General features: G+C 49.6%; 2 protein-coding genes, 2 long non-coding RNA genes and 1 other non-coding gene across 7 annotated transcripts; 2 read left to right on the top strand and 3 right to left on the bottom strand.

Moving 5' to 3' along the window:
• Positions 1–251: 251 nt before the first annotated feature.
• AP3B2 (adaptor related protein complex 3 subunit beta 2) lies at positions 252–34,249 on the bottom strand. The gene is made up of 26 exons (XM_030317283.1): positions 34,131–34,249; positions 24,852–24,927; positions 24,646–24,720; positions 24,278–24,373; positions 18,415–18,575; positions 18,076–18,142; positions 17,784–17,966; positions 17,399–17,682; positions 16,921–16,975; positions 16,497–16,568; positions 15,159–15,221; positions 14,647–14,779; positions 14,284–14,393; positions 13,451–13,627; positions 8,149–8,335; positions 6,792–6,910; positions 6,302–6,410; positions 5,897–6,014; positions 5,319–5,502; positions 5,085–5,145; positions 4,650–4,756; positions 4,233–4,461; positions 3,706–3,790; positions 3,399–3,496; positions 807–945; positions 252–702 (listed from the first exon to the last, which is right to left on the bottom strand). Exons 1-26 carry the CDS (start codon positions 34,241–34,243, stop codon positions 552–554), a joined length of 3,252 nt encoding a protein of 1,083 aa, XP_030173143.1. The 5' UTR covers positions 34,244–34,249; the 3' UTR covers positions 252–551.
• A 691-nt stretch (positions 34,250–34,940) lies between these two features.
• LOC116738130 lies at positions 34,941–68,920 on the bottom strand. Of its 2 annotated transcripts, XR_004343736.1 has the most exons (7): positions 68,863–68,920; positions 68,268–68,330; positions 42,005–42,223; positions 36,561–36,644; positions 36,336–36,415; positions 35,628–35,705; positions 34,941–35,108 (listed from the first exon to the last, which is right to left on the bottom strand). It is a non-coding gene; the product is annotated as an uncharacterized LOC116738130 (long non-coding RNA). The 2 variants fall into 2 exon arrangements; XR_004343737.1 differs by lacking the exon at positions 35,628–35,705.
• A 41-nt stretch (positions 68,921–68,961) lies between these two features.
• LOC115515458 lies at positions 68,962–76,299 on the top strand. Of its 2 annotated transcripts, XR_003969281.1 has the most exons (4): positions 68,962–69,129; positions 71,055–71,202; positions 73,564–73,803; positions 74,862–76,299. It is a non-coding gene; the product is annotated as an uncharacterized LOC115515458 (long non-coding RNA). The 2 variants fall into 2 exon arrangements; XR_003969280.1 differs by lacking the exon at positions 74,862–76,299 and having other exon boundaries at positions 68,972–69,129; positions 73,564–73,879.
• LOC115517516 lies at positions 72,371–72,497 on the top strand. Its single transcript, XR_003969958.1, has one exon.
• On the bottom strand, positions 75,717–99,215 carry FSD2 (fibronectin type III and SPRY domain containing 2). The gene is made up of 12 exons (XM_030317296.1): positions 98,549–99,215; positions 98,320–98,415; positions 96,309–96,539; positions 95,071–95,093; positions 93,969–94,090; positions 90,969–91,124; positions 88,535–88,669; positions 87,683–87,833; positions 85,561–85,694; positions 82,724–82,856; positions 78,201–78,377; positions 75,717–75,987 (listed from the first exon to the last, which is right to left on the bottom strand). The coding sequence occupies exons 1-12, from the start codon at positions 99,158–99,160 to the stop codon at positions 75,735–75,737; spliced, it is 2,223 nt and encodes a 740-aa protein (XP_030173156.1). The 5' UTR covers positions 99,161–99,215; the 3' UTR covers positions 75,717–75,734.
• Between the last annotated feature and the right edge of the window lie 9,243 nt (positions 99,216–108,458).

Here is a 108,458-nt window from a genome sequence, read left to right as displayed (position 1 = left end):
CGGAAAGGCCTTGCTTTTGCAGGACCAAGGAGTTCTTCCGGCTTGGCCTTCCCATCCCTGCTTGGATGTCTCTTCCGCACACATGCCTGGGGACTAAGGGATTGTCACCTTGGGGCACAACCAGAGTCACCTATGAGAGTCAGTCACAGCCGTCCCTAGAAAGTAATGATCTTTCACAAGGGTCACATGGTCACACTTAGCAGCTGTCTCCCCTGGATCCCCTCAGAAGGAAGGAAAGCTGAGCCAGCACGTAGGGAGAAGACACTTTATTGGGATGTTGCTGCAGAAATAGCTACAGAAAGCCGGGAAGACTGGAGGGAGCGGCTCCCCCCACACAGGCCGCTAGGGGACCCACAGGGCGGGGGAGGGGCTGCGGGGGAGCCTGGTAGTGACTAGAGGGCAAGAGTTCCCCCCCCCCCCCACCGATGCTCTCTGGCATGAGGAAACTGCTATGAGAGAGAGAGAGAGAGAGGAAAGACAAGTGGGGCTAACAGCCCAGATGTCATGAGGGAGAGAGAAGCAGGGGTCAAAGAGGTCACAGCCTTTGGGAATCACTGGGTCAGAGCCTGCACCACGTCCTTCACCAGCATGGTGCCGATCACCATCTTCTCGCTGTTGACGGTCAGCTGGGCGGCTCCAGTGGGCCGGGCGTCCAGGGTCAGCAGGACCAGGCTCCCACTGGTCAGCGTCCTCCCCGCAAATCTGCGGTGAGGGTAGAGGAAGGGTCTCGGCCTTTGGGCATGCGACCCTCCTGCAAAGCAGGCCTCCCTAAAGCCCGCCTCTCCCCTCTGCTGGGGGCTGAGTACCTGTACTCATCAGAGGCCCCACAAGGGACACGACCCAGGTTGGCAACAGCAGTCACTCTCTGCACCACGATGTGGTCATTCCGACAGGTGTCTGGCAGTGTGAGCTTCTCTGTGATCTCGCTCATGCCTGTCAGCTTTCCTGAGGACAGAGCTCATGATGAGGGCGGAGGCCACACGGTCCAGAGGCTGGCTCCTGAGTCTGACCACGGGGTATCCTCACCAAGTTCTCCTCAGGCTGGCAGGTCTCATGCTAAGAGCAGGTGTGAACCTCTCTCTGTCTTGAGCAGGGGCTACTTTCCTCCTGGACCACACCCTCCTTTGGGAAGCCAGCCTCCCCACCCCACCCCATCCAGGGCTCTATCCGTGTTGTTGACCAAAGACTGACTTGGCACTTCCCCAGCGTCAGACATCCGGGCGACCATCCCCTTGGGAGGGAGGCACCAGTGGACACGGTGGCCAGTCAGCTTGGAGAGGAGCTCAAGGAGGCAACGGCTCCGTACCTGGCCAGGGCTCCCAAAGCCCCCAGCATCCACAACCTCTCCTCTACAGGGCTGACCTCTCCTCTCCACTCACACACTCTAGGCCAGCCATGCGACACCCTGTCTGCCCTCCTGCCACCTCCTCTTCAGCCCCTCTGTCCCCTCCCTGCTGCTTCCCCTCTCCTCCTTTTGAGAACAGACATCCCTCTCCTGCTGCCCCTGCCTCTCCTAATTCCAGACTAGTGACATTTCCTTGCCCCATCCCTTCACTCTCCCCATGTCCAAGTCTCCAAGTCCCTAAAAAGTCCCCTCTGGAAGCAAGACTCCCGCCTCATGCCACTGCCGTGCATCCCTCCCTTGCGTGGCCAAAGTCCTCCCAAGAGGGCTCCGTTTCTTCAAGCCCTGGTCTCCTCCAACCCACTGCAGATGGCCTCTGTCTCCCTGGGCAATGGCCTGCTCTCTGATGTGGGCAGCCTCGGGTCTGCTGGAGCTGAAGGTCTTGGGTCATCCTGGCCTGTAGACCACCCCAGGGCACCCTTGTGCCTTCTCATCTCTCCTGGTTCCCCTTCCACCTCTTACTCTGTTCCTTCTCTCATCCCTCCCCTCCTTCTTCTCCGGAAGCATGCGGGTTTTCCACAAGGAAGTTCCTTGGCCTTCTTATCTTCCCACCCATCTCTCTGCCAGGGGGATCTGACTCATACTCACAGCTTTGGCTGTCACCTCCATCACCTCTGTACTCATGACTCTGGCCTAGAGGTGTTTCTGGGGCACAGACCCGCATCTTCAGTGGCTTATTAAACACCTCCTCCTGAATTTCCCAAATGCACCTCACAGTCCTCTTATCTGAAACCAACCATGATCTTCTCTCCTCCCCTGCCTAACCCATTCCTCCTTCTTCCAGATCGGGGCTCGGCACATTACAGACCACAGGCCAGATCCAGCCTGCCAGCTGTATGGCCCACAGTGGTTTTTATATTTTTAAAACACTGGGGGGGAAAATCAAAAGATTAATATTTCATGACATATGAAAATTATGTGAAATTCAAATTTAAGTGTCCATAAATAGAATTTTATTGGAACACAGCCACGCTCGTTCATTTACACGTTATCTGGGGCTGTTTTGCGTTAATAGCAGCAGAGCCGAGTAATTGTAGCAGAGACCATGTGGCCCACAAAGCCTAAAACGTTTGCTTTCCGGACCATTACGGAAAAAAGTTTGCCGAGTCCTGGTCTAGGGGAAGGGCACCGAGTTCTCCCTGCCATCCCCACATACCTCCCTCTTCTCCTTCTCAGGGCAGCTGCCCACGGCTGCCCCCTTCCCCCTACCCACCCAGCCCTGCATTCCCTCTGCTGTGGCTCTCATCTGGTTCCCACCTTCTCTCACCAGATCTACTGCAATAGCCTTATAGTCACAGAATTTAGGCCAAGGTCACACACCAAGTGAGTGGCGGGGTCAGAATTTCAAGCCAGGACTCACAAAGCCCCATGTTTCTCCTGCTTAGGCTGTCCCGCCTCTGTTCCCCACTGCAGGCTCCCCCCAGTCCAGTCCTTGCTGTGGGTGCTGCCAGGTCCCCCTTGCTGAGGCAGAGGCCTGAAGCTGGCCCCTTCCTCAGACACCTTTGGCGACCTCTGCGCACTGTTAGGAAAATGAAGTCTAATGAAGTCCTAATCTCTCTCACAGCAGAGGTGGACCTGATAACTTTGGTGACCCCTTCCAGCTCTGAAATTCTGTGACTGAAATGCTTTAGCACGGCATTCAAGACTTCCAGATGCTGGACCAAACATCTCATTTTCAGCTTTGTTCTCATTACCTCTGTGTACTACGGACTCCTAAGCTCCAAACCAAATTGTCTTTCTCCTCAGTTCCTGCAAACTTTCACCGACACGTACTCATGATATTTTCCCAAGCTGGAATGCAGGCCTAGAATTTTCTGCCTGGCTGAGTCCTGCTCTCTCCAAAGCTTCACTGAAGTGTCCCACCTCCTGTGAAGCCTTTGCCAGAGGCCCACGCTCTGACGATGCCGAGGCCCTTCCAGCAGGACTGCGCCATGAGCTTCCAGGGCCCCAGTGGGTGGTGCCGAGCCCCTCCCTGTCCACCCTGGGGAGCACTCACCCTGTTCCTTCTTGAACTCATTCTCGCTCATGAACACGGGGGCCATCAGCTCCCCAACGGGTGGCTGAATGGAGACGTAGAACTGCCGGGTTTGGGTACTGGGAAGGGTGGGGAGGAAATGGAGGGAGAGGAAATGAAGTGAGGCACCTTTTCCCCTCACCTCCCACTTTGGAGGCAACGAAGAGTGAGAGAAGATCTGAGAGCTTGGGATGACTTCTGAACCCAGCAGGTCATGATGTATCCCTGACATTCTGCCCCCTCCCCTCTCCAGCCCACCCTCCCACCCCACCCTGAGTTGGATACACACCACAGCTGGAAGTTGGCTGCCTGGGTTGAGTCACAGAAATTAATGCCCATTACAGCAGTGACAGATTCTCCAGGTGCCAGTGACTCTGCAGTGGTATGAGGCAGGGAAAGGGGGGCAGGGAAAGGGGGACAGGGAAAGATACTGTCACCTGATAGGTCTGGAACCCAGACCCATTCTCTCCTCCACTGCCAGAGCTGACCACCCCTCTATGCACTCCTGGCTTTCTAGGTCCCTAGAGTATTTCCTGGTTTTCTTCTGAATTCTAAACACCCTTTTCCCACCCACCCTTACCCCATGTAAGTCAGTCCTGAAACAACCAAGGCCCCTACTGTCTGCCTCAAGCACCTTCTGCCCTGATACAAACGTGCTGGTTTCCTAGTTTGTACTATCTACAAGGGCACGATCATGTTAGATGCCCTCTTTGTGCCCTCATGGCCTGGCCTGGCACAGAGGGGGCATCAGCAGCCACAGAAAGACTGACACTGCCCAGGAGCCCCCTCCTCCAACATGTCCAAGGCCCTCCGTACCGATTTCAGGGAACTCCTGGATGCTGATGCCGGCGGGCAGTTTGGGGGTGCCCACGTGCAGGCCCTTGATGGGGGTATCAGAGCTGTTGGAGAAGTGGATGTGCACAGATACCATGTGGGGGTCCCCAGAGAAAGGCTGGCGACTGAAGGTGTAGTCCACGGCCAGCCCCTCACCGGCTACACGGTGCAGCAGCTCCTGCCTCCCAACACCTACCACTGGACTCAGCAGCTGGAGGGGTGGAGGAGGGCCAGTATGGAAATGAACAAGGAGAGAGCCTGTCCCTGCCTTGTCCTCACCTGGGGTCACCCAGCGATGGGGACTCAAAGCTATCCCCTACATCACACCCCTCCTCCACACACACAAATCCACACTGTAAGATGCACCCCAGACATGTGTCCCTCCCCCATCCCACTCACTGAGGGCACCAGCGGGGAGTCTGTGAGCGTCAGGCCCTCCAGGTCAGTAGCCAGACTGGTGGACACGATCGTGGGGGGAGACACAGGCTGGACACTGGGAGGGGTGACTGTGGGAGCAGATGAGGAAGGCTACGATGAGGGAGGCAACGTGGAATCAGCTTGGATTGAGCAGGGAACCCAAAGCTCAGGGAAGGAGACGGTTCAGCACCATGGACAGCGAAGCACGTGGCATCCTGGGGGCTCTTAGGGGAACACCAGGTCCTGCATCCCAACCCCACACCTGGGGAGGCTGTCCCTCTGCCCTCTTGGCCCCAAAAGTGTGTTCCGTCTGCTCTCCTTACCCCGGAGCCCTGGGGAACCTAATCCAGAGCTCCTAGGGACCTTCCTAAGCCACCTTCCCAAGGTCTTCCCCCGGTGACTTCTACCCAAACTCACAATCCTCTAGGTCAAGCAGGGAGATCTCCTTGGCTACCGGGGCGCTTTTGCCACTGGGAGGCTGAAAGACAAAAATGGGATACAGGTGCAGGAGGAGAGCACCTGGCCTGTTCTGGGTTGGGTAGATGATGCCATGGTCTATTCTAGATGGTGGGGAGGTGACTGGCCTGCCTCAGGATGTGGGAAAGCCCCTGGCCCATGAGCCCACCCCCCTCTCTGCCCCAAGGCTCTCACTGTTTTTTTCCTCCAAGAGGCAGGTTCCACCTGCTCCTCCTCCGTCTCTGATGTTCTCTCAGATTCTGATGAGCCACTGCTGGAATCACTGTCCTCCTCTGAGGATGAACCTTCTCCCTGTCCCTCGGGCACCTTCTTCCTTTTCTTCATCTTCCTCTTCTCACCTTCCTCCTCACTCTGTTCACTAGACGAGAGGGGGTGAATGGGGCTCAGGCCCGGCCCGGACACACCTGCCCTTGCCTCACAGAAGAGCAGGAAAAGACCAGGAAAGTGGGGGGAGGGGAGCGAGCCTGAGCCAGTAGAGCCCAGCTGGGCTCCTATGTCTGGGCTCCAGTGAGAACTCTAAACAGGCCTGGGTCCTGGTCCCCCAATGCTTCTCCCTGCTGTTCCCATGAGGGGGCAGGCTCAGCACAGAGACCCCCTGTAGCCAGCCACAGCAGCCACCATGGGAGTGCACTGGGGGTCTGAAGGCCCCACCAGATCAGGGGCTCTTAGAGTGGCTAAGGCTGAGCATTCCCCCTCCTTTTCCAGAGGAGACCCTTGAACCCCACCAGCCAGCTGGCTGGCTCCCCTCTTACCTCTCACTGCTCCTCCCCTTCTCTTCCTCCTGGTCTTCACTATCAGACTCACTGCTGGACTCCCCAGAGCCGCTCTCACTGCTGCTCTTACTGTCCGAGGCACTCTCGGACTCGGGGTCTGTGGAGGAACTGTCTCAGACCCCCTCCCTGGGTGCAGACCTCCTTGGGTCCAGAGCAGGTGCCCTGGGGTCCCAGCTTGACTCAGCACTGAAGCTGCAGCCCCCTGAGCTGCCCCTGGCCCCAGATGCCAACCGGGCCAACCAGGACACAGGTGGATGTGTATGGCACATGCAATCCCTCAGGACCACCGACTCACACACAGATGCACACAAACTGGTGCATGCCCCCGTGGGCACATGAGGCCATGTGAAGCACACAGAGTCCCCAGCTCTGCTCTCTCCTCACCGCTGTCTGCAGACTCTGTGGGGCCTGACTCCCCCTCTGAGTCAGAATAGAAGGGTTTCTCCTTCTCCTTCCTCTTCTCTCGATTGGAGCACTTGGTCCATTCTGGTACCTGGAAGTGGGGGTGGGGTGAGAGGAGCATTGAATCATGGCTGGGGAGGAGGAAGGAAAGCACAGGGCCTCTTTGCCTCTCACCCTGCCTCTTCTTGGGCCCTGCTTGGCCCTGTCTCCAAGAGGGAATGATGAGGTGGAGGGGAGGGGCAGCACAGGGTACGAGAGAGAGCACTGCACACAGAGCAGAGGGCACACGGCACACGGGCAGGGGGACCTCCGTGTATTCGCCCAACAGGCCCACGTGGGTCTCGATAAGGGACAGATCTTCTTCCTGCATGGGGGGAGGGTGTCAGGAGGGCTGGGCCAGCACGGCCAGGGCTCTCTGCTATCTGTGCCCCCCCGGCCCCACACACACAATTGAACCCTTCACCCCGCTGACCTCCACGTTCCGCACAGATGGGTCTGGAGCCTCCTCTGGCCAGTCTGGGAGCTCCTGGTAGCCTGTGGCCTTGGCATTGAGCAGGTGGGACAGTGAGCCCAGCTGGAAGTGGTCCCGGTCTGGGGGTAGGGTTAGAGGTCAGGCCAGGAGTAGGTGTTAGGAAATGTCCTGGGAGTTGTCTCCCAGGTGGGGTGGTGATTCTGGCTGGGATCCCTTATCGAGGTAGACAAAAGGGGTGGGTGTGTCCTGTATGGGTTCCTCCGCCTTCAGGAAGACAGGCCAGAGGGTCAGGTTGTCTGGCCTGGCTCAAGCTGAGCTGAGGTATGGGGCAGGTGGGACTGCGAGGGAGGGTAGGGGGATGGTGTGGGGAGAGGCTGCAGGCCCATCTATTTGGTTCTGCCTAACGGGGAAGCAGACATGTGAGTGAGGCTTCTCTTCCAAGGCAGCGGGGGCTGTGTGCCTCAGCACGGCCAGGCTTGGGAAGGAGGCCTAGATGGTATGAGGACAGCACCTGTGAAGAAGAGGCTGGCCAGGCTGGGGCGGGGAGGGGGAGGCAGCCTGGTCAGGCCCCGTGGGGAGAGGTGAGCAGTCTGAGCGGGAGTGGGAAGAAGTCAAGGCCAGAGGTCCAGCCTGTGTATTGGAGACTTGTGACGGGGATGGGTCGGGAAGGAGAAAGGGACTTCCTCCTTCCTGGCAGACGTTCAAATCCGCCCCATCCCTCAGAATTTCCCTGTTCCTGAGGTCCAGGGAAGAGAAAAAAAATGAACAAAAAGACACCCAGGAGAACCGAGCTTTGTAAGGGAGCCAGGTCCCCTTCAGGATTCCGAGGTCCAGGGAGCCAGCTGGCGGACTGTCCCCTCCCAGCCTCTCTCAGGGCCCCTATCACAGGACACGAGCCCAAGGACAGAGGCAAAGCTGAAGGCCCAGCCTTTGGGCAGAGCTCCAGTGGCAGCCCAGAGCACCGGCAACTTTCTCAGGACTCTTAACAAATCTATACCTCTCCTCTGAATGCTGTTTGACTTCCCACCTTCCGGGGTCCTTGGTATTTAAATCTGGATACATAGTGCTGGCTCAGGGAGGGAGGTGGACGGGGGCGCCAGACAAGAGAGGAGCAGGAGCCACGCTGGCTGGGAGGGCAGGGACTCAGGTGAGATGATGCTGGTGGTGGTTGTGGGTGGGGGCAGGGGTGGGGTGAGGGGCAGAGAGACTGGCATTTCTCCCGAAGTCCTGGTGTCTGGCTAAGACTGGGACCTCAGGGGGAAGATCTGGGTATGGGGTCCTGGCCAGTTCCCCTCCTTCCCACCCCGCCTCCCCCACCCCCCCGCCCCTGGAGGTTACCCTTGACTTCAGCTCCCACCTTTGAAGGATGACTCCAACACTGGGGCTGGTTTGGGCGCCAGGAAGAGCTTCTTGGCATGGCGGCTGAGGGCCCCACCCTGCTCCGAGGGGACGATCAGCTGCCGGGTGAAGCGCGCTCGGTCACGAATGTCATAGTTCTGGTCGTACTTGGCCAGACTCAGCACATACTGGGTCAGCAGCTTGGTCTGGGGGACGAGAGGTGGGTCAGCAGCGGTCAGAGACAGCGGGGACACAGGGGGCCCTGCAGCAGATTCTGTAAGCCCCCACCTCAAGCGGTGTCTCTCTCCCAGCTGACGGGCGGCTGCCTCCACCCTCTTCCTCTCCCACCTGCCCTTCCTTCACCCTGCCTTTCCTCTCCCCTCCCTGGCCCTGACTCCCGACCCCAGCTTTGACAGCTGCCGGGGGCCTGGTGAGAGAGGTCGCCCCTTTGCAATCTCCTCCCTCTTGGCCGTGAGCTCCATTCTTCCTGAGTCCGTGGTCCCCACTGTCCCAGGCCCAGCTCCTACCCCATTCCAGGGAGGGCCAGCCTCTTTACTTTAGGATGCTAGGGTGAAAGGAGGTCTAGAACATTCTGCCGGAAATCTCACAGTTCTCAGCCTCCACCACACAGAGGAAAACTAGACAACAGAAGGAGTTGGCGGGGGGCACATGGGGATCCCATTGGTAGGGGCTGTCCTCATGCCCATTGATCCACGTGGTACATTCTGAGCAGCCCAGAGTCTCAGAGGCCATGACCTCCCCTGAAAGGTTCTAGAGAGCAAACTGCCTATGGGTCCACTGTCCGCAATCAAGGCAGCCACATCCTAGGACCCCAAATCTTGATTTCTGCCTTGATCCTGGCCTGCTCTAACCTGCCTTTATGACATGACAGGTAGCAGCTGTCATTCTAGCTCTGTGTGCTATGTAAGGAGCTTCACACGATCCCGTGTAATGTCCACAACTCTTCCGAGAGGTGTGTGCAATTGCTCCCACTTACAGAGAAGCAGAGTCAGAAGTGACTTCTCTCAGATTAAGGAGCCAGTCACTGCTGCTTCTAGACCTGGGCCCGCCTGAGCCGGCAATCCACCTGCTTCCCGACACTGCCTACCTGCTGACATAGGGGACTGCCCCATCCGGGTCTCCACCAAGCACATGCATCTCATGTCCGCACAGCCAGAGTGCCTGGGGTAGCAGGACCCAAAGGAGGAGTCTGGAACCAACCTTGGTCTTCCTGAGGTTTATGGACATCCAGCCATGGACAATGGCTGATTCGGGTAACCCAGGGGGAGCGTCAGAAAGACGTCCAGGAGGGGTTTAGCCCCCAGACGCTGACCCAGAATCAGAGCTGCTGCTGTGGCAAAACTAGAGAGCCACTGTGACCCTCTGGTACCTACAACATGGCCCGCAGGGATCTCAGTGGCCTCGCCTTCAGCTCAGTCCCGTCCAACAATAGGAGCACCTGCAACACTGTTCCCATCACAGGAAAGTACTCTCAACTCCATACTCTCCCACGTAGGACACCTCGCAATGGACTTCATCACAGACCTTCCCCTCCCTGGGCCAGACATCGTTTGACTAGTCATGGCGGGCAGATGTCCTTATCAACATGGTCTGATATCAAGATGCTGCCGATTCCCCTCTACAGACTTCCCAGCCGGCTGATCAGACATTCTCCCTCCCCCAAGTCCTTGGCTAGTTCTGGAAAAGAAGTGTTAAAGATCTGCCTCCATCTGTGCACAGACTTAAATGCATATCAGCAGTCAACATGGGAAGGGGCTGGTTCACCCACAACACTGCAGCATTTGCTTATAACAGTTCATTACGCTTCTCCATCCCAAGAACCCATTCACCAGAAATGATGGCATCCAGTCTGCACCACCCAGACCCTCACCTCGTTCAGCCAGGATGTGCAGGATTTATGGGTGGCTCAAGAGGGCCTGTGAGACACGCTTCAGTGCACCAAGAACAGAACAAGTTTCCTACGACTGGTGGGAATTCTTCCAGGGGAGAATTTTAAGTGAGAAACATGGACTCCTTTTTTTTTTTCTTTCTTTCTTTTTTGATATTTATTTATTTGGGGGGAGAGTACAAGTGGGGCAGGGGCAGACAGAGGGGGAGAGAGGATCTAAAGCGGGCTCCGCGCTGACAGGCTGACAGCAGCGAGCCTGATGTGGGGCTCGAACTGACGAACCGTGAGATCATGACCTGAGCCGAAGTTGGCCCCTCCACCGGCCTGAGCTACCCAGGTGCCCCACATGGGCTCCTTTTCAAGAACTGATGCCAACATACCTGCTACCTTGCAACCACCTGTTAAATCATACTGGGAAAGAGGCTCTTCAAAAACGTGAACCAAAATGCATCCTGACCTCACATATAAAAACAAGCTCTAGGGGCGCCTGGGTGGCTCAGTTGGTTGAGTGACCGACTCAGTCCTACCACCCGAAGGAACTGCATCCAGCCACCGACCAGCTCGGAAGCAAACCTGCAAAGCCCCCAGTGGGAGTCCAGCCTCTACCAACAGGTCAGCCACAGCCTTCAGAAGACCTAGTGAAGACAGGCCTAGACTCTCGGCCCACAGAAGTCACGAGAAAATAAGCATGTCGTTCTAAGCCACTAAGTTTATGCTAACTTACTACACAGCAAGAGAAAACTATGATGGATTAAAAAAATACAAAAATAGAAAATAAATCTAGGGGAAATTATATGGGAAGTATTTAATCGACACATGAACGGGGAAACAACTTTGTAAATACGAAGCCGTCGGAAACAGAAATGAAAAAATTAACACATTAAAGGAGACACAGATGTGCAACTTCTGGATGACTATATACAGGGACCAGAAATGTTTCCTAAGGCTAAGGAAATAGATTATAAGACTGATGGTGGTCTTTTCTAAGTGGTAGACCTATGGCTAATTTAAACTTTTAATTATTATTTTTCTGGGTTTTCCAAACGTGTTATGATGACCGTGCATTACGCTTATGATATTTTTTTTAAAAATTAACTTTTTTTTTTTAATTCTGCAGAACTTTATCAAAACATTCCATCCACTACAGAGGCCAGATTTGAGCCCCCACCAGGCCCCCACCAGGCCTCCTCCCACACATCTCACCTGACAGACAAGAAGCAAACTCACGCCCAAAAGAACTCCAGGCAGTTGCCCCCGGGTGCCAGCCCCCCAGGTGCTATAATGACCACCTTCACATCAAGCCTTCTGTCAGTCCATCTATTATCAGAGCTTTTGTGACCTCTGGCCTGGAACCGGATTATCCGCTGAATCAGAGCGGGGCAGAACTTCATCTTGGCCACCGCCCAGGCCTCAGCCTGGGCCGGGATCTGGTATGCGCTGGGGGTCAGTAAGCTGGGAATGACTGGGATTGCTGTGGCCCGTAGCAGGCCCGGAATGTCACCCATAATACTGGCAGGGGGAAGCATCACCACTGTTTTGCAAGAACATCCTCCCAGAATGCCAAGGATTCCCTTTTCTCCACCACGCTGAGAACAGGCTGGGAAGCAAAAACGGAGAAAGGGAAGGTGGGAGAGAGGAGAAAACTCTCTTTATTGAATCCAAGAACCACTCTAAAGGGCCTGTGCCTGGGAGGACCCACCTTCAGATAAAGGGTGCCTGGAGGTCAGTATCCATTTGCCTGAACAGCCTACCCTGGGTGCCCTGTTGGGGCTGGGACCCCTGTGGCCTGTCGAGGAGAAGGGTTCAGCTGAACACACCTGAACTCTCTGTGCCAACCCTGATGACAGTTCTCACTGCTCTGCATTACGTACTGTTCTCCCTACTTGGCTGTGAGCATTTGGAGGTCAGTAAACATGTCTCGCTGATGGCCACTATCCCAGGACACAGCTCGGTGCCAGGCATATAACTCACAGGTCAGCACTCGGGAAATACACGCCAGATAAAGCAATGAAAAGGTGAACACATAGCTAAGAGTGACAACTCGGGGAAACGCCGCGTGGGCACACCCAGACTCATGAGAACACGCGGACATCACACCTCGCCACTCTGGGGCTCAGGATTCCTGCTGGGTCCTCAGCCTAACTGGGTGGCTCCCCACCCATACGGCTTCATCTTTTCCAATGTTCCTCCCACCTGTTACTTCCTCCCCTCTGAAGAAAGGAGGCACACCAATATTTGTTCAGTGACCGAATGCTTCCCCACAGCCTTTTTGCAACCTGCTTCGCCCACGATACTGATGCTGGCAGACTAGGTCCCTCATTGCTCCCATGGGTGACTGGTGCCTATTCCAACTCCTGATGAGTATCCCAGCCCATGATGGCCCTGCCTCCCCAGCTCGAGTCCCTGGGCCCACACTTGTCACCATGGATCAAAGGAAACACTGAAGAAGCACAGGTGCCCCCATCCAAAGACTCCATGGGACGACAAAGAGGCCACCTGCAGGCCAGCAGGGACGTCACAATCTCCAGGGTGTAGCCAAGCTGCTGACCCCAGCCACCTGAGCAGATACTTTGCTCCACAGGTTGCCAAACTTTTTCTAGAAAGGGCAGAGAGTTTGTGCACCATATAGACTCTTGCAACTAGTCAACTCTGCTGTTGTAGCACAAAAGCATCCATAGACAATAAATGAATGAATGAAGATGGCTGTGCCCCAATAAAACTTTATTTACAAACACAGACGGCAGGCTGGATTTGGTCCACGGGCGATATAGTTTGCCAACCTCCACTTCCCTTAACTGAGTGGGGCAGTGAGTGTGGGAATGGTCATGGCCCTTGGTGTCTCCAACCCCTTTAAGCTCTGCACGTTACACTTAATTCTTAGGAGAATCTCCTGGGACCATCTCAGGAGTTCACCCAAGAAGCTTCTTATATCCTGATATTCCAGCTTAGTGGAGCCATGCCCTTGGCTATGCAGAGATTTGCCCTCATATCCCTGGCACAGACTGGCCAAACATCACCAAGCTTTGAGAGTAAGGACAGATCACATCTTGTGGAACCCATGTTCTCCCACCGGCGCATGTCATCGCTGGCTCCTCCCTCGCTCCCACTCAGCTGTGGTTCTTTAGGGCCCCACTGTTCCAAAGGCAGCAGGTAGGAACACTCCCACAGGTGGAATGGAGGTCACAGCCCCGTAGGAGAGCCTCTTCACCTGTGGCCACCACCCCCACCCAGCCCTTGAGAGTAGCCGTGGACACGGGGACACTGGTTATCGGGAGAGACCAGACGTCTGCCCTGAACTCTCTCATCAGAAAGAGAGGCTGGAGTTCACACCTACCTGGTGAGGGTCCACTGACTCCTCCCTGGGCCATTTCTGGGGCCCGGCGTGTTTTAGGGGGCATCTCTCAAGCCTTACCTGCTTAGAGTTAGTCAGGTAGAGCTTGGCTGCCAGGTTGATGATCTGCAGCTTGACGATGTCCTCCTCTGCCGTGAAGGACTTGGCCATCTTTCTCAGGACGTCAGGCGCGATCTTGGGGACGTGCTCGCAGTACTCGCCGATGAGCCACAGGATGCTGGCCCGGGCCATGGGCACCTGTGGGTGCGTAAGAGGAGTCAGGACTGGGGTTCGTGTGGAGATGTGGGTGGGCATGTGGCCTGCCAGGGAAATGGCATTCCTCCCGTGTGTGCTGGGCCAGGAACTGCAGGGTTCACACCCCTGTCCCGTGGGACAGACTAGAAGGTGAACGTTTCCTAAGCAGCATCCCCCCTCTGCCCTGGGGGTTCGCTAGCAAGCGCAGAGCTTCCAAACCCCAAAGTCCGTCCTGGTTTTGTCTAAAAGACCGATTTCCTAGATCCGTTGTACCCTCCGTGCTTTAGTTCCATGCTATTCTTCCCGAACCTTCAAGGAATACCTTATCTTAGTGCTTCAAGTTACTGGTGCAACAGCAACACGCTAGGTTTTTCCAGTGCACCATCGGCCACCCTCGGCCAGAGCTTTGGAGAAAACATGAGCGGCGGTACAGGTCAGGGAGCTCAGCAAGGGACCCTCAAGGGGAAAGCGAATCTTGGGCAACGAGTCAGGGTTGCCTGGTCCCATCTTTTCCCTTTTTCCACCTGCAGGCCCTTTCAGAGCCAGCACGGAAGGTGTGGAAGTTGGTTTCATTAGGGCTAGCGTGTTTCATCGCGGGGTTTTAAAATCATGGGGAGGAGGCCGGGATGGGAGGGCAACACGGGAGGTTCCTCCCTCGCCTGGATGTTGTCCGTGAGCTTTGCCAGGTGCTTGATGATCTCTCCATGCTGCGCGGGCTGCATCTGCAGCAGCTTCTTAATGACAACCACCGACTCTGCGACCACCAGCTCTGCGGAGCGGGAAGGGAGAGTGTGGGCCCGGGGCGGTCACATGACCACACGCAGGTAGACAGACGCCCCTGCAAGGCCCCCAGACCCTTGGCTCTCTTCCACAACCCTGTGCACTCCTCTGGTGGCCCTCGGGGACGCAGGAACACTTAAAACACGCATGGAGGTGGACAGAGGGACGAACACGCATTGTGCCTGGACGGATAGGTGCACACCCTCTGGTCATCCAAGTTGGACACGCAGACAAGCACTGACCGTCGCGGTTGGACAGCAGCTGCACCAGGCCGTTGAGACAGGTGTCACGGACTCGGCCGATGTTGGTTGCACAGCGTCCAATGGCCTGGATAGTGGCTGCTACAAAGTCCTTGTCCATGCTGCGAATGTATGTCTGTGGGACACCACAACACAGTGATCCCCAGCAGGCAGTGACCCTCAGTGATTCTGCCGGCTTGTGGGTGACCTTCAGGGAAGCTTGTCACCCCTCATTCAATCACTCATCATGCTAGAGACTAAACTCTGGGAGAGAGAGTGACGCCCTCAGCCACCGTGTGTGTCCCTTAGCCCAGAGCCAGCAGAAGGCTCTGGGAGGGGGCCTAAGGCAACACTTTTTCCACTTTGGGCTCATAAGAGAAAGTTGGCCCATCAGGACGATTCTCACTGAGCACAAGGAGCTGCGGGCACCTCTCGTGGACCCTCTGGCAGGCAGGTGGGCCCCAGCCCGACCTGAACTCCCGTAGCACAGTAGGGGTGTTGGGCCCCGGCCCTACCTGGAACTCCCGTAGGACAGTAGGGGTATTGGTCTCATTGGCCAGGTTGGTCAACACTTCCAGCTGCAGGGAGACAGAAAGCGGGCAGGGTGGCCCGCAGGGTTCCTGTGCCCCCAAACCCCTCATTCCAAACACACTTCACAGACCGGAAAACAATCCCATGGACGGCCCTGCGTCATCCTTACACTGGTGAAGGAGATGACAGACTGGGACTTTCCCAAATGGCAGGAGGACCAGTTTGTCTCTTAAATGGATGCCCTGACAGAGGGCGCTTATAGAATGATCCTGTCACCTCTCCACCTCCATGGAAAACAAAGCCTCCTGTTGCTTTTAGGCTAAAGAGCAATGTCCTTACCATGGTCTATAAACCCCTGTGGGATCTGACCGCTGTCTACCTCTGTTTTCACACCACTCTCCCCCTTGCCCTCTATGCCCCAGTCATACTGGCCTCTTGTCAGACCTCTTCCTGCCTCAGGGCCTTTGCATATACTGTTTCTTCTGTGGGGAGCAATTCTTGCCATTCCTGCCCCTGCACTTGCATAGACAATTCATATTCGTTTCTCAGGCCTCAGCTGAAGCCTTGCCTCCTAGAGGAAAGCTTCCCTGACACAAGACTAGACGCCGTCCTAGTCTATGCTCTGACAGCCCTCTGCACTTCTCTTTCTTACCATATTTCTCAAGTGGCTTTTTACATTTGTTGTGTGATTGGCTGCTCAATGTCTCCTTCTCACCCCAACTAGACCATCAGCTCCCCAAAGACAAGGTGTCTGATGAGTTTGCCACGGCTCGTACCCCTAGATCTAGCTGTAACTGACACAGAGTAGATGTTCAGAGAGTCGCGATTAACTGCTGCTGAATGAAAACTTTTTCTGTGGGTGTATGGGCTTCTGACACTTTTTCTGTGGGTGTATGTTTGCATGAAAGCCTGAGGGGGGAGATGTGTGGGGGCGAGAACACCGTGGGTGGAAGACAAGAGACTGTAGCTAGCAAAGTATGAATTCTGGAATCAGCAGGACTGACTCTGGGGTAGCAACCTCACCTCCTGGGGTCTGCATTTTTATAAAATGGAGATAATGTACACTTCCTGAGGTTATTATGAAAATCAGGTTACTTCACATATGAAAAGTGGCAGATATCTGTTGGATAACAGGCAAAGGGCAGCTCCCTCCCCCCCCCCCCCCCCCCATTAGCCCAGCTTCCTGGGCCAATACTCCTGGGTGGAGTGGCCACAGGTTCAGAAATAGGCAGGCCCCAAGGTGGCCACTGTGGATATCCCAGCGGGTAGGTGGGAGCAGGAAGGGGGCGGAAAGGCCGCAGGCACTTCTGTCCATCGCTCACCTTCAGGATCTTGATCTGGGTGGGGTCGGTGGATCTGATGTAGAAGCTCTTCAGGTAGGGCTCAAACATACCCTGTTGTGAGAGAAGCAGCCCCAAGGAGCTCCACCGCAGCCCCAGACTGGGGCTTCTCCAGAGCTACCCCACCTCTCCCGTTCTGGGGCCCAGAATTCTTCCTGCCTCATCGCTGCCCTTCCCACTCCCCTCTCAGATCTGACCAGGACTTTCTTCGCCAGATTTTCCTCCCTCGGCGGCCCTCAGGACCCAGACCCTGCTTCTCCTCCGTGTTTGGGGTCTCCCGTTTGCATTCTCTCCACAGCGAAGGCACTCCCCATCCTGCCTGTCCCCAATGCCCCCCCCCCACCGCCCTGCACTCGCAGGAGCCACCCCTCGGAATATGCGAGGGCAGCCTAGGTCACTTGCTCACCCGGCGCTTGATGGACATGGTGGCCACGTTCTGGAGCACCACGTACTGCACCTCACTACGGAGAGGACAGGAAAGAGGTATCTGGGCCCCTCGACGGGGCCCAGGGGCAGCCAGTGGAGGGAAGAGAGGTGGGCCAAATAGGAGGGCGGGGAGGGCACCGGTCGGAGGAGGGCGAGACTGGGGTCCGTACAGGGTGGAGGGGTGGGGTGAAGGCGCGGGGCGTGATACGCCCAGGGTTTGAGAGAAGCTGGCAGGACCAGCCCACCCATCATGGGCAGGGCGGGGCGAAGTACGTCAGCCCCCGGTGTGGGCGGGGCGGGCTAGCCCACCCACCCCTCCCCGTGTGGGCGGGTCGCGGCCGGGCGGGTCGGCCCACGGGGTGGGCGGGGCGAGGCCGGGTGAGTCAGCCCACTGTGTCGGCGGGGCGGGGCGGGGCGGGGCGGGGCGGCCCACGATGTGGGCGGGGCGGGACGCGCACCTGTGGCTGCGCAGCAGTCGCACTAGCGCCTTGGCGATGACGCCCACCTCCGCCTTGGGCGCCAGATGGAAGTAGAGCTGGGCCACCGCCATGACCACGGCGGCGCTGCGGCTCTGCAGCAGCGGCTTCGTGTTGCGCAGCAGCAGCCGGTGGTCGGGGTCCATGACGTAGGGCTTGCGGGCGGGCAGCGCAGCGGTGGCCGCCTCCTCCGAGCCCGGGCCCTTGGCCTCGTCCTCTTCCGAGCCGTAGAAGGCTTTCTCCGGGTTCTCCTCCAGCAGAGATTCCTGCAGGCGGAGACAGGGGGAGGGGGTGTCGGGGGAAACCTCCTCCCGGCCGCCCTCCTACGCACGCTGCCACAGCGAGGCCCGGCCCCGGGCCCACTCACGTTCTGGGTGGGGCTCAGGAACTGCGTGCGCGCGTAGCGGGTGAGCATGCTGATGATGACCACCTGCCCCCACTCCTCCACGTCGATGAGCAGGTTACAGAGCTTCCGGTAGTTCTTGTGTATCAGGTCGATGCGTTCCGGGCAGACCTCCTCGAAGGCCATCACCACACTGCCCGCCACCAGCTGGGGAACGGTCGGTGGCAAGGTCGGTGGCAAGCGGGTGAGCCGGAAGGGCAGAGAGCGCTTGCCCGTCTCCTCTCCACCACCCATCCCTGTGCGCCCATGTACGCACCGTGGTCTTGTCGGCCAGAAGTTTCTCAATGACCTCGATCAGCTGGTCCTTCTGGTCCGAATCCAAACTGTGGGAGAAACTGTTAAGAGGGATTTGCCCCCCCACCTCCCACCTTCGTAATATTTGCCCAAACTGTGCTCACCTCCCCTACCCCAACCCTGTTCGTTAAGAAGTGTGAGCTGCCACCACCGCAGTTCTCCATCTCTCTCACTTCCCCAAACCGTCTTCAACCATCTGAGTACAAAAAAGGGGCAATCTGCAAGGCTTGGGAGAGGCCAGGGGTGGGCCCGGGGTTGGGAAACACTCCCCTGAGGAGCTAGGGGCGCGGCTGGGGCATACCTGTAGAGTTTAGGGATGGCGTGAGCAGCTGTTTTCCGTACATAGGGTGACATGTCCGATGCAGCTTCCTTGATGGCCAGCATCATGATGGGCACAATGATGGGCACCCGGATGCTAGACAGGACGCGGAGGGCACTGGCCCGAATCAGCTGGTTGGGGTCCTAAGGGCAGAGGTGGAGGCAGAGCCATGAGAGGGCACAATGGCCTGATGGAAAGGCCACACCTGTGGAACTCACTGTCCCTAGCTACCTACCACCCGTTCTTGCCTCCCTGACTCCCTGAGTGATTGCCCCTGCTAGGTACCCGGGGTGGGAAGGGGGTACTATTTGAGGGAACTATTGGCCCCTGTTGCAGACATTTGACGCCCGAACAGTTAGGGTGATGGGTTGCTTCACTTTCTGGAAAGGTAAGAATCTTTCAGAATACCTAAACTTCCTGAAACACCTCCTGGTCCCTGCGTGGGGGTGGGGGTGGGGCGATCTTTGTGCTGATGCAAGAGCTGACTGCCAGCAAATGCAAGCTGGCCTGCCTTCCAAAGAGTTAGGTTAACACTCCCTTCTCCCAGCAACCTCCCAAAAGTTGATCTTCCTCTTCCTCCAGTGTTTAAAACAGAATAGGTGTGGGGCGCCTGGGTGGCGCAGTCGGTTAAGCGTCCGAGTTCAGCCAGGTCACGATCTCGCGGTCCGGGAGTTCGAGCCCCGCGTCGGGCTCTGGGCTGATGGCTCAGAGCCTGGAGCCTGTTTCCGATTCTGTGTCTTCCTCTCTCTCTGCCCCTCCCCCGTTCATGCTCTGTCTCTCTCTGTCCCAAAAATAAATAAACGTTGAAAAAAAAATTAAAAAAAAAAAAAACAACAGAATAGGTGTGTAGGCCCCTTCTCTTTGTTCCTATGCTTCCAATCCACACCTGAGAAGAGCGTTAGACACAGTGTATTGTAATCGTGCACGAGGGGCAGCAGTAGCTGGAAATTGCTGTGAATCTTTTTTTTTAATTAAAAAAATTTGTTTAATATTTATTTTTGAGAGAGAGAGAGAGAGAGACAGAGACAGAGCATGAGTGGGGGAGGGGCAGAGAGAGAGGGAGACACAGAATCCGAAGCAGGCTCCAGGCTCCGAGCTGTCAGCACAGAGCCCGACGCGGAGCTTGAACCCACAAACCTCGAGATCGTGAACTTTAGTCGGAGCTTAACCACCTGAGCCCCCCAAGGCGCCCCTGCTGTGAATCTCACAGAACGCTGGGCAACAGGAGAGGTAACTGGACACTAAAGAGCAGACATTTCGCTGATGTTCTAAAATGGAGAAAGAGAAGATCCACAAAATGACAGGGGAAGATGATGGTAACCCCTGTCAAAATTCTAGAGTTGATTTTTAAACACATGCCTTAGAAGCACGTATTTAAAAGGCAGGAGTCTGTATTTTCTTAGAGTCAAATCATACCATATCCACTGCTATAACCTGTATTTCTTTTTCTCCCCCCTTTTATTTGGAAATGATTATGGATTCACAGGAGGCTACTAGAAAAAATTCTTTTTTCCTTTTTGATAGGGTAACTAGGCTGGTCTACATTAACACTGTGTATGTCGATTTCAGCAAGGCATTGGGGGGAGCCTCCTAGCATTGCCTAGATTGCCATTTTGATGCAGGCCTTTTGTTTTACTTAATATATAATCATTTTAAGAGCATCATTCATATCTATTTTGTCTCTGTATCACCACAGCCCTCTACATATGAAAGGGGTTAAGAAATTTTTCTGCTATTGAATAAGATCCTTTCTAACAAGATAAGAAAGTGCCAGCTGACTGTATAATTAGATGGATCCACAACTTGGTAAAACGTTGTGCTTGGGGAAGGTTGATTAACAGATCGGTGTCAACCTGGAAACATGATATGCCAGGGGACTCACAATCTGATGCCCTGGTCTGTACAATCTATCAACATGTTGGAAGACACAAAATCAGGAGGACAAAATTAAGATTTAGAATCGCCCCGAATTGGATGTTATGCTAAACCAATAAAATGAAATATAATAGGGCTTCATAAGGGATTCCAGGGACCAACTGCATAAAGACAGGATGTAGGGAGACCTAGATTATCTGACTGCTCACTGGAGGTTTGTCTGAATTGAGCCAACCACATTAGTGGGCTGCCAAGAAAACAGTCTCAGGCTGGCTTGATAAAAAGAAGGGAGAAAACTGGATGGAAATGAATGGTTCTAATGTGCAGGAGAGCCCAAAATCATTAACAACAACAGAAAGAAAATGAGTTTTAGACGAACACATCTATCATATGATACCATTTACAAAACAATATCGTATATCATTTACAAATGTGTAAATAAGCCATAAAAGAATAAGTACATACACATGAATTATAAACAGAAGATACATAGGGGGCTTTGGCTGTTGATAAATGTTTCATTTCTTATTCTGGGTATACAGATATTCACTTTATTATTCTTTGTGCCTTTTGTGAGTCTGAAATAAATTTAAAAAAATTATAGCTCTGGAGGTTTTGACACGATATAATGCTTAAAAAAAAGTTGTAGTGTCTAAAAATGGGGCGAGTTGCCTTATGAAGGGGTGACATCTCTATCACTGGAGATGATCTGTCAGAGGGTCATGTTCTAGAGCAAAGGTTGGCATTCTACAGCCCTCAGGCCAAATCTGTCTTCTGCCTTTTTTAAAAATAAAGACTCATTGGAAGCTGGCCATGCCCACTCGTTTATGGCTTCTTACACACTTCAAGGGCAAAGTTGAGTGTTGCAAGATTGAGGCTGTATGGCCCTAAAAAGTCTACATTACTCTCTGGCAGGATACAGAAAAAGTTTGCTGACCACTGTTCTAGAAAAATCATTTCATTGAATGGGCTCAGTGGGCACAAGGAGACGAGGAACAGAGCACGAGCAGGGGAGGAACAGAAAGAGAGGGAGACACAAAATCCAAAGCAGGCTCCAGGCTCCAAGCTGTCACCACAGAGCCCGATGTGGGGCTTGAACCCACGGACCATGAGATCATGACCTGAGCCGAAGTCGGACGCTTAATGGGCTGAGCCACCCAGGTGCCCCTCTGGTTTTCTCAAAGGGGAAATTCAGGGGCAGACTGTAGAAACTACAGCTAAATGTAAAACCTGTGCCAAAAATTCCAGAATGGGGGGCGCCTGAGTGGCTCAGTTGGTTGAGCATCCGACTTCAGCTCAGGTCATGATCTGGTAGTTTGTGGGTTCGAGCCCCACATCAGGCTCTGTGCTGACAGCTCAGAGCCTGCAGCCTGTTTCAGATTCTGTGTCTCCCTCTCTCTCTACCCCTCCCTTGCTCATGTTCTCTCTCTGTCTCAAAAATAAATAAACATTAAAAAAAATTTTTTTTAATTCCAGAATGGTTCTTCCAAAATGATTTAACCCTGATTCAAACCAAAAGATTACTTGCCAATCTAGACAGATCAATGGATTGATCCCGTGGTTTTGACTTTAAAAGTTAACATAGCACCACGTGTGGTCTAAAGAGACCCCGGTATTGCCGAATGAATGATGGGTATATTCAAGTGCCTGCGCTTCCTACCCCACCTCAGAGAAGCAGACCTTGTCGGCCTCTCCTGCTCGCCATATAGCAAGCACAGTGACCCAGGGGGGCAGTCAATCCTCCCCCCTGCTCAGCAACCCACAGACCCAGCTGGACATGAAAAGCTGAGCTGGACCTTTCAGAGACACTCTCACAGGAATGTGAACCAAATATGTGGAAAGTCTAGGGAGGGGAGTTAGTGGTTGACATCTGACATCTGGCAGTGATATTGGCTTCTGTATCCTTGACATATACAGACCAGAAGGGCACACAGCGGAGACCATCAAGCATACGTTTAATATGCAAAACAAAAGGTGAGGATATTCAGCTGAAATAGTGAGAAGGGATTCAGCCCCCACTCTATTCTAAAGGACTTGAGGGGCGCCTGGGTGGCTCAGTCGGTTAAGCGTCCAATCTCGGTTTCGGCTCAGGTCACGATCTCACAATTTGGTGAGTTCGAGCCCCACATCAGGCTCTGTGCTGACAGGGCAGAGCCTGCTTCGGATTCTGTCTCTCCCTCTTTCTCTGCCCCTCCCCCACTCACGCTGTCTCTGTCTCTCTCAAAAGAAATCTATAAACTTAAAAAAAAAAAAAAAAAGATTTAAAGGACTTAAATCTTCCTGCCCCTTCCCTTAAGTGATTTCAATTTCGACATGCTCCAAAAAGCCTTTCAGTACAACAGACTGACAACAGTCTTTCAAAGTGGGTGTTTTGCAGACACTGGGGCATCTAACACAAGTCAGCTACTTCTGGTGCCAAACGGAAGACTCATCACCTGTTTCAACTCTAGAGGAATAATCCGCTGTACTGAACTCACTGAAAACGGGCAGCCGGGTGTTATGGCGTCTGCGCTGACCTTCGAACCCAACCTCTCCCGCAGGGTGAATCTTGTCTTCCTCTCCACAGAGCTCATTTGTTTTCAGTAAACCCTTCTGTCCTCCCCAAGTTCCAAAGTCATCGTTCTCCACAGAAACCCAGACTTGGTGAAACTCCTAGTGCCAAGGCTGTGACACACGGAGGTGAGGAACCCAGGTCAGTTGTCCCCTGCCCAGAACCCTGTCTGAAGGACGTCGACTTCTGCCCGGTTGTGGACCACGATTCCTTCACACCAACGGGGGTAAGACCCAGGGCTCTCTGCTCTCAGGGACGCAAGTGGTTTATGTTTGAGGCGGCCATTATCACAGGCTCCTCAGAGGAGGAGAGACACGGTCTCTGGGCAGCCACTTCATCTCTCAAGCCCCTTCTGAGCTGGCCTCCACCCTCTGGGGGTCCCACTAATGAGGGAGCCAAAGGCAAGCTGAGAGCAAAGCACGAGCTAGAGCTAGCCATCCCCCCTCCCCACCAGGTGGGACACATGTGACACTCCTCAGACACTCCTGGCTGCCCGAGGACACAGGAAAGGGAAAAACAAATAGCTAACTGATGGCGATCACGGTCCAGCGGGACGTGGGTCTCCGTCAGTCTGCAACTGTCTTAATGATTTATAAGAAAAAAGGGCAGTCTCCAGAATCCTATAGACTCAATTTCCTGGAGCCCTAACATCACCCTCCCCTCCATGGTGATGGGGGAAACAAAGACAAGAAGAAAATGTAGATTAAAATTAAATTAATTTTTTTTTTTTTGAGAGAGAAAGAGAGAGAAGCAGGCCTCTGTTTCTACCCAAAGTGGGGCTCGTGTTCACCCGATGCGGGGCTCGAACTCCCGGAACCGTGAGGTCATGCCCTGAACAGAAGTCAGATGCTTGCCGGACTGAGCCACCCAGGAGCCCCAATAAAATTAAATTTCTTTACAACCTGCAGCCCACTGACAAATACTCGAGGCAGGCAGAGTAGAACATTCCTGCAGGAACTCCCTTCTGTCTTAATGTGAATGCTTTGCTAGAGAGAAAAATAACTTCAGCTCAACAATAGCCAGGCCTCCAGTATCTGAAGAGTCCTCTTTAGCATAGGAAAGTCCGTTTGGAAACCTCCCTCTTTCCTTAACACCCCCCCCCAACTTCCTAGTATGTAACCAGTGTCTCCTCACAGCCCCAGTGCAGCTCTTTCTGCCCACGAGTCCTGTCCCCGTGCGTTCATAAAATCACCTTTTTGCACCAAAGACGTCTCAAGAGTTCCTTCCTGGCCGTTGGCTTGGACCCCCCCCCCCAACACTTAACACCACAGCAGCATCGGTCCTCTTGTCTGACTCTGACCCTCCCAAGTCTAGGCGGCCAGGAAAGGGCCTCCAAGACCGTCCCCCACGCACAGGCCTCTCCCTGGGCTGCCCCTCCAACGTGGCGCCCGCGAGACCCGGCCGGGGGCGCGAACTGACCTTCAGGCCGCGCTGGAAGGTGGAGATAGACAGCAGGGCCAGATCTTGTTGTTCTTCGGCGTAGCGCACCAGGTACACGTAGACCAGCTTCTTCACCTGGGAGCAGAAGGGCTTCTCAGCAGGACTGCCACCCCCACCCAGTGAGACGTCACTGCCTGGCCAGCTGTGGTCCCGAGTGCGCCCCGGGGTCCTTCAGTCGGATCTACGTCTGCTTGGGGGACGCAGAAACAGGGTCTTCTCCCAAGCCGAGGGCATCCCGAGCAAGTCGGGCCCCCGGGGGCCGGATGGTGCCTTTCCTCACCCCAACCGACTGGCGCTTACTCCCGGTGGGGGTGGGCACGCGAGCCCCCTCACCCCGCGCTGCCTACCTCTATGTTCTTACAGGCCACGTTCTTCACCACGGCCGGAAACAGGTCGGAGGCGTTCTTTCCCCTGGCGATCATCTGGGGGGGGGGGTCACAGTAGGGGGAGAAGGGAGGAGGCCCACACTTATTAGGAGAAGGTCCACCGGGAGCCAAGAAGGGCTGCTCTTCGACCCCTCCCGCAGACCAGGGAGGCCCCTTCCCCCACTCACGGCCACGATCGTCTTCATGGCCTCCAGCTTGAGGGAATCTTTGTTGGTGTCCAACATCTCCTTCAGGTCATCATGCCTGGGGGTGGGGAAGGCACAGGGGGTCAGCGGAGGGTACGAGGGTGGGGCTGGGGGTATCCACCCGGAGGATACAGGCAGAAAGAAGGGACACGGGCAGGGGACTTGGGGTCAGGAGAAATGCGGGCCAGCCTGTGGTATGGGTCGAACTGGGTCCTCCTCAAAAAAAGATATATCGAAGTCCTAACCGCTAGGACTCCAGAATGTGACCCTATTTGGAAATAGGGTCGCTGCAGTTGTAATTCATTAGGATGACGTCACACTGGGGTAGGGAGGGCCCCAAATCCCGTCTGTCGGGGGTTCTGGTAAGAAGACAGCCACGTGAAGAGACAGAGACGCAGGGAGAATGCCATGTGAAGACGGAGCATTGGAGTGATCCATGAAAGATTGCCAGGAAACTACCAGAAGCTAGGAAGGGGCGAGGAAGGATCCTCCTACAGGTTTCAGAGGGAGCACGGCCCTGCAGGCACCTTGATTTCGGACTTCCGGCCTCCAGATCTGTGAGACCGTAACGTTTTGTTGTTCTAAACCATGCACTTGGCAGTACTTCGTTACAGCAGGCCCTAGGACACCCATACAGCCAGTGACCCAGAGCCAGAAGACAAGAGGAAGGGTTCGGGGTGGGAAAGGTGTGGACTCCGCCCCGAGAATGGCCGGTTGGGTAGATGGGAAGGATCTGGAGCCAGTGCAAAGGGGGCGGTGTCACAACAACAGCAGGATGCCCTTGCCCTTGCCCTTGCCCTTGCCCTTGCCCCACGAGGGTGTTCCCAGGCCCTGACTCCAGGACTGGACTGGACGGGTCCCGGTCACTCCAGAATCTGTTGAGATGGTCTCCCAACAAAAGCCAGACCCGTCACTTAACATTCAACAGTGATTACAGGAAGTGAAAAAACCCTAATGGGAGAAATAAATGAAGATCTGAACAAATGTCCCCTTGCAGGTGGCTGAAGGGAATACAGGTAATCCTCAGGCCAATACACAAATTTCATGCAATGTCCATTGAAATTTCAGTGAAGGCACTTGGTCAAACCTCCTCAAATGGCAGCAAAACCCCCAAAGAATAGTTTCGGGAAAAAAGAGAACAAGGCCACAGTGACAGACAACACACCCTCCTGAAATTCAAAATACAAAACAACATGACAGTGACCAAAAGCCCCGTGGTACCAGGTTAAAAGATAGAAAGTCAAAGGTCATATGGGACAAGTTCATAAATGGATCTAAATGGATACATTAGGAACAAGAACTCACCAATGGAAGGAAGAACCATTTTTTTCCTGTAAATAAACACCGCTGGGACAACTGCTATGCAGCAAAGATTTTAACTTGTACATGCATCTCACACCTAAATAAACCCTGCTACCTGTTATTTTTCTTAATGTTTGTTTATTTTTGAGAGAGAGAGAGAGAGAGAGAGAGACAGAGCACGAGTGGGGGAGGGGCAGAGAGAGAGGGAGACTCAGAATCCGAAGCAGGCTCCAGGCTCCGAGCTGTCGGCACACAGCCCGACGCGGGGCTCGAACCCACAAACTGTGAGATCATGACCTGAGCTGAAGTCGGACGCTTAACCGACTGAGCCCCCAAGCACCCTGTTTAGTGACATTATTTTTAAATATATAAGTTATAAAGGGGAAATTTTTACATTCAAGGTCATAAACTTATCAGTAACCAGATGGCTGGGTTCAATTTTATTTTAACTTTGGTATATAAAACTAAAAAAAATAAAATAAAATAAAAATGAAAGCAAATAAGGCGACTGTATTTGTTCCCTAGGGCTGCCGTAACAAAGTACCACAGACTGGAAGGCTTAAACGACCTATATTATTTTCACACAATTTTGGAGACTAGAAGTCTGAGGCGGTGTCAGGAGGCATGGTTTCTTCCGAGGCCTCTCTCCTGGCCTCACAGATGACTGTCTTCCTGTACCTTAAAATGTTTTTTAAATGCTTATTCATTTTTGAGAGAGAGACAGAGACAGAGCACCAGCAGGGGAGGGGCAAGGAGAGGGGGAGACACAGAACCTAAAGCAGGTTGCAGGCCCGGAGCTGTCAGCACAGAGCCCGACCCGGGGCTCGAACTCACAGACCGTGAGATCATGACGGGAGCTGAAGTCAGACGCTCAACCGACTGAGCCACCCGGGCACCCCTAGCTTCCTGTATCTTCACATGGTCTCCCCTCCGGGTGTCCCCGTGTCCGAATTTCCTCTTCTTACAAGGACACCAGATTGGATTAGGATTGGGGCCCACCCTAATGACTTCATTTTAACATAACCACCGCTTTAAAGACCCCTACTCAAAATAGTCACATTCTGAAGCAGTGGGGTTAGGACTTCAACATAGGAATTTGAAGGGGACACAATCCAGCCTATAATAGCCACAGAGAGGACATTGTTTGGGATGTGGCAAATACAAGTTCAATATTCAAAATTAAGTACTGCTATCGATTTAAGATCTGTTTCTAGCATTCGCTGTCAGGGCTGCTGCAAGCACATCCACCATCTGCTTGTCCCTCCAGGTGGACACAGCCCTGAGCTGTTGCTCCCCACTCAGTGAGCGGAGTATAGTCTGCTATTCCTCGGCCAGGTGCCCTTGTGCAACGAACAACCTGCCCAACCATACTCAGAGGTGCAGGGGCTGGTGGTCAAAGAAGTGAACAGAGAACTGTGAATGAGCCCATGGAAAAATGTGTCTATCCGCAGCCCAGAGAGCTGTGGGACAAGGGATACACTCGTGTGTTGCCAAGACAGTTCCAAAATGTGGTGAGCAGCTGTGTGTGCAGTCCTGCACGGTTCTCCCATTTCCCAGATGATGCTCGGATAACCCACAACTTTTGGCCCAGGCAGGAGAACCCAGTCTAGAAAGGTATCACTGACGGTAGAAATTGAAAAGCAGTGAAACGTTTAGGGGCGCCCGGGTAGCTCTGTCGGTTAAGCGCCCAAATTTGGCTCAGGTCATGAGCTCACGGTTTGTGGGTTCGAGCCCCACGTCGGGCTCTGTGCTGACAGCTTGCAGCCTGGAGCCCGTTTCGGATTCTGTGTCTCCCTCTCTCTCCGCCCCTCCCCCACTCACACTCTGTCTCTCTCTGTCTCTCAAAAATGAATAAACGTTAAAAAATTTAAAAAAAAGAAAAAGAAAAAGGCAGCGAAACATTTAGAAACAACAGACGGCCAGAAATCGGAAGGAGCAGTGTCAGCAGGGAAGAGCGTGACGAGAGTCACAGAGGCAAACGTGACTGTGTGGCTGACGTGGAGAGACGAGTAAGCGGCAGAGGCTAAGAGGAGGGGAACGCGGAACGGCACACGCCTATTCCTAGGGCTGCATTTTGCAGATGCCTGAGTGCCTAACACACACTCAGAAGGGACGGAAGGGCTGCTACGAAACGGAGGTTCCAAGGGTTTTAGAAAGCGTCCTGCCCGAACAGATTTTTTGATGGAGAGCAAAGCAGAAAGATGATGCCTTCTGGAACACAGCGGACGTGCTAGCTGTTAGATGAGGGCAGAAGATGTCCAGCCCCGGTCATGCTGATCACTTGGGAGATGCCCGCAAAATCAGAGGATACTTTCCCATGGCCGAGCCGGGGCCCCGTCACTCTGCCCAACACCCACCCGGTGGCCAGTTCCTAAGGGGCGGAGCTCAGGACAGGGCGGGGTGGGCGGGGGGGGGGACTGTCTATGGAAAGAGGTACAGACCGGTCAGCCGGGCCTGGGCGGCACTGGGGCTGCAGGAAGAATGAAAGCCGGGCACCACCACCCCCGGGCTACGACACACACCACTGCCAGGTGCCCCTACGCACACACCTCACAGTCAACTCACACCCAGGGACACCGACACACCCCAACATCCCCACCGAACGCCAGCACCATCCACACACTCCCGTATCTCCCCCGCAGATACCCCCACACCCCCACAGGGACACCTGCACCCCCACAGACACCCCCACACACCCCCAGACACGCCTGCACCTCCCAGGCACGTAGGATTTGTACGTAAACCCACACACACCCACAAAAAAGCCCCTGCAGACACACGCCCACAACCTCCAGAGAAACACACACAGACACACACACCATTCAGACACCGTCCACATAAACCCACACAGCCATCAACACACCTCACACTACGACTACAACACACACCTCAACTACACATCCCTACAGACACCCGCAAACACACACACATCGCCAACAAGTCCTCTCCACAGCCCCCCACGTCTTCATCTAGACATGTACACCCTGCACGAGCACCCCCCCAACACACACCACGTACACATACACCCTCTGGACAGAGCTGTCACTCGGTCTCATTCCCCAGTGTCCAGGGGACTCCTATTTGCGATTCTGGAGGACGAGTGTAGGCTGCTAGGATCCAATGCATACGCAGCCTCGTGGATCCTCCGACCTCCTTCTGAGGGATCAGCCTGGGGTCAGCCTGGGGTGACCTCACGGGGAGCGGCGGGAGTCTGCCCGGTCCTTTTTGACTCCGGGTGTTCTCTCAAGCAGACTTGCTCACACCTGGGCGTCCTCACCGCTCCCAGAAATGCCACAGGCCTGTGTCAAACGCACACACCCCGGGGCCTGCACGGGGGCGCCCACGCTACCCCCACCCTCCCAGCCTAGCGCATACACCCCAGGGCCCCGGGCAGAGGGGGACCAGGGGTGGAGGGACTGTGGGTACGCAGCACGCACAGCCCCGGCTGGATTGTCAAATGCCCGTTAACGGAGCAGCTCCCTCCTGGGATGTGACCGCCCCGGGTCCCGTGTCTCCACCAGCTTGTGTGCCCAAGAGGAAGAGGAAGCGGGAGATACAGGGCAATGCTCTAAAGCCCCGAAACCTTAGCCTCCCGCGGTCAGATCCCCTTACACCGCAATCGCTCCCACCTGACCCCCCAGCCTGGCCTGAGGGACTCTGGGGGGGCAGGGAAGGTGGCCAGAGCCAGTCAGGGGGGAGAACACGGCACGGAGGCCAGACAGGCCCACCTCCCCCGACACCACGTCCCTCTCCTCCCCACACGAGTCGGGTCCCAGCCCACTCGACGGGGGAGGCTGGCCAAGCCCTGTGCCTTAGCCGGTTCTCCGAACCCCACTCAGAGCCCGCTGGAGCCAGGACCTCGGGCAAAGTCAAGGTGGCCCTGGACCCTCAAACATTTCATTATCCTCCTCCCCAGAGAGCCCGCAGCTCCCTTAAGTGAAGTCCGCCCCCCTCGTACCCTCAGCCCCCACCCGGTGCCCCTGCCACCCCCTCCAGCCTGGACCCCAACGCCGGCCCGGTCCTCCTCCGGAGCAGGTGGGACCCGAAGGACTCAGCCGGCCTCTGGCCTTCCGGGCGTCGGGGTGAGGGTCGCTGGGAGTCCCTCTGTACCTTAGCGGCTGGCTCTGGCTCTGGCTCTGGCTCTCGCTCCGGCCAGGCTCCGGGCAAGACCCTTCCAGAGGCGCTTCTGGGGCCGTGTCTTCCTCTGGGGCCTGCAGCCACCGAAGCTCCTCAGGCTGCAAGGCCTGGTACCAGGGTGGGGGGCCGCCTTCGGGGCCCAGCACAGGGCTGGCAGCCTCCCGGTCAGCTCCGCAGGCCCCCCGGCCCCCCGGCCTCACCACGGCCCCCGGGAGCTGCAGGAATCGCTGCATCGGGCACCAGGTCCTGCTCCGAGATGAGACCCAGCTGACCAGGGAGCTGGGGACGCCTGTCCCTGTTACCAGACGGCCCGCCTCCCAGACTCAGTAACCGGACACTGGCAGGCAGGGAGGCTCCGGTTTCCCGTTCACTGCTCAGAGACGAGGACTTGAGAGCGGGAGGAAGGCAGCGACTGGGGACTAAGCCACCCCGATCTCCCACCAGGGGGCGGGGGGGCCGTGGTCAGGGGAGCTGATCCAGACAGGGGTGAGGGACCCACTCCTCACCTCCACTCTCCGGCCGCATCTGGACCCCTGCCTCCCCAGAACCGCTCTTCCTCAGAAACCCTGCACGCCTGCACCCCACTCGGACCGAAGCCAGAGCCAGGTCCCGGACTCCTGCCTTCCTATCAGCCTGGTCTTCCCTCTGCTTCCTCCCTCCCGGCCCAGGCCCCCCAGGTCCATCCCTGCAGCTGCCCTCTCACTCACACCCTTGGCCTTCCGTCCGTACCGCCCCTCCCCTGCCAGGAGCAGGTGGCTTCAGACCCCTTTGACGCGCCTCAAATCCCCACCCACGGCCTGGCTCGTACCTTACCACTTGCTTCTCACAGAAAACGAGAGGCCTTAGATAACATCCCCTGCAGCTCCAGGCATCTGTGTCTCCTCTCCTCCTGCCCCCCTCCGCCTGGGCAGAGTGATCCTCCTCCAAGCCAGGCGGTGCTCCCATCGCCCAGCGGCCCAGGCCCCCGTAGCTCCCTTCAGCCTCGCCCTCTCCCTCTCTGGGTTGCTGGCTCCTTCCCACCAGCAGTTAGACTTGTTCCAGCCCCTCCCACCCTCACAGTGAAGACAGATAACAACACAAATAAAATACACAAACCTTCTTGAACGAATTCTCTCCTCCAGCAACTCTTTCTCTCTCTCCCCTGTACACACTTCTTGAAAGCAAATTTCCCATCTTCCGGGTTTTATTTATTCACCTCCTATTTGCTTCTCTACTCACTCCAATCTGGCTTTCGATGCTGATTAGAACTCAGGGCTGGGGCGCCTGGGAGGCGTCCGACTCCTGATTTTGGCTCAGGTCACAATCTCATCCTCGTTCGTGGGATCGAGCCCGCATTGGGCTGACAGCACAGAGCCCGCTTGGGATTCTCTCTCTCTCCCCACCCCCTCTGCCCCTCCCCCACCCACTCTCTTTCTCAAAGTAAATAAATACACTTAAAAAAAAAGAAAAGAGGTGGCGCCTGGGTGGCTCAGGCGGCCGAGCGACCAACTTCAGCTCAGGTTGTGATCTCGTGGTCGGTAAGTTCGAGCCCCGCATCAGGCTCTGTGCTGACAGCTCGGAGCCTGGAGCCTGCTACAGATTCTGTGTCCCTCTCTCTCTCTCTGCCCCTCCCTGACTCACGCTCTCTCTTGTGCTCTCTCTCTCTCTCTCTCAAAAAAATAATAAGCATTAGAAAGAAAAAAAATTTAAAAAAAATAAAAAGAATTTAAGGCTGAGGGGCCGCCATGATGTCTGCAAGTTACATGGTTCAGCCAAAAATCTGTATGGCTCGATGTTAGAAAAAGCAAATACGGCAGAGCGTCAACATCAGTTGGATCTAGGTGGAGGGCGTACGTATTCCTCACATTACACACTCAACTTTTCTGTATGTTTTAAGCTGTTCATGATAGAATGTTGGGGAAAAATAATCTAGCTCCTCCTCTTCTGATTTTGTCAGACTTGTCCCCCAGGACAGGAGGTGGGACCTGGAGCAAGGAGGGGTTGACCTTCTCTTTGTCAAATCAGTGGTCGTCTTCCCTTGTTTGAGTGGGCATTGCTGATTGCTTCCTCCTTCTTGAAACATTTTGTTTCCCTCCAGCCTTTGGTTTACTTTTTCTCAGTAACCTTGAAACACTTCCCCCTGCATTCTGGTCATCCCTAAGGTGTCTTTAGGGTTCATACCCGTGTGCCGTCTGAACTCATATTTTAAATTAATTAATTAATTAATTAATTAGTTAATTTTTAATCTTTACTTTTGAGAGAAAGAGAGAGAGAGTGCACAGAAGAGGGGCAGAGAGAGAGAGGGAGACACAGAATCCAAAGCAGGCTCCAGGCTCTGAGCTGTCAGCACAGAGCCGACGCGGGGTTTGAACCCACCAACAGCTAGATCATGACCTGAGCTGAAGTCTGACGCTTAGCCCACTGAGCCACCCAGGCGCCCCTGAACTCATTTTTTATACTCTCCCTGGGTTATCTTAACTTCCTTCTGTGGCTTTGATTAACATACATATGTTAATAATCTCTCCTGGAATCCAAATCCTAAAATCCAGCTACCTCCTAGGCTTGAATATCCCTCAGGGTTTACAATCCCAGCCTGTCAAAAGTTGGCCTCACCATTATTTTCCCAAATTTGCTTGTAACATCTTTATTTCCAATCACACTGTACAGCAACCACCATCTATCCAGTTACAAGAAATAGTAACCTGAGTATTATTCTTATCTTCTCCCCCCAGTTAATCATCAGTCTGTGACTTCTATCCCCTCAAGAGCCCTCAGATCCTCTGCCCCCACCATAGTCTAGCCCACCATCATGTCTCCCTCCCCCAACACTCAACCCCCCCCTCCCCAGGCCTTGTCTCCTGCTTAAACCAGCACACCTCCAATCTCCTCTCCACAATCCAGCCTAGAATCCTTCTAAAATGCAAATCTGATATCCCCTGCTTAGAACTCCTCGCCACTTTGGCACCTTCCCACCCTCATTTCTGGTCACTCGGAGGCCTGGCGCAGCGATTTGATTCTGGCCATCCGTACTAGCACCTACAAAACCTAAAAGCTTTTCCTCTGCCTGGAACATTCCTCACTCCCCCCTCTCCCTGTTCCCCAGGGCCAGAGACCAGCTCTTCGCACCCCTCCGGCTGTCCACCCCCCAACACAGATTCTCCCTCTGGGGCAACCCTCCAGAGCAACTAGAGGGTGGGGACCGGTTCAGGTTCACGCCTGTATTCACAGTGACTGGGATGAGAATGGACACAGCAGTCCCTGAAAAACGCTTGTTTCAGGATTTACAAATAAACGAATGAACCAACGAATGAGCCAAAGGTGGAGGGGAAGAGTGGGAAGCCCAGGTGGGGTTGAAGTACAGGGGCAAAGTGGGAAGCAGGGGTGCGGCCTGGGGGTGCTAGCGTGGGGCCAGAATGAGGGACGTGGACTTGCACGAGGGGCCGGGCCGTGGAGGTTCTGGGTGCACACCCCGGGCCGGCCTTCCCGGAGAGGCCCCAAGCTGGACCTCACGGCCTCTGCCCCCTCCCGCGCGGTCCTCAGGAGCCCGCTCGCCCCGCGCGAAAAAGGCGGGGAACCGGTGATGCAAACCCACACCCAGCGGGCACGCCTGGGGCGGGAGGGTGCGTCCATCCCCCGCCAGCCTCCAGCCCCTCCCCGGGTCCCGGGTGGGCCCTCGGGCGGCGCGCGGCGCGGGAGGACAGGGCCGCGAGGGTCGGGCCGCGGCGGGAGGGGGCGGGGCGGGGGCCCGGCGGCGGCGGCGGCGGCGGGAGGGGGCAGGGCGGGCTTCCGGGCCGCGCGGCCGGGCCGCTGTCCATGGTGCCGGCGCGCCGCGCGCTCCCTCACCGCTTGTAGTCGGAGGAGAAGATGCCGCCGCTCGCGGGGTCGTGGCCGTACTCGGGCTCCCCGGGGCCGGCGGAGCCGCCCTTGTCTTCGCCGTAGGCGGGGGCGGCCGACATGGGGCTGCCGGGGAGAGCGCTTCGCGGGGGCGGAGGCCGCGCGGCCGGGGTGCCGCTGGGACCGAGGAGGCGAGCGCAGGCCCGGCTCCGCGGAGGCCGCAATCTGCGCGGGCGGAGGCAGCGCGCGGATTTATCAATCAGGGCGGCGCGGGGCGGCTCTTAAAGGCACCGGCGCCTGCGGAGCGGAGGGCGTGTCCGCGGAGGGGGCGGGGCGGTGCCGCAGGGTCTGGCCCCGCCCGAATCCCTCGGAAATCCCCGCCTTCCTTCCCCCTCCCGGTAAGGGAGGTTCCTGTCCCTTAGAGGGACTGTTCCGGGGGTGGGTGGAGGCCGCTGGACTGAGGATGGGACAGCCTTCCGGGAGACGCACAACGCCTTCCCTCACCACCCCCACCCCCGACCACAGGGTCTCGGTGGAAGGGCCTCCAGGGACTCCGCTCATTCCCGACACGGTCACCGATGCTCACCCACGCAGTGGAAGGAAAGCAGGGGACTGAAGAGAAGGCTGTGCCACAGGGCTGGGGGTCCTAGAGCAGGAAGGAGGCACTGCACTGGGAGACCCGCTTCGGAGACCAAAGACGCTCCCTCTCCCAGCTCCATCTTGCCTACAAAATCTGGGCCCCTCTGATGGTGTCTTGCTTTCTCATCAGGAAGCCAGAAGGCTAGCTGGAGGTGACAATTTAAGTCTGGTCCAGGAGAGGAGCCTACAGCAGGCTTCGGGTAGAGAAATAGACACCGAATAGAAGGGGCAGTGAACCCCGAATCCAGCTTTGCAACATAGTTTAATGACCATTTCTGAAGCCGCCGTGCCCACTCAGGATGGCCTGAGGTCACACCTATCCACAGTCAAGTTCAGGTCCACTGACACCTAGGAAGGAAGGGATAGGGCTGGGTTAGGGTCTGGTGTGACAGCCAGGACTCCTGGATCATGTGAGGCTTCCAACTCAGATCCGAAGGCCCGAAGCACAACCCCCCTCCCCCCCTCACTTCGCCTGAGGAAAGGCTGCCTGGATCTAGAGAGAAAGTAGTGGCCAGGCTGGAGAAAGGGATGGGATCTAGTTGGGCCTGAGTTTGGCACATCAGGTTGGATGGCTGGGTCTCTCGACTGGGCTTGGAGGAGAAGGTGAAGAGGGCTTGACCTGGAAAGTGGAAGAGTTTATAGGGCTGAGTGTTGGATCTCAGCATCTCCAGAATCAGAATTTGTGGGCACAGAAAGAGGGCTCTATAGGTAGGTTCCACTGGGCGAATGGGCATGGGGGTTAACAAGGACCAGGGCAGTGCCTAGGTTTGGAAGTTGGTAGGCTGAAGGAAACAGATATGCCTAGGATCTGTGAGCTGGGGCCTTCCTGGATGGTCCCAAGAGACTTTCAGAGAAGTAGAACCTCACCAAGTTGGCAGGCTAGTTTGCTTCTGGGTGCTTTGGGTCTGCCAGAGTAAAGTGGATCTTGAGTTTGACGAGCATGGCCTGGGTGGGGAGAGACAGTACCAGTTCTGCAGGAGCACACTGGTTAGCTCTGGAGGCGGGCTGGGATCGTGCGTGGGTAGCTGGGCCAGACTCACCCAGCTGATAGGACTGCCATCTATCTGTAGGGGATCTGGATGGGCCCCGGAGTCGGAGCAGACCCAGTGTAAAGTGCAGCAGCTGCTGCGCATGGGGTGATGGGGGGGTGGGTCTGAGTCCATTGCCTCGCTCACGGTCAAGGCCACCACGTCTACGCAGCACACGCCACAGCAGAGAGCGGGGGTGTAGCAGCAGGCACTGCCCGTTTAGATACAACGGCTTTGCAGGAACACAGAAACGTGTGAAGCCTGTGGCTGATTATATTCCTGCCTGCAGGGATCACCCGATGGGTGCAAGTCAGAGCCAGTTAGGTCCTGTGACCCCAGTGCCGTGATCCCGCACCCAAATCTCCCAGGACCCCGGGGCCCTGAGCCCCATTCCCTGGGTGCCCAAGCGCCCATCTTTAGAGACTCACCCCTCCAGCTAGGGGCCTGCAGTTTTCATTCTCTTGTGCCCTGCCCACTGGTAGAACAGGGCTTGGATGGGCGGCCTCTCTGGCAGACTAGGGCCAATGTTTCAGCCGGAGATGCTCACCTTCGAGGCGGATGATCTCCCCATGGCCACAGCACACGCCCACGTGGGCCCCGCACCAGTGTCCAGCAGCGGACAACAGCCTGCACAGGAAGAGGTCTTGCGGCTCAGGCTCGCTGCCCTCTAACTCCACGGCCTCCCAGTGCTACCCCAGGAAAGCCTCAGAGAGGAAGGACTGGATGGTAGTGACCGCCCCAGTCAGGGCCTGAGAGGAAACGGGGACCAGACCTGTTTGCGCGGGGGGGGGGGGGGGGGGGTGCCAGTTCCTTCTGCCGGTCATCAGTGGAGACCTGTCTTCTCCAGACATCCCACCTGGGGGAAAACAAGACACGCTGAGGACTTATGCTCCAGGGGCTAGGCTTCACTAACCCACACCTGCCTCCATGTGCTGAAGAACTCCAGAGGCCTGGACATCACCGATGGACAAATCCTGCCCTGAGCCACCACTAAGAACTCAGTTCCCAGCGACTGGGACCTCCTCCTCATCCAATGTTTTCTTCTCCTCTTAAATTCCAGCCTTTCCATTCCGCCCCTATCCTCAAACATCTCCCACCTTGCCATTCCCTGGAGGCAACACCAAGAACTGCATGTACTTGAGTTGAGCAGAAGTCCTGAAGAAACAGAAACCTGGGTGACATCTGGACCCAAGAGAGGCCTCTCCTCCCAAGCCTGAGTGGACCGAGTCCCCTCCAATAACAAATATCTATGGAGCAACTGTTCATTTGATGCTTACTACAATTCTACAAGATGGGTACAGGATCCCTGTTTTCAGGATAAGGAAACTGAGGTCCACGGAGGTTCCACATCGCTGGAGTGCACACAGCTTAATATAGGTGTGCATGACTGTATGTGTCTGATCACCTTTACCTTCCTTTCTAGAAGGAAGTAAGAAACCCATTTAGTTCAGATTTGTCCTATCTACTGGGAAGAGAGTGCCCTGGGGACTTGGAAATATGGCCCCCTGGACTGTGCCTGAGATGTGGCCTCAGAGAGTGCCTGGAAAGGGGGCGAAAATAGGGCCTGGTGAGTGCCCAGCAGTCCCAGCTGCAGAAGCCCTGGGAGAAAGAAGTAGACCCCTCCCCACCGGGCCCCCAGCTCCCCCTCTGCTCCCCCACCCCCCATGTCTGGGTATTTTCGTTGGAAGGGAGGGACTTGACTCCAACAGATTTGACTTGGAGAGGAAGGACTCATATGCAAATGAGGAGCCGGGCTGCCCCAGGCTGCTTTATGGAGTGCCAACCACAACGTGGCCATGGCTCCCCATCCCCCAACACTTCGTTTCCTTCCTGGTCCCAGTCTGTAGTCTCCTCTACTTATTCCTGGGTGAGTCTCATCTTCCCAGACTGGGAGCTGTGAAAGAGTCAGGTGACCAACTCATCCCAGTTTGCCTGGAACATTCCAGGTTTGTTTTTTGTTTTTATTTTTATTTTTTTATTTTTTTTTTATTTTTTATTTTTAAATTTTTTTTTTTCAACGTTTATTTATTTTTTTGGGGACAGAGAGAGACAGAGCATGAACGGGGGAGGGGCAGAGAGAGAGGGAGACACAGCATCGGAAACAGGCTCCAGGCTCCGAGCCATCAGCCCAGAGCCCGACGCGGGGCTCGAACTCCCGGACCGCGAGATCGTGACCTGGCTGAAGTCGGACGCTTAACCGACTGCGCCACCCAGGCGCCCCGATTTATTTTTATTTTTTAACGTTTATTCATTTTTGAGAGAGAGAGATAGAGTGTGAGTGGGGGAGGGGGAGAGAGAGAGGGAGACACAGAATCTGAAGCAGGCTCCAGGCTCTGAGCTGTCAGCACAGAGCCTGATGCAGGGCTTGAACCCACGAATGGTGAGATCATAACCTGAGCCGAAGTCGGACGCCTAACCGACTGAGCCATCCAGGCGCCCCCATTCCAGGTTTTAAAACACATCCCAAACCCAGGAAAACCTGGATGACTCGTCACCCTAGGTTCAGGTCTCTCCCTTTCCATCTGCCTTGACTTCAGGAGACCACAGTCATGCGCACAGTCCTGTGGCCTTAGGTCATGCTCTCCTGCAATCCTCCTAACAGGGAGGGCACCGTGGTTCCTGTTTCCCTCTCCGGCTTTGCCATTAGGCCAAGGAGCCGTCACAGCTGGATCCTGGCCCCTATTGGGACAGCAGACATCCCACCTGGGGAGAAAACAAGACACGCTGAGGACTTCTGCTCCAGTTACCTGGGATGTGAAGCTCATCTAGGGAGAAAAAACCCAAAACCCAGCTATCACCACCTGGCCGCTCAGGAGGGAGGGGCCAGGCCACCGCCCCTCCCACAGATCCCCCGAGGCTGTGCCCTGTTTGTGCCCACAGCTCTGTGCCGCAGTCCTGGGACTGGGAGGCGGAGTCCCGACTGAGCCACTTCTCTATGTGGGACATCACGTGTGCCACTTCCTCCCTGTGGGCCTCAACTTCCTCATCTGTGAACTGGGGATAGTAAGCCCAGAAGGCTGGGCCTCACAGGACCATTGTGAGGCACAGAGAGCTCTTTGTGAGCCGGACGAGGAGAGCCGGGCAGGGTTGGCTTCTCTTTGGTCCTCCCGTGAGGGTGCAGAGTTTGGCATGAGGGGTAGAGAGGTGGAGAGAATGCATTTTTCTCGGCTCACAGGAGAACAATGGGCCCTCAGAGGCTGTTGCCTCCCCGTGACCCCTGCCCCAGAGCTCTCAGGGAATCACCCGGCTGGAAAGGCCTTGGCGAGCAGGGCCCCACCTCTGACTCTCCCTCTGAAAAGTTCCCCGTGGTGGCGGTGGTGGGAAGGATGGGGACACTTTGGCCACCATCAGCCAGGCCCTGGAATTTGAGTCAAGGTCTGGATGAGGAGATGCCCCTTCAGATAGTGGATCTGGGTCTACATGTGGTGCTCCACCAATAATAATAGTAATAGTAATAATAATAATAATAATAATAAATATCTATTGCTAAAAACCTGTGCTAAAGCCCCATTTAGCCCTAACGACGGTCATAAAATAGATACTGTTGTTTTCGTTCCCATTTTACAGATGGGGGGACCAAGCCTCGCAAAGATTGCCAAGGTTACAAGCTAGTAAGTGGAGAAACCGGGATTCAACCACAGATGATCTGGTCTAGTGCCCTTGACCTTAACCACTGCACAGTACTACCTCTCTCGAGCTGCAGCGCACGAGTGTTCCCCCTGCCCCAGGATGTACCGACCCCATGTGTGCTTCCTGAGCTGGAGAAGCGGCCGCCCTTCCCTTTGACTTTCATAGAGCCACGCCACCATTCTCTCTGTAGGAGAAGAAAGGAGCAAGGCCCCTGGAGCTGTGAGCAAGAGCCCAGGGCACAAAACAACTCAGTCTCTTGGCACCTTCCCAACAACGCTGCCTGCCCCGTGGGGGCTTTGCTGGGGGCCCGAGCTTTTCCTCCTTTCAGCCCCACTGAGGCTTCGGGGAGACAGAATGAGGATGCTAGCCTTGCAACTGGACGTGGGCCTACCAGGCAGTCTCTCCGAGGCCCCTTCACGACCTCAACCCAACGGGGTCCTGTCACTGAGCACAGACACTGTGGGGCCATTGTGGTGGCCCTAGGCTCTGTGGCTGTAGTCGGAACTCCTGGCCCCTCCCATCCCCCTTCAGTCTAGCCCTGGACAGAGTTCCTCTGTGGGAAGTAAGGTTTTGGGGTCACTGCCCTCAGCTGGCCATCTCAGTCAGAACAAGGGTCGGGGCTCCCTATTGGGGCCGAGCAGGCCCTTCCCTGGAGCCCCCAGCACACTCTGCTCCAGGCCACCCTTCCCTCGCAAAGGCTTTGGTCACCCCCCTCCTTCTTGGCACAGAGTAATCCCACCTGGATCCCAGCCCCCAGCCCAAGCAGCTTACCCTGCAGGCGCACCCCACACCTCGCTAGGCGCTCTCCTCTGCGGCCAGAGCAGAGTGGACAAGCTGTCCGTCCCTCCGGCAGAGAAGGGAGCCAAGCAGGAAGCCCTGGCACCCCATTCTGCGCACTGAGGCCTTGGCCAGTCTGATGGCAGCTCGCCCCCTTGGCAACGCAGGGGCCAGGTGGCAGCCAATGACTGTGAGGCTGGGGTCTGGGGTGGGTTATTGGTGCCTTCATTCACCTTCTCTCTCTTCTTCCCAGTGTTCTGCCCCTCCCCCCACATCTGACCTGTACTTATCCCCTCACTGGCCTCTAGGGTCCCCAAGTGCCCCATCCCCACCCTACTGCGGTCTGAGAAACTCTCTCTATATTCCCTTTAAATTTATTGAGACTTGCTTTATCCACTAACATATGGTCTATTTTGGTGGATATACTATGTGCATTTAAAAAATATTTATGTTGCACATTTAGGTACAGTATTCTAGATATATCAGTTAGGTCAACATGCTGATTAATGCTGTTCAGATCATCTGTATCTTTACTGATTTTTTATGTAGTTTTTCTACCAGTTGCTAAGAGAGGAACATTAAAACTTCCAACTATGATTGTGAGATGGTCTACTTCTCCCTTTAGCTCTGCTGAGTTTTGCTCTGTGGATTTTGAAACTCTGTTGGATACATAAACATTTCATGATTGTGATGTCTTTCTGATGACTTGACCTTGTATCGTTATGAATGTCCTTCCTTATCTCTGCTAATGCGTTTTGTGTTGAAGTCTATTTCATCTGATATGCTATTTGCAGGTTCTGTATTTTACCATCCTATTACTTTCAATTTATGTCTTTATATTTAAAGCGTATCTCTTAGACGGAATATAGGTGAGTCTTGTTTTAATTCATTTTGGCAATCTCTGCCTTTAAGCTGTTTAGTCCATAGATATTTAATAAATAATTGATATGGTTGGACTTAGGTCTACCATTTTTTAATTCTCCTTTTGATTTTTGTTCCTTTGTTTTCCCTTTCCTGTCTTCTTTTAACATATTCAAGTATTTTTTAAGAATTCTATTTTATCTAATAGCTCTACCTTTGTCTTATATTTCAGTAGTGTCTCTAGGTATTGCTACGTATCTACTTAACTTTTCACAAACTACCTGAGAGATAATATCAAACAACTTCATATAAAATGTAGATTTGTAAACATATGTGCCCAATACCACTATCCCCTACTTTTTTTTTTTTTTTAACATTTTTATTTATTTTTGAGACAGAGAGAGACAGAGCATGAAGGGGGGAGGGGCAGAGAGAGAAGGAGACACAGAATCGGAAGCAGGCTCCAGGCTCTGAGCCATCAGCCCAGAGCCTGACGCGGGGCTCAAACTCACGGACCGCAAGATCGTGACCTGAGCTGAAGTCGGACGCTTAACCGACTGCGCCACCCAGGCGCCCCCCCCTACTTTATTTTTTATGCTGTATTTGTTATACATGTTATACTTTACATACTTTATACTTACATACTTTATAAGCCACAAGGTAATGTTATAATTTTTGCTTTAAAGTGTCCTATCTTGGGGCGTCTCGGGTGGCCTAGTCGGTTAAGCATCCCACTTTTGATATTGGCTCAGGTCATGATCTCACACTTTGTGAGATCGAGCCCTGCACAGGGCTCTGGTTGACAGCACAGCACATGCACATGCGCGTAGTCTCTCAAAAGAAATCCATAAACATTAAAAAAAAAAAAGTGTCCTTTTAGAGAAGGAAGACAAAGTAGTCTTCTATATCTACTCAGACATATACCAAATTGAAGTATATTTAACATACAATGTTATATTAGTTTCAGGCGTACAACATGATGATCTGACGATTCTGTGCCTTTCTCAGGGCTCGTCAAGGTGAGTACTCTTAATTGCATTTATCTATTTCACCCATCCTTCCATCCACCTCTTCTCTGGTAGCCACTGGAACTGTTCTGGTTTTTGTTTGTCCTCTTTATTCATTCATGACGGTCTGAGGTTTTCTCTGATATCATTTTCATTCATCCTATTGGATACAGAATTCCGTATTAATGGGTTTTTCTTTCAGAACTTTGAAGATTCCCCCACTATCGCCTGACCTTCATGGTTTCAGGTGAGAAGTCCATGAGAACGGAAAACATTGTTCTCCAACATGTCATGTGGTTGTCATCTTAGGCCACTTTCAATATTTTCTCTTTATCTCTCTTTTCAACAGTTTGATTGTGACATGCCTAAGAGTGGTTTTATTCATATTTACCTATCTTATGCTTCCCTGAGATTTTGAATCTGAAATTTTTTGTCTACAAGATATAGGGAAACAAATTATATATGCATACATACATATATATGTAGCCATTAATTCATCACATTTTTTCTACCCTGTTTCCTTTCTCCTCCCCTCCTGGAGCTCCAATTAATGCCATCACCTAAATATTAATAGGTCATTTTTCTTCAATATTTTTTTCTCAGTCTCTTCTCAATATTTTCTTTCATTGACCCTTTCTTTGGACATCATTAATTTGCTGTTAAACTCACTCACTGAATTTTTAATTTTATTTTCAGTTCTTGATTTCTATTTTTTAAGTATTTTTTTCTGTATTAAGATTTCTCATTCATGTATTCATTAGCACTCTTTTCCTTAAACTCTTTTGTAGATATTTATAATAGCTGCTTCAAAGACACCCCTCCCCCACCAACATTTGGGTGGTCTTAGTATTTACTGCTACTGTCTGACCTTTCTATTAACACTGAATTACATTTGCAGTGGGGGGAGCAGTCTAGGATTTAAAAAAATTCTATACTGGACATTGGGGATGATACATTATACGGATTCTGGATTCTTTTATCTTCTGAAGAACATTGATTTTTGTATTAGTAGACAGTCAAATTAGTAACTTGAACTTGGGGCACCTGGGTGGCTCAGTCGGTTAAGTGTCTGACTTCGGTTCAGGTCATGATCATGGTTTGTGAGTTCAAGCCCTGCATTGGGCTCTGTGCTGACAACTTGGAGCCTGCTTCAGATTCTGTATCTCCCTCTTTCTCTGCTCCTCTCCTGCTCACTTCTGTCTCTCTCAAAAATAAACACTTAAAAAGAAAAGCATTGAAATTAAAAAAAATAGCTTGAACTTGACCTTGTATTTGTATAGTTTTGGTTCAACCTTCGTCATGGTGAGTTTAAGTTTCCCCATTATTATTAAAGTGAATTTCTTAGTCCTGCCACTTGGTCTTCCAGAACATGGCCCTTTTGGGATTTCAGTGGACAGTCCAAGCTCTTCTGAGTTTATGAAAATCAAACTACAAATTCTGTCTCTCTTGTGGCAGGCAGCAGTTGAAATATCTGCCTTTTGCTTCCTGCCTTTGAGCTGTTGCTTTCCACTGGACAAGGAATTGAGGGATTTCATACGCAGATTTAGGGGATTTCTTCTCTTCAGCTTCCTCCTCTCTGGGTTTTCTCCCTCAATATCCGGCTGCTCTGACAGCACTGAACTTTATCCACCAATATCTTTTCGTAAAAAACTATAGTTGCCATGGGGCGCCTGGGTGGCTCAGTCGGTTGGGCGGCCGACTTCGGCTCAGGTCAAGATCTCGCGGTCCGTGAGTTCGAGCCCCGCGTCGGGCTCTGTGCTGATAGCTCAGAGCCTGGAGCCGTTTCAGATTCTGTGTCTCCCTCTCTCTGACCCTCCCCTGTTCATGCTCTGTCTCTCTCTGTCTCAAAAATAAATAAACGTTAAAAAACAAACAAACAAAAAAAAAAACTATAGTTGCCATATGTACTTCACATTCCCAGGACTTATTATTTTATAACTGGGAGTTTGTACCTTTTGACTACCTTCACCCATCCCCCCGCCCCTCCCCTACCAAGTCCACTTCTATCTCAAGCCAAGAAGTCTGTGGCTTTCTGCATGAGTTCTAGCCATCCCACACCTTGCGGACTGGGGAGCGTCCTAAGGAGAAAGTTTTGGAAACAGATCTCATCCAGTGCAGTTCACGTCTTTCAAGGATCAAATGTCTGGGTTCTACTGATTCTTAGTTACTCTCCAATTCCTCCAAGCCATTTAAACATTTTATTTTTTTTTTAATTAACATTCAGTAAAATTCACTATTTTTGTTGTGCATTTTTATGAATTTTAACACATGTATAGATTAATCACAGTCAAGATGAAGAACGGCTTCATCATCCCCCCAAACTAACCCTTTTTAACATGGTTCACTTGGGACAACTAATGAACCAAAACTCACACACTATTATTAACTAAGCTCCATACTTCATTCAGATTTCCTTAGATTTTTGCGAAGGTCCTTTTTCTGTTTCAGGATCCCTTCTCAGACATCATATAACATTTAGGCATCCTATCTCTTTGGGCTCCTCTTTCTTACCACGATGGCTTTATTTTTTTAATTTTTTATTAATGTTTACTTAGTTTTGAGAGAGAGAGAGACAGAGAGAGAGACAGAGTGTGAGTAGGGGAGGGGCAAAGAGGGAGACGCAGAATCTGAAGCAGGTTCCAGGCTCTGAGCTGTCAGCACAGAGCCCAACGCAGGGCTCGAACCCACGAACCGTGAGATCATGACCTGAGCCAAGGTCAGACGCTTAACTGGCTGAACCACCCAGGTGCCCCTATCACAATGGCTTTAAATTGCATTTCCTTAATATGTTGAACATATTTTCATGTGCTCACTTTTCATCTATATAATCTCTTCGGTGAAGTTCACCATTTTAAAGTGTACAATTTAGTGGGTTTTAGATTGTTCGTAAATATGAGCAACGATCACCACTAACTAACTGCAGAACATTTTCATCATCCTCAAAAATCACCCCATATTGGGGGGCCTGGGTGGCTCAGTCAGTTAAGCGTCTGACTTTGGCTCAGGTTATAACCTCTTGGTCCATGGGTTTGAGCCCCGCATCGGACTCTGTACTGACAGCTCAGAGCCTGGAGCCTGCTTTGAATTCTGTGTCTCCGTCTCTCTGCCCCTCCCCTACTCGCACTCTCTCTCTCTCTCTCTCAAAAATCAAAATAAACATTAAAAAAACTTAACAAAAAATCACCTCATATCCATGAAACAGTCACTCCTGATTCCCCTCTCCCCTCAGCTCCCCCTAGCTCCCCAGTGACCACTAATCTGCCTTTATGGATTTGCTTATTCTGGACATTTCATATGAATGGAATTATATAATCTGTGACCTTTTGTGTCTGGCTTCTTTCACTTAGCATGTTTTCAAGATTTCATCCATGTGTAGCATTTGTTTTTATGAACATCCTTTGTTTTTATGGTCAAATAATATTGCATTGTATGAATATACCATATTTTGTTTATCCATGTATCAGTTGACGGGCATTTGGGTTGTTCCCACTGTTGGAGTACTATGAGTAATTCTGTTATGAATATTCATGTACCGGTTTTTGTTGGAGCATATGTTTTTAGTTCTCTTGGATCTATATCTAGGAGTAGATTGTTGCATCATATGATAATTCTGTTTTGAGGAACCATCCAACTATTTTCCAAAGCAAATGCACCACCTTACATTCCTATCAGCAATGTTCCAGTTTCTCCACATTCTCACTAACACTTGTATTGTCTTTTTTCATTACAGCAATCCTAGTAGGAGTGAAGTGGTATCTAACTGTGGTTTTGATGTGCATTTCTCTAATGACAAATGATGTTGAGCATCTTCTCATGTACTTCCTGGCCATTTGTAGATCTTTGTTGGAGAAGGTCTCTTCAATACCTTTCGCCATTTTTAATTAGGCTGTTTTAATTTTTAGGTTGTAAGAATTCCTTATATATCATGGATACTAGACCTTTATCCAATTGTAGTCTGTAAATATTTTCTCCCACTCTGTGTATTGTCTTTTCACTCTCTTGATATACATATTGACACATAAAAGTTTTTCACTTTGGTATAGTTCAATTGATCTATTTTTTATTTTGTTGCTTGTGCTTTTGATGTCATAGCTAAGAAACTATTGCATTATACAAAGTCACAAAGATTTACACCTATGTTTTAAGAGTTTTCTGACTTAAGCTCTTACAGTTAGGCCTTGTATCCACTGAGTTAACTTTTGTATATGGTATAAGGCAGGGATCTAATTCATTCTCTTGCATGTGGATTTTCAGTTTTTTGAGCACCATTTGTGGAAATCATCTTTTCCCCATTGTGTGATCTTGGGACTTCTGTTGAAAATCCATAGGCCATAGTTGATGAGTTTACTTCTGGAATCTCGATTCTATTCCACTGATCTACATGTTTATCCTTATGCTAATAGCACACTATCTGGATTATTGTAGATTTGTAGTAGGCTTGAAATAGGGAAATGTGAGTTCTCCATCTTTGATCTTTTTAAAGACTGTTTTGGCTATTTAAGGTCCCTTGCAATTCCATATGAATTTTAAAATCTGCTTGTCCTTTTTTTTTAAGTTTACTTATTTTGAGACAGAGAGAGAATCGCAAGCAGGCTTTGCACTGTCAGCATGGAACCTGATGTGGGGCTTAAACTCATGAACGTGTTGAGATCATAACCCAAGCTGATATCAAGAGTCAGACGCTCAACTGGCCTGGCCACCCGTGCACCCCTGCTTGTCCATTTCTTTAAAAAAAAAAAAAAAGGCATCTGGGATTTTGCTTGGGATTGTGTTGAACTTTTAGATCAATTTGGGGAGTAGTGCCATCTTATTATTGTCTTCCAATCCATGAAAATGGGATGTCTTTCTACTTATTTAGGTCTTCCTTAATTTCTTTCAACAATATTTTGTGGTTTTCAGTGGATAAGTCCTGTACTTCTCTGTAAAAAGATAATCCCTAAGAATTCTTTTTGATACTACTGTAAATGAAACTGTTTTCTAAATTTCATTTTCAAATTTTTCACTGTTACTGTACAGAAATACAAATGATTTTTGTACATTAATCTTATATCCTGAAACCTTGCTGAATTTGGTTATCAGCTATTAGGTGTGTGTGTGTGTGTGTGTGTCTCTTTAGAATTTCCTATATATAAATCAGGTCACTTTTTTTTTTAAAGTAGGCTTCACACCCAGCATGGAGCTCAATGCGGGGCTTGAACTCACAACACTGAGATCAAGACCTGAGCTGAGATCAACAGTCAGACGCTTAACCGACTGAGCCACCCAGGCGCCCCATGTCATCTTTAAATAGAGGCAGTTTTATTTTTTCCTTTCTAATCTAGATGCCTTTTTCTTTCATAATTGCCCTGCCTGGAATCTCCAGTACAATGCTGAATAAGGATGGCAAGAACAAACGTGCCTGTTTTATTCACAATCTTAAGAGGAAAGCTTTTAGTCCTTCATCGTTAAGTAGGATGTTAGCTGTGGATAGGGTTTTTGTATGCGTGTGTGGTAAAACATACATAACATAGGATTTACCATTTTAACTATTTTTTAAAAATTTTTATTTATTTTGAGAAAGAGAGAGAGAGAAAGAATCTCAAGCAGACTCTATGCTGTCTGAGCCGATCGTAGGGCTTGAGCTCATGAACTCTGAAATCATGACCTGGGCCAAAAAAAAAAAAAGGAAGTCAGATGCTTAACCAATTGAGCCACCCAGGCACCACACCATTTTAACCATTTTTAAGTGTGTAAGTTCAGTGGCATGAAGTACATTCATACTGTCATGCAACCATCATCACCATCCATCTCCAGAACAGTTTCATCATCCCAACGTGAAACAACTAACAATCTCTGTCATAGTCCCCACCTCACTTCATGAGGCCATTTTAACAATATAAAAAGCAAAGGCAATCCAGTAACAATAATAACAACAATAAACCTTATAGGCCAATCTTTCTTATGAACATAGATGCAGAAACTGTCTTCTAAAATATTATTAGCAATAATGTATTAAAATCATGATCAATTTGGGTTTATTCTGAAAAGTCAGGCACGGACTAAAATAGAAAAGCTATTAGAATAAATCACTGCAGATTATGAAAAGCCATATAGTAAATCTCATTAAGTACATAAAAACATTGACTAAAGGTTAACATCTATGATAACAGCTTTTAAGCAAGCTGGAAATGGAAAAGAACTTACCTAGTAAAGGTTATCGTGGCAAATACATTTAATAGCAAAGTGTCAGAGCTTCTCATGGGCTGAATTGTGTCCCACAAAAACCAGTATCTCAGAACGTGACCTTATTTGGGAACGGGGTCATTACAGATGTAATTAGTTAATAGGAGGCCATTAGGGTGAGTCCTAATCCCATAGAACTGGTGTCCTCACAAAGAGGAAATGTGGACACAGAGGCAGACAACCACACAGTGAGAACGTCACATGAACATGAAGGCAGAAGTCAGGGTGATGTGTCTACAGCCTAGTAACACCAAAGGTTGCCAATAAACCACCAGAGGCTACAGGAGAGGCATGGAACAGATTGCCCCTCGCAGTCTCAGAAGGAACCAGTCCTGCTGACCCCCGGCTCTTGGACTTCCAGCCTCCAGAAATGCGAGATGATAAATTCCTATTATTTAAGCCACCCGATTTGTGGTACCTCGTTACAGCAGCGAATTAATATAGCTTCCTTTCAAAATCAGAACAAGACAAGGATGCCTGCTATCACTGCTTCTAGTCAACACTGTACTGAAGATGTTAGTGTAAGGGAGGAAAAAATTCTCTTCTACCCTTAGGGTCACTGGCTGGACCAAAAAATTAAAACTAATATAAAACAGATTAGCGGGAGAAAAGCATACAAATGTTATTACATTTTTACATGTACAAGGGGGCCTTCACAAAAGAATGGAGACCTGAAAAAGTGACCAGGGAGGGAAGCTTTAAGTCTTTTAGACAAAGAAATACTAAATTTGTCACGAATTGACAAGACAAAGGGATTTGGGCTAAGTGTTAGTAAACGGTAAATGTGAGATAACAGAAAGGACATATATTGGTCCCTGTCCCTCATTCCTGACACAGCAATCCTAAAATCCTTTTGTGGATTCCTATGTGGTAAGAGAACTACAAGTATTTTGTTTTGATATTTGGCCTTTGACTCCAGTTCCTAAATCCCTTGGATCCCTTCACAAGTGATAGCAATGTCTTTTGTTCTAATGAGGTGAGTCTTGGTGGCCTTCTGGAGGGGGGCTGGTCACCCCAAAAGACCAGGCTATGGTTAGAAGCTTGGACATTTCAGCCCCATCTCTCGTTCTCTACAGAGAGGAAAGGGCTTGAAAATGGAGTTAATTATATATATAACTTATTTTTATTTAAAATATTTATATTTATATTTATATTTATATTTATATTTATATTTATATTTATATTTAGGGGTGCCTGGGTGGTTCAGCAGGCTAAGTATCTGACTCTTGATTTCGGCTCAGGTCATGATCTCACAGTTCGTGGGATTAAGCACAGAGCCTACTTGGGATTCTCTCTCCCTCCCTCTGCCCCTCCCCTGGCTGTTCTCTCTCCCTCTCCCTCTCAAAATAAATAAACTTAAAAATATATTTATACTTCACATAATTTATATATTATATATTTTTGTATATTAAAGTATATATTCTCTATATGCCTATAATCATTTATAACAAATTATTATTACTCTTATGTAAATCATCATACTAGATATATTAAATCCTAGGTGTCAGACATATTAACTTAGCGTTTGTAAGTACCCAACAGGTAGACGGGAAGAAGCCTTATATACCACAGAGAGAATGTGATCTATCTCGTAGTCCCCTAAGGAGCTACTGGAATAGGAATTTTGTAATTAAGTAAGTTCTAGAGAATTACTAGTGGCCAGTGTGAAAGATAATGGAAACTGGGAAAGCAGGCTTTTGGGGATGGCTGGATGAAGGCAAATGGATTAAAAGATCAATGTGTTAACTAAGGCCGTGCCAGGCACAATAAAACGAGACATAAAGGAGAGATTGAGGTGACTGACACTTGAGAATCCTTGTAATTGGGTTGTGCCCGGACATCCTTTCAAATCTCCCTTCCTAATCAAAGTCGGTTAAGGGTTAAAGTTTCTTCTACTCTATTGATTCATGTCCAAGGGTAAATACCACCTCATACTCTTTCAAAGTGCTAGAACATTAACTTACTTGATCCTCTCAAAGAATAAGTACAGGGGCGCCTGGGTGGCGCAGTCGGTTAAGTGTCCGACTTCAGCCAGGTCACGATCTCGCGGTCCGTGAGTTCGAGCCCCGCGTCGGGCTCTGGGCTGATGGCTCAGAGCCTGGAGCCTGTTTCCGATTCTGTGTCTCCCTCTCTCTCTGCCCCTCCCCCGTTCATGCTCTGTCTCTCTCTGTCCCAAAAATAAATAAACGTTGAAAAAAAAAAAAATTTATAAAAAAAAAAAAAAAAAAAAGAATAAGTACAGACAAGCATTTTAGAATGACTTTAAAGGGTCTCTTTCAAGGTTCGAAGTGCACAGCCAGGACCAAACCCCAAATGTTCTGATGGTTGAACCTCATGGGTAACAATGCAGAGCAACTACAGTCCATTTGGTTGATCGGGCTGTTGAGAGAGCACAACATACACCTTCATGAGGTTTCGGTCCTGGCTTGTTACAGATAAAGCTTCATTTCTAGCTTTCATTTCATCTCTATCCAGAATCATTCCAAGAGAAGACATTTAGAGGCCTTCAAATCAGGAAGATCATCACCAGTATCTTCCTCAACAGTCAGGTGGGACTTCTTTTTTTAATTTGAGAGAGAGGATGAACAGGGGAGAGGCACAGAGGGAGAGACAGAGAATTCTAAGGAGGCTCCATGCCCAGTGTGGAGTTCAACTCGGGGCTCAATTCCACAACCCTGGGACCATGAGCTGAGTTGAAATCAAGAGCGGACGCTCAACTGACTCACCAGGCACCCTGGTGGGACTTCACAGCATCCAAACAAACCTGCGGAGTTCGTTCTCACCAAGTGACCCTTCTCATAGCCTCTCAAGCACAGAGGATTTGTCCATCCCCTTATCTTGATTGAGTTACTCTCCTCACCCCACCGTTGGTTCCTGCCTCCAGTGGAATGCCAAGAACCCCCCACTGCCCAGCCAAGGAACAAGCTAAAGCAAGTAAGAACCACCTTTCCTCTACAACAGTGTTATATCACAAACAACTGCCGTCACTTGGTCCTTTCAAAAGAGAATGAGCTTTTATCTGTATGTAACTAACCGTGAATGTATGTGTATCTGAATAGACTGATTCATCTGTGTTGAACTTGGGGAAACCTTCAGGGTGCTTCTGTGGAATTCCTGCATTTGCTTTTGTGGCTCTGAGGTCTCAGGAGGACAGAGAACTCCTTACCATCCTGGATCTTCTCTGCACACATATGAGAACATCTGAATGCTAAAATTCTGAATGTTTGGGTTTTGAGTGAAATGAGGGATCCTGGAGTCTGAGAGGTAGGTTTTACATTTGTTTAATAAGTTTATCTCTTCTTCTTAAAGCCCATTAACTATTTGTTATCGACCTGGCTTTACTGGCCAGTCTACCGGAGGGAGGAACAAAGGGAGGGGATTGTCCACTGCAACCCCCAGAGGACACCGTCAGCATGACGGGCCGCTGTAAGACTGACCACCTTTTCACTGGAGACATTCTCCAGCGCAACAGCTGGGACTTACCTGAGTATGCACAGGTTACACTCTGGGCGATTCAAAGCCTTACACAAATGTGCCACCCTTTCAGGCTCCAAGGTACTCTGGGCCACCTTTGTATTTGTGAGATTTTTGTTTGTGGTTAAGAACAGAGGCAAACTTGTCACAATCAGAAGTGCAAAACGTCCCTCAAACATTCAGTGAAGACACACAGGTAAGCAATGATCCAAACTAAAGTCTTGAAAGTAATCAGAAAAACCGTATGTGAACCCGAAATGGAGTACCCTGTGAAAATCTTAAAAAAGACAAACCTAGAATAAATAAAGCTTATAGTACACATACACTATTTATTTGCACCTAAGAAATAGTTTAAGGGGTGCCTGGGTGGCTCAGTGGGTTGAGTGTCCGACTTCAGCTCAGGTCACGATCTCATGGCTCGTGAGTTTGAGCCCCGCGTCGGGCTCTGTGCTGACGGCTCAGGGCCTGGAGCTTGCTTCGGATTCTGTGTCTCCCTCTCTCTCTGCCTCTCCCCTGCTCACGCTCTCTCTCCCTCTCTCTCTTGAAAATAAACATTAAAAAAATAGTTTAAGCAGAAATTTTCCCTCTAATCCTATTTGACACACAACTCACAACTCCACCTCTGTTTTGTGAAAACTGTCAGACTCCAACAAAACATGTACAGAGGAGCAAAGGGCTAAGAGCGACTAAGGGACTCTTGAGAATAAGGTTGGACGACTTATCCCACTGGATACCAAGTCCAAAGCTATAGTAATGAAGACAGTATGGTACTGGTGCAAGATTAAACAAAATGACTAACAGAACAGATTGGGGGTCCCAGAAACATTGGAGAACCGATTATTTTAAAATTTTATCTGAGCTGGGGTGGCTCAGTCAGTTAAGCATCTGACTTTAGCTCAGGACATGATTTGCGGTTTGTGAGTTTGAGACCCTGTGGGGCTCTCTGCTGACTGCGCAAAGCCCGCTTCAGATCCTCTGTGCCCCCTTCTTCCTGTCCCTCCCCTGCTCTCTCTCAAAAGCAAATACACATTAAAAAAATTATCACTTGGAGCAAAGAGGAGATAATTTGTCCATTTCATTATCACAGAAACAAGTTAAATAAAACAATGAAAAAATATTAAGAGAAAACATTTGCCTCCCACCACTGTTTATACTCCAGGTTCATGAAGGGGTGGGTATCACTAACTGGTAGCTGAAGTCACAGATATGACTTTCTAGATGTTTCTGCTCAGTTAAGGAGGTGACACCACAGGATACAATGATCCATACCTTATTCCAAACAGAAATCAAGAAGAACTCTGTTTCAGTTTTGTAGTGACATATGAACAGCTTGGCTCTTTCTAAAAAAATGTCAGGTTTTGTTTCAGAAAAAAATACACATGTAGCTGCCATGCTCTTCCATTTCTTCAAGGAGATCTAGGTTCCCATTTGGTGCTATTTTCCTTGTGCCTGAATGACTTCGATGTCTGTCGTAGGGAGGGTATGCTGCTATGTCTTTAGTATGTCTGAGTAAGTCTTGGGGCACCTGGGTGGCTCAGTTGGTTAAGTGTCTGACTCTTGATTTCAGTTCAGGTCATAATCCCAGGATTGTGAGATCGAGCCTCGTGTCTGGCTGTGCACCGGCAGCATGGAGCCTGCTTAAGACTCTCTCTGTCCCTCTCTTCTGCTCACGTGTGCCCTCTAAAAAAAAAAAAAAAAAAAAAAAATTTAAAGTCTTCATTTCACCTGTTTTTGAAATAAGGTATAGAATTGGTATAGAAGTCTAACTTGGCTGTTTTCTTTTGTTCTTCTATATGTAGGATCTGCCCCTATCCACACCCCTTGACCCCGACAGCTTTCAGATTTTTTTCACTGGTTTTAAAAATTTTGATTATGATGTGGTTGGTATATATTTTTGTGTATTTCTTGTTCTTGGGTGCTCACTGAGCTTCAATCTATAGGTTTATAATATTCATCCATTTGGGAAAACCGTGGTCGTTATTTCCTCAAATATATCCTCCCCTCTTTCTTATCTCTTTTAGGAATTCAAATTACAAGTATATTAGGCCATTCGAAGTTATCTGATAGCTGATACTGTTCAGCCTGTTAATCATTGATAAGATGCTAGACATTGTGAATTTTATTTTCATTTTAGAGAGAGAGCATGTGCAAGTGGGGGAGGGGCAGAGTTAGAATCTTAAGCAGGCTCCACACTCAGCGTGGAGCTCAGTGGGGGCTTGATCCCATGACCCTTGGATGACGACCTGAGGCAAAAGCAAGAGCTGGATGCTCAACAGACTGAATCACCCAAATGACTCTACACCCAATGTGGGCCTTGAACTCACCACCCTGAGATCAAGAGTCACGCGCTCTTCTGACCGAGCCAGCCGGGCCAGACATTGTGAATTTTACATTAACTGCTGGATATTTTTATGTTCCTGCAAAATTCTTAGAGCTTTGAAACAGTTTTAAGATGTAGTTATTTGGAAACTGATCCTTTTCTGATCTTATTTTTAAGATTTGTTGGGTGGGACTAGAACTGTATTTAGCCTAAGGATAATTATTCCCCACTAGTGAAGCAGAACCTTTAAAAAAAATGCTTATTTATTTAGAGAGAGAGAAGCAGTGCTAGCTTCGGCAGCACATATACTAAAATTGGAACGATACAGAGAAGATGAGAGAGAGAGAGAGAGAGAAAGACAAAGAATCCCAAGCAGGCTCCATGCTGTCAGCACAGAGCCTGACACAGGGCTTGATCTCATGAACTGTGAGATCATGACCTGAGCCAAAATCAAGGGTTGGATGCTTAACCGACCGAGCCACCCAGGTGCCTCAAAGCAAGACTTTCAGTACTCTTTCAGTACTCTCCCCAATGCCTAATGGGTTTTTCCAGTCTTGGTGGTGGGAACAGGTGCTATTTTGGGCCCTGTAGCACTGATGTCAAACCCTCTCAGGTTGTTCTTTTTCTGACATCAGGTTTCCTCACACACGAGCTGATCAGTACTCTGTGAACACTCAGTATGAACCATCTGCCGATCTCTACATTTACCTACCCAGTCCTCTCCTCCACGGCTCGCTGTCCCATAAACTCTGGCTGCCTTGGTCTCCTGAGACTCTGAGCACCGTGTCTTCAACTCAGTGAGTCCACTGAGGCTCCCCCCCCCGCCCCAAACTATTTTACACTGCTTTTCTCATTTCAATACTTTAGTTTGATATGACAGTAGATGGACCTCTTGACTTTTTAAAATATTTATTTATTTAGAGAGATGGGGCAGGGGGGAGGGGTAGAGAGAGGGGGAGAGAAAAGAGAAAGGGAGAGAGAGAATCCCAAGCAGGCTCCATGCTGTCAGTGCAGAGCCTGTTGTGGGGCTTGATCTCATGAACCATGAGATCATGACCTGTGGCAAAATCAAGAGCCTGACGCTTAACCTAATGAGCCACCCAGGTGCCCTGGATCTGTTGACTTCTATATGAGGAAATCATCTTCCAACTTTTGTGCACCTCTTTTATCCTTATTGGTTATATTACTTTGATCTTTACACAGTGGAGTCATTTTGTTTCCTGTATTTTATATATAGATTCTGAAATTTCAAATTGAGTATATAGCATTTGAGATTGTACTTCTGTATGATTCACTGCAGAACCAAGGAATAAGATTAGATCCATAGAGAAAGAAATGTAATCCTCTGTCACTAAACTTGTGCCACACGCACAAAAATGACCACTTCAAGGATCAAGGTCAAATCGAATCTTTTTACACTCTAGCAGTTGCTGATAATCATGCTACACTTTAGTTTTTGTACTCGGACTAACATGTCCTTATAAAACTTTGCTTTCCCTGGAGTTTCTAATAACCTTTTATTTGACAAAACGAAGTATATGCTATTTCCTCTTTTGGTGATGATCATCCAGCCTCTTACTTTTACTGTTTAACAGGAATCCGCTTTTTCTTTCAAGGAATTCTGATCCTTTGGGATCCTGTTCTAATGTGAACCCATTATTTTTCAGGCTTGCTACATAGCTGGTATCCTAGGATTTTTTTCCACCGCATTCCTAGGGTGGAGTCCTTTTTACTAGATGTCTTATTCTCTCCAAAGTATACTAAGTAATTGCACAAAGATGTAGATGTGAAGTAAATGTGAATTTTTGCATATCTGAGATATCTTTTTCAATTTTCTACTTAATTGTTTGGGTGTCGAATTCTGTATCAAAAACCCTTTCTGTCTGGACTTTGAACGTCTGCTGCAGTATCTTCTAGCACACATTTCTGCTGACCAGAAAACAGAGGCCAGTCTGATTCTCACTCCTTCTTAGGTAACTTCTGTTTTCCTTCTCTGGATGCTTTCAGGCTATTATCTTTAGTATTCCAAAATCTTGCAAGGATTTGCAGTGTGTGTGAGACAGACAGACAATGCTTAAATTCACTATGCTTAGCAACTTTTCAGTAAAAAAGATGTGTATCTCTAATTATCCAAACTATCATCCTTCTATGATTTCTTTTCCTCCATTTTTTCCCGATTTTTTCCTTCTTAAATTCTTTCAGTTATTTGGTAGATTTATAGACTGACGTCTTATCTTTTTTCTAATTATCTTTTTGGGAAAACTGTATTTTTTATTCCAGTACTAGAAAATGTTTATTTTGACAATCATCTTAAATTTCTAACCACTCTTTTTCATTATTCCTTTTCCATGGTAACCTATTCTTGATTTATGGTGCAGTATCTTCAAATCTTTCTGTAGATACTAAAGTTTTTCACTTACTCTCTTGGGCCAGCTCTTTGCTCAATAAGGTCTTTTTCTTACCTGCCATTGGTTTTCTTCAGGTGTAGTAAATCTCAGTTGAACATTTAAAAGAAATTACATAAAAACAAAGGACCCGGCTTCTGGGTGGCTGGCTGAGTCTCTTCTGCCACTGGGAGTTCAAATTCTCCAGAATTCTCCAGCGGGCCTCCTCGAGGAATGGGAAGGACAACGTGAGGTACGCACTCATACAGGACTATCACATGGGAGACTTCACTTACGGGTACACGGGCAGAGAGCAGGAAGGAGGAGCCTTCCAAATGCCCAAGTGAGAAGGGCTTTCCTTCGCTGCAAGCTGGGGCCCTCCTCAAGCAGCTCATTCACGTTTCTTCCAGGAACAGTCCTCCAGCTTTTGTTTGCATGTAGGTTTAGTTGAGTGACGGCTGCAGCGAACCTGGTCATTCTGCATCAACCAGCACACTGGCTCTAGGTCCTGTCCTTCAGTTACCCTTTCCTATTAATCCTGTTGCCGCTTTGTTTGCCGCTCTTAGTCTGCCCCTCTTGAAGATATTCTTGGGAAGAAAGACTTCACACCTGCTAAGTTCACACTTGTAAAACTTCCAGGCTATAGTTTGTACTCTAGTGTATCTCCTAGTAAGTTCCCAGCTCATTACCACTGTGGGGAAAACAATCAGCCCAGGAAGTAGTGAAGAATCCTGGTGAACATCTCAGGCAGCAGGGGGGGAAGAGACCCCAAGAGTCTCTGATCAACAGTCTTTATTACATGTGTTTGTATGTTGCAGTTTTATGGCCTATGTTTAAAATCATCAAACTCTCCCCCTAAGTAAATGATCATCTAGTCACCCCAAAGTTCCCAGGAGGTTTTCCTTCCAGAGGAAAATGACTTTAATCAGAAAATTAAAATATTCCAAATCTCCTCTCACTTCTATTTACATTCATTTATAGTCTAGAATTTTTACACCTGTCTTGCCAAATTGTTTAATTACAATCAATCTCTCAAAATAAAATCCCCTCTAATAACTGTAAACCTTGAGCTTATTAGCCTAAAAATGAAGGCTGGACCTTAAACTTTGGTGGACAGACCAGATCCTCTCCTGGGCCCTGGTTTGAATGGTCAGACTGGCACCCACTGGCCACACATATTGCATATTACCAACACTCTTTTGGAGATAATGTGGCTTTATAGATTATATGGATATTTTACACAGAAATATTAAAATGAGTCACTGAAATAATATTAATAAACAAGCGTATGAAATTGTTCACATACAGAACAAATAAACCTTAAAATAGTTGGTATTAATCTAAGGAAGTTGTGGGTTGAAACATTTTAATTTTTCTCATAATACCCTAATACTGATTTACTAACCAAAAAGGAAGCACTTTTACACAATAAGAAAACTCTCAAGAATCAGGGGGACTTTGGGGTGCCTGGGTGGCTCAGTCGGATAAGCGTCCGACTTCAGCTCAGGTCATGATCTCACAGTCCAGTTTGGGCCCTGCGTCGGGCTCTGTGCTGACAGCTCAGAGCCTGGAGCCTGCTTCGCATTCTGTCTCTCCCTCTCTCTCTGCTCCTCCCCTGCCCATGCTCTGTCTCTCTCTGTCTGAAAAATAAATAAAAACATTAAAAATTTTTTTAATTAAAAAAAAAAGAATCAGGGGGAATTTGGTGGAAGAAAAACTAGTATTAGAACGATGACAAGACTTATTCAAGGGTGCCTGGATGGCTCAGTCGGTTGAGCGTCTGACTTCAGCTCAGGTCACGATCTCTCGGTCTGTGAGTTCGAGCCCCGCGTCGGGCTCTGTGCTGACAGCTCGGAGCTTGGAGCCTGCTTTGGATTCTGTGTCTCCCTCTCTCTCTCTGCCCCTCCCCTGCTCATGCTCTGTCTCTTACTCTCAAAAATGAATAAATGTTAAAAAAAAAAAATTAAAAAAAAAAAAAAGACTTATTCAAAACTCCACTAGAAAAAACGCGTCATTCAGAACTGAACCTTTTCTTTTTTTTTTTTTAATTTTTTTTTTCAACGTTTATTTATCTTTGGGACAGAGAGAGACAGAGCATGAACGGGGGAGGGGCAGAGAGAGAGGGAGACACAGAATCGGAAACAGGCTCCAGGCTCCGAGCCATCAGCCCAGAGCCTGACGCGGGGCTCGAACTCACGGACCGCGAGATCGTGACCTGGCTGAAGTCGGACGTTTAACCGACTGCGCCACCCAGGCGCCCCAGAACTGAACCTTTTCTAAATAGATACGGACTCCAGCTTTCTCATCCATTAACAGAATCCCTACATTCTAAATGCCACCTAGATGGAACGCTGCAGAACACAGTCTGCATCGTATCCTGCATTTTATAGTCAGAATGACTCAAAGCCTCACAGGAGCTTCATTCCATAATATTCCACAAAATTAGCAGTCAAATTCAGGTGGATCAAGTTCTTGCTCCTTGGGAAAACACTAGTTCACTGCTGTTTTCCAATGAGGAACAGTCTAGAAGGCAAACACGGGCACAAGAGAAGCGTGGAGGTCAGTCACTGTGTGTTCTGTACTTCACCTGCATTCCAAACACACCTCGTGCTCTATCATCATTACTCCTTTTATTTCTCACCTACAACTCCAGGCTGCACGCTCAGTGATAACAAAACTGTATGGGGTTTTTGGGTTTTTTTTTTTACTTTTTTTTTTGAAAGATGATTTTGTGATTTAGGAAATTCTGTACTTCTCTTTTTTTAATGTTTACTTATATTTTTGAGAGAAGAGACAGAGCAAGAGCACGAGCGGCAAAGGAGCAGAGAGAGAGGGAGACACAGAATCCAAAGCAGGCTCCAGGCTCCGAGCTGTCAGCACAGAGCCCGACGCAGGGCTCCGACCCACAAACAGTGAGATCATGACCTGAGCTCAAGTCGGACGCTTATCGACCGAGCCACCCAGGCACCCTACAAAACTGTATGTTTTAATCAACTCAGGCCGCTCTAACAAAATACCAATGAACTGCTGGCTCAAACGACAGACACTTAATTCTTACGGTTCTAGAGGCTGCAAGTTGTAAGATCAGAGGGCCAGCATCACTGAGTTTTGCTGGACTCTCCTCCGGGTTTGCAGACAGCTTCTTTCCTGTCTCCTCACAAGGTTGCGGAGGAGAGACCTCTGCTGTCTTTTCTCATAAAGGCACTAATCCCTTCATAAGGTCCCCCTCTCCTGACCTCATTTAAACCAGCTATCTCCCAGAGCACCTGGGTGGCTGAGTTGGTTAAGCATTGGACCGCAGCTTGGGTTATGATCTCAAGGTTCGTGAGTTCGAGCCCCGCGTCGGGCTCTGTGCTGACAGCTCAGAGCCTGGAGCCTGTTTCAGATTCTGTGTCTCCCTCTCTCTCTGACCCTCCCCTGTTCATGCTCTGTTCTCTCTGTTTCAAAAATAAATAAATGCTAAAAAAATTTTTTTTTAAAATAATAAAATAAAACATTTCAAGCAAGCACACAAACAACATATACATTTTTGGGGGAGAGGGCACATTTCAGTCCATTGTACCTACTCAAGAGTGTCCCTTCTTATAACAGTAATGATTGCAGTAACAAACAATTCGAGAGCTCGTTCTGTGCCGGCACTGTGTCACACGCAGGTGACGGAACCGGGCGTAGTTCTTTAGCTAGACTAGGGTCACAGCTGGTATGCTGTCATAGCGCTAAGATTTTCGCCCAGGCAGCCTAACAGTAAAGCTCAAACTCCTAATTCTCTCCCTGTTCTGCCTTAACTAGAGGAAAAATGATTTTGAGATCTGAACAAGTGAATTCAAGAATTTACTATTTTAGTTATCACACTTTTGAACTGGGTACAGAAGGGCTCCAAATATCAAAATGATTCTTTTGATAACTACTCATAAGAAAATAAACCAGACAGGGGCGCCTGGGTGGCTCAGTCAGTTAAGCGTCCGACTTCATAAACCCGAGGTTCTTGAGTTCGAGCCCCGTGTCAGACTCTGTGCTGACAGCTCTGAGCCTGGAGCCTGCATCGGATTCTGTGTCTTCCTCTCTCTCTGTTCTTCTCCCGCTTGCACCCTGTCTCTGTCTCTCTCAAAAATAAATAAAGATTAAAATAAATTAAAAAAAAAAAAAAAGGAACCAGACCCCCCCCCCGCCCAAAAAAAAAAAATGCAGACAACAGAGACTAAGAGGAAAGCACAACTCTGAGGAGTTTACAAACACCAGTGTGAAAGGGGTGACTCTCTGAATGCCAATCAGATGAGACACACATCACAGAAAGCAACCAGAAGTGATGACCTATCAAACTGGCCAAGCAGGAAACGAGTGATGTATCTATCACTCCCAGGGTCCAGTGAGGGCCTAGGGAACCAGCATGGTCAAATACTGCTGGTGAATATTTATCTGCATTCCTTCCAGAGAGGAAATCTGAAAATACATGTTTAAAGCTTCTCGTATGTGTTCTCCTCACCAAGTAAACATGGGTACTTAAAAACGTCAAGATGTACGCAAAAGTTTATGTATAAGGGCAGTCATGATATTGCTCCACAGATCAATTTATATATATTCTGGTAGGTAAAACATACTATTTTTTAAAAAGTTGAGAAAACACAGAGATTTTTAAAGAGACAGAAACAAAGAGCTTTGGATATTACTTGTCAGAATTAACCAGTGTTATAATTGGGCTCTTCTCTCGGTCACGTATATATACCTATACTTTCATAACTCGTTGCTTTGTAACTTATTTATTTTTAATGCTTATTTCAAGAGAGAGCATGTGTGTGTATGAGTACGCAAGCAGGGAAGGGGTAGAGGGAGAGAGAATCCCAAGCAGGCTCCACACTGGCAGTACAGAGCCTGATGTGGGGCTTGATCTCATGAACCAGGAGATCATGACCTGAGCTGAAAACAAAGAGTCAGATGCTTAACTGACTGAGCCACCCAGGTACCCCTGAAACTTTTTTTTTTAAAGTCATCTTGGCAAGTTATTGATGCCAAAAATAGATTCATGTCACTTTTAATGAATGCCTAGTATTTTGCTCCATGAAGAGCATATTTGAATCAACTCTTGATGGTTTTTTTTTTTTTAGCGTTTATTATTATTATTATTTTAGAAAGAGAGAGGAGAGTGCAAGTGGGGGAGAGAGGCAGAGGGAGAGAGAGATTTTTTTTAATTTTTTAAAAATGTTTATCTTTGAGAGAGTTTTTTAGAAAGTTTTAAAAAATGTTTATCTTTGAGAGAGAGAGACAGCGTATGAGTGGAAGAGGAGCAGAGAGAGGGGGAGACACAGAATCCAAAGTAGCTCCAGGCTCCGAGCTGTCAGCACAGAGCCCGACGCGGGGCCTGAATCCACCAACCGTGAGATCATAACCTGAGCCCAAGTCGGACGCTCAACCGACCGAGCCACCCAGGCGCCCCCCTCAATAATTATTTTTTAAAGGAGGGATTGGTCACTTTGAATGCCTAAAAGAAATCTAGAGAGAAATATTCTTTGGATGGGGCTCGGAGGACAAGAAAATAAGTATCAGGTGAGGAAACAAAGCCCAATGAGGAAGCAAGGGCGAGGAGGGGATCTGAGCACGGAAGGAAAAGCTAGCCTCGGATGGAGAGAAGACCACTACCCTCCGACAGGGTGAAGGAGGGAAGGGTGTGTGTGGAAGCAGCGTAGACAGCGGGTGCGACACTGAAATCCGAGGCGAGGCAGAGGCTGCCTCTCGTGGTGAGGGGAGGGTGGGGGCGGCTTGCCGGGAGTCGCCCGTCTTCAGCATCACTGCAACAAGGACGCGGCACTTAAGTCACTTGCCTGAGTGCTCTTCCCACGCACTGGCAGCACCTGCTGTCAAAATGGGCTCTGTTCTCGTCTCCCTCACGCCCCCACGTTTACACAAGTATCTGAAATTCATCTGAAAAACACTGTCACACACCAAGCATCCGGGCACCATCCCCTGTATTTCTCACACGGGAAAGCTGCTCTTCTTTTCATTAATGTTTTTAAAGTTGATTTATTTACTTAGAGACAGAGACGTGCAAGTGGGGGAGGGGCGGGGGAGGGGCAGGGGAGGCGGAGAGTCCCAAGCAGGCTCAGTGGCATCAGCGCAGAGCCCGACGCAGGGCTTGAACTCCTCAACTGTGACATCGTGACCTGAGCCGAAACCAAGAGTCGGACGCTTAACCGGCCGAGCCACCCGGGCGCCCCGTCTGCACCACCTTTACTCATCCGGGTGTCACTCCTGTTCTCAGATTCTACTCAGCACTGAGAGAAATCAAACAAACACTGATTCAAGTTTACAGGTAACGAATTATGGGAACACTTTCCACAAAGCTCACGCAGTCACGGGGGAGAGGTAATTCTGCGTTTCCGCTTTGCTCTCTACAAAGCAAGTCTTCCAAGCCTGATGCCAACGTTTCTCTCACCACTCCAGGTCCCTGAGTTACAGAGGACGGAACGGAGGTGGATCACAGGAACTCAAACCCGACCACGTGATTCCCGACGGAGGCAGGAAGTAGAAAGAAGGGCCGCGGGAGGGAGGGAAGCGGCACTGGTCCCAACCTGCAGCCTCTTCCGTGGGAAACGGAGGGAAGCTGTGAAGAGGGCCCACGCGCTTTTGGTCCCGGAAGTCCCAGCCGGCTATCACCGGGAGGACCAGAGACTAACACGAATGGAGGTGTTCTGCCTCCCGTTCTCAAGCCCTCCCGAGCTCACCCTCTCGCCTCCAGGCTTCCAGTACAAATAACAACCTCCTCCCCTGCACGGCAAAAGCCCCAGCTGGGCCTCAGACCATATTAGCTTCTGGTAACTCAGAACTATAGGCGGGCAGCCCAGAGGCAGGATGTGAAGAGGCAGGCTGATTTCTGGCAGGGGAGAAAGGGAAAGCAAGGAGATAGCGGGCCTGGGTTTTAGTAACCTCAGAACCTTTCCCAGGACACCTGAAATACTTATGGAAGGAAAATAATCTTTACTAAGGCAAAGTCCAATAATCCACGACTTCCCGCAAATCCGCTTGTGATTTCCTCGAATAAATTAGTATTTGACAACAGCGCTATCATGTTATGGCTAACTACTGTTTGACATCAACGTGACATTCAGTTTCCTTTTGAAACGTAAAACTGTACAAGCTCTAAGCCTCCATGCACCTGCAGATCCTCTCAGCATAGCAGCTGGCTTCTGCGTAGTTACTGCTAGGCCTTCCAGGTGAAAAACTAACCCAGATTGATCATTGGTTACATGTACAATTTTTTCTTTTACTAGAAACGAACAGATTTAAAATAAAGAGGTGAGCTATGAGTTTACCAGACAGTAATAAACAAAAGAAGGAATGGTAACATTAACATCAGATACAGGGAGGGGCACTTGGGTGGCTCAGTCGGTTGAGCATCGGTTGAGCACTCTTGATTTTGGCTCAGGTCATGATCCCAAGGTCATGGGATCAAGCCCTGTGCTGGGCTCCACAGTGTGGAGACTGCTTAAGATTCTCTCTCCCTCTCTGCGTACCCCCCCCCCCCCAATTGCTCTCTCTCTCAAATTAAAAAACAAAAGAACAAAAACATCAGAGAAAGGGTATTGGTCAGACATAAGTTGAAAGCATTAAACAGGATAAAAAGGATCTTATAGAAGGCATAGTTTACAAAGACAGGGCACAGTCTTGTATGAACCAGTGACGTAATGTTACATACATAAAAAGATCTTCCAGAAATGCAAAAAAGATTGTTTAAAATACATTTAAGGTGGAAATCTTAATCACACCTCTTCTAGAATTAGACTGACCTAGGAAATGTATCAGAGAACTAAATTCTAAAATCAATAAACCTGAATACTAAAACCAGTAAACCTGATGAAAGAGTCATAGAACTTAAAAAAAAAAAATTTTTTTTCATGTTTATTTCTTTTTGAGAGATAGAAACAGAGCACAAGCAGGGGAGAGGCAGAGAGAGAGGGAGACACAGAATCCGAAGCAGGTTCCAGGCTCTGAGCTGCCAGCACAGAGCCCAAGAGGGGGCTCGAACTCACAGATCACAAGATCATGACCTGAGCCCAAGTCAGATGCTTAACTGACTGAGCTACCCAGGCACCCCCGCATAGAACTTTTATTTATTTATGTACATACTTATTTATAGCATAGAACCTTTTAATTCTAAGTAGAAAATATACATATTTTAACACCCATGAAATGTGTAATCATTGATTATGTACTTGCCAAAGAAGAATATCTTAACTAAAACATACCGAATCTAATTCTCTGGTCACCACAAAACTGGAAAATAATACAAACATGACCACCATCACGCTGTGCACTTGAACTTACCCAGTGATGTATGTCAATTATCTCTCAATAAAACTGAAGAAAGAAATGGATTGAAAAGCTTAAGTATTTGAAAAAATGACATCCAATCCTGGATAACTCTTAGATCAAAGAAAAAAATGACAACATATGTAAAAAGCAATGAAAAAGAGAACACTTTATACCAAAAACTATGGAACGAGTTGTATTTAGAGGCAAATTTATAGCCTTAAAATGTCTTCATCAAAAATGAAATAAAAATGAAAGAACTTAAAAAAATAAAGGCTCTTAGACTAATATTAAGAAATGGGAAAAGAACAAGAGAGTAGGAAGAGGAACTGTGACAAAAACTTAAACTGGAAAACAGAAGACAGTAAGTAAGAGTTGAAAAGCATTCAAAAAGAGACAAATCCTCTTGCAAGCCTGGTTCAAGAAAAAGAAAACAAAAATATGTAAGGTTAGGAATGAGAAAACAACCTCATGTGCAGAGCAGACTGTAAGAATCACAAGAGAATTCTATACACAATACAATGACAACTAATTTGGAAAATCTGCTGAAAATGGAGGACTTCCAAGCAAAATACAAATTAAGGTTGATCCCTCCCCCACAGAAAAGTTGAATTTTAATTTTTTTTAATTTTTAGAGAAAGAGAGCGCACGCCCAAGTTGGGGAGAGGGGCAGAGGGAGAGGGAGAATCTTAAGCAGGCTCCATGCTCAACACAGAGCCTGACATGGGGCTCGTTCCCATGACCTTGGGATCATGACCTGAGCCCAAATCAAGTCAGACGCTCAACCAACTGAGCCACCCAAGCAACCCAAAAAGTTGACTTTTTAAATGATCACAGAAGAGAGTGGACACATTATATATAAATTCTACCATGTAAAACTACATCATATAATAGGATTTTGCAATTGATTTCTCTATTCAGTCTTAAAAGAGCAGATAATTCCAAAGTCACTTAAATTATTTCAGAACGTAGTAAAATATAAAATGCTCCCTAAAGTTATTTTAAGGGATCTAGTATAATTTTAAATATCAACATCTGATTAATACAGTACCAAAAAAGCTCCCCTTCGTGTCAGTCTCACTAATAAAAGATACATTCTATATAAAATATCAATAAATGGCACCCAACAGTGTATCCAAAGAATAATATACTTGATCAAAGAGAATTACTTGGAGATTCTATCAGTATTTTAGCAGGTACTGTACCAAAACCTTTTAATTTATGATACACTGATATATTTAAAGCACTGAATTTTCCATACTGGAACATGAAATGTCCATTTACTCGCCCTTAATGTCTTTTAATGATATTTCATATTTCTCATAAAGAAGTCTCTTTTGTGCAGTGTATTCATATTGGGTTCTTCCCCCCCCCCCAATTTATAACTGATATACAAAAAAATTTAAGTTTCTGTATTCATTTAGCCACTTTGCTGAACCTTTTAATTCTAATAATTTTGTAATTTCATTCTTTTCCATTTTCCAGAAACAAAATTACATTATCCAAAAATAATATTTTCACTTCCTCCTTTCCTAACATTGTTGTCTGTTCCCTGTTTTATTACTTTGGCTAGAAAGCTAGCACCATGTTGAATATTAGAAGTGAAAGTAAATATTCCATTTTTTCCTGAGTTTAAAGAGAATGCTTCTATTGTTTTATCATTTAAGTATGACATTTACCATAGATTTCTTTTAAGTGCCTTTTATCAAGTTGCTGTTTGTCTATTCTCATTTTGCTAAGTGTTTTATTTACTTATTTTTGGGAGGTGGGGGAGAGAGGGAAGGAGAGAGGGAGAGAGAAAACGAGCAGGCAGGGGCAAAGAGAGGAAGAATCTTAAGCAGGCTCCAGCACAGAGGCTGACACAGGCCTCAATCTCACAATCATGAGATCATGACCTGAGTGGAAATCAAGAGTCAGACGCTTAACTGACTGAGCCACCCAGGCACCCCTCCTATTTTGCTCAATGTTTTCTTTGAAATCAAAGTAGGTTTTGAATATTTGCAAAAAACACTTTACCGCTCGAGATGATCATATAGATCATACAGATTTAACCTCATATAAACTATTAATACAGTGATTTATAGCAACAGGCTTTCTAACGTTAAATCATTCCTGGGATAAAATCTTTCATTCCAGATGGAGGGCATGACTGAATTTGCTACTATTTTATTTTAGGGCTTTGTATTGATGGGAGTTGGGCAGTTTTTTCTTCTGGTGCTATCTTTGTCAGGTTTTGGTATTAAGGGGATGCTAACATTATGAGCTGAACAACTCTCCTTAATGGAAGCACTCCAGTAAGAAGGGACAGCATGAGCAAAGACCAGGATGAAAAAGCACAGGATATGCTCAGAGAATAGGATTTAAGACTTCTTTTTCTCTTTTTTAATGTTTATTTATTTTTGAGAGGGAGACAGAGCGTATGTGGGGGAAGGGCAGAGAGAGAGAGGGAGACACAGAATCTCAAACAGGCTCCAGGCTCTGAGCTGTCAGCAGAGCCTGATGTGGGGCTCAAACTCACAAACCGCAAGATCATGACCTGAGCTGAAGTCAGACACTTAACCGACTGAGCCACCCAGGTGCCCCAGGATTTAAGACTTCTTAAAATGGACTGAGAAACACAAAGTAGGTTTGACTCCAGTTGCTAATTAATCTTCAAGCACAACTCCTCTGCCAAAACACTTTGATATACTGCTCATTTTACATACACAACAGACTCCAAACGTTCAAGATCCTTCCTACTTTATTTTTAAAAAATTTTTTAAATGTTTATTTTTGAAAGAGAAAGAGAGAGACAGAGCACGAGCTGGGGAGGGGCAGAGAGAGAGGGAGGCACAGAATCGGAAGCAGGCTCCAGGCTCTGGCTGTCAGCACAGGGCCCGAATTGGGGCTCGAACTCACGAGCCTAGCCGTGAGAACGTGACCTGAGCCGAAGTCGGACGCTCAACCGACTGAGCCACCCGGAGCGCCCCAAAATCCTTCCAACTTTAACCTATTTTACATTTCAACCTGTGCTTTCCTGTGATTTTTGTTTGCTTAGAATGCTATATATGATCTACAATGGCACATCCAAATCCTACCCACCTATCAAGGGAATAGTTCAAATACCCATGAAAAGTTCTCAGATCCAATTGAACTATGTCTGAGTTCACATGTGCTACAGCAAATTACTGTCAGCTTTTGGCTTGCCAACTCCTTAAGCTCTCTGACAGCTATACTATGTTGGTCAGTGTCACGCCCCTCTCCCCCAATTCACGACCTTCCCAGAACCTTAGAATGTGACTTTATCTGGCAATAGTTATTGTAAATGTAATTAGTTAAGATCAGGAGTAAGGTAGGCCCTTTGCCCAAGAAGGCTGTGTCCTTTTAAGAAGAAACACAGATACACAGAGAAAAACACCATAGGAGAAACTTCAAGAGATCCAAAAGATGCAGCTACAAGTCAAAGAACTCCTAGGATGGGTGCACAGCACTGGAAACTAGGAAAAGCCAAGGAAGTATTTTACCCAGAGTTTCAGAGGAAGCATAATCCTGCTGACACCTTCATTTCGGACTTCCTGGTTCCAGAACTGTAAGATAATAAACGCGTTGTTTTAAGCCACCCAATTTGCGATACTTGGTTATCACAGCCCTAGGAAACTAAAGCAAGGGCAATTTAAATTTCTAATTTATCTTCCTAACCCCAACAGCGCTATGTCCCTAGTCCAGCTGAGAACTATGTAGGTACTCAAATCCTTCCACGAGTGGGCTTCCGGCAGCAGCAGTCAGCAACTGCCAGACCTTATGAGCTCCTGCTGGGAGACGACCAACAGCCAATGCTCGTAAGTGGTAAGTAAGCACCGTGACTGTAAGACAAGCAGCTACGCAGACGAACGGAAGCCGGAAACTAAATGAAACACGCGGCAGCCGGAGAGGGAAGAGCCTCGATTCCCCGGAGAGCGACCAGGGAGGAAGGCAGTTCTCGAGACGGGAGTCTCCGAGCCGCTCTCCAGACCCCGCTGAACAGCCCAGTCCTCTCCCCACCCTCCACGGCCGGGAACCCAGCAACTGCCACCTCCAGTCCAGGAGCCCCTCCTGCCCCGCTCCGGGCCGCCGCCTCACCTCCGCCGGCGCGTCCCGCTATGTTACGCTGTTGCATGGGGGGAGGGACTTCCTCCCCACACCCGGAAACCGGAAGGAGCTCTTTCCCGCCGGAAGGAGAGTGCAGTTGCTGTCGGGGTCGGATCCCGGAGGGCTGGGTGTGGTTGTGGCGTAGAGCAAGGCTGATCTCGGGCCACCCGCGGGGCGGGCGACGATATCGTCTTAGTGGGCAGGCTGGCTGGCTGGCGTGTCGGGTTTCGCGGAGTATGGCGGGGAACCGGAGTAGAGGTGAGAGGTCGGCGTATCTGTCGCGAGGGTCCTCGTCACCCAACCACATATATGTCTCATACCTAACTCTTGCTCAGCTTTTTCGACCCCGTCTAAAAAAACAAGCCTGGTAGTTCACGGAGGTGCGGTGGGGAATATATGTGGAAGGGAGGAGTAAAGTTTAAGGAAAAATAATTCAGGAGGTGAATTTAACATAAGTGGTCCCTTAAGGGATGTGACTCCGGGGCCTGTGCATAACCAGGCCCTCTGAATCGGTGACTCCTGCTTGAGGCAGCAGCACCTGTTGCATTAATTTGAAAACACACACAGGCGGGTGATTTTCAAGCTTCCTGAATCTGCCAGCCAAGTCATTGGGTGTCAGAGGAGGGATAGCCACTGGGTCATCCCCCACGGTTCACTTTTTAATGGAAGCATAGTGAGAGGAGTTAGGCTGAAAGTCAGGAATTCGAAATGTGTCATTTATTTACATTTTATTATTTTTTATTAAAAATTTTTTAATGTTCTTGAGAGAGTGTGAGTGGGGGAGGGGCAGAGACACAAAGACACAGAATCCTAAACAGGCTCCCAACTCCGAGCTGTCAACACAGAGGCTGACACCGGGTTTGAACTCACCAGCCGGTGAGATCGTAACCTGAGACCAAGTCACCGGCTCAACCTACTGAGGCACGCAGGCGCCCCTGTAGGCAGTTTCTGTTTCATTCACTCCTCTTGACCATTTAACTCTTGCTTCCATCAGTGACCACAGCAGGCTACACGTCTCCCTTCTCTCACTTCTAGAACTCGAGACTTTTCAGTGGATTAGTAACTGCACAGAAACGGACCCACTATTGAATTCATTATTATTGCTACATGAGTAGGTGTTTAAAATGCCTTCTACTTTACACAAATCCTTGGTAGGCAGTTCTATATGGTTATTTGGGGGGGAGATTGGCTTGAGGTTCTTTGAAGGGCTGGGAACATATTTTTTTGATTTAAAATAATGAAGCCTAGGCTCTGAAAATTCTATAAACTGTTTAGGAAAGGATGAGAATTCAAGAACGACAGGCGCCTCCATATATGTAGTATTTTCCCCTACATCTGATATGGAAATTTGGGTAAAATTTTGGGGGGTGGGGTGAGGAAGCCTCTCCCATAAAATGACTTTTTAAAGACACTTGACATTTGAGAAGGTATCACCTGTGGTCTTCTTCTCAGGTATCACCTGAATTTGTCATTACCTTTACAGCATATGATTTCCTCCATGAAAGTCTTAGATTCTAAGACCAGCAGAGAGTCATGGTGTGGCGTGCTATCAGGGCCAAGGGATAACTTCCACTCATCAGCCTCCAAACATATAAACCAGATTGATGTTTGAGAACATTTAAAATATGTAGGTTGTAGACTTTGGGTTCTCTCGAGAATCATCAAAACTATAATAAATATTAAATGTGTTAAAGATCTCTTGCAGGGATAGGAAGGAAACATGCTAAACCACATACATCTTCCTCAGATTCCCATAAACCCCTCCCACTCCTCCCAAGTTAGAAGTCACTGTTACTAACAGGGTTCTGTGGTAGATCTCTCAAGTGTATGGGGACAGAAGAAAGGCTGAGAATCACTCGCTATTTTTTATCTCCCTCTCCCCACTCAACACACAATTTGAAAGTGCTTTGCTTTTTTTTTTCTTTTGAGAGAGAGAGAGCGAGTGAGCACGAGAGCAAGAGGGTCAGCGGGAGGGGCAGAAGGAGGGAGAGAGAGAGAATCCTAAGCAGGTTCCATGCAAGTGTGGAGCCCAACCGTGAGTGAGATCGTGACCTGAGCTGAAGCCAAAGTCAGACGCTTAACCGACCGAGCCACTCAGGCGCCCCATGAAAGTGCTTTGCTTTCTGATGAAGAAATTTTCTTTTAATTTGGACGACAATTCGATGCCTCTTATCTCTTTTCAGGGATGTGAGCGTTTGAAAGCAGAATGCCTTTGCTTCCATGATCTGATCAGAGATTATGAAGATACAGTTCCTCCCTTTGGTTTGCATACAGTTAAGTGGAGCAGATACAGGTCAATGGTCAGTGTGCCACTTAGGTATTCAAGAAGAGGTGAGTGTGTGCAACTTAACTCGGCCGGGGGGGTGGGGGGGGGTGGGGATTAAGTGCTTCCGGGAAGTGACTTTTGAGCTATACAGGCATTAGGAGGACAAGAAAGGGTAGGTCCATTCCAGGTACCTAGGGATCCGTGATCTGTGGCTTGTTTACAAATTGTGAATTACACAGAAGACAGGGTCAAGTGTCTTCTGCCTTTCTTCAGAGGTCTGTCCTTCTGAGGATAGTGCTCCTCTTGTTTTCCTTCTCTCTCTCTGTCCTTCTTCCCCTTAATTAGATGGATGTTGAGGATAGAAAAGAAGTCGGAGGGGAGGCATCTTTCTGAGTGGCAGAGCAATAGGACAGGTTTACCAAGAAATCATGATTGTACTCAGGAAATCCATCTCTAAAAACTGCGTTCCTGCTTCGTTAAAATGCACAGCTGGGAAACCTCAATTTTGTTGATTGATTGCTTTCCCAGTGAATGGGTTATATTCTTGTCTCTAATCCAGTCTTTTCGAATTTAGGGGCCTCTCTTAAGCCCACATCTAGGCCTAGGAATGAGCATGGGGGAGGCAGCAAAATCAGAACCCGAGTTCATACTACAAAAGCATTTTTGTTGGCTGTAACTGAGTGACTGCGTGTTGTTTGACCTGCAAGCTGGATAGTTGAATTGTCATTCAAATCAATGATAGTTTAATTCCACTAGGATCTGATGAAGGTGGAACTAGGCAGAAAAACCTGATTCTGTCAAAGTCTGGGGAGAATGACGAGAAAGCAATCAATCAGTGAATCGGGCCTAATTTTTTTCTGGAACTGGGACTAGCAGGAAACAAGCAGTGAAGTGGAAGACGCGACAGGCGTGACAAGAACTGGCGCCTGTGCACTAGCAGCTCTAAAGTAATTACTCACTCGGGGCATCCATCGTGCCCAGCTCATCATCACGCTCCTTCTAGGAGACTTGCTGACGGAGAAGGTGCTGACTGGCCGGAATCTTCTTTGCAAATCCTGAACTCTCATCTTGCATTTAGATTCCTTAACCATGGATTGCAGGGAAGCACGTGTATGTTAGCGTTCCAGTCTCTGAACACTCGAAAAGTAGTTAGTTATCTAAAGTAATCAACTAGCATTCCTTTCGTGTCTTGACGTGCTAGAGGACAGTGTTTCAAAGGCTGGACTTGGTCTTCTGGAGACTAAGAAAATAGAGTCCTTGAAGTCAAGCCGACTCTGCTGTTAGCCTCCTAAATGAAAAGGTAGATAGAACAGGTCTTGTTTACAAAACAAATTCAAGACCTACTTATCTACCAACAGCATTTATACGTATAGTGTGGTCTTGCTGTGGAAAATAGGAACAGTAAATTGAGAGATTAGAAAGGGTGGGAAAAGGCAGTGAACCCACAAGACTCTTCCTGTACTAACTGATAGGAAGGTGGCTGGAAATTGGAGAAGTTGTTCAGGAAAGCAGAGGACGGGACCTTTCCCGTAGTGCAGCCTTCGGAGGGTCCAGCAGGTTCTCTGGTAGCTAAGCCTCCTTGGACAGAGACGAGCGGATCTCATTTACAGAATGCCATGTCATGGTGAATTGTGCTGCGGGCAGCTGCCAGTGTGAGCCATGTAAGGTTATGATTCTGACAAATATTGAGAGGATGAGAAGCATTAAGGAAAAGGCATCATTGCCCATGCAATCACTCTGCTTTATACTGGTCACCACGCTTGTGCTTCAGAAAGATTTTATTGGGTGTGTACAAGCAGTGATTGTATATCATTGTCTGAATCAGCAGGAAGTCCATTAAACACACTTTTCCAGGGGCGCCTGGGTGGCACAGTCGGTTAAGCATCCGACTTCAGCCAGGTCACAATCTCACGGTCTGTGAGTTCGAGCCCCGCGTCAGGCTCTGGGCTGATGGCTCAGAGCCTGGAGCCTGTCTCCGATTCTGTGTCTCCCTCTCTCTCTGCCCCTCCCCCGTTCATGCTCTGTCTCTGTCTGTCCCAAAAATAAATAAAAACGTTGAAAAAAAAATTTAAAAAAAAAAACAAAAACACTTTTCCAAATAAAAGGCAATTTCATTTTATCGGAAACCGGTGTCTCTGACCAACTTTCCAGTCCCATCTAAGGGTGCCTTAAATTTGATTATTCTGAATTACTAAGCCCATGTTAGTTTACACTAAGATTCTGTGGTTATTTTACGTAGTCTCCCCTTTGTTGAGGGAAGCCAAAACTTATGTTAATAACCTACTCAAGAGTTAGAAAGTAATATAGGTAAAGCTAGGAAAAGAACAGATTGGTATCTTTTGTTTTATCTGCAGTGTCAGGGATTGTGGCTACAATATTCTGACTTTTTAAAAATCCGTTTTGTTTTTTGTTTTGTTTTTTAACAGATATATCAGCAGGTTGCAGCTGAACATGGCCTTGAGGTAAATCCTGCCCCTGTTGAAATTTGGTTTCAGCAGATTATTCATGGTAATTTAGGAACTGGAATATTTTACAGAAAAAAAAATATTTCATTTGGTTCTGTTCTAGACTTATTTTTTCTTCTCCTAGAAGAACCATGTTTAAACAAAACTTCACTATGCTGAAGAACTGTGATGCTTTAAGTTGGTCATCTGCCTCATTTTAAAGTAAGTGAATTTTATATGTCAACACAAATTCTAGGTGGTTTTTTTCTTGATCAATAAAACTTTTACTCAAACCTTACAGGTGTCAAGTTTTTAATCGTTTTATCCATGTTCAGGTTACATGTGAAATATTCCATAAAGCCTTTAGAGTGCTGAGTTCAAATTTGCCGTATCCGTGATAGCCTACCTCCTGCTTGGTAGTTTCTGTTGCAGTGGCTAAGCTTGGTTTTGAATATGCACACGTGTATGTTCTGTTTGTAACTTGAACCATCTCTGTTTACATTGGCCGTCCCTTCCTTATCTCAGGGTAGTAAGACTGTCAAGTTGTTAATTCAGGAATCTGAGCCGCCATGTGTATCAACAGGCAGGGTTTTGAGACAAGCGACTTGAGAGGCGTTTATCGCATCAGACTTTGTGCTGGAAAACACTGAAGTTTTAGGTCACAGGATTTTCAGTTCCCACGAAACCATGAGTGATGAGACACGGGGCGTATCTGTGCAGAGGGGCATCCGCGGGGCGGAACAAAATGGTCTGAGAACTGCTTCACAGGCAGAGTCCCCTGCTCTGCACCCACACGTCCAAGCTCGAAGACGCAGTGTGCAGAGCTTTAGGTGGCAGCTGGAGAGCCGAGCGGAGAACCAGGAAGGCAGCCCGCGGGGCCGGTGCTGTGGGCACGGGAGGGCATGACAGCAGAGAGGCAGGAGGCCCCAGAGCTGCTGGCCCAGGGGCCGCTTTGCACACCGGTGCTCAGCTTTGGCCTTTGGCGGGTGAGGTTCTCTCTCCCGAAGCTGCCACGCATTTGCCATACGTTCTATATCGTGCGCTCCCGTGTTCGTCATTAAATCTCCCAGTCTATTGAGTCTAGTCTATTGAGGCTAGTGCTATTTTTTCTTTGTTTAAAGGGACACGGGAGCTCTGGAAGACCATGTGACTCCTTGCAGAGTAGCTACAGAGGAGCAATCAAACCTCGGTCTTTTGATTTCCAGTCTGGTTCTCTCCACGTGACAGGACAGTTCCTAGAATCAGTTGTGACTAACGTTCTCTGTTTTTTCCCGCTTTAGCCCCCGCTCCCTCTCCCGATGCGCTGAAAGTGCCACGTTTATGTGTAGGCCGCTGCGGGACGTGAAGTGCGTAGTAGAGCGTTCCATTTTGCCCAGTCTTGCCATCAAGCCGCAGGTGCCCTTCTGTTCCTTCAGACTGCCTCCCCTCCAGGTGTTCTCCATCTCCCTGCCGTACGTCCTTTGCTGTAGTTTGGAAAGAGCCCCACCATCCCTTGCACGGAGAGCCCGACAACGGTGGTTGGATGAGGAAGATACTAATTTATTCAGTATTTGGTGTGTACCGTTTGTTACACGTTAGTCCTTAGGGACCGAATGATGAACAGGACAGACACCGTCCCTGCCTTCATGGAAGGGCGCACGGTAGAGGTCATTTCAAAGTTTGAGTGGGGTAAGTTCTGTGAACGAGGGGAACAGGTGTGACAGCGTGCTCAGTGCCAGAAACCTCATCACAGTGCCATTAACTCCCGGGAAAACAGAAGGCGCGTGGCTTCCCTGGTTCTCTGTGGACAGCCTCTTGCCTTCTGGAGTCTGTTCCCGGCTGACTCACGAGATGTCCCGGGTGTGCCACGGCCACTAGTACTTATGTATCTCTTCCCTCCCTTGCCCCTGCCCCCACGCTCAGTAGGCCTTGGACTTTCAGATACTTTGCATATGAACAAACAGACCGATACAGTTTGACCACCTGAAAGGCCTGGAGTTCATTTTGTCTGAGCCCTCATTTTACATCCGCGCCTGGTAATGACTAACCTAACATCTTACAGGCGGCAGTGCGCAGGGCTAGAAACCTGTGCTTGAACGCCAAGTTCAACCAGCTGAGGGGTGGCCGGCTGAGAGGGGTGGGTACAGAAGAGAGGGAGCTGGCATCAGAATGGTCTAGTAGAAAGTGACGTGCTTTGGCATTGAAATGCCATTATGTATCTTCAGACACCCAGGCTTTTCCAAAGAAAAACAGGGATGCACAAATTGGTGAAGCTGACAACTAAACGTGTACAGATGCTGAGAAATGTCCGCATTGAAAAATGACAATTTTGAATTTTCATAGTCTAGCAGAATGCCGATCTTCCTCGGGGAGACAGTTATTCTTATATCTGGAGTCGTCCCGTTGTGCAGGAACTCATACTTATGCCTAGAAATTAAATGTTGATAGGACACAGCTTCAGAAGTTCTGTAGATGGGCTATTTACAGAACATTTCGTATTAGTTTTCAAATAATGCTGTGATCGTGTTTTTTTTTTAATTAATTGACTACCAAAGTAATGGTTCATTTCCCAACATATCTATCTCTTCTAAAATTTGTCCTAAGAGACCTCTCTTTTTAAACACCGTTTGTTTTTGATCAATTTCTTCACCTAAGAGACTTACATACACACTTACTGCATCAAAGTTTGTATAGAAATTGGTGTTTTAGGGGCACCTGGGTGGCGCAGTCGGTTAAGCGTCCGACTTCAGCCAGGTCACGATCTCGCGGTCCGTGAGTTCGAGCCCCGCGTCAGGCTCTGGGCTGATGGCTCGGAGCCTGGAGCCTGTTTCCGATTCTGTGTCTCCCTCTCTCTCTGCCCCTCCCCCGTTCATGCTCTGTCTCTCTCTGTCCCAAAAATAAATAAAAAACGTTGAAAAAAAAATTAAAAAAAAAAAAAGAAATTGGTGTTTTAAAACTTGGGATTTTAAGGTTCAAATGTATAAAGCCTTCGTAATAAAGATGTTTGAACCGGGGAGCCCCACGATCTTTCATGTAATAAAATGTGCCTTTTGGTATAACCTGTGCACAGGTACTCAGGCATGATCCTTAGACCTTCCGACTCAGCAGGGCCAGCCGGGGCCGTCACCGCCCCCGCAGCCTAGCCCAGCACCCTCTCCCCGTGCTCTGTAGCCTGGGTGCTGGAACCCGAAGCAGCCACGGGAACTTCCTACCCCTGCTACCTACAGACGTCTGCAGAGCACGGTGCCAGCAAGCTGGGCCACACGCCTGGGAGGAGCACTTGGAATACGGTCTCGGTGTCAGAGAGAGCCAGCCTGGCTCCGGCCCTGCTCGCCTCATCTTCCCCTCAGCTCCTTTCCTTAGCTAAGCAGGGCAGGAAGGCCCTGCCCTCCACCTTCTTCCCACTACAGCACCAGACGAAAGCAAAAACTGCAAGTCAGCTAGGATACCTTCCGTATCCTGTCTGTCCTCTGTCTGTAACTCTGTCCTCTGTCTTTCCAAGGTGGGGCCACAGAAGCGGCCAGGCCTAGTGCCTGGCTTTTTGCCCATCCTTTTTCACGCTGTCTCATGTTTCCATCCTCTTCTGTCTTCTGACCTCCCAACCCTCCCACTGTACACAGACTCCTACTCTTCCTTTATCCTCCCCGTTCTCTGCCCTTCGTTCTTACCTCTCTAGGAGAGGATACTTTGATTTTTAGCCTTATTACACTTCGGGCAGAATCTCCAAATAAACTATTCGGCTCAGTGCCTACTATTTCCTGTGTTTCTCAGACTGGGTCTGAGGATTAGTAGAGTCCATTCTAGTCCAAGTACCTTACAGGGGGCGTCTTCCCACGTATGCGGGGGCATGACGGGTAGTGTTTAACCACGATGGAGGTTCACCAGCAGAGAACGCAGGATCAAACAGGCATAAGATACAGCAAGCCAACAAGGGTCAGAGGCCCCGTGGTACAAGAGATGCTGGGGAGACGGTGTGAATTTTTGTAATTTTTGAGGTGAAGGGAGGTTGTAACAGTGGCTTCCCAAGTCTGAATATGTCCACGGGACTGCACCTCATCAGGTTTTCCCAGCTTTCTAGAACTGATCGACGCGTAGAGGACAGAGTGCTTGGCAGCAGAAGCAAAACAGAATGAGCCATGACTACTAAGCCACTGCCTACTTGCAAAGATGGAATTGGGGCTTCAGATCAAACCGTAACCATTTAATAACACACGTTGAGCGTGAATGAAAAGCCAATCACTTAGTGCTTAAGAATGCTGTCTCTGGAGCCAGACTGCCTGGATTGGATTCCAAGCTCCAGAAATCCACGTCGGACGGATTATCCGACTGCTGGGAGGCATAGCTGATTTTTAAAACGGGTGATATAATTGTGAGAAGTAAACAGGACAGGACATGGGAGCAGCGCTTGGCACGGAATAAGCTCTCCGTGAATTGTAGCTATTTCTGTCTGAAAGAAAAGTACCCGAAGCTGCTCTTTTCTCGTCTCGTTTGGACTTTAGGGGAAAGGGCTGGAAAAGAGCCCTGAGGTATCTTAGAATATTTTATGAAACCTACTCTAGGCCTTCATTATTGCTAGTGAAACCTCGTGCTCTCTTCTTTCAAGGCCAATTTTAGTATCAGGCATCCAGATTCTACTTTACCGTGATGATGCAAGTCTGTGCCTCATGCACCAAGACAGGCAGTTTGCTCCCAGGTCCTCTTGTTTAGGGACATCTTCAAAGGCCACACCCACCGTGTAGTGGGACCTCTCGTCCACCTCCACCTCCCAGTAATGGCGCCCTCGGATTGGAATGAGATTCCCCATGACGGCAACACACCTGGGTTCAGAAAGTGGAAGCGTGCGTCACCGGGGGCGACCCGAGCCTGGCCGTGCGGGGGGGGGGGGGGGGGGCGGGAACAGCCGTGGGGGTCGGCCCAACGGTGTTCCGAACACCTCCTTTGAGAAGCGGCTCGCCCTCGGCTCACCTGACAGATGCCGAAGTTTGTGGGAGGGTTCTTACCCTGCCGGTAATGGGAGCGAGTTACAAAAGGCTCTATTGGCATTTGTAAATGATTGGGCTCTTTTTTTTTTTTTTTTTTTGGTAACAAAAATAAAGATTTGGTTCACTTGCTCATAAAAAAAGAAAGGGACTCCGGGTGCCTGGGTGATTCAGTGGGTGGAGCATCTGACTTCGGCTCAGGTCATGATCTCGTGGTTTGTGGGTTCGAGCCCCGTGTCGGGCTCTGTGCTGACAGCTCGGAGCCTGGAGCCTGCTTCGGATCTGTGTCTCCCCCCACCCTCTCTCTACCCCTCCCCTGCTCACGCTCTGTCTCTCTTTCAAAAATAAACATTAAAACAAACAAAAGGGACTGAAACTTCACAGAAACTCAGCACAGTCAAGGGAGCCGTGTACTTGAAGTTCAGGAACCGGCCAGCACTGCTGATACTACACTAGCATGGGGGGCTTTGAGGTGACGCCTATCTGCGGGGTGGCTACAGGCAGAAGACGAGGATCTGGATCTCAGAAGCAAACCTGAGAACAGCAAATAGCAAATCCCTCACCAATGATCAAAATCGACCTCCAAGAAGCCACTGGAAACAAATACACTCACAAAGGTCACAGTTGTGTTTTGTTTTACAACAATACAGCATTCTTCAGAGGAAGGTTCTCGTGGGAAACCAGACCACATCAGTATCTCTGAAACGAACAGTCCGCCTCCTGCAGGAAACTTCTGCATTAGCCAAACTGAGTGCCCACCCCCCGCCAAGCCCCTGGGCAGATTTGTTTAGCTGTTATTAACACGAGATCTCTACTCTCAAACCCCAAGTTCTGGAGGCCAAGCAAAGCTCTGGGAAGGAGACTGCGCAGAAAATAGCGCCTCTTTTGTAAAATGAAGCCGTCTCTACTCTCAGCTCAGGACCCACATCTCCACCCACCTGCTGTTTCTCATTCGGAATGTCCCCAACGGAACTTACCACATTCCTACCCTTCCCACCTCCAACCAAACTTTGTGTTTTGCCTGTGGTGGGAAGGAGTACTTACTCCCCGTGTTTTTTCCGTTTTGGTTAATAGATTCATGATCTACCCAGTAACCCAAGGCAGAAAACAGTAACCCAAGGATAATGTAGTGGTTACACGCTCAGCTTCTAGCTTAAATCTGACTTCGGCCCTTAACAGCAGTGTGCCTTTGGGCAAATTACTTTACTTCTCTGTGCCTCAACGGTCTCATCTGTCAAATTGGACTGATAATGATATGGATGTCACAGGCTGTCGTGATGATTCAATGAGCTAATCCATGTCAAACACTTGGAAGATGTCTAACACTTGGTAAACACACCATAAATTACAGTCCCTGACCCATCCCTCCCCTGCTCGCCCCTTAACCAGTCGGCCTGTCTCCTTGTTAGTTTTGTGTGTTGCTGATTTACTCAAGGCGTCCACAGCCTCCTCTCTGGTCTCCTGGCTCCCCAGGAGCCTCTCCCCCTCCTCCCCAGCTCACACTTGACCCTCCAGTGTGATCCTTCTGAATGTAAATCTGATCGGGTCACCTCCCCTACTTGAATCCTCCAAAAATTCCCACCCCTCCAAGGATAAGATCCAAACTTGTTTTGCCCTAGAACTTTTCCATCTTTCCTGCCTCGTCTTCCCCTTCTTCCCATTATGGACCCTACACCACAGACAGGCTAACCGATAGCAGTTCTCCAAACACGTGGTCTCCCTGGCTTCCGCCGTTTGTACACGTATGAGGCACTTAATCTGCCTGGTCGGCCTGGAGAACCCCCTTTTATCCTTCAAGCCCTTGCTTCCCCAGGAAGCCTTCTTCCTGGGGGCTCCTACGATGCCTTGGCCATACTGCTACCGAATCTTTCACAGGTGTGTTTTTGACACATGCATCTCCCCCACTTGCCTGGTCTGAGTCCGGTGGGCAGGGACACTGTCTTCCTCTCTTTACCTCCAGGGCACAGCATGGCCCTCACGGGACAATGGATATACTGGTGACAGGATACTGAAATGGGACCAACTTGGCTGGACCCCAAAGAGCCAAGAACAGAACAACAGGTGGTGAGTTCTCCCATATTTCCAGGTGACGTGCTGAACCACCTCTGCGGGACCAAAAACTCATTTTGTAGCTTTTAGTGCAACACCAAGCGGCCGAGGCTGAAGACGCTCGAGGCTGCGTCTGCCCAGAGAGCGTTCACACGCACAGTGAGGTAGCAGTGGCCTGGTCAGAGGCGTGTGCCTTCAGAGGACCGGGTGTGAACGGAACCCACCGCAGGAAAGCTGCCTCTGCGTTGTTTGTGGGGGGATCCTGTCCAAGAGAGCTGCCTGTGAGGGCCCAGGAGGGCTCGGCGGAAAGAGCGAGAACCATAGCACTGGGTGCGGAGGTGGACGGGTTGTGAGGCGCTCACCTGGGAACTGCCGGGGAGAGAGAGTCAGCTTCCCACCTCACACTGGCACCAGTCAGGTACCCCCAGGCTAAAAACAGGACAACAGGCCCCCAAATGGAGCCTGTCACGCTAAGCCCCATATCTCCAAACCGAGACACCTCCGTTACAGTTCGACTCTCCCAGAAATGGGATCTTAAACCAACCAGGAATCGCCTGACGAGCACCAGTGAGGTGATGTGCCTCGCAGACCCTGCTGTCCCCTGCAGGAAAGGAACCTCGCCACAATCGCGTGCTTCCTTGCCTACTGTAACTTGGCCCATAAGCGTCTTTCATCTTGTACAGCTCCTGAGGGCTCCCGTCTACCTGTTAGACTGGACGATGCCCGGCTCATAACTCCTGGAATGAAGCCATAAGATCGTTAAACTCTACTCAGTTGAATTTTTTTTTTTTTTTTTTAACACAGGTAAGGCCTTTATCTCTCCATGTCCCTCTTCATGCCCTGCAACCCTGGGTAGAATGGGCAGAGGTGGGAAAGGATCAAGTTGCTTTCCACTGTACCCTGTGCACTTGGGCTACTGCGTGCTAACACTTACATATAGTAGGTGCTACACACACACACACACACACACACACACACACACAGTAAAAAGGCCGGCAGGGAGCCAATGTCAGAGGAAGAGCCAGCTCTGGGATAGTCTCAGACCCCGGCAGGGAGGCTGATGCAGTTTCTTTCTTCTCTTCCTTTCTTTCAGCTTTTTTTTTTTTTAATGCTTATTTTTGAGAGAAAGCGAGCGAGTTTGAGCAAGGGAGGGGCAGAGAGAGAGAGGGACACAGAATCCGAAGCAGGCTGCAGGCTCTGAGCTGTTAGCACAGAGCCCGATGCGGGGCTCAAACCCACGAACCGTGAGATCATGACCCGAGTTGAAGTCAGATGTTTAACAGACTGAGCCACCCAGGCGCCCCTGGATGAAGTTTCTATCCATGGCCCTTGCAGCCCCGTTGGAGAGCCCCTTTTTCTCCTTAGAAGATCCTTCTGACTCGAAAACCAACCGACCGAGAACTCTTCTTGTCCTGACCAGACCGGAAGCTGAGAGCCACCTGTAATCCCGGAAATGGAATGCGCTCTTGGAGTTAACCTATCTGTGTTCTTTTTCTCCCATTGCTTTGACTTTTCTAGTTCAGCAGTGTATATCTGCGCCTTATTTTAAGTCTTTAAGTCTTTGGAAAGAAGTGAGGCACAAATAAATCGTTTCAATGTGGATTGAGCACCAAGGTCTGGAAATAGCTACATTTCTAGACAGACGGCGCACACGCCTTTGCGGGGGCCACCCCTCCCTCAGGTCATGCACTAGCACCACCCCCCACCGACTCCGCACAGGCTAACCCCACCGGTTTTCATCAGGGGTTTTTAAACAGGGCTTCACCGTGTAGGAGAGGAGCGCCGGGCCAAGCACTGGGAGACCTACAGCCTTGTTTCCGTTCTCCCGACGCCTGTCAGTGTGCCCCTCATCGTGGCTTCAGGGGCTGACTCCTCCAGCGGCGGGGGACCCGACTTCAGAAGCCACAACAGGTATCTTCCGTCCACACCAGCCAGACTCTTCCCCCGACTCCAGCTCCCCAGCCTCCCCTCGGCCCCCACCGCCTCCTCTCCCCACGCCCCCCCCCCACCCCAGCCTCTCATCCATTTCTGGGACCTCTTCAAGGCAGCGTCTGTCATAACCCACTTTTTATCTGAGCAACAACGTGTCTTAGAGGGGGTCCGCGGAATGTTCTAGCGAGTGGCTGCCCAAGTACCTGGTAAACCGGGTGTTGCCAGGGAGCGGCTCCTTTGCTGGGGTTTTCCTTTCGCTCCGCACGACCGTAAACCCATCTTCAGAAATGGTCAGCCCGGGATGGCAGGTGTGCTGGTTCAGGTGGAAGAAGCTGCCTGTGCGGGCAGAACACACGAGGAGCCCCGCCAGTCCCCCTGCCTTCTCCACCCCGGCGCCAGCCGGAAGCCCGGGGCCTCGCAAAGTCCTACCCCTCCTGCCACTAATGATGGTGGCAGCGAGCATGCACTGGGAGCCACTGTCCCTCGCCCCCAGCTAGCGGTTTGCAAGTCTTCCCTCGTTCAAGCCTCACAATTACCCTCAGAAACGCGTTCTTATTTCCATCTGGAGAGGAGAAAACTGACGCGCCAGGTGGTTAAAAAAAAAATCACCTGGCAAGGCACCTGGGTGGTGCAGTCCTGATCTCGGCTCAGGTAATGAACCCACGGTTCATGAGTTCGAGCCCTGCATCGGGCTCTGTGCTGACGGCAAAGAGCCTGTATGGGATACTGTGACTCCCTCCCTCTGCCCCTCCTACTCTCTCTCTCTCTCTCAAAATAAATAAATGTGGGGCACCTGGGTGGCTCAGTCGGTTAAGCGTCCGACTTCAGCTCAGGTCATGATCTCACGGTCTGTGAGTTCGAGCCCCGCATCGGGCTTTGTGCTGACAGCTCAGAGCCTGGAGCCTGTTTCAGATTCTGTGTCTTCCTCTCTCTCTACCCCTCCCCTGTTCATGCTCTGTCTCTCTCTGTCTCAAAAATAAATAAATGTTAAAAAAAATAATAAAAATAAATAAATAAACGAACTTAAAAAAAATCAACTGGCAATGACAGAACTAACATTTGAACCCCCAAAACTCTCTGATTCCACAGGCTTTGCTCTTAGCTGGGAGGCTATAAGTGCCTGCACACAGACAAGAATTTCTAACCCACCTGCCAAGGGAAATAGTTATTGAGATTCTTAAGGACCAATCTGACAAAGGGAAGTGGAATTCAACATTTCAATGAGGGCAGTGGGGCGGGGGAGAGGGAAGGATGTTGCAGCCATCCCCAAATCATGGTTAAAATAAATCTCATCCAACAGTGGTACAGAATAGATTGAATACAAAGTTATTCAGTAAAAAAAAAAAAAAAAAAAATTATTTAGTAAAAAAATCCATTAATTGAGAACATAATAACTCATTCTCATTACTGTGTCCTAGCCAAGTGCTTTTTTCTCGAGTTCCTATTCTGTCACTTATCTTGTCTCACACCTGGGTTCAAGCTTCGCCATCAAGCTGTTCACAATTATTGTCACAGTTTGATGCTGCCAGAAATTTCATTCGCTGTCTGCGCTGACTGGCAAGGGGGCAGGCAGGTTCCCACCACCTAACTGATGCAACACGTGGGCCCTCGCCAGTTCCCACCGAGGATCATTTTTGAAAATATAATGATTTTTGCTGATTTGTGTTCATTTAAGTATTTCATATATACACTCTTTTCTTCCATTTGATTTATTTTGGAGGGAGAGAGAACGAGCATGCAAGGGGGGAGAGTGGCAGAGGGGGAGAGAGAGAGAGAGAGAGACCCAAGCAGGTTCCGTGCTCCGTGCACAGCCCGACGCGGGACTCCATCCCACAACCCTGGGATCACGACCTGAGCCAAAACCAAGAGTCAGACAGACTCCACCAACTGAGCCACCCAGGCGCCCCTTCATAAATACACTCTTCAAAAAATTATATGAACAAACTAATTCCGAGATGACTGAATAATCAAGAGCTGGCTGTACCTTTAGCTCTGTTTTTTTTTTGTTGTTTGTTTTTGACTGAAACTGCGAGAATTTAACATTTCAAAACACCAGGTGAGCACAGAAAATGAGGAGTGCCAGCCAACTAAAGGCAGGCCCTGGCTCAATATGAAAGAAAAATCTGAGTCCTAATCCCAGCACTAGCCCCTACCCTCTGGGACCTGTGGTGGCCACCCAACCTGTCTTTCCCATCTGTGTGGACGGAACACGGTGGGAATTAATCACACACCTCTGCTCCTGGCATTGGAAACGAGGACAAAGTGACACAGTGTCTCTCAGTAAACGACCCCACTTAAGAATACGTCGTCCCCAGAGCCTGGGCTCAGACTCCCTGCCTCTGTGTCCTACCTGCCCTCCACCCGTCAGCCGGCCTGAGCTGGACTGGCTGTGAGGTGGGGGAGGGGTCACCGGCCCCCGGTGTGCTGTGACAAAGCACGCACCCACAGCGAAGCAGTGCCAGGAAAGTGGGTGCATGCAAAGCTTCCGGTGACGTCTCTGCTCACGCAGGGTCTGGACAGGATGCGTGACCGTTGTACGGATGACGGCGAGGGACAAGGGAAAGGGGCTGGACCTAGGGATGCGGGCGCCCGCCAGGGCCAGACAGGGCCTAGGAAGAGGCTGAGCAGCCGGGTCCAAACCGGGCCTGTGGGTGGGAGACGCTTGGGCTGATAGCAGAAACGGGGATGAGCAAAGCCAACAACCCCTCCTGGGAATTTCATAAAGACATCATCCCGAGGGTGGCGTGCAGCCTGTGTGAGCCACGAGGCGTCTGGGCCACCCAGGTCCAGGGCGACAAGCCTCTGGTCTGCCTGAGGGAGCGGAGAAAAACCCTAAGTTCTGATTCTCGCTCTGCCGCCAGACTGCTATCTGGCTTGGGCCTTCAGTCCCCCTGTCTGTAAAATGGGACCACAGGGCCCTGATCTCCCCTGAGTCCCTCCCCGGCCTGACTTGGCCCATTTTCCAGAGAAGTCATGCAGTGCTGGTCTGCCGCAGAGTGGCTCCCTGAGGTCTCGGGGAGCGTGTGGCCCGGGCACATACCTGTGGTGCAGACGGTCACGGGGTCGCTCCTTGCACTGGGGCCCCCCACGCTGAGGGCTCGCACGTAGATGGTATAGCGCTGCCTGGGCTGCAGCTGCACCAAGGCCTCGCGGGTCGGGATGCCCACGACCGACCTGGGCAAAGAAACGGAGCCACAGTCACGAGGGGTGGGGCCGGGCAGCCAGGCCCCGGCACCGGGCCTCCCTTCCAGAGCTGGGATGTTAAACTCACCCTCGCACCCCCAGCCTCTCACCCACAGCGGCACGGCCGGTGGGTTTCCTCCCGCAGGCCCACTTTCCTCGTTCCCTCGTTACTCCTCGTGTCCGTGGCCCTCCGGCCTCAGGGCTCCCCACCCTGGTGTCCCCGGCACCCGGCACCATGCTCGGCGTCTGTCTCCCACTCTGCCCCCAGCTGTCTGACAGTTGAGAACCTCTCCGAGGGCAGCGGCTGAGTACCGCCTGCCTCGGCCCAGCGCTGAGCCCGCAGGAGGTACCTCGGCCTGTGTTTATGAACAGACATCTCTAGAAGAGCTGGAAGGGCAGCGCAGAAGCCCACTGGGAACCTAATTTATTGAAATTCTACCGCACGCGAGTACAAGCCTGTAATTGCCACTGTCTGTTCCTGCAGCTGCTAAAGCCCTTTCAGTCCAGGGGAAAGGAGAAGCTTTTGGGGTGACGCCCGTTTACGGATGCAACACCCCCATTACACGAGCCTGGGTGTCCAGGTGATCCCTGCAGCTCCCCCAGAAGGCTGCAGCTCCAAGCCAGAGGGGCGCTTTTCACGCATCCGTCCAATGAATATTAACCAAGCCCCTTAGGTTCCAGACACTGGAGAGGGAGACTCTGGGGAGAACTAAATGTAGTCTCTGCCCTCATAGATCTCATGGTCCAGATGGGTAGAGAGGCACCCCGCAGAGTGGATGATGCCGGAGACGTGAGTTTGGAGCTGAGCTCTCAAGAATGACTTGCAAGTAACCGGATGAAGCAGGGACAGGAGTCTCCTACACAGAAGCAGCCCGGGGCAGGAAGGAACACGGGAAGCAGGAGGAACTAAACCCGACCGGTGTGGCTGCAGCCAGACAGGGAGGGGAAGCCGGTGTGGCATGAGCTAGAGAAGCAGCAGAGGGGTACGGTCTGGGAAGGAATTTTCTCCTCTTCAAGATGATTAGATCTGGAGAGCAGGTGCTACCCCACGTCACTGACCAGCCTCCCGGTGACCCCCATCATTATGGTCCCAGGTGTCAGGCGCTCCTGAAGCATCAGCACAAAGCGCAAAGGAAATCTCGATCATCGGGTGGCCAGAACCACTGGACTCCCCTGCCCCACTCCTGAGTGTCGTGGGGAGTAAATAACCAAGGTCGGCCCTGATGTGGCCGTGGACAGGTGGATTCTACCTGGAACAGAGGGTGCGTGGGATAGACGGCCAGGCTCCAAGCCCAGCCCTGAGCACAGAGGAATCTGTCCTCCCTGACAGGTGACGCCAAGCCCGCCTCCTCCATTTCTCCAGAACCAGGCGGGCGCCCTCTGTGCTCCGCCTCTGGGCGGCCCCTGGACGTGGGGGCTGCTCCCGGACTGCCTGGGTCTTGCCTCACTCCCGCCCCGGGGCCACGCCGCTGACCCACTGTCCTCAGAGCTCAGTCCTTCCTACCCATCCGGGTCTCATCTGAAAAGTTCACTCCATCCACGGAGGTCCCTACTTCCACCCCAGCCTCCTTCTTACATTTCTTTCTCCTTCAGAGCACCTTGCATTTTATGTATTTGTTTGTCTTCTTGTTTTCTATTTGCCCTGCTCGACGGTCAGCTCCGTAGGGAAGGGAATTTGCCTGCCTAGTCTCCCAGAGCCCGGGCCCAGGTCCAGGCCCACAACACTTGTTGAATGAATGAGCGGTAAACCTTCGCTGGACTAGAAAAGCAAACCTGAGGTTTAAACCATTTACTCACGCCTCACGCACCTTCAGTGACCGTGTTCAGGAAACTTCTCATGAAAACCAAGCACCCGAAATTAAGGTTCCAAACGCTGACCTTCTCTCCAGACCTCGTGCATTTCCCGCGCTGTGTCACTGTGTCAGGTGTCATGCGCTGCCCCCCTCCCCCCCCCTCCCCGCCCCATGACTATGACTTACTCAGTTACTCCCGAGGCTTCAGGACTTTCCGCCTGGGTCAGCTCCACTGTGTACGAGTCCACGGGATTCAGGTTCCCAGACTCCCAGCAGATCAGTGCAGCCTCTTCGCAGCTCCGTATCTCTTTGCTTTTTATAACGGGAGGGGAGGGGGCTAGGTGTGGGACAAAGGGGGGAAGGAATGACCATTCTGCTCCTATCCAGCCAGTCTGTCCAGAGCACGGCCAACCGAGCACGACCACTGTCTGCCCACAGAAGACATTCGGTGCCGTAAAAAGGAAACCAGGTGCAAGAGACTGAGTATTTGCATCCCCCCCCCCCACAGAATTCGTGTGTCGAAGCCTGTTCCCCAAAGTGGCGGAAGGTGGGGTCTTTGGGAGATGAAGAGGAGGGCGTCTCTCGTCAAAGAGAACCCAAAGAGCCCTGGGCCTCTTTCTGTTGTGTGAGGACAGAGCCGAAACCAAGCCAGATGTCTACGGACCCGGAAGGCTTCACATCAGGCGCTGAATATGCTGGCAGCTTAAAAGGAGGCCCCTTTCAGCTTCCAGAACGGTGAGGGTTAAATTTCTGTCATTGATAAGCCACTGGGTCTATGGTGTTCTGTCATGGCCGCCCACACGGACTAAGACGCCGGGCCTTTCAGACGTTCCTGGAGCTGAAGGGTTAAATGATGCTACGATCGTGAGCAGTAATTTTGGGCGTTTTGAGACCAACTCTGAGCAAACGTCCCTTCCATCCTAGGAACACTGGTTTGGTGTACTAACAGAGAAAAACGGACAGCTACTCCTGCCCTTCCACATGAAATCAAGTGTCCTGCCACACCTCGAAAGCCGTGACTCCTGTGGCCCCCGTTACCTGTCATGTACATTGCACGCTCACTGGCGGGGCTGCGGCCGGCCCTGTTCTGAGCTGTGACCCAAAATTCATACTGGGTGTTTGGCACAAGATTTCTCACTGAGCAATATGTTTCTTTGACAGTCATTGTAAACTCTGAAAAACAAACAAACAAACAAACAAACAAAAAGACAAGAATTCAACCCTAAAAATAGGCCAAGTGGCTCCGAGTTAGTTGTGTCGAATCTCCCTGTAGTAGATCACAACACTGGCCATAAATTCCTCCCATCCCTGTATGCGTCCTCTGCGGTATGACTTACTACTCCTTCAAGAGGTTCATTTTTCCCGGCATTGACGGGCTGAGCCACGTGACTTGCTTCAGCCAATGAGACAGCAGCAAACATGATGCCAGCAGAGGCCTGGGAAATGCTAGTGCACAGGGGCTTGTCTTCTTGCTGCTGGGAACACCTTCCACTTTCATGTGAACAAGCCCGAGCCAGGGTCCTGGACAATGAGACCCAGTAGACAGAGGCCCCAGCCTTCCCTGCCGTATCCCCACATCTGTAAGTGAGGCCATCCCACACCATCCAGCTCTATGTAGCCAAGCTGGCCCGGACCAGAAGAATGTCCAGACAACTCACAGAATTATAAGAAATAATAAATGTTTGTCATTTTAAGCCAATAAGTCACGTATATGTGTGCAGAGTAGGGCAGGATAGGGTGTTGTTACCCAGCAACACCTAACTGATACACCTCTAAACCTCGTCAGACTCTTGAAAGGCAGTGATAACTCACTAACCCACCCCGTGATATCAGTTCCTTTATCACAAAGGGGTCCATTTAAAAGATCTTCATAGAGGGGCACCTGGGTGGCTCAGTTGGTTAGTCCAACTCTTGATTTTGGCTCCGGTCATGATCTCACAGTTCGTGAGTTCAAGCCCCAGGTCGGGCTCTGTACTAACAATTTGGAACCTGCTTCAGAATCTCTCTCTCCTTCTCTCCCTCTGCCCCTCCCCTGTTCATATTCTGTCTCTCAAAATAAATAAATAAACATTAAAAAAAATCTTCATAGAGTGTCATGACACAGCCCAAACGCAATGGCTTCTTCTGTGTGTCTGCAGAGAGTGCCAACAGGGCTGATTCATGACACGGACTGTGGTTAATCAGACCTGGCTTCTTGGACCCTGACCAACCTTTTACTTATTTTTTTATTTTCATAATTTTTTTTTTAATTTTGAGAGAGAGAGAGCAAGAGAGCACACAAGCAGGGAAGGGGGGTAGAGGGAGAGAGAGAATCCCAGGCAGGCTCCACGCTCAGTGCAGAGTCTGACACAGGTCTCGATCCCACAACCCTGGGATCATGACCTGAGCCGAAATCAGGAGCCGGACACTCAACCGACTGAGCCACCCGGGCACCCCCTTGACCTCCCTTTTACAATCTTCCTCCTTCCCCGTGGTGCCCCCTTTAGTCTTTGTTCAGATAACCCTCATCATCTGCTCACCTTGTTACAACCTCCCTCAGCATCACTTAAACTTACTCTGACTTTTCTCAAGCATTTCCCTTCCTTCTTGGTCCCTGCACAGAAAATCCGCCCTTACCTTCAGCACACAGACCCTCCCCCTGCCCACGCTGGTGCAGCAGTGAGCTCCGTGCAGGGAGCATGCACACCTGCCTCCTGTCCTGCTCTGCCATCCATCACCCGCTGTGTCCCCACGGACAGCTCATTTCTCTCCGGGTCTCAGTCTCCTTCTGCATGAAGTGGAAATCCCCAAGGCCCTCTCTTCCCAACAGGTGAATGGCTTATCTATCATGTGGGGAGGGGGGAGGCAGCTGCCCCCAGCCCTGGCCCCACACCAGCCAGCTCCATTTCTCTGGGAAGGGGATGGGCCCAGAGCTGCCCACGCTGGAGGCTCGGGGACATTCCCAGGAGCTTGCTCGACTTGAGCACGTGGGTCTGATCAGCTGTAGCCCTTTCAGGCTGCAGAGGCCCCATCACCCCTCACGGCGGTCTGCAGGTTAACCCTCCCGTTTCTCCCGACACGAGGTTGCTCTGAGAAGGCCCAGCCTGCCCTCACGTGCCCAGCCCACAAGTATCCAGACAGCTCAGCCAGGCCTCCTCAAGGACGGGCGTCCCCACCCTTCCTGCACACAGTGCCGCCAGGGACTCATCCCATGGACAACTCTGGCCTGAGGGCTATATCTACACTCCAGGCACCCTAGCCTGGCTTTGTGGCCCTCCTCAATGAGGCCCCATCTTGCCTCTCTGCCGTGCTCACTTGCCTGCATCCCATGTTCCAGGTAGTTCCCAGATCACGACAGCTCCAAGGAGCTGAATATGTAGATTCATCCCACCTCTGCCCTCCCGATTACTGGGAAAGCAATCGGAACTGCTCCCTGGCCTCTGAGGGCCCTTAGCCGTTCCAGAGCGTGCGTGTGATCTTGGCAGAGTCTCACCTGCTTGGTCCTTCCCAGGCGAGCCGTCCTGCACCGGCCGGTAGGACAGCAGATAGCTCTCCACCGTGTCGTCAGAGTACAAACTCCAGCACACGCGGACAGAGGAGCCCGTGGCCGAGTTGGGGGCCTGTGGGTTTATCACTGGAGCAGAAGGAGCTGGAACGAGGAGAAGGGAGAAAACCAAAACCGAGTGAGGAGCCTCCAGGAGAGGTGTGGGATGCAGCGGCCCCTGTTGTAGGACTCCTGGTCCCCCGAGGCATCCGTGGGCTTTGCCCAGACTGGACAAGGTCAGGAAGGCCACACCTCCTAATGGCCAGACTGCAGGTGACAACCAGCATGTCCATTCCTGCTTTGACAAACCCACGCAAGCTGGGGGAGGAGGGGTCAGTGATAGGGACTCGGGCTGGGGGGCGTGTGCAAGACCTGCTATAGGCTTGGGTCCTCTGACCCCTTCCACACCTTCTGGAGAGATGAGGCAGCCGGGACCACAGCAGTGCCGTCCACAGGCCCCGGAGGGAACAAAGGAGAGAAGAAGCTTCACGGGGAAAGCTCGCTCTGCTTTCACTGGTGGAACCGTCCACCAACCATGTCTTCATTATAAGGGGAGAAGACTGGGTTGGGCCAAATGTGCTCTTGAGAACCATCTTGAGAATCCACCTACTGAGTTAATTCTTTTTTTTTTCAAGTTTTTTTAATGTTTATTTATTTTCGAGAGAGAGAGAGAGAGAGAGAGTGAGTGAGACAGAGTGTGAGTGGGGGAAGGGCAGACACACACACACACACACACACACACAGAGAATCTGAAGCAGGCTCCAGGCTCTGAGCTGTCAGCGCAGAGCCCAATGCAGGACTCAAACTCACGAACTGTGAGATCATGACCTGAGCCGAAGTCTGAGGCTTAACTGACTGAGCCACCCAGGCACCCCGAGTTAATTCCTTTATTCTCTGTAGGTTAATACTTCAGCCTCCCCAGACTCACACACAACCGAGAAACCCTCCTTGTCTCTCCTCTACGGACTCTTCTCCCGCGGCAGCGCCTGCCCGCAACCCAGACTTTACGGAACAACCTTGGCTTCGGATTTTGACATTGCTCTGTCCAGGTAAGAAAGAGCACAACTAAACTTGAAGGTGTTTCCTAGCTGCAGCTCAGCCTTTCCTCTCTGGCCAGGACCTGGAAGGTCCTAACGGGACAAAGGAGAGGAGGAAGAGAAAGAACCTAATGACGAAATCCAGGATGTACAGAGGGTGCCCGTCTATACCCTCAAGGGACAGCCCCGTAGCAAGAAGGGTGGGAGCTGCGGTGAGAAGAGGGGTGGCCCTGGGCTTGGCAGCCCACCGGGAGGCTCCAGGTGATGGTCTGCACAAGACCTGGACCTGGGGTGGGGGGGGGGGGCGGTGAAGAGAAGTGTAAGCATCTCTCAAGCACTGACTTGGGTGATCATGCCTTTCCTTCCAAACACCTGGGCCTAGTTATCTGGGCAGCACCACCCCTTAGAAGGGGAAGGGTCATCCAATGGACATCGAAGTTCAGTGAGATCACTCTGTGAATCATGAGTCTAAGAGTGGCCTCCAAGGTTTCTAATTGAGGACATCCATTACAGTGTGGTTTCTAGTGGTGAAAAACCTAGAAACATCGCAGCAGCCAGTCGAGAATCAAGTAAACAAACTAAGGTATATACCCATTAAAATGATGTTACAGAAGGATTTACAGTACAAGAAATATTAATCAAAATTTTGATTAAAAAGCAGGTTACAAAACAGAATAAATTCCCTATTTCAAAAAAATCTGTATAAAGGAAAAATCTAAAATGATACGTACAACATTTTTACGATGTGTTGACGAGGAAATGGTGAGCAGTCAACAAAAAAAAAGCTGAATTCCAGTATTATTCTTAGAAATAAGTAATCACAGTAGGGGCACCTGGGTGGCTCAGTCGGTTGAACGTTGGGCTCTTGATTTCAGCTCAGGTCATGAGCTCACAGTTTGTGAGTTTGAGCCCAGCATCAGGCTCTGCACTGATAGTGTGGGGCCTCCTTGGGATTCTTTCTCTCCTTCTCTCTCTGCTCCTCCCCTGCTTGAGCGCGCGCTCTCTCTCTCTCCCTCAAAATAAATATATAAACTTAAAAAATTAATACATTTTAAAAAAAATAAGCGATCACAAGAATATTTTTCAAGTTTATCAGTTTATTTTGAGAGAGAGAGAGTGAGCAGGGCAGGGGCAGAGAGAGAGGGAGAGAGGGAATCCCAAGCAGGCTCCGCACTGTCAGCACAGAGCCCAACACGGGGCTTGAACTCATGAACCACAAGATCACGCATGACCTGACCTGAAACCAAGTGACCTGGATGCTTAACTGACTGAGCCACTGAGGCGCCCCCACAATATTTTAAGAGCTACCTGTACCACGTGACGTGCTCTGCATGCATTGCCTCGTGCAATTCCCACCATATCCCCATGAGGCATTATGTGGACAAGGAAACCAAGACTCAGAGAAGTTAGGTAAGTTGTCCAGAGTCACACAGCTAGGAAGTGGAAGGGCTGGGATTCTTACCAGCTCCATAGGATCCCAAAGCTCATCTCTTAGCCACTGTGCTAAGTAAATAAGTACTCAGGCTACTTGCCAGGAGTAACTCAGGCAGGAGAACAGGGGTTTATGAATCTGGGCAGGCTATGAATAAAAAATGTTTCAAGGTTGCCCAGCGCCAGATGTTGGCTCCCTGGAAAGTGAGGGTGGGCACTTCCCCCCCGGCGGGAGGGGTCTCCACCTCTGTTCTCACCATTGCAAGCTATGAAGACATGAGATTAGAGAAAAAAAAAAAAAAGAAAAGAAAAGAAAACAAAAGAAAAGAAAAGAAAAGAAAAGAAAAGAAAAGAAAAGAAAAGAAAAGAAAAAACCTGTTTCTAAATATTTATGGGGTTTTTTTTAGCCATCAAAATTTCTAACTCAAAGCTCAGGGACCTGGAACTTTCTATGAAGTATGCACACAGGCGAAATATGCACCTGGGATGGTGTTAATGGAGCCCATTAGCTGCTCCACATCAGAGAAGTCCAAGGTCTGGTCTTCAAAGTCAGGCTGCGCAGAGATTTCCACGTCTGTTTCTGTATTCAAGAATTTTCCCAGTCTGTTGGTATAAAAAGCCATGCTCACAAGAACGAAGGGACGTGCTCCTTAGGGTGTGTGTCTACAGTGCTGGGTCACCGGTAATAAACGCGAAGGGCTTCTTTGCTGAAGTTTTATTTCTTTGACATGCTGCTGGCTGCTGGCTGCCATCTGCTTTGGTGACTGACCCAGGGGGTCCCCAGTGGGGATGGAGGAATTGGTTTGTGCCTTAGAGGGGAGGGGTAGGGGTGGGCCATTTGGGGGGCAAGTGCCTAACAGCTCCAGATCTCCACCCTCTGGAAGACCTCTCCGGTGCTGACCCGGAAGCTGCCATCCCCCCGCCGCCCCAGGCCCCGACACGCACAGACTCTGGGGTTTCTTCTCCATGGGGGCCGAGCGTACTCAACCCGCTGACGGTAGACTGGGGCTATGAGTTTTCTTGCACCTGCTTCCTGGCAGTCTTAGGGTTTGTAGGTGGCAGGGGCGGACTCTGAAACCAGGTCTGTCTTTTGCCTCTTACCCCTTATGTCATCAAGCTTCAATGTTCATGTGGCTTTACAGACACTGTCTCGTTTAATTCCCGTAAAACTATCCCTGTCTGTAGATAAGGAAGGTGAGTCCTAGACTGGTTGGACTTGCCCAGGGTCATGGGGGTAACGGGATTTGAACTCCTGTCTGACTCTACAACGTGTGTGCTTTCTGCAGTACACAGTCTGGGTCCTGGCACAGCTCGGGGATGGGGGAGGCACTGGACCCTGGCTCCTCCTGGTGAAAGGAGGGGCTCACGGGGTGACCTGGCCACAGGCTTGCTGGCTGGGCCGTCTGAGATTTGGTACTAGCGGGTCCTAGTGACCATGGTCCCCCCGAAGCCAGCGCTGTTGGGTCGCAGGGGCAGACATGAAAACTGTAACTGGGAGCATCTTCCCAAGGGGAGCTGAGTCTATCTGTATCTAGAGGAGCAAGAGACGGGAAAGAAGATGTGCGTCAGAACGAAAGCATTACCTGTCAGCCATAGCCACAGCATCCTAAAAAGGAGGAGGGGAAGGAGAAAATACTCAGTTGACTTCGAAAATAAATTTATTTTTCAAACTATATAGTGATATAAGCACATTTTAAAACTTGGAAATTAGGGGGAAAAAAAGTAACAGCCATATCCCCCACTAACAAAACCACTCTCAGGCTGCCTGTGGGTCTCTTCCGGACGACTGCGTCCCCCCAGGGACGTTATGGAAGCACCCCCGCGTCACAAATGGTCTTTCGGCCCACCAGTTTGAAACACTGCAGAACCGTTCACGGAATGGAAGTTCCATCATTTACTTAACCATTCCTCTGTTGAGGGACATTCTGGTTGTTTCTAATTTTTCATCATCACAAATAACAGTGAGAAGAACATTCTCACTCGTTATCACTTTCTCCACATTCGGGGTTATGTCTCTGGGATACAGCGATGTTGTGGGACCAGTGGTTCAAAAGGTCTGAGTATTGAAGGCTCTAATGGTGTCTGCACACTTGCTTTCCAGCTTGTCACGGGTCCCTTGCCCGAAGCACGGCAGGAAGGAAGCGCTGTTGGGCTTTGAGGGACCACTATGGGCAGGGTCAGTGTGGAAGCCATATTTGGCAACGGGGCAGCTCCAGAGGCTGAAGGCCCCTCCCTCACATCCTGGACACCACAACTGCGCCATATTCCTGTGGGACATTGTGAAGAAAGAGGACCTCAGCTCTGACTGAGATTGAAATTCCCACATCCTGGCAGCATGGGGCCTCGAGGTCAGATTTAATTGGATTTCAAGAAAATTAAGAAATGAATTTTTTTTTTGCATGTTTGAGTTTACAAAGATTTAAAATTGGTGCCCTGGTAACTGGAGAGTTGGAGGTGCCTTTTTAGCCTGGATTGCCTCCTCCGCAGAGCTCTAAGAGGCCATCTGAGGTGACCAGAAAACTCTCAGAGCGCTGATGTTGCTCAGCTCCCTGGCGAGGGGACAGGTCTCTGGGACAGAGGAACGAAGGCTGGTGTTGTCTGAGTAATGGTGGAGGGAAGGGGTCAGCCGTGCGTGAGTCTGCTCGGCCACTCATGGCGGAGCGCACAGAGACACGGGTGACCACCTCATCCGGGAACAAAATGGATGTTGATCCACAGAGGTCAACTGCAACACCTCCAGACAGAGAGGGGACAATCTAACCTACCCCCGCCATACTGTCACTTCGGTTCATGAGCTCATTTCACCTCATGACTGACTGACCTTTATGAAGTCGACCTTCTCTTCGTGACACATCTCCTCTATGGTTTCCATGAGTTCCTTACAAGTATCCAGGTTTTCCCCACAGCTGACCAGTTGTCCATACAAGGCTTCCAACTTCGCTTTCTTTTTCTCTCCGAGAGCTTGTATTTTTTCTTCATATTTTTGAGCAAGTGTTTCCAAAATCTCATTGAAATGTGACTCAAAATTTTGTTCCTGTCTTCCAAAGTTCTCCTGCAAGACGGTTGACCTCAGCCGTTATTTTAGCGAACGTGGTGTGTCGACTACAGAGTCATTTGAGGCATGAAAATATACCTACCCAGAGATGTTTTAGTCACCCCACCCTTTTCTTATCATCACTTGCCAGGATGCTGGGGTGGGTACAGCGGGAGCTGGGACCAGGGGTCTATGGCTAGAGCCCCTGGGATAATCTTTTTTTTTTTTTTTTAAAGTGGGCTTCACACCCAGCCATGGAGCCCAACGCAGAGCCCAACACAGGGCTTTGAACTCACAACCCTGAGATCAAGACCTGAGCTGAGATCAAGAGTCAGACGCTTAACCAACTGAGCCACCCAGGCACCCGAGCCCCTGGGATAACCTTAACGAGAAGCACTGCCTTCACTCCTGGCAACACTTTGCAATCCTCCCTCCCCTCCCCCCACCCCGTCCCCAACCCCACGCCACCTCTGTCGTGGCCACCTCCCAGGAAGATGGTCAGAGATGAGTCAACCTGCCACCGTATCCCTGGACTGCAGACATCCACGGAAATGTCTGTCCTGGGCAAGCCCTACCTAGCCTTCCCTCCTGAGCCCCCAGCATCTCACGACACTCACCTCCACCTCCTGATGCCTGCATCCTACAAACGCCAGGATCACACAGATCCTCACATCAACTAAGAGAAAGGTGAAGGGGGAAGGGGAGGGGGGAGGGGAGTGGGGGCCGTGGCCAGATGGTCCCGCCTAATAGATGAGAAAACGTAGGAAGGCAGAGGGAGACATGCGACAGTACTTAATCCAGGGGCACAGGGGATGAATAATGTTAATTAAATCCTGTCGACTACTGGTCCTCTTAGATTCGAAGCCTGGGAAAGCTTCGTGGGTTGTGACTGATGTCACCCTCTCCAGGTAACGGAGACATTTCCAAAGCAGAGGCTCTCTCGATGACTCAGGGAGTATTTGCTGAACATCTTCTATGTGTCCAAGACTTGCTCAGAATGGCAGCAGAGAAGGAAAAGCAGTGGGGGACTCCCCAGTGCTGGTGTAAAAGGGAAAATCAGAGTCCTCACCGAGGGTGAGGGTACTTTGACCTGAGATGAGCGGGCAGAGAGAGCGTAAAGAGTTTTGTCCGGGTGGCTGTACCTCTGTCCCTCGTTCCGTCCCTGTGCCCTGCAGATGGGATTAGTGCAAAGTCCTCCCTCTTAAGACTGGGGATGAAGAAGTTCCAGCTTCCCGGGACAGGGGCCTGGGGCTTAGCTAATTCATACGAGGTGTTCCTGGAGATACAGTCCGAGGCTGTATTAATAGAGGTAGAGCACCCACAGGCAGAGAAGGCAGGTGCAAAGTCCTGGTCCTTAGCCTCATCTGGACGGGGAGGCTGAGTGCAGGCATCACAGCAGTGTACGACATGCTACTCGGTACACCCAGGGGACTGTGACGGGTTTGGTGACAGGCACAGACGCGTATTAATCTTACGAGAAACATAACAGCTGGGGAAAATAATCAGGAAGGGCGGGTGTCTTGCAATGCCTCGTCAAGGCTGGGCCAGGCGGGAGCCCCACCCTCGCAGCAGGACTGAGGATAGAAAGACAGAGGAGACCCTGCCTCCCCAGGAGAGCTCCGGGTTCAGCGGGGGATGAGGACAGGTAGTTTCCACCAGGTAGATGCCCAAGGTCCCCTGGGAGGGCAGGGGAAAGGGCGAGAAGCGGGCAGTTCTCTAACCCACACCAGTCACAGCTGCTGACCCAGCCATGGCGGAAGCCACGTGTGTCTGAGGGCGTCACCGCGCCTGCTCTTACCTCCACGGTGATGAAAACCTCCTCCAAGTGATTTGCAAAATTCTCCATCTCGATAATCTGCTTTTCCAGTTTGAACATGTTTTTGTGAATTTCGTCCTAGCAAACAGAGGATCCCAAGGAGACATTAATGCTCTTTGCTCTCTTCCGTAGGAGGCGCTTTAAATTCATTCCCCGCCCGCCTACTTGAGACACAAACGCACTGTCAGGGGAACTAAGGAGTCCCGTTTACCTTGGCGCTTTCCAGGGCCTTGCTGAGGGGGGTCACCTCATGCTCTCCGTGCGCATCCGAAACCTCGCACGCCCTTACTGGGGCTTTGCAAGTGACACAGAAGACCAGGGCGGCTTCGTCCTCGTCCTCCTCCTCGGGGATGACGTAGCACTCGTACTCCTCGCTGGCCCGGCCGTGCGCGTACCTGTAGGCTTCCCGCAGGTCCCGGCCGGCCGCGCCCCAGCCCAAGCAGCCCGGGTCCTCGGCCTCGGCGCCCAGCCGCCAGTCCCTCTGCGCCCCCGCCGAGGACAGGTGCAGCCGGGGTTCCGAGACCTCCACGCGCGGCGCGCTTCCATCCACGAGCTCCGCGCCCCACTCGCCACCACCTCCAAGCGCGTACAAATCCACAAGCTCCTGCACCTCCTCCTCCAGGTCGCTCTGGGCCTTACCTGGGGCCGCCCCCCCGGGCTCGCCGGTCATTTCGGCGGGCACTTGTCTTCCCGTCCGCGTGTGTTCTTCTGGGAAGAGCCGCAGCCGGCCTTCGGAGTCATACAGATCCGTGGGACAGAAGTGGAAGTCCCTGGGAGCCGGGGACCTGTGCACCTCCGGCGCCCCCCCGGCCTCCCCGTCCATCGCGCCTCTGCACCCACAGAGTTCCTCGCGCGCGCGCCTCCTAGTGGGTGTCCTGGGTCCTAGAACACAGAAAGAGGAGGAAACCCTGTTTCTGAGAAGGCCATCCCAGCAATTGGTCACTAGATTGGGCTCGACTCATTCACAATTAAAAAAAAAAAAAAAATCATCTGAGCAGCTCAGCCGTGGTTTTACTTTGAACCATCTGCAAAGAGAGGTTTGCTTTCTCCAGGAGGGAGGCTTTCTCAGCTTAAAGGAGACCAGAAATAAAGAAATGCCAATAGGTTTCACCCACACGAGACTCCTCACGGTTAAAACAGAGGCACAATCATGGTAAAGCGTCTCAGGCAATTATTATCAGACAAGTTGTATGAATGGATTGAAAAAAATTAAGATCTCAATAAATTAGCGTGCAAGGACAATTCACAAAATAATCGCTTGTGCAAAAACATTTGGGAAATGGCTCATCCTTATGAGTCACAGAGAACAAGTGAGATGCCGTTTTGCCTTCCCAGTAGGCAAATATTTAGAAATATAAGAACGAGACCCAAGGCTGGGGAAGGGTACAGAGAAGTCAGTACTCTCACATGCTGCGGGTTTGAATGTACACCAGCCGCCGCTTTCTGCACAGCAAACTGCACGATGTGAATCAGGAGCCTTAAAAATGTTCACACTCTTGGGGCACCTGGGTGGCTCAGTGGGTTAAGCGTCCGACTTCAGCTCAGGTCGCGATCTCGCAGTCCGCGAGTTCGAGCTCCGCGTCGGGCTCTGGGCTGATGGCTCAGAGCCTGGAGCCTGCTTCCGATTCTGTGTCTCCCTCTCTCTCGGCCCCTCCCCCGTTCATGCTGTGTCTCTCTCTGTCTCAAAAATAAATAAACGTTAAAAAAAAATTTAAAAAAAAAAAAAAGAAAAAGAAAAAAAATGTTCACACTCTTTAAGCTAATAATCCTCATCAGGACCCTGAAGGAAAATATCAAATACAGGGGCAAAAATATTTCTATATAAAAATATCCATCACAAAACATTCTATTTTATTTTTTTTTAATTTTAAATGTTTACTTATTTTGGGGAGACAGAGAGCGAGTGAGCGAGCACCTGAGTGGGGGAGGGACAGAGAGCGAGGGAGACACAGAATCCGAAGCAGGCTCCAGGCTCCGAGCTGTCAGCACACAGCCCGATGCCGGGCTTGAACGCATGAACTGAGAGATCATGACCTGAGCCGAAGTCCATGCTTAATTGACTGAACCACCCGTGTACTCCACAAAATATTTTATGACCGAAAAAAATAATTGTAAACCCCTAATGATTAGGAGAAGAGTTAAGTAAACTAGGTTATGTATACTCTCCAGAATATAATGCAGACTTTAAAATGTTAGGGAGAGCAAACGATTACTTGGAAGAAGACTTACAATAGGATACTAAGTAAAATAAACAGAGTATTCATTATATACAGACTGTGATATTTATCATTTAGTGGAGGTATGTAAAATCTAGAGAGAAATAATAATGGTCGAAGTGGTAAATACAATATTAGTAGCAGCTACGACTTACTAAGCACTTACTATGTGCTTTTTCTGTGCTTGGCAATTTATATACATACCCCTGTGTGTTAGGCACTGCTATTATCCCCATTTTACCGATGAGGAAACTGGCTCAGAGAGGGTATCTTGTGCAAGGTCATATGGTTAGTACGTTGTTGAACTGGGATTTGAACCCTAGTGTGTGTGGCGGCCGTGAGACAGTGCCTGACACGTGTCCAACTCTAGGGGAGCTCAGTTGACCGGATGTTTCGGCTGCACTCTTCAATCCATCATCACAGTTGCATGGAGGACACATCTCCCGTGGGCATCTCCGTCCAATGACAAAGTGTGGCAGGGACACTAAGGCAGATCCATTTCTGTGTGACACAAAACTCCTCTGACGGCAAACTTTGGCCGGAAGGCTCCTCGAGGGCCTTGCCGGCACTTTCTTGGGGTGCACGGCAGACTAGGGTGATTCCTCTAAACCATCCTTCCCTGTCTCCGTCACCCGCGGTCAGACTTGCATCATGGTCTGACAGCTCTCTCAACCTTTCCTAGCTCCCTCCCCATTTTATCTCACACAAGTGCTTCCCTTAATAAAATCCTTATCTATCCAATCCCATATGGTGCCTGCTTCTTGGAGGACCTGGATTACACAGTCTATTGGACTCCAAAGTCCCCGCTTTCTTCTTGGTGCATAACCGCCATTATGTTAGATCACTTTTTATAATAGTTTTGCTGACACAGAATTCACGTATCCTACAATTCTCCTGTCAGAAGTGTAGAATTCAAACGATTTTTAGTAGATTCACAAAAAAGGAGCCACAATGACCATAGTCAATTTTAGACCATTTTCATCACCTCAAAAAGAAACTCTATACCCTTCAGCTACCATCACATTCCTGCATTTTCCCGAGCCCTAAGCGACCACTAATCCACTTCCTGTCCCTGTTGATTTTCCTGTCGAGACACTTCACATAAATAGAATCATATATGTCTTTGGTAACTGGCTTCTTTCCTAGCATCATGTTTTCAGGATTCATCCATGTTGTAGCGTGTGAATCAAGTGCCCTTCATTTCTTGTTAGAGCTAGATAATATTCCATTGTATGGGTGTGTCGTATTTTATTTATACATGCATCAGCTTGTTTGCATGTTTCTCTTTTCGTTTGGGTCGGTTTTCACCTTTTGATTATTATAAGTAACGCTTCTAAAATGCTTGTGTCCAAGTTTTTGCGTGGATATATGTTTTCATCTCTCTTGGGTATACACCTATGAGTGGGGTTGCTAGGTCAAATGGTGACTCTACGTTTAACTTTCTGAGGAACTGCCAGACTGCTTTCCAAAGGGGCTGCACCATTTTTTCATTCCTACAGCAGTGTATGAAGGCTCTGATTTCACCACATCCTGGTCGACACTTGTTATTATCTGATTAAAAAAACTTTTTTAATGTTTATTTATTTTTGGGAGAGATGGAGACAGAGCACGAGTAGGGGAGGGTAGAGAGAGAGGGAGACACAGAATCCAAAGCAGGCTCCAGGCTCCGAGCTGTCAGCACAGAGCGTGACGTGGGGCTCGAACTCATGAATCATGAGATCATGACCAGAGCTGAAGTCAGATGTTCAACTGACTGAGCCACCCAGGCGCCCCTCTGATTTTTTTTTTTTATTGTAGCCATACTAGTGGGTGTGAAATAGTATCTCGTGGTTTTGATTTGCAGATCTCTGATGAATAATGAGGTCAGGTATTTTTTTCATGTATTTATCGGCCCTTTGTATATCTTCTTTGGAGAAATGTGTATTCAAATAGTCTGCCCATTTTTAATTGGTTGTTTGTAAGATTTCTTTATATATTCTAGACACTGGTCCATTATCAGATAAAAAATTTGCAGATTTTTTTTCCCATCTCGTAGGTTGCTTTTTGAGTTTGTTGATGGTGACCTTTGAAGCACAAAAGGTTTTCATTTTGATGAAGTCTACTTTATTTTTTCTTTCGTTACTTGTGCTTCTGGTGTTGTATCTAAGAACTCATGGCCAACTCTGAGGTTAAGCCAACCTTGCATTCCTGGGATAATTACCACTTGATCATAATATAGAATTTTTTTTATATGTGACTGGATTCAGTTTGCTACTAAATTTTGAGGAATTCTGCATTTAGATTCCTGAGAAAGATTAGCCTGTGGTTTTCTTTTCCTGTAATATCTTTGGCTGGTTTTGGTAGCAGGGTGATACTCATCTCATAGAATAATTTGGGAAATGTCCCTTCTCTTCTATATTTTGGAAGAACTTGTGAAGGATGGGTATTAATTCTTCTTTAAATGTTTGGTAATATTCACCAGTGAAGGTATCTGGACTTTGTGAGGTTTTTTTCCCCCTTATTATTAATTCAGTCTCTTGATTTATTATAGGCCTATTCATATTGTCAATTTCTTCTTGAGTCAGTTTTGGTAGTTTGTATCCTTCCAAGAATTTGTCCATTTCATTTAAGTGATCTAATTTATTGGAATACAACTGTTCATAGTATTCTTTCTAATCTTTTTTATTTCTGTAAGGCTGGTAATAATGTCCCCTGTTTCATTTCTGATTCTAGTGATGTGAGTCTTCTCTCTTTCTCTCTTGGTCAATCGAAGTCAAGGCTTGTCAGTTTTGCTGATTTCTTTGGATTTTCCCTACTGTTTTTCTATTCGCTTTTTCATTAATTTCCACTATAATCTTTATGATTTCCTGCTTTATGTTTGCTTTGTTTAGTTTCCTCTTCTTTTTTCAGTGTAAAGTAGCAGGTTACGTTATTGATTTAAGTTTATTTATTTTTGAGAAACAGAGTGTGAGCAGGGAAGGGGAAGGGGGGGGGAACAGAGCAGAGGATCCAAAGCAGGCTCTGAACTGATAGCAGTGAGCCCTTTATAGGGCTCAAGCTCACGAACTGTGAGCCCAAGTTGGATGCTCAACTGACTGAGCCATCCAGGCACCCCAGATTTAAGATCCTCTTTTTAAATACAGGCATTTATAGGTATAAGTTTCCTTCTAAGCACTGCTTTTGCTACATCCCAATAACACGGCAAAACTTTTCGTGTGTTTTATCTTTGCTTTTATTTACCTTGAACTATTTTTTAACTTTCCTTTTGCTTTCTTCTTCGATATGTTGATTGTTTAGGAGCGTACTTTAAATTTCCACATATTGATTTCTGATAGCGTCCTGTTGTGGTCAGAGAGTATGTTTTTGTATTATTTCTATCCTTTTAGATTTATTGAAGTTTGCCTTAGCATTTGATTTATCTTGGAGAACGTCCTATTGCCTTGAGAAGAATGTGCACTCTGCTGTCGTTAGGGGGGGGGGGAGTGTTCTCTAGATGCCTGTGAAGTCCAGCTGGCTTATAGTATTATTCGTGTCCTCTATTTCCTTGTTGGTCTTCTTCTTAGTTGTTTTATCTGTTATCAGATAGTTATCAGAAGTAGAGTATTGGAATCTCCAACTAGTCTCTTTTTCCATTTAAGTCAGTTTTTGCTTCATGTGTTTTGGTGCCCTGTTGTTAGGTGCATATATAACTGTCATATATTCTTGCTGGATTGGCCCCTTTTATCATTATCAAATGCCTCTGTTTATCCCTAGTAACACTGATACCAATACTTCAAACTGTCCTTCCCTTTAGGCCCCTGGAGGTTTTTAAATTCCAAGGCCATGAAATCTTAAAGGCAATGCAATATTCAGGAGAAGTGAGAGGGGCAGGTTCACTTTTGTAACAAAGAGAGGAAGGGATACTGTGAACACAGAACCTGCATGAAGTCTCAACTGCTGGCCCATTTCAAAGGGGAGCAGCTCTGGGAAAGATTAGATTATTATGTTAAGCATCTGGAACCTAATGCTCTTCAAACTATCACTGTCCATGTACCCCTTGGAAAGCCCTTACATACAGATGCTGTAGACTCAAAGAGTGGGTGTGTGAGTGTGGGGGGAGAGGCAGAGTGAGGGAGAGAGAATCTTAAGGAGGCGCCACGCCGAACGCAGAGCCCAACACAGGGCTGTATCTCATAACCTTGAGATCACAACCCGAGCTGAAATCAAGAGTTGGACCCTCGGGGCGCCTGGGTGGCGCAGTCGGTTAAGCATCCGACTTCAGCCAGGTCACGATCTCACGGTCCGTGAGTTCGAGCCCCGCGTCGGGCTCTGGGCTGATGGCTCGGAGCCTGGAGCCTGTTTCCGATTCTGTGTCTCCCTCTCTCTGCCCCTCCCCCGTTCATGCTCTGTCTCTCTCTGTCCCAAAAATAAATAAACGTTGAAAAAAAAAAAATTAAAAAAAAAAAAAAAGAGTTGGACCCTCAACCGACTAAGCCACTCAGATGCCCCAATTAACGGCTTTATTAAGATATAATTTATACACCATAAGTTTAAACTTTTTAAGTTACCAATTTAATATTTTCAGGCAACTTAGAGTTACATGTTCATCCCTGCTATCCAATTCCAGAACATGTTCATGACCCCCAAAAAAACCACATACTCCTTGGCAGTCTCTCATTTCCCTCTCCCCCAGCCCCTGATAAACACTATCTACTTTGTCTCTATTTGTCCGTTCTGCACATTTCATGTAAATGGAATCACACAATACGTGGTCTTTGGTGTTTAGCTTTTTGTAACTGAATATAACACTTCAAAGATTCATCCATGTTGTACAACGTGTCCTTTTACAGCTGAATAATATTCCATTGTAGGACTATAACATATTTTATTTATCTACTCATCGGTTGATGGGTACCGGGGTTGTTTCACTTTTTGACTGTTATGAATAATGCTGCTGCGAACATTCGTGTACAAGTTTCCGTATGGACACATGTCTTCATTTCTCTTGGGTGTATCTGAGGAGTGGAATTGCTGGGTCATGTGGTAATTATGTTTAACCTTTAAAGAAATTTTATTATGTTTATTTATTTTTGATGGGGGGGGGAGAGGCTGAGAGAGAGGGAAATACAGAATATGAAGCAGGCTCCAGGCTCCGACATGTCAGCACAGAGCCCGACACAGGGCTCGAACTCACGAACTGTGAGATCATGACCTGAGTCGAAGTCAGACACTTAACCAACCGAAACACCCAGGTGCCCCAATATGTTTATTTTGGAGGAACCACCAAACTCCTTTCCAAAGTGGCTGCACCATTTTGCGTTCCCACCAGTTGTGTAGGAGGGTTCCAATTTCTCCATGTCCTAGTCACCACTTGCTACTGTCCATCTTTTTGATTGGATCCATCCTAGCAGGTGTGAAGCGATAGCTCATTGTTGTTTTGATGGCGTTTCCCATATGGCAAATGATGTAGAGCATCTTGTCACGCACGTATGGCATTTGTAGATTATCTTCAAAGAAATGTTTATTCAAATCCTTTGTGCATTGTGATAGTTAATTTTATGTGTCAACATGGTGGGGCCATGGTGTCCAAATATTTAGTCAAATAGTATTTCGGATGTTTCTGGGAGGGTGTTTTTTGGATGAGATTGACATTTAAGTTGGTGGACTCTGAGTAAATCAGATTGCCCTCCATACCGTGAGTGCGCCTCATCCAATCAGCTGTAGAGCTTGACAGAACAAAGGTGGCTCTTTCTCACACACGAAGGACTTCTGCCAGCAGATGGCCTTCAGACTTGAACTGCAGCACTGGCTTTTCCCTGGGTCTCCAGACTGCCAACCCTCCCTGCAGATTTTGCGCCTGCCAGCCTCCATGACGGCATGAGCCAGTTCCTTAAAATAAATGTCTCTCTCGCATTCTTTACACACTTACACGCACCTCCCTACTGGATTCGGTTTCCCTGGAGAACCTAATACACCCATTTTTAAATTGAGTTGTCTATTGTTGAATTGTAAGAGTTCTTTACATGTTCTAGATACAAGTCCTGTATCAGATGTATGACTTGCAAATATTTTCTCCCATTCTGTAGATGATCTTTTCATTTTTTTTTTCATTTTTTTTTTAACGTGTATTCATTTTTAAGAGACAGAGAGAGACAGAGCATGAGCAGGGAAGGGACAGAGAGAGGGAGACACGGAATCTGAAACAGGCTTCAGGCTCTGAACTGTCAGCACAGAGCCCGACGTGGGGCTCGAACTCACAAACTGCGAGATCCTGACCTGAGCTGAAGTCGGACGCTCAACTGACTGAACCACCCAGGCACCCCGATCTTTGCATTTTCTTAAAGGTGTCCTTTGAAGCACAGGAGTTTTTAATTTGGATGCAGTCCAATGTATCTATTTTTTTTTTCCTTTTAGCTTGTATTTCTGGCATCATATCAGAGAAACTTACCTAATCCAAGGTTATTTAAATTTTTGATGAAAATTTTTAGATAATGTAAACGTTCTAAGGGAGTTCACGAACAAAAAAAGTTTGAATACCACCAATCCACACAGAAAAAAGCATCTTTTTTTTAGTTTAGAGAAGCTGTTTGTTTGTTTCATTTAACGGCACAAATCACAACGGGTGCAGTTGATGTCCAAATACCGGCCTAAATTTCTATCCACCAGACTGTTCTACTATTGGAATTAACCCGCACATGCACTTTATCAACAACATATTCCTACATAAAACCAGGAATTCTGTGAGCTACTTATCTTATTCTCTAATCTATTTTGAAAATAACTTAATTTAAATATAATTTATATACCATAAAATTTACCTGCTTTAAGTACACGATTCAGTGATTTTTAGTAAATTCTTCAGGTTGTACAACTATCACCACAATCCAGTTCCTAATGCCTCCATTAAAAATAAATTGTGTGTGGGGGGGGGGCGACTGGGTGGCTCAGTCGGTTAAGCCACCAACTTCAGCTCAGGTCATGATCTCACGGTTCATGAGTTCGACCCCCACATCGGTCTCTGTGCTGACTGCTCAGAGCCTCAGACTCTGTGTCTGTAGGGAGACACAGAGAGAGAGAGTTCGAGCCCGGCCTTGGGTGAGCACAAGCCCTGCTTCTCTCTCTCTCCCTCTCCCTCTCTGCCCCTCGCTCACTTGTGCCCTCTTTTTCTCTCTCTTAAAAAACAAAAAAGAATTGTGGTAAACCTAATGCCTTTTTAACAAACTACTATTACTAAACATTCCAACATGGCACGCATGCCATCAGTCTTCGAGGAAAATAACAAAATCAAACACAAATTTACAGATACAGTTTAGCACTTCCCTCTCCCCCGTCCCCCAGTCGTAACGTTTATTACGATCCAAACAGCCCCGGCCATGTCCACCTGTGGGATCAGAGCCAGCTGCCAGCTGTTTGTCTAAGTCCTTGTTCCGCAGCTGCGCCCAGGAGTCAGGTTCAGTGGCCTCCCCTATAGGCAGTGCTCGTCTTTCGGCAGTGAGGGACTTTGTGACCTCTGCTGACAGACCGCTCTTTCTATTTTTAAGATGTTTTATTTATTTTTGAGTGAGAGAGCATGAGCAGGGAGGAGCAGAGAGAGAAGGGGACAGAGGATCTGAAGTGGGCTCTGCATTGACAGTGAGAAGTCCGACACGGGGCTCAAACTCACGAACCATGAGATCACCACCAGAGCCGAAGTCAGATCTCAACTGACCGAGCCGCCCTGGTGCCCCCAGACTGTCCTTTTAATAACCATTCCAAGTGGTAAAAAATGCTGGGGGCGCCTGGGTAGCTCAGTCGGTTAAGGGTCCAACTCTGGATTCCGGCTCAGGTCAGGATCCCAGGGTCGTGGGACTGAGCCCCTCGTTGGGCTCTGCACTGGGCATGGAGCCTGCTTGAGACCCTCTCTCTACTTGTACACGTGCTCATGCACTCTCTCTCTTTCTCTCGCTC

Source organism: Lynx canadensis, chromosome B3, assembly GCF_007474595.2.
Source record: "Lynx canadensis isolate LIC74 chromosome B3, mLynCan4.pri.v2, whole genome shotgun sequence".
NCBI classification, from domain to species: Eukaryota; Metazoa; Chordata; class Mammalia; order Carnivora; family Felidae; genus Lynx; species Lynx canadensis.
Note: the sequence above shows the minus strand (reverse complement) of the source record. Positions and strands in the feature narration are given on the sequence as shown.

Coding starts and splice junctions, on each gene's coding strand:
- AP3B2 (XM_030317283.1), bottom strand. CDS start 34,243: ATGTCGGCCGCCCCCGCCTACGGCGAAGACAAGGGCGGCTCCGCCGGC. Junction 24,928..34,130: donor TTCTCCTCCGACTACAAGCG/GTGAGGGAGCGC, acceptor CCCCACCCCCAG/GCATGATGACCTGAAGGAGA. Junction 6,411..6,791: donor CATCTGTGCGGAACGTGGAG/GTCAGCGGGGTG, acceptor CCCCACTTCCAG/GTACCAGAATGGACCAAGTG.
- FSD2 (XM_030317296.1), bottom strand. CDS start 99,160: ATGGACGGGGAGGCCGGGGGGGCGCCGGAGGTGCACAGGTCCCCGGCT. Junction 91,125..93,968: donor CTCCATTAACACCATCCCAG/GTGCATATTTCG, acceptor TCCTCGTTCCAG/CTCCTTCTGCTCCAGTGATA. Junction 88,670..90,968: donor GCCTGGGAAGGACCAAGCAG/GTGAGACTCTGC, acceptor TTTGTTTTTCAG/AGTTTACAATGACTGTCAAA.